This window comes from Nansenia antarctica (genome assembly GCF_963989245.1).
Source record: "Nansenia antarctica genome assembly, chromosome: 18".
In the NCBI taxonomy this organism is placed as follows: Eukaryota; Metazoa; Chordata; class Actinopteri; order Argentiniformes; family Microstomatidae; genus Nansenia; species Nansenia antarctica.
The window spans coordinates 4,261,384-4,383,883 of record NC_137691.1 but is presented as its reverse complement, the minus strand read 5'-3'; the positions used below and the strand labels follow the sequence as shown (position 1 = coordinate 4,383,883).

General features: G+C 44.4%; 13 protein-coding genes across 14 annotated transcripts in view; 6 read left to right on the top strand and 7 right to left on the bottom strand.

The window, feature by feature from the left end:
* Positions 1-6,417: 6,417 nt before the first annotated feature.
* LOC308173490 (LETM1 domain-containing protein 1-like) lies at positions 6,418-12,330 on the top strand (the record flags this gene model as incomplete). The annotated part of the gene is made up of 9 exons (XM_080548521.1): positions 6,418-6,500; positions 6,697-6,830; positions 7,276-7,391; positions 7,808-7,890; positions 8,129-8,315; positions 8,561-8,662; positions 10,151-10,303; positions 10,915-11,011; positions 12,266-12,330. The coding sequence occupies 9 exons, from the start codon at positions 6,418-6,420 to the stop codon at positions 12,328-12,330; spliced, it is 1,020 nt and encodes a 339-aa protein (XP_080404647.1).
* Positions 12,331-13,741: 1,411 nt separating this feature from the next.
* On the top strand, positions 13,742-18,643 carry LOC308173237 (uncharacterized protein). Its single transcript, XM_080548234.1, has 4 exons — positions 13,742-13,751; positions 15,083-15,211; positions 15,649-16,094; positions 18,153-18,643. The coding sequence occupies exons 2-4, from the start codon at positions 15,100-15,102 to the stop codon at positions 18,327-18,329; spliced, it is 735 nt and encodes a 244-aa protein (XP_080404360.1). The 5' UTR covers positions 13,742-13,751; positions 15,083-15,099; the 3' UTR covers positions 18,330-18,643.
* A 3,801-nt stretch (positions 18,644-22,444) lies between these two features.
* nab2 (NGFI-A binding protein 2 (EGR1 binding protein 2)) lies at positions 22,445-27,843 on the bottom strand (the record flags this gene model as incomplete). Its single annotated transcript, XM_080548200.1, has 6 exons — positions 22,445-22,542; positions 24,228-24,416; positions 24,687-24,801; positions 25,058-25,109; positions 25,762-25,895; positions 26,911-27,843. The coding sequence occupies 6 exons, from the start codon at positions 27,841-27,843 to the stop codon at positions 22,445-22,447; spliced, it is 1,521 nt and encodes a 506-aa protein (XP_080404326.1).
* A 6,955-nt stretch (positions 27,844-34,798) lies between these two features.
* On the top strand, positions 34,799-41,802 carry dnajc14 (DnaJ (Hsp40) homolog, subfamily C, member 14). Its single transcript, XM_080548393.1, has 6 exons — positions 34,799-36,396; positions 37,274-37,380; positions 38,816-38,935; positions 39,281-39,441; positions 40,774-40,879; positions 41,222-41,802. Exons 1-6 carry the CDS (start codon positions 34,963-34,965, stop codon positions 41,562-41,564), a joined length of 2,271 nt encoding a protein of 756 aa, XP_080404519.1. The 5' UTR covers positions 34,799-34,962; the 3' UTR covers positions 41,565-41,802.
* A 4,538-nt stretch (positions 41,803-46,340) lies between these two features.
* On the bottom strand, positions 46,341-50,603 carry inpp1 (inositol polyphosphate-1-phosphatase; the record flags this gene model as incomplete). Its single annotated transcript, XM_080548188.1, has 6 exons — positions 50,533-50,603; positions 48,905-49,110; positions 48,413-48,473; positions 47,907-48,110; positions 47,563-47,737; positions 46,341-46,893 (listed from the first exon to the last, which is right to left on the bottom strand). Exons 2-6 carry the CDS (start codon positions 49,106-49,108, stop codon positions 46,341-46,343), a joined length of 1,197 nt encoding a protein of 398 aa, XP_080404314.1. The 5' UTR covers positions 49,109-49,110; positions 50,533-50,603.
* Positions 50,604-52,957: 2,354 nt separating this feature from the next.
* Positions 52,958-54,125, top strand: LOC308173489 (protein S100-B-like; the record flags this gene model as incomplete). The annotated part of the gene is made up of 3 exons (XM_080548520.1): positions 52,958-53,010; positions 53,541-53,681; positions 53,979-54,125. Exons 1-3 carry the CDS (start codon positions 53,005-53,007, stop codon positions 54,123-54,125), a joined length of 294 nt encoding a protein of 97 aa, XP_080404646.1. The 5' UTR covers positions 52,958-53,004.
* A 1,091-nt stretch (positions 54,126-55,216) lies between these two features.
* LOC308173487 (peroxisomal succinyl-coenzyme A thioesterase-like) lies at positions 55,217-59,988 on the bottom strand (the record flags this gene model as incomplete). The annotated part of the gene is made up of 9 exons (XM_080548517.1): positions 55,217-55,317; positions 55,695-55,827; positions 56,156-56,236; positions 57,368-57,484; positions 58,134-58,309; positions 58,477-58,688; positions 58,837-58,936; positions 59,423-59,632; positions 59,952-59,988. 9 exons carry the CDS (start codon positions 59,986-59,988, stop codon positions 55,217-55,219), a joined length of 1,167 nt encoding a protein of 388 aa, XP_080404643.1.
* Positions 59,989-61,003: 1,015 nt separating this feature from the next.
* Positions 61,004-67,026, bottom strand: LOC308173693 (bile acid-CoA:amino acid N-acyltransferase-like). The gene is made up of 11 exons (XM_080548737.1): positions 66,797-67,026; positions 66,290-66,499; positions 66,088-66,187; positions 64,895-65,106; positions 64,182-64,357; positions 63,470-63,586; positions 63,098-63,180; positions 62,746-62,839; positions 62,492-62,572; positions 62,209-62,344; positions 61,004-61,802 (listed from the first exon to the last, which is right to left on the bottom strand). The coding sequence occupies exons 1-11, from the start codon at positions 66,882-66,884 to the stop codon at positions 61,702-61,704; spliced, it is 1,398 nt and encodes a 465-aa protein (XP_080404863.1). The 5' UTR covers positions 66,885-67,026; the 3' UTR covers positions 61,004-61,701.
* A 513-nt stretch (positions 67,027-67,539) lies between these two features.
* sys1 (SYS1 golgi trafficking protein) lies at positions 67,540-73,310 on the top strand. Of its 2 annotated transcripts, none has more exons than XM_080548288.1 (4): positions 67,540-67,673; positions 68,629-68,932; positions 69,498-69,565; positions 71,630-73,310. In XM_080548288.1, exons 2-4 carry the CDS (start codon positions 68,771-68,773, stop codon positions 71,868-71,870), a joined length of 471 nt encoding a protein of 156 aa, XP_080404414.1. In that variant the 5' UTR covers positions 67,540-67,673; positions 68,629-68,770; the 3' UTR covers positions 71,871-73,310. The 2 variants fall into 2 exon arrangements, with proteins under 2 accessions (XP_080404414.1, XP_080404415.1); XM_080548289.1 differs by having other exon boundaries at positions 67,555-67,667.
* Positions 73,311-77,922: 4,612 nt separating this feature from the next.
* LOC308173486 (neuritin-like) lies at positions 77,923-79,929 on the bottom strand (the record flags this gene model as incomplete). Its single annotated transcript, XM_080548516.1, has 3 exons — positions 77,923-78,163; positions 79,076-79,229; positions 79,902-79,929. The coding sequence occupies 3 exons, from the start codon at positions 79,927-79,929 to the stop codon at positions 77,923-77,925; spliced, it is 423 nt and encodes a 140-aa protein (XP_080404642.1).
* Positions 79,930-82,117: 2,188 nt separating this feature from the next.
* LOC308173141 (translocon-associated protein subunit alpha-like) lies at positions 82,118-87,134 on the bottom strand. Its single transcript, XM_080548115.1, has 9 exons — positions 87,025-87,134; positions 85,990-86,114; positions 85,777-85,870; positions 85,456-85,583; positions 84,825-84,959; positions 84,272-84,348; positions 83,816-83,894; positions 83,428-83,521; positions 82,118-83,018 (listed from the first exon to the last, which is right to left on the bottom strand). The coding sequence occupies exons 1-9, from the start codon at positions 87,092-87,094 to the stop codon at positions 82,951-82,953; spliced, it is 870 nt and encodes a 289-aa protein (XP_080404241.1). The 5' UTR covers positions 87,095-87,134; the 3' UTR covers positions 82,118-82,950.
* A 13,701-nt stretch (positions 87,135-100,835) lies between these two features.
* LOC308173485 (ammonium transporter Rh type B-like) lies at positions 100,836-102,269 on the bottom strand (the record flags this gene model as incomplete). The annotated part of the gene is made up of 1 exon (XM_080548515.1): positions 100,836-102,269. One exon carries the CDS (start codon positions 102,267-102,269, stop codon positions 100,836-100,838), a length of 1,434 nt encoding a protein of 477 aa, XP_080404641.1.
* Positions 102,270-110,117: 7,848 nt separating this feature from the next.
* arfgap1 (ADP-ribosylation factor GTPase activating protein 1) overlaps positions 110,118-122,500 on the top strand; it is a 12,426-nt gene continuing 43 nt past the window's right edge. Inside the window, exons 1-13 of the mRNA XM_080548244.1 lie at positions 110,118-110,225; positions 110,968-111,038; positions 111,155-111,264; positions 112,617-112,788; positions 113,232-113,332; positions 113,445-113,531; positions 114,891-115,002; positions 115,113-115,169; positions 115,423-115,455; positions 116,767-116,823; positions 117,295-117,354; positions 117,839-117,894; positions 118,941-122,500. The exon at positions 118,941-122,500 is cut by the window's right edge and continues 43 nt beyond it. Coding sequence (XP_080404370.1) covers positions 110,979-111,038; positions 111,155-111,264; positions 112,617-112,788; positions 113,232-113,332; positions 113,445-113,531; positions 114,891-115,002; positions 115,113-115,169; positions 115,423-115,455; positions 116,767-116,823; positions 117,295-117,354; positions 117,839-117,894; positions 118,941-119,466 — 1,431 coding nt within the window. The 5' untranslated portion in view covers positions 110,118-110,225; positions 110,968-110,978 and the 3' untranslated portion in view covers positions 119,467-122,500. The remainder of the gene's footprint in view (positions 110,226-110,967; positions 111,039-111,154; positions 111,265-112,616; positions 112,789-113,231; positions 113,333-113,444; positions 113,532-114,890; positions 115,003-115,112; positions 115,170-115,422; positions 115,456-116,766; positions 116,824-117,294; positions 117,355-117,838; positions 117,895-118,940) is intronic.

Below are 122,500 nucleotides of genomic sequence, written 5' to 3'. Positions count from 1 at the left end.
TATGTCTATATCCAGCCCAATCAGTGAGGTATGATTTAATGTTACGATCACGTAACAGGTGCTTGCTGGCCCCAATGAGTTATGTGTGGGGGGGGGGGAACAGGCCCCATGGAAATGCACCATGAGTAGGCTAATACATGGTATATTGATACTGTAGTAGTGGTATTGTCTGTTCCAGTCCCTGGCGGTATGTGAATCTCTCTTCCTATCATTGTTCTATCAAAAGCAGAGAACGTGACGGTAAGTGTAGCATGATCACAAACCTAGTGTGTGTGTGTGTGTGTGTGTGTGTGTGTGTGTGTGTGTGTATGTGTGTGTGTGTGTGTGTGTATGTGGGTGTGTGTGTGTGTGTGTGTGTGTGTGTCTGTGTGTGTGTGTGTGTGTGTGTGTGTGTGTGTGTGTGTGTATGTGGGTGTGTGTGTGTGTGTGTGTGTTCTGTGTGTGTGTGTGTGTGTGTGTGTGTGTGTGTGTGCTGTGTGGTGTGTGTGTGTGTGTGTGTGTGTGTGTGTGTGTGTGTGTGTGTGTGTGTGTGTGTGTGTGTGTGTGTGTCTGTGTGTGTGTGTGTGTGTGTGTGTGTGTGTGTGTGTGTGTGTGTGTGTGTGTGTAGGTGGGTGCTGGCTTGTTGATGGGTTCATCATGGATGTTTCAGGTTTCAAGTTTCAAGTGTTATTGTTACGTCACATAACACAAGTGTAAGAGAGTAAAATATTCACAGGCTTCGGTTCCTTGAACATTGCAAGCACAAAGACCAATAAGGCAATAAGGCAAGATAAGTCAAGAAAGTGACAATAGTTCCAAGACATACAGTGAGACAATTGGACAAGTGACAAGTTGTGGGAGACATAATAGACAGATAAGACAGGACACAATTTAGCATGACAAATAGTTAACAAAATATAATGTACAGCCTGCAGAGAAGCCCTTGGCATGAATCCTCCTTCTTCATAACAACGCCGAGCCCTGTTCACAATCCAACCCCTGACTAAAGAATCCTATTTTCCCTTTCCTTTTTTTGTCACTTTTTTTGTTCATCATACCCTCCCCTCTCTGTAATGGAGACATTTTTTAATGTGTGGGCTTGGGAAATCCTGAATCACACATTAAAAGCGATTTCATCTCCACTGAATGGACGCGTTTGACTCTTTTTTGTGGGAACCGGCCGTTTCCCACTGAGCAAAGGGAGAACAAGGGCCGTTGTTCGACAGAAAAAAAAAACATCGCTGTGGATGACGGTTGTGGAGGAAACACATGAATAAAATGATTTAAAGGGGTCGCTCCCATTCACTTTTGTCTTCTGACTCTCTCTGACTCCCACTCAGTGTTTTGGGACATGTTTCAATAATTACCTCAGCACTCAGAGTTCACCCGGGGGCCTGGCTTTTGTGAAAGAGAAAAGCAAGAGAAGACCCACGCAAAAGAAAAAGGATGAAACCTGCATTGTGAGAGAAAAGGACAGCGCTTAGTTTGTTGACAGCACATAAACACTTATTTTTTTGTCTTCTGCTCGTTTTGAAAAGATGGCCTGTTGTTCCTAAAAGATATGGCTGCTATGCATGCATTAGACCCTTGGATTTTCATCATAAAAATCACAGCCATTCGTGCCTGTTAGCACTCACTTACTATTACTGTACTATTAATGTTCAGGGCTTTAAACCTGTATTGACACGTGGAATTGTGAGCGAGGAACTTGTACAGTCTGTGTGTCAGCACCACCACACACTCTCTGAACAAGAAACACACAAACGTATGATGTATCTGCGATACATTACATTCATTAGATGCACAGACAGTATATCAAATAAGCACTTCATGCAAGCCCAGCGAAATACATACTTCAGTGTAGTACACACTACATGACCGTAAATCACATGGATAAAAATACACGTCGGACTCCAGGACTGAAAATGGAGTACCATGATCAATCATGTCATATGTTTTTTAGTTTTTTAGTTTTTTTTTAAACAACTACATTTGAGTTTTACAACTTGTGTTTGCTACCAGCTCAGTGGCCTTGCGGTTAGAGTGTCTGTCCGCCCTGAGGTTGTGAGTTCGATCCCCGGCCGAGTCGTAGTACCAAAGATGATAAAAATGATACCTGATGCCTCCCTGCTTGGCACTCAGCATTAAGGGTTGGATTGGGGGGTAAGACCTTGCAACATACCAGCATCATGCCCAGGGGGGGTACTTGTACATCACGCTACGGAAACAGGAGATAGGCTCCTGCCCTATGGGCCATTAGGCTCGAGAACCATCGGTTCTCAAGGCTACTTACTTACTTTTTACTTTACAGCTTTTACAGTATAGGCCTATGCATGTTTTCACTGAGAGGATAAGAGGATAATTATCCCAGAGCTACTGGAATAGTCTAGCACAGGGTTTATAACTTTCTCTCCATTGTCAGATCTGCAAACACCTCACTAACCCTAACCCTCCCTAAAGACACTAAAGTTACTCCTCTTACTGATTCGACCAGGGAATGTATACAATGAGGAAATATAACAAGTTACTGTGTTCAAATATTGTTATATTATAACAGTTACTTTTTCAATGCCTCAGTTACTTTCAGAATCATATCTCTATCGGACTGTTATAATAATATATAATAATAATGATAATTATTATTATTATTCTTTCCTTATCCTGCTATTGTTATAGCATTGTTTCCTGCTAATGGGATTAATGCTGTAACTTCTTTCCTGTTGTCTTAAAGCCAAAATCAAAGAAAGATTGCAGCTGTGTTTTAATAATACATTCAAATAAAAGGCATAACATCAAAGGGATTACTTATCATTAAGGACAAATGTAAGTCAAACAAACTTGATCAAACAACGGTGAAATGTACAGGATAGTACTAGAACAACATCTACACCGTTGCACATTTGGTACAGGTACAGTAGGTAGGCCTTTAGTGGAGCGCCGTGCTGAATGGACAGGGTAAAAAAAGACTACTAACATGAAATAGATTACTTTTCAAGTAGAAAATCCCAACACTATTGGTCATGGATCATTCCAGCAACTTGCACAGATTTATTACACATAATCAATCATGTATGATTCATTGCAAAGCATCAAGTTATATCTAAAGCCAAAAATGTAACGTGCCAAACTAGCCTAACATCAGATATACAGTTGTATAAAGCAGCAGGTGGCACTGCGACTGGGGAAACCAGTTGAAGAACATGACACTGTGGTTTTTTAATAAGGCCGATTACCATGAGTCACATGCTAACTGTAGATAAGGCATTACAGTAAAACCGTTTATACGAGTCGAGTATACACTGGCAAGAGAGAGAGCACGAACAGTGGAAAGAGCAACAGAACCCCCCCTCCACCCCACCCCACCCCCACCCCCACCACCACCCCCGCATTCTAACCTCTTAAACCCCCTCACTGCTGCGTGACCGTGGAGCCCAAAACGCGGACAACCTGTTCCTCAAGGGGCTCACATTTTATCTCTGCAGATATCGGGGAGGAGGAGGAGTGGTAAGGGGGTACGGGGTGGCATCATGAGAATGTTTTCCAATATTAGCCAGACTTTAAAAATAGAGCCCCATCACATGAAATCAATAATGGTACTTAGATGTGACAGAGTGTGTGTTGGCAGGGTCTAGCCTCTGTGGCTTAGCACAGCTCTGGGCTCGGTACCGTTATCCCTGCTACCCCACTACTGCCGCAGGCCTAGGGCCTGTCATAAAGTCATGATAAAATCACAATAAAAGGGTTGCGGCTCTTTCTTTAGATTAGATTAGATTAGATTCACTTTATTGTCATTAAGTAATGATAAATCACAATAAAAGGGTTGCGGCTCTTTCTTTAGATTAGATTAGATTAGATTAGATTCACTTTATTGTCATTACAAGACAATGCAACGACATTATTGTGCGTCTAACCAGAAGTGCAACAAATATATTTGGCACTTATTTAGCACTTTAGCACTGAAACCAAGATGGTCCCTTTCTCTATATGAAATGTCGAAAAAATATATAATTCATGGAATCAAGCGTTGTTGAGAGGATAGAGTATTTATCTGTTGAACCTTTCAAACTGAATTTTCACACTAAATGAGAATTGAACTGAACACCATCGATGACAGTTAAAAAAAACTGTGATGAGGGTGATGGTAAGATGTTATATATGTTGGGCAGGGGGGGGGGGGTTGCAAGTATAATACACATTGGTTTTATCCCCATGATACTATGAAAGGACAGCAGATGGATGTTGCGGAGAGAGCTTGGTGTGTAGAGCTACTCCTCCAACCACAACATGAGACACAACTACCTCGACTTTCTCGGAACAGCCACTACAAATCTTCCCCTGCCATGCCTACACAGAGGCCCGATATAGATCCAAGGGAGAGAGCTTAATATGTAGGATATCACATGGCCCGGTACACCGATAAACAGGACCTCCCTGTCCCCTGGTTGAACTGTGGCTCAATCAAGCGATTCTCTCTCTCTCTCTCTCTGAATGAGTGTTCACTGCCAGGGACTAGTTTAGACACAACAGCAACCTAAACCAGAATTGTATGGTGACACGAACACTGAAGTGTCTTTTTTCAAAACAGTGTTGTTCCACCCACAACTTGTATGTGTCAGTGCTACTGCCAGTAGGCCGTGAATCTCCTGTTCACTCCCTTGTGTAGCCTATTATTTGAAAAAATGCTCTAAACCAATGCTGTAACTGCTGATCAAAACAAACCATATAACAGCAATGCCTAACTCTATAAATGTATAAATGACAGTCCATCAAAATCACTCAGAGGTTTACTTTGATTCACTTTGCAGTGTTCATCAGGAGACCCTGACTTAACCTACAGCAGCTATGTGCAGCGCAAGTGTCGAAGGAAGGTACAAGAGTGCCACCTGCTGGTTGTTCAGTGGTACTGGCAGGTGAGCACTGGGCCTGGTTGTAATCCAGTTATATTGGTTGACGTTTTTAAATGTACACTCTAATAAAAGCTATTTGTCATTTGAATATGACTATACGTTTTTAATGTTATGTTTACAACGCGTTTTGATCCTAGAAAATGTTTTGTAAAAAACATTGTGTGTGAATCTATTCACGCACTTAAGGGCTCTGCACACAGCGTGCGATTCTGTTGCGCGTCAACATTCCATTTTGAAGTTTGAATGGAAGTCTATGAGAAAATCATAAAACATCGCATCCCAATGCACACAGCGTGCGATGCGATTTCTGTTGTATGTTCTCATAGACTTCCATTCAAACTTCAAAATGGAATGTTGACGCGCAACAGAATCGCACGCTGTGTGCAGAGCCCTTTACTCTAAACATTACGGTAATCCCTCGGACCAATGGCGTTTGCTGTTTGACGCACTGCCTGCCTGGGGCGTCCTGCACAGGGTTGCCAGGTGGGGCGGGTTACCGTCGAATGGGCTACTTTTAATCACACTAGGCCGGAAAAAAGCATTTTTTTTGGGTGGTTGGGCTGGATAAATAGCATTTAGGCAGTATCAAAATGTCAGTGCCTGAAAGTTACAAAATGCGTGAAGTTAAAACACACACCCTAGTAGCTACATACAATGTGCAGGTTTTCTTTATTTCACAAACATCATTGGCAACAGACATACAGTTTAGGGGCAGGAGATGGGCACCTGTCCAATTAGTACTTAGCGGTTTTCTGACAATCTAGGTTTGGGGCTGGCTTTTGGTGGATTTAATAATAATAATAATAATAATAATAATAATAATAACTTTATTTATATAGCACTTTACGTCAGAGTGCTTTACAAGTACAATAGGTAAAAAAAAAAAAAACATTTTAAACAATATAAAAACAGCTATTTCAATTTTTTTAAAAACACACAATTTCGCACCACAAATGTAATAGGTAAAACATTTTTTTTAAACACATTTAAAAACAACTATTTCAATTTAAAAACACACATAAATTACAACAGCACAAAAAAAAACAGCCTATGACATGTAGACAACGCAAAACAGGTGCCTTTTTATAACCGATTGAGCGCTTATAGACTGTGGTTAGGCTGGAAATTGTCAATCCCATCTGGCAACCCTGGGTCCTGCCACACCAGTGTACCCTAACCATGGCGCTGGGCAGGGCAGGGCTGCGATGCTGCACAACTATCACACGATGCACTTACCTGGTTCAAAGCTTCTCAGCCGTGCCGACATGTACCCCAACGTTAACCTATTCAAGACTAAGGTACTGGGTAACTCTAACACTATCTGTGTATTGTTCAAACGTAAAGAAACGAGTAGAAATGCTATCCGGCCGGTCGCTCATCATGTTGCAAGCAAGCACATGAGTTAAACATTCCAATAATATAGGCTATTTTGGTTTGGTCGCTATGTTGGTTTCCAGTGCTGTACTGAGTGACAGATATATGTACTAGATATGGTCTCCGATTGCTGTATAGATCTAGATACAACGGTATCATGTCCCCCCCGGCTGGACACGTGAGGGCGGGGGTCCACATAAAGCATGTCAGCATGCATCGCATCATGTTTCATAACACCATGTGAAAGCACAGTGGGCTTGCCCTTTCTGAAAATAGATTATTGTCATAAAACATGAGAAAAAAAAGAATGCTGTTGCTATTCCACGGTGCCCTCTTTTTGTGAGATATGATGATATTCATACACTGAGAATTGCATTATTCCACAATCGAAATTGGTTGATTATTGCATTCTGTACATTTTGTACTCTCCCTACAGTGTGTTGTCCTGCAGGCACTACTCGCCATCCCAGGCCAGATTAGGGATCATTCAGAGAGCCAATGAGAGGTACGAGCGCTTCCTCCAGCACAGACTCCCCCGCCTCTACGTCCTGTATCAGACTTTTGTAAAAGGTAAGACCATCACAAGCGCAACCTCTGTGCCTGACTGACAACATCTCACAAACCACTCTACAGTTGTCATGTTTTATTTGTTGTTGTTGTTGGTATAGGATTATATATAATATTCTCACACTGTAATGACTGACTGTGTTTTTCAGTGCAGCACTGGAAAAAAATGAATTCTCTCTATGTTGAATCTTCCAAAAGGACCATAGCATTTAGCGGACGCCTTTGTCCAAAGTGACTTACGTTGTTTGGTACCTGTACTATGGCAATGACAATAAAGACCATTCATTCATTCATTCAAAATAAAATAGTACTGATAACAAGTGTATTATAAACTGACAGGAGGACGGGGAAGCTGTGGGAGGGACAGCATAATTATCTTGTTTGTCATATGTAACAATTTATTTTTAAAAAGAATCTTGCTCTCCGTTGAAATGCTTTTGTGCTGTAGGATGTCGACTCATTCTTCAAGATGTGAAGGACACGAGGAGGATAAGGATGAAGATGCTCACCAAAGATATTCCTCTCAAACATCTGCCTTATCGTGAGATGGAGACCCTCGTCATGGTCAGTCAGTGTGTTACTCCTCATCCCTGCCAGTCATTTCTTACAGCTTTCACATGACTGCAAGGCAAGGCAAACTTATTTCTATAGCACATATTCCTACAACTTAATGTATAGTGATTTACATGAAACAAGAGATAAGATCACAATTTAAGTGAAAAAAAAGCTGAACACAACAAAAAAGTCTTATTTCTCTGAATTGATACACATGGGGCTGACTTAAATGTCCAGTATTTTACTGCATAGTGAGCGAATGCTGCCTCACCACTTTTGGTGCTCACTTTAGGAACTGTAGCCTCCGTAGCTTGTGGGTGAGTGTCTTATGGCATTCCCATGCAAATACTTCAGAAGAGGAACCAATCAAATATGCTAACTTTTCTTTCTCTCTTTCCATCGCTTTTTCTCTTGTGTTTTCTCAGTTTCGCAAAGACATGCTCAAAGCTGTTCCCCTGTTGCTGATATCTCTGCCACCCTTTGCCGTCTTCTACGTCTTTCCCCTCATGTAAGTTGAACTGAATCAACAATTGCCAACATAATTATTAGAGGGACGACTTATCCAAACCAAACCGAAATGTTTGTGTATCGTTACACCCCTACTAAGTAAGTGAGTCATCTATCCACCCGTCATAGCAGAAAAAAGTAATCTATGCTCAGGCCTGAGGCCATTGGCAGTCGTTGTGCTAGAAGGAGGAATTTATTTTATTTGTTTTATTATGTCCCCAATCCCTCTCCTTTCGCAGGTACCTCTTTCCTCGTCAACTCCTGATTCGTCACCTGTGGACTCCTCAGCAGCAGACAGACTACCAGACGCTGTACCATAACCAGCGGTGTCAACACCGCGAGGAGATCCTGAAAGGCATCGCCTGGACGATACCCCACGTCAAAGAGTGGATCCTCCGCAGCCACCTCCTCAACCTCTGCAGCAAGGTCTCTCACTTAAACCTCCTCAACAACATCCGTTATCTTAGATCTCCACGGCGGTTGTGGCTGAGGAGGTAGAGTCGTCGTCTAATGATCGCAAGGTTGGCAGATCGGCGCCTTGCATGGTAGCTTGCCGCCATTGGTGTGTGAATGTGTGTGTGAATGGGTGAATGAGAGGCCATTGTAAAGCGCTTTGGAATAAGGCGCTGTATAAGTGCAGTCCATTTACCATTTGACTGTGTGTTTCCCAGGTCCAGAACGGGGCTCATCCTAGCGTGAATGACATCAGCGCAGTGCACGGCGTGTTCTCTGGACATCCGTTGGGGATATCAGCTATGGACTCAGGTCACATGGTGAGAGACAACCCATTTGTTTCTCTTTTTATTATTTTTTATTATCTTTTTCTTACTTTTGTGTATTGCATTTATACACAAAATGACAAGTGTTAAAGTTGTATTGTATGCTGCTGTTGTTGAGAAACATAGCAACTACAAGACAAACACAAACACTCGTGAGATTTATCAGAATAAGCCTGGATTTTCCTTTAGCGTCATTGATGGAATACCCCCCCAGGTCAGAATAAATGGATAAAAGGAAGTAAACAAGATCAAAACAAAATGGAGTCTTATTCTGGGAAGTTGTTTTGTTTTCTCTGTGTAAAATAAACACAACAAACTAACAAACTACTTCTCCACATCTACCTCTCCTCTCCTCTGGTTCCCTCTCCACATCTACCTCTCCTCTCCTCCTCTGCTTCCCTCTCCACATCTCCCTCTCCTCTCCTCCTCTGGTTCCCTCTCCACATCTACCTCTCCTCTCCTCCTCTGGTTCCCTCTCCACATCTACCTCTCCTCTCCTCCTCTGCTTCCCTCTCCACATCTACATCTCCTCTCCTCCTCTGGTCCCCTCTCTACATCTACCTCTCCTCTCCGCCTCTGGTCCCCTCTCCACATCTACCTCTCCTCTCCTCTGGTCCCCTCTCCACATCTACCTCTCCTCTCCTCCCCTCTCCACATCTACCTCTCCTCCTCTCCTCTCCTCCCCTCTCCACATCTACCTCTCCTCTCCTCTGGTCCCCTCTCTACATCTACCTCTCCTCTCCTCCTCTGGTTCCCTCTCCACATCTACCTCTCCTCCTCTGGTCCCCTCTCCACATCTACCTCTCCTCTCCTCCTCTGCTCCCCTCTCCACATCTACCTCTCCTCTCCTCCTCTGGTTCCCTCTCCACATCTACCTCTCCTCTCCTCTCCTCTCCTCCCCTCTCCACATCTACCTCTCCTCTCCTCCTCTGCTCCCCTCTCCACATCTACCTCTCCTCTCCTCCTCTGGTCCCCTCTCTACATCTACCTCTCCTCTCCTCTGCTTCCCTCTCTACATCTACCTCTCCTCTCCTCCTCTGGTTCCCTCTCCACATCTACCTCTCCTCTCCTCCTCTGGTCCCCTCTCCACATCTACCTCTCCTCCCCTCCTCTGGTCCCCTCTCCACATCTACCTCTCCTCTCCACCCCTGCTTCCGTCTCTACATCTACCTCTCCTCTCCTCCTCTGCTTCCCCTCTCCACATCTATCTCTCCTCTCCTCCTCTGGTTCCCTCTCCACATCTACCTCTCCTCTCCACATCTACCTCTCCTCTCCGCCCCTGGTCCCCTCTCCACATCTACCTCTCCTCTCCTTCTCTGGTCCCCTCTCCACATCTACCTCTCCTCTCCTCCTCTGGTTCCCTCTCCACATCTACCTCTCCTCTGGTCCTCTGGTCCCCTCTCCACATCTACCTCTCCTCTCCTCCTCTGGTTCCCTCTCCACATCTACCTCCTCCTCTCCTCTCCTCCCCTCCTCACCCAGAGGCAGCTGTGCTCCCATCTCCTCCTGACCCCCTGGCTCCCTGGGTTCCTGATCCGGCGCCGTCTGAGGTCCAAAGCCCTGGAGCTGTTCTACCTGGACCGGGCCCTGGACACCCTGGGTCAGGGCCAACTCACTGACGCAGAGATGAGACAGGTCAGTGACCCGGCGTTCACCTCAGCTTCATTTGATTTTTAATGCCATTACAAACCCTTCTCACGACTGGTACTCAAAACTTTCGGTTTGTTTAGTTTAGTTTAGTTTCGACTCGTTTTTAAAATGTTTGATTGTTCAGAGTCAGACTTGTAGAATTATGAAGTGCACTCCATGCATTTCTGAATATTCAGTGGTTCCTTGAGTTAGTTCCACAAGCTTGGAGGAGTATCTAGGTTACAATTGCTATGGTGATGTTTCAGAACATGAAAGTTTAGCTTCCAACTTCAAATTGCGTTATTCGTAAACAAAGCTCGTCAATGTTCAGACTAAACGAACCGTGCTGGAATACAGTAGCAATAACACACTCCCATTCTTTCTATCCATCCTTCCTTCCTTCCATCCATCCATCCTTCCTTCTTTCCTTCCATCCTTCCTTCTTTCCTTCCATCCTTCCTTCCTTCCATCCATCCATCCATCCATCCATCCTTCCTTCCTTCCTTCCTCCCTTCCATCCATCCTTCCTTCCTTCCTTCCTTCCATCCTTCCATCCTTCCATCCTTCCTCTCTTCTTTCCTTCCATCCTTCCTTTCTTCCTTCCTTCCCTTCTGCAGGCTTGTTACCTGCGCGGCCTCAATCCCAGCAGCCTCAGCTCTAGCCACTGTCAAGAGTGGCTCCAGCAGTGGCTCCAGCTGTCCGCACAACTTAAAGGTCAGTCACAATGTATATCTCCTTGGATTTCTGCCATGTTGAAAGCTTGGTTCACAGTGACAGTTGCCTCTCTCTCTACACTCTATTTTGATCATACAACGTCTTGGCTTTCACAATGCACCTGTTAGGTCAGTTACCATTATGTTATTTACCCTGTATTTAGATTAGATTTAGATTAGATTCAAGTGTATTGTCATTGCAGAGTACAAGTACCAGACAAAGAAATGCAGTTTAGCATCTAACCAGAGGTGCAAATAGTGATATAAACACATGATATAAGAAAACATGATATAAAAACATATAAAAAGACTGATAGTGATAGGTACAGTATGGCATGTACGGTAGTTGAGAGGTATATACAGTTATGAGCTATGTACAGTACAGTATCTACAGATGTATAAAAGAGGCTATATCAAAGAGGTATGTGCAGGTATTTGCTTAGGGACTACGGTAATAACCATTACACAGCACCTTCCTTCTGTAGAGTATAGGACTATTTGTGTGTAATGAAAACATAAATAACTCAGTGGCGACATATACTCTATATGTGTGAGACCTCAAAGGGACTCATCACTAGGCCTATATGTAAACTCAGTCCCCAAAGAGACTGAATGTCTCTCTACACTCTATTTTGATCATATGACTTCCTGGCTTTCACAGCTTATGCACCTGTGAGGTTAGTTACCATTATGTTATTTACCTCGTATCTGATTAGGGCAGAAGGAAGTGATAAGAAAAAAGGGAAGTGAAAGCCTGTTGAAGGGAGAGACCCTGTCAAACAATACATGTGTATTGTGTCTCTCCACGTCAAAAGGATGAATGTAGACTGACATCTGTGAACACATTGGGGGGGACACTATATACAACTACACATTAACATGACATTTTTATTTAATATATATATATGTTACGGTACATGTGGGAATACGGTACATGTGGGAAAACTAGGGTTAGGGTTAGACATGCCAGCATGTACCAAGTCGACGTAGCACCTAACCCTAACCCCCATATTCCCACATGTACCGTAACATATATATATTATACATCATTTTGTGTCATAATGCACAACAGAACCACTTGGACCTTAGACACTGTAGATTAAAAAAAGCACAACAAAATTATTATCTCATGCGGCAGAAAAATAATTCTACTCTTGTGTACTTGTGTAGATTGGGATGTAATAAAAAGCAATTCTGATTCTGAGATACTGTCTTTGTCTTAACGCTGTGCTTCTTCCATTTCTATGCTTTGCAGAATCAGAGGCGTCTCTACTGCTGCACAACATGATCCTGTTCTCAGTGAACTACCCCAAGCCCTGACCCTGATGGAGAAAGCACCAGGCAGCCAGTTAATTTATTCTATTTATTCAGATGTGCTGAGGTTACCCAGTACAGCGGATTAGAACTTATCGGAACTGAGAGTGAAGTCTTTTTTTTTTTTTTTACTATCTGAAACCGGTAAATTGTTGAATCGGAATGTTGAATCAGAATTCTGAATCAGAATGTTGAATCAGAATTGTTAACACTGACAATGATTTGGTGCATGGATCACTTTAGACTGTTACTGTGCTGTGTGTCTTCATCCATTCCATTTACCATATAAGTCCATGGACTACACTCACATGCACGTACATATGCACACATGCATGCACGCACACACACACACACACACACACACACACACACACACACACACACACACACACACACAAAAACTATTAATGTCTGTAGTATCATTGGAGGGTTGAAAAGGGGCATGCTTGCACATTTAAAAGGAGTCCCTTGCCAATTTGTTTGAGTTTATACCTTGATTCAAAAGCTGACACTCCCACTCACTGCCTTCTTGCCAAGGTTTCTCATTTGTGATTTAAAACTGTTGTGTTCCCCAAACGTTTTTCGTAGCATAGCGGTGGGTTCTCAAAATTATGCCAATGTAGCATAGCTGTACCTCACTCTTCCAAAATGCCAGGGTTTGTCCTGTAGTGATGACGAATTATATAAAGAAATGGTATTGGATATTGTGTGTAGTGTTAAGTGTAACTGTTTGAGTTTTTACCTCACTTGGTCAACATGGTGCATTGTAAAGAGGGGCACATCTCACTGTGGTCTGTGAGGTGACGTCATTCAATCAGGTTATTTTGTGTCAGAATACAATTTGAAGTTTACCTTCTTTTTTTTTTTGGGGGGGGGGGGGGGGTGGTGGTACTAAAAGGTGAATTTATTTGTTTCTATTTATTTTATTTATCTGTGTTGTTAGTTTGTAATCAGGAAACCATTGCAACCAAAAGGCACATGTTCATTTGTAGTTTTACCCAGTGGGGGAAAATCTAATCCCCAATCAAAGTCAAGGGAAATGTAATCATGGACCACCTGAACGAGAATAAATCATGTACATATCTGTCTGTACAATCAAGTACTGTTCGCCAGAGATCAATTCTTGGGCTATACTAGTGGAGATTTGTCATTGAGGGAGAAAATAATGTGAATTGACCCTTTACTTGACTTCCAGTGGATCTGCTCCAATATACCATTGACGTACAGCGTCTGTCTGCACCAATGCGTCTCATGAAACAACTCAATGTCCCTGTTGTACTCATACGTGACCCGGTTATAATGGGATTCGCTTGAAGTTCCTGTTTCAGTGAGGAACTGAAGGCTGAACAATGCAAACAGCTGTGCGTCGGTGTAAAGCGCTTATTGTCTTCGCGTCGCGTCCAACAGGAAAGACTGATCACATGGTCGTAAGTCATCATTCTCATTCTCCACCTTTCTTGTCAGGATAATAAACATAATTGTGTCCACGTATTTGACACAAGTGCTCCGAACAGAATAAACTAAGTCAACTTTAATTCGTGTGGGTTCATGTGGACAGACTTGGAGTAGATCCAACCGGCGAAATTGTGGTCTCTGGATTATATTCAAAAAATAAATTGCAGATTGTTCACACAGCCTAATATGCATTGACAGAAGACATATCGCGACGTTAGCATTATAAGGTTCTATCTCCATTTTTGTCAAAATGGAGTTTTTTTTACATAATTCCATTAGGTGTTTATTAATGCCTGTGTGGTGTTATTTTTAAAAATGTTGACATTTTTGAGTTAGTAATTCATAAAATACAAAGGTTCCATCTCACAAAACATAATGGAATGTAACAACTTTGACGCTCAATATCTCTGAACAGCCCTAAACGGAGATAGAACCTTATCATTCTAAGATCACAATATATGTTTATCGTACAATGACAAACATTCAGAGTTTTTACAGCTTCAAGGTATTCATATCAAACATGCAATAGTCTAAACAACTAATTAACAAACTGCCTCTAATTGACACACGCACCAGCAGTCCTGATGACACTGTCACGCCATGTTAATTAATCTGTTATCAGTGCTTCATTAAGTGTCTATTAAGGAAATTAAGCCGAATTCTATTTTGTTGTGCATTATCGCACACGATTATGTATAATATAAGCGTCTTTATTCAGTACAACTGTCATGTTAGTGTGGAGTTATTATAATCATAATATGTCTATAGTGTCAAAAGCGCTCACAGAGGTCAGTCTATATTCAACCCTTGGACGTGGAGAGACACACGTATTGTGTGATGGGATCTCTCTCCAAGCGGCTTTCGATTCCCTTTTCACTCACCACTTCCTTCTGTGGACTTGACAGTTGATATTATGCATACGTGTAAAGTATAGGACTTTTTTGTGTGTTACGAAAACGTAAATAACTCAGTGGCAACAATTGATACTCTGTGTCAGGGCTCAATGGGGCCCATTACTAGGCCCTATATGTAAGCGCAGTCCCCAAAGAGACCAAAGTCATATTACACCCAACCACGTCAGGCTGAATGTGATCCATCCACAACCACATTGAATGTCACTCACTCTGACTCACAAAGAGCAGATGTCCTAGGACCTAGCCCTTCCATAGATTGCCTTTCCCTCTTGTATTGTTTGGACTTTGGTCCACTTCCTCCATGTCGATTTTTACAGATGTCTTGGCTTTAGCCCACACTACTCGATGTTTACAACCTTCTCACAAGCTGTTTCTCCTGTCCTGTGAAGATCCCGGTGTGTGTGAGATGGAGGAGGCGTTCACAGAGCTGTACCGGGAGTTCCTGAGCCTGCGGTCGCTGTGTCTGAAGCAGGCTGCCCTGCTGCAGCAGCTCACAGAGGCTCTGAGGAGACAGCAAGGTTGCTTATCACTCTATAATATATGACATATCGTTAGCATAATTAATAGCATACTTGTCTAAGTCATGCTTCACTTGTGGTCAGCTGAGCCATCTTTGTATGTGTCAAAAATGCCCTATGTCAAAGAGATGACTTGGGCAGATAGTGATTTTGGAATGTAACAAGCATTCTGATAGGCAATAATGCACAGTGAATCAGCAGTGTTAGGAGAGTAGAGTTAGATATATATATATAGTGAGACATATAGTGACATATCTATACATATAGATATGATCAGAATGGGCCCCTGCTATCCTCTAGTACATCAGTCAATATCCAATGCATACATACATACTAGATCAGTCATACCCGCACATGTAACTAGCACAGGGTAAGTAGCCATGATATTAGGCTATTGTTGTCACACACTTATATAAGGTTGCTCTCCCCTTCATCAGGGACCACTGTTCCAGATGGAGGACTCGGAGGGGACATGTTGTCAATCACGGTCCAGTGTTCCCAGCTAGGCCCAAGGCTTCTCCTCCCTGCAGGGCCTGAACTCCAAACGGCAGTAGCGCAGAACGCTGCCGCCACACACCAACAAGGGAGGCCCGTGGTGGGAGGCCCCTCTGGGAACGCGGGCGTATTGACCTCTGACCTCCTAGCAGCCGGGGATATGGGCAGGTTACGGCTGGATCACCCAGCGACCCATCTCCTCGGCGTGGAAAGAAAAGAGGTCCTAAAAGAAAATGGGTTCTCCCAGGATCCTTTAGGAGGGTGGAACCGCACGGTGGCTCTCTCCCAGGATCCTTTAGGAGGGTGGAACAGCACGGTGGCTCTCTCTGGTGTCCCGGGGCAACCAGACGGACTGTTGAGTGATGATGCGAGGCCACACATGTTTAGGGTATGTTTCCATTTGACATTTTTACCATAATAATAATAATAATTCATTATATTTATAAAGCACTTTTCAGTGACTGACTCAAAGACGCTGACAACATGGGTACACAGAAACACGGAAATATCAAGATAACAGATAATGTGGGCACATAGAACACAGTATAGACGAACAGGCACAGGAAACAATTAACAGAGCAATGTCCAGGGGAGGGAGCGGGGTGGCAGGGTTAGGGGAGATGGTTAAGAGTAGGGAAGGTATGCGTGGGAGAAACATGTAGGTTTTGAGTTGGGATTTAAAAGAAAGTGGAGAGTGAGGGTGAGTCTCTGAGTGGCTGGGGCGGGGGAGAGAATCCCAGAGCCGGGGTGCAGCTCGTGAAAAGGCACGGTCTCCGAATCCTTTGAGTTTTCGAGGGTGGGACGGTGAGGTGAACAGTGGATGAGGATGCGATACCATACGTTTTTATCCAAAGCGACTTACAATTAGAGATTACAGGGTTAACAGTCTCCCTGGAGGAACTTAGGGCTAAGTGCCTTTACTCAAGGGCTAGGCACACTAGTGGTGGTGTTCCCAGGTGGGTGGTGATCAGCAGTCCAACTCACTACCCACTAGTCCACCAGTAATGGAGGTGAAATACAATGAGTCAGTTAAGACAGCTGGGACTTGAGTTGAGTCATCATGAGTTGAATGCAGCCAGTCATCCAATATGCTGTAATTGAAATAAGGCCATACTCATGAAAGAAATAATTGTCCTGGCACATTTTTTTGGGCCGCTACCCACACGTTGAGCTGTGTAACTCATTCCACGAATGCATGATCCTTACAGGTTGTACCTCGTTGTAAAGGTGACTAATCAGGCTTTCCAACGATATAAAATACAATACCAATTGGTATTAGTAAAGGGGAGGAAGAATCGACTGAAATAACGTTTCCAAAGTTTTTTTGAGGGGTTTATGTTGTACATAATATACACCGCTGCCTAGAATAAGCCACAGAGACAAAGCGATAGGAGAGGGTGGTCTTTGGGACAGGACGCCTTTCCACCTGTCTTCTTTTAACCTTCGCCTTCCACTAGCCACCCTCTTCCTCCCCACTACCCCCTCTCATCTCCATCTACCCCCTCTCTCATCTCCATCTACCCCCTCCCATCTCCATCTACCCCCCTCTCATCTCCATCTACCCCCTCTCATCTACATCTACCCCCTCTCTCATCTCCATCTACCCCCTCTCATCTACATCTACCCCCTCTCATCTACATCTACCCCCTCTCATCTCCATCTACCCCCCTCTCATCTCCATCTACCCCCCTCTCATCCCCATCTACCCCCCTCTCATCTACATCTACCCCCCTCTCATCTACATCTACCCCCCTCTCATCTACATCTACCCCCCTCTCATCTCCATCTACCCCCCTCTCATCTCCGTCTACCCCCCTCTCATCTACATCTACCCCCCTCTCATCTACATCTACCCCCCTCTCATCTCCATCTACCCCCCTCTCATCTCCGTCTACCCCCCTCTCATCTCCATCTCACCCCCTCTCATCTACATCTACCCCCTCTCATCTCCATCTACCCCCTCTCATCTACATCTACCCCCTCTCATCTACATCCCCACCACCTCCTTACTCCCCCCTCCTCCCCTCTCTCACCCCCTTTCTCCTCAGATAGCACTTTGAGACTTGAGTAAATGTAAAGTGCATTACATATAAAATGTATTATTATTATTATTATGCCTGGGGAGTGTAGCTTCCTCCCCACCACCTCCCTCCTCCCCCCTCCTCCCCCTCTGACCCTCTCTCATCACCACCTCCCTCCTCCCCCCTCCTCCCCCTCTGACCCTCTCTCACCCACCTTCCTCCTCAGTTGGAGTGTAGCTTCCTCCCCACCACCTCCCTCCTCCCCCTCTGACCCTCTCTCCCCCCCTTCCTCCTCAGTTGGAGTGTAGCTTCCTCCCCTCCTCCCCCCTCCTCCCCCTCTGACCCTCTCTCACCCCCTTCCTCCCCCTCTGACCCTCCTCCCCCCTCCTCCCCCTCTGACCCTCTCTCACCCTCTTCCTCCTCAGTTGCCGGCGGGGTGTGGCTCCTTCCTCGACACGGCGTTCCTGAGCCAGATGGGGGGGATGCTGATGTCAGACCTGGCGCTGCAGTCTCAGGTGTGTGAGTTCTGCCACGCAGTGTTCCCCGGCCACACCACCACCAGAGGGGAGTTCCTACGTCACCTCCACACACACGTGAATTAGGTTATTTTTTGTGTGTCTTCTGTTAGGTTAGTACAGACTATTTTCATTTGTTTGGTTTTGGTGTGTTACAGTTTGTTCTCGACTGCTTGCTTATAACATTGGTATGAAACTGAAGTTCCCATGGCCACAGCGATAACGTACATAAGCACAACAGTGACGTTTTCAGGAAAAACCAGTACAACAATATCTCATTGCGTTCACACCAAATGCAAATGTTAAGCACCTTTTTGCAAAACAGTTAACATAACTGATATAAAGTGTTTTTTTCATTGGTCAAAGTAAAAAAAGTGACCAAAACAGTTTCTTAGTCAGCATACTTCCCAAAATACACCTCTCCTGGCGAGTGACCAGGTAATTATAGCTTCTGGGTAATATGGATACATACTGTAGGTCATAGCGGTCAGTTAAGGAGGGCCCTTTAGGAGACACCTAATGATTGGCCCAGACTTGACCTATAGACTCGTGGAGCCGTTGTCATGAGTGTCATGAGTGTTTACGACCTACAGGTGTCATCCTATTTTCTCTCTGTGTACCACTATAAAGAGGAGAACGTTCTCTCAGTAATTCGCTCATTTTGTTTAGAACATTGCCTGCATGCAAGCTATTCGGTTGTTAAGTCTGACGTCAAACGTGACGTTTAGCAATTTCCGGGTCCAAACCAGAAATTCCCTGCACCAGAGTACCAGTGTACTACTAAAGCTGTAGAATGACAGTTCAATCGTTTTTTAGACTGGGATCTATTCATACAACAAGGGACACAGCACTTTCCTGTTTTTCCCATATTTGTCAGTGTCTTTGAGCCCCTCGGAAAAGCGCTATATAAATATAAGGAATTATTATTATTACTGAGGCATTTCGAAGACAGCGCCTCAGCCAACTTTGGACCCGGAAACACGTCACGACTTAACAACCGAATTGAGCCCAGATCTGCCAATTAAATCTCTCTTCAGTTTCCCATCGAGCTCAGCCCTTAATCGACGTCATTTCATCAATATCAGAAAACCAAAATCTTATCAATAACTCTACATAAGACACACCGATCAATGAGTAAGTGTTGACAGTTACTCTCATTCTAGTGTGTAGTCATCTCTACTCCATACCTTGTAACTCTCATTGCTCAACAATTCAGTTAACAATCAGCCTGTAATCAAAGAAATAACATGTGGCCTCGCAGACTGGAGACAACAGATTACTGTAAATGTTTATGTTGGCACGTTTTGTGTTCTCCAGTAATGACGTTTCTGTTACCCGCTTGATTGAATATTTTAGAGATAAATATTGATGGTTATTAGTTACTGTGTGTCATGATCAAATTAATGACGGATTTAACTTTTTCATTAGATGACAAAGGATACTGTTTTGATGTACAGCTTCTTTTGTGACACTTAAGAGTGATTTTGCAAGGGGAATGTGGTGTTTTGGCAAACGTGTTAACTGTATAGGGGAACATGTTAACTGTTTTAAAAATGTTAGAAAATCAAACTATTTCAAGACTATTTCAATGTGCTCAAGCAATCGAGAAAAACTGTAACATATACTTTCTTGGCGTTGTCATCATGCTTATTGACCTTTGAACTAATTAGCTTCTAAAAATGACAATTCTTCTTCTTCTTCTTCTTTTTCTTTCTTTTCTTTCTTTTCTTTCTTTCTTTCTTTCTTTCTTTCTTTCTTTCTTTCTATCCAAATACATCTTTTTGGAGTTGAGTATGAAAAACACGTGTGGAGCAAAACAACACCTATATATAGCACTAGAGGGCAGTAGAAGCATGTGACAGGTAACAGGATCTGTCCCATAGTCCTCCTGTTGTCATAAACAGCATATGACTTCTAGTCAGTGATAAAGAAGGAATGTTGAACATGATATTGACATTCGTACAGTAAAATGCTAATAGGCACGATTCTCTCTCTGTTGAATTTAGACATGATACATTAATCTATTCATATGTTATTTGGCTAAATAATGTTAATTTCTTTCAGCTTCATTCATCATGTCTTTTATGGTTGTCATATTTATCATTCTGATCGTTTTTGGTATCTTTTTTTACGATCTGAGCAGTAATGCAAATGCGAGCACAACTCCTCAACCAGGCAGAGAGTGTGGATATCTTTAAAAGAAAGCTTTAAAACACTTCAAAACCTTTTTAGCCTGGCTTTTAATCTAGTGTTTATCTCAACTTGCACGTTTACTCCTCCTGTTTCCTATCTCCTATTTCTTTGTTTGTATTCCTGTTTTTATTGTGTTGTATATTATCTATTTCTTATCTCCTATTTCTTTATTGTTTTATTGGGTTGTATTTTATTTACTATTGTTTTTATGTTCAGCACTTGGGAGTTGCATTCAATGTATGACTCTGGCGCTAAATAAATAAAGTTTGATTGATTCAACGTTGCTCCACAGTTGGCAGCGTCAGCTATGTTTAGTCTGCGCTGTATGGTGCTGGGGTGAGGGAGGGAGGGAGGGAGGGAGGGAGGGAGGGAGGGAGGGAAGGAGGGAGGGAGGGGAGGGGGGGGGGGGCGTTGCAGATTCACAGGGAGTGGAGTGGGTGACATCACAACTCCAGGTGAGTCATGCAAGCATAGTGTATATGGGATTAACACTCTACGGAGAGCTGAAAGGAACAAACTCTACAGAGCGGGGGTTGTGTTGATGGTGGTGGTGGTGGTGATGGTGATGACAGTGGGGGGAGAGTGGGATGTGACTGTCCAGACATGGGTGTTTTTCTGTTAGTTCTTGGAGCGGTGTTGGCAACATTTGAATGACGCAGAACCTTTCACTGTTATTATTATATATACACTCTTTTCCCCTAATTTGTCCTCCCTGCTGACAAACAGCTTTCTCAAACGGCAGGGAGAGACAAGTGCAGCGACGACAAGGGTTTTTAAACAATAAAATAACATTTATTGAGATTTAACAAAATAAATAATCTGTTGTTCAACATAACAAACTGAGGAGGTTCTCTAATGCTTGAGAGGCAAGAGGTAACACGTGAGGTACCGATTACAATGTGACGTCGTCCTGGCTATTCCCTGATTTCATTTTGGTCCAAACGTATTTTTCTATCAAACATTCAAAACCGTTAACATATGCTTCTTTGTATTACGCATTGTTCAGATATTTGAATTAATATTAATATATTTCTGCATGATGAAAATACAAGTTAATATACTCCTTATCTTTGCACTCAAGAATGTAGTGATATCACACACGCAGTATCAAAAATAAAACATTAGAAGATCATTATTCTCATTGTTACCTAGTTGCCTCAAGTAAGAGTTATGTTAATAATTGATGCTTTAAAATGATGAATTTTGGTTGTTGAAACCTTATAAAGTTAAATGAAGAAAGTTGAGTTCACCAACACATCTAATCTAGGCGTAATAGTATTAACACAGGCATATTAACATCCAAACCCACCCCCTCAAAATATAGATTGTTTAAACTGGGTGTCAGTGGGTGACTGAGCTGGACAAACGCCCTCTGAATGCTCGCCATCAAACGATAGACGCTCCAAAGAGCTGAACTATTAATCCAAGTCCTGTATCAACGGGAACGAAAACAGCACCAAAAGAGTCATGATGTCAATATTTTGCATCCATTTTTTCGGAGGCTGGGAGGATGGGAAAAGGGGATTATGTTGCTTACATCTAAAAGGAAAATGGCGAGACATGGCGTCTCTAATCAGTGTCTGACACGCCTCCCACGGGTTTCTGAGTGTTAGTGGTCCTGTGGAGGCAGGAAATCTTCTACCACAGGGTCGGGGCGGAGTTTGGATATGTACAGAGGTAAAGTTGTAGAGCCGTTGTATGTAGAAGACCTGTCTGTCACTCAACTCCAGCAGTTGCTGGAGGATACCACAGTGTTTGCAGGTTTATGATGTTTAAGTCTTAAGTCCCTCCTGAACCACACAGATTCAGATTATAACGATCATGACGACAACCCCCCCCCCCCCTTCCAACCCCCACTGCAGCCCGCCTGTCCGCCCCAAGTGTCAATGACGTAAGTACAGAAGGAAGCCTGCTCAGTTTGAGGCCCCCCCCCCCCCCCGGGGATCCGAGTTGCAGAGCTGAGAGGCAGGGTTGTAGGTGGGCTCTCACAGTCAGGATGATGAGTGGGCTCACTTCCCCCCCTGGTCCGAGTCGTCTTTGGTGCTGCCGGGGCTGCTACTCCTGCACGCTGCTACTAAGCCTTTCCTCTCTGTCTTTCCCTCAAAGTCTGAGGAGAAAGATAAAGGTCGATCACCAACCGACACTTAGACAAACACAACACATCACCTCCCCTGAACCTGAGTCAGTGCTAGGGCCAACTGTACGATGACTAAAGCATACAGGATTGGTTTTATATATATATAGAGAGAGAATACATTTTTAAATACATTTTCGATGTACATCACAGATAGTGGAAATCACCAAAATTACTTTATAAGGGCCCTCACCCAATTACCACAATACAAACATACTGGTGAATGATGTTATCGTCTCTAAGTAGCGTCCGCTACACTTTAGCATTTATATCTCTACGTTGGATTGAAATGTCAAGATCCTACAGTCTCTAGTGATAGAATCAGAGACCACTTAAGAGCTGTGATTATATACCATATAATAGAGGGAGGACGTATAAGGCAAGACAAGTCATGTTGCACTGAGTGAGAGACACAGAAAAGGAGACACAGGAAACCAGGGGTGAGTGAGAAGAACGGATGAAAAAAAAGCGATAAGCGAGGGAGACCGACGTCATAGAGAAGATGAAACACATGTAATTTTTGTTGGGTTGTTTTCCCCCCCTCCTCCTCCTCCTCTTAAGGAAAGGGAGAAAGAGAGAGAGAAGGTATAAAAAAGCCTGTGCCATTTGGCTGCCCACGGGTTTTTATTTTTGTACTCTGTCGCTTGGTGAGTCAGTGCAACGCCCCTCCAATTACATCCCACTCCTTCGCCCCCTCTCCCCATCCATCCCGCCCTCCTGCCCACACGCCTAACACACTCTGACGTAAGCTGCTGCTGGCGGGGGAGGGAGGGAGGGGGGTTTCCGACTCGGCCGCCCACACAGCACTTCCTCTGACGCCCCTTCTCGCTCTCTCTCTCTCTCCCTCCCTCTCTCTCTCTCCCTCTCTCTCTTTCTCTCTCTCTCTCTCTCTCTCTCCCTCTCTCTCTCTCCCTCTCTCTCTCTTTCTCTCTCTCTCTCTCTCTCTCTCTCAACAGTAGTTTTCAGGATCACTATGAAAATTAAAAAGGTCTTATTGAACTGCTCCACCTTTACACATCTTCCAATATAATGATAGTGATTTTCCAATGTGATAAGTGTTACCTTAACCGATTAACAGCGCAGTGCAGTGCTCAACCACACAGCAATTTAATACACTGACATTTCTCTACAGTACAGTTTTCCCCATCAAAAATTTTTAACTGAGAGCTCCCTCTTCTCCTCTTCTTCCACTTTTCCCTAAGCCTCCCTCCCTCGCAGTATCATTCTCACTCTCCCCCTCTCTCTCTCTCTCTCTCTCTCTCTCTCCTTCTTTCTAGTCTGCTCGCCCCAGTCACTGAAATTCAGCTGTCGAAGGTGGGAGGCGTTGCCGCGCAGAGCTTGTGACTCACAGGGGTTCACACTGTGAAGATCCTCTGAGCAGTTTACTAAGAGAGGGCAGCAGAACTCTGTTATCTGACTTATCAACCCGTCCCTACCTCAGTTTCCACTTATTATCTTTCCTGGGGGGGGGGGGGGGGTTAGTCGACAAAGACGATATCTTGCGAGTGTTTCGGCTACGCTCTCACTTTGGACAGGTCTCCCTTATTAAAAGAGATGTTTTAACTCTCAATTGGGATCCCCTTGTATTGTAATAGGTCAAAAAATTAAAAATAAAAATACATATGATTGTATCTGTAAGCCATTATTCAAAAAGTCACCTGTGGAATGTTTCCCCTCTGACCCTAGGCTGCTGACTTTGCCAGCGCGGTCATGTGACACCATCCTAGCCAATCGCAGCCCTTCATCCATAAGCGTTTGTTGCATGAGATGGCGACTCCAGTTGGCAGGGATGGAGGTGTCGGTGGGGGGGCGGGGGGAAGGAGATTGGTTGCACTGTGAGCCTACGTCTACAGACAGACAGGATTAGGTGTAAATGCCATTTAAGACTGACAATACAGAGATCACACCAACCTTCTCAATTACTGAATAAATGGTGTTTACATTCAGTGGGGGGAGGGGGGGGGCCCTGTGACATTTACAGAAACACATATAGAATGTCTGGGAATGAAATATGATTTAAGTGACACGGGATCAGGGACTAAATGCTTGTGTGTGTGTGTCACCAAAACAAAAATCGTTATTTTTCTTTCCATGAAAGATCTGGAGAACCGTTTTACCTTGTGTTAAACTGTCCAGGCTCTCTCCTGATAGGCTGTCGTCGTCAGCCCTCGGGTTCCCGCCCTCTGACACCTCCACCCCGTGAAGAGAAGACACACACTCTGACACAATCACCTGGGGGCACACACACAACACGTAGTCACGCATTGTGTACACATGATTGTACACACACTGCAAAATGTGACACTGACAGAAATCGATTTGCATAAGCAGTTGCAAATTCGGCTTTAGTTCCAGTACAGAAGACGTCTAGCATGTCTCCCTTTGTTTGGCTAGCGCAGCGATACATGAAAAGGACAAAATGAACATTTTCCGACTATTAATTTTTCTTTGGCATCTAGTTGGTCTCGGCAGACTTTAATCTACGCACCTCGTGTTTCACTCTCTTCTGGGATGGTAAGCTGCAGTCATCAGCGGTCGTTCTGCAGAGAGAAAAGAAAAAAGATAGAGATGTTAGAGCATTTTCCAAGCTTCCTCAGTAAACCCCTCTAGAATGCAGTTGGCCCTGTTGTTTGCTCGTTAGCGAGCGCCTGAATGTACCGTCACTGCGAGCCGATGTCGGCTAGCCAAGCCTTGAGGATAGGTGACTAACAGTCAACACATACATTATTCATTGTGTATTCAGCAGCACATGATGAGTTTGCTTTGACATGCACTTTTATTTTGTTTGGTTACGCTGGATGACTGTTTTGGTGCGGATACACTGCTGACTAGTGCTGTGATGACCTTGGGCAGGTTATGCATGCTGCATGCTGTGGGAGTTGTCAGCTTTGTTTAACGCGCCTCTGCGGCAACCGTGTATTTGGCGGAGAAAAGCAAACATGTTAGGATTTCCTCTGGTATGTTTTTGCTCTTTTGTTCCAGCCCAATACTAACACACACACACACCTGATTCAATCAAGTGCTTATTAGATTATTAGTGCAGAACACTGCTCTGGAGGTACCTAAGGTTCTTAGATTGTGAATTTGCTTCCTGCTACTCATTGCGATGTAAGTCGCTTTGGATAAAGGCGTCAGCTAAATGGCATTATGGTGGGGAGGAAATTGCTAAACGGTGGAAGTCGGTGCCCTCACCTGGCATGCTTGAGTGTGGAGGTGTAGGCGCATTCTCTCGCCACCTGCCTGGCCAATGAGAAGAGCTCCACCCTCCGCAGCAAAAGGGCATTGTCACGGATACAGAACTGGGCGGCGGCTTCGTTGATAATCAGCTGAAAGAAAAGCGATAAAATATCAGTATGATATGAACACACCCATGGCCATCATGAAAATGCCTTGACATCTGTAAGAGTTAAGATATCCTTCCCAGCTAGTGAGCTACATTTGTGACGGCAGCTGGTGAAAGGGGGAACAAGTCGGCAACCGACCAAATGTTCAGACTTTTATTCGGAACATTTTAAATAAACGTCAACGTTGTTGAAAATCAATGACACACTCGCTAGTTAAGCCAAAATATTTGTTACTAGGTAGCAGTGGAGATTACACACCGAATCCACCGCATTGCAACATTTTGGCTTGACTAGCATTGATTTTCAACAACTTTGAAATGTATTTACATCTTTCAGAATAAACGTCTGAACATTTGGATTTGGTTGCCGACTTTCGCCAGCTGCTGTCACAAATAATTTTGCCATTTAGCAGACGCTTTTATCCAAAGCGACTTACAATTACTAATTACAGGGACATTCCCCCTGGAGTAACTGAGGGCTAAGTGCCTTACCCAAGGGCACACAAGTAGTGGTGTGGCTTCAGGCGGGATTTGAACTCACAACCTTCCGATCCCAAGTCCAACTCACTACCACTAGACCACCACTACCCCACAAATGCCTTTACCTCTGTGAGTAAAGTTATCCTTCTCCAGTTAGCTTACTCATTGCATACAGGAGCTACAATTGCACTCAACACAACATTCCTCCAGTGGAGCTCATCCTCCATGAGAGAAACACAGAGCTCTTGCGCGTGGTGCGCTGATAATAATAATAATAATAATACATTTTATTTGTATGGCGCCTTTCAAAACACCCAAGGACACCTCACAGGGCAATACGCAGTAAAATACGGTCAGGTAAAAAACAGTGGAGGTGACAAGGTGTCAAACACAGTTAAAACTAAACAGAAAGAACAATAAACAGCAGAAAACAAAACAAAAGAACAACAGGAGGTGAGGTACAAGGACACAGGATACAGATATAAGTGAGTATGCCAGTGGATGGATGCCCTCCTCACCTCGTGGTGCGTGAGCTGCTTGCCCTCCCGCCTCTTGGAGTCGAAGCGGCCGTAGATGAGGCTGTACTTGCGGATCTCCTCCTCCTTGGCCGCGTCCTGGGGCGCCATCTTGAAGATGTGGCCGACCGTCTTGGCCATCTTCTTGTTCATCCTCAGCAGCGTCTTCATCTCCCCGGGGTCCGACCTGGGCAAGGTCCTCAGCAGCCTGTCCACGCTCTCCCCCACCGCCCGCGCCGTCTCCCCGTCCAGCTGGCCGCCCGGCCAGGCCGAGAGCAGGCCCGCGGGGGAGAGGGAGGAGGACGAGGCGGGGGGCGTGGACGGACCCGGGGGGCGGGAGGGAGGGAGCAGGGGCGGGCTGGGCTGCTCTTCCTCCACCCCCGACGCCGAGGCCGAGGCGCTGTTCCCGTCCGGCTCCGGGCTGAGCCAGTGGGGGTCCATGGGCGACAGTTTGTCCCGGTAGTGGGGGTCCGGGGGCTGCGGGGAGGCCTGGGAGCAGGGGCTTCTGGGACTCCCGCTGTGCAGAGGCGTGAGGCAGGCCCTGCTGTCCTCCCTCTCGCACGGGGACCCCGGCTGGCCGTTGCTCAGGGACCTCCGGGGTCCTCCCGCGGCCGTCCCGTCCCTCGAGCCCGTCCCGTCGACTTTAAACAACGGGATGCCCCCCCCGGGATGCACGTTGGCCAGCGGCTGGTTGAAGAGGGCGGGGTTGGCCGCCCAGTCGCGGAGGGCCTTCTGGAGCCGGCGCACGTGCAGCGGCTTGGTGGCCATGCCGACCAACGCCATGATCTCCAGGAATTCGTCCTCCGCGGCCTCGCAGAGCTGCTGGACGTCGTCGCCGCCCTGCTGGATGAAGGTGTCGTAGTAGGCCAGCAGGTTGGCCCTCTGCAGCACCCGGTACAGCTGCAACTCCCCTAGCGTGCGTGGCAGAGACGACATGGCACAGGGCTGGAGGGGAGAAGGAGAGAGAGAGAGAGAGAGAGAGAGAGAGAGAGAGAGAGAGAGAGAGAGAGAGAGAGAGAGAGAGAGAGAGAGAGAGAGAGAGAGAGAGAGAGAGAGAGAGAGAGAGAGAGAGAGAGAGAGAGAGAGAGAGAGAGAGAGAGAGAGAGAGAGAGAGAGAGAGAGAGAGAGAGAGAGAGAGAGAGAGAGAGAGAGAGAGAGAGAGAGAGAGAGAGAGAGAGAGAGAGAGAGAGAGAGAGGAAATTTAATCCAGGTGCATATTAACAATTTGCCGGGGACTCCATCTGGAAATTTGCTGTGTAGGCTAAAGCTGCTCTATTTACTGCTTTACTGCTGTTAATTAATGGGGACTGTCCACAAAAAATCTAAACTAATGAAGTAAACTAAACTAATGTGTAGCAGAAACCAGAATCTTTATGCAGGGTTATTAAAAAAAATATATATATATATATATTGGAAGGAATATATTATATTATGAGGAATACTAGATGAAAGCCTATACATATATATGAAATATGAAATACTGTATATATTTATATATATTTATTTATTTAAATATATAGCTGAGTGAAAATAGATATACAGTTGCCTAATCGTGATGTGTTCTATGGTAAATCGATTCTGCTGATGCACGTTGTGTTATGTCAATATTATGTCAATCTGAGAAAAGCCAAAAGAACAAAGCTCCATATCCTTTTGTTCCAAGTGACTAATTATACCGATATGTTCCGTCTACTTCTGTTTGCCTATTTGTAACCAGTTTAGTTTATTTGTAAATAATGAATCCAACATTGTGTCTAACGTCTTAACGGAAAGAAGAGGGGGGTCCGTTATCACTTCCCACGGGGGTTCGAACAGGCAGCAGGCTACACATCAGAATGACTTCTCCCGTTACATTACGCACGACATTGTTTAGTAGATCTGTAGGTGAAATGTACTTTTTCTCAGTCAAGCTCTATGCATATGATTTTCAAGTGAAAACAATCTATCTCTTCAAACCCGTGCCGAAACAAAGGTTAATAAAATAATAAAAAATAAAAAAACATGGCACCGGCGCAAACAAGCTCCAGTGTTGACAGTTGATCTAGCTAGAATTAAAAAACGCTCAATAAACGTACATTTTGAGATGTAAAAAAATATATTTAAAAAATTATAATTTCTTGTGATGCACTTTAACGCGTTTCTCACCTCTCGTCCAAGTTGGAAGGTGGGGTTGGCAGAGGGACACCCGCGCGCGCTGACGGACCAAGTTCGGGTCTCCGCAACCGAATCCAGTTTTCGTGCAACCTGCGTCTTTTAGTCTTTAGTCTAGATAACGAACAAATCAATAAGCTAAACACTTATTATCTATTATCTGCCTTCACACGTTTGGCTTCCCGCGTATAGGTACACCTCGACGATTTCGCCTTCTCGAGTTTCAATGGTGTAGCCCTAATTGCGATTCGAAGTCCCATCCGGTCCCGTTAAGTTCTGAAATGAACTGAGAAGAAGTGAGAAAAAAAGCCACCGACAAATAATCTAATATGCGATCAGTAGAATCAATAGACGACATATTCTTAATTCAGGCCCCATATGCAATCGATTTTACATGTAGCCTTTACTATCTATCGGGTGGTTCTTGAATCTTTTCCACTTTGGAGTGGATGGTGTTGGCATCAGAATCTGAATCCCTGTGCGTATTGTAAGTCGTCTGTGTTCCGTTGGCAGAAGTCCTCCCCCGGTGCACCGGGTTGGTTGCTGGCTGTGTGGGCGCGAGAAAGCCGGGGGCGGTCTGCAGCACGCCATCTGACCGAACAAGAGCTTTCCTCTGCCGGTAGGAGAGAGAGGCGGCTTTACAATTGGAGGTTGTGGGCGGAGGGGGGCTTGAAAGACTGAGGTTTGCTTATTAACCCTTTAATTCTCTCCGATTTAGTTTGCCCACCCGCGCATGCATAACATGCACCTGTCCAAAGAATTGTCAAGTAAAAGACCCAAATAAACCACTAAAAACTGTAGGCTACAGGGCACTAAAAAGTAGTGGTATAGGCGAGATGTGAGATGTGCAGCAAAAAAAGCTGCTAGGCCAGCCATCGATGTAGGCTTTTATTGCATAGTGTCATTGTCCATAGCATGGACAGGCTGTATGGAAACTGTTCTGGACTGAACAACCTCGTTCGTTTAAACATGGACAGCATAACGGTACGGCACGGATGGATCAGCCAGTGGGTGGCAGGCAGGGGAACTGTCTGTCTCCAACCGGCTGGGTAGAGATCCTCTAACGTGACGCAGATACAAGCAAGGGGATTCCCCGATGATGCAGCAACAGGCATCACTGTAGAAACATCACGGCCTACAGGCGAAAAAAATCCATTAAAATAACATAGGGGACAACCAACCCCACAATGGGGATGGTTGTCACAAGTGCACAACACGTATTTGACGGTCCACATCTTCTGAACAGAATAATCTTAAGGAGAGTAAGGGCACTCCATTACTACCTGACACTTCAGACTTCCTTTACACGGGAAATGGAATCTATAAAGGATACAGTTTGTGAGGGATTCAAATAACAGTAAAAAGTGTGACGACCAACCCCGTCCTCCCCTATATAGGCTAATGTAAATCAGCCCAGGCTGTTAACACACTGCAATTTATCTACCAAAAACAACTAATAGCATAGTAGCATTACATAACATGACTGATCGATTGTGTTTGATGCAAGATTAGATCAGATTAGAATTAGATTAATTCCAATTACATGATGAAATTCGGACTGAGAATGATTCTTTTAGGCTATGGTTCATGTACCCTAGTCTATAGGTTGAGGTTCACCACAACAGTGTGATTTCATTAGCGTATACTAGTCTCGATAAATCAGACTCATTCTGGGTTCAGAGATTATGATTTTTTACACAAAGTTCCATTGTTCCCCTCCATCCATCACCGCGCTGGTGGGGTCAGCGGTGGGCGGGCAAGCATGCTGGAGCTGTGGCCCTCTGAACCAGAAAGGCTAGACTTTTCGGGAAAAGCTTGTGTGTGTGTGCGTGTGAAATACTAGTCTATATTTAGTTTACAATAAACTGGGATTAGGCGATCAGCCAACTATATAGCCTAGCCGGCGGTCTTGTCTTTGTCTTATTTAACACTTCCAAAAAACTCGAATTAAATGATTAGGGCCTTGGCTATAAACGGGAATCTCAACTAAGAGGGGATACCGAGATGAGATCTATTCCCAGGCTAAAATGTCAGTCCAACCATCCTTGGATGTTCTGTGGTAGTAAGACCTGTCTTTCTACTGCTTGTAATTCTCCCTGTCACTGATTGACGCAAGTCCCCAAGCGTATTGACAGACTGTCTCCGTCGCCTCCACCGCCCCCTCAGCCGCCCCCGCCTCGCCCCCTCGCCCCCCCCCCCCCCCCGGCCCCCCCCCGTTCCCCTCCTCCAGCGCACAGAAGCGCCCCAGTAAATATCGCAGCTTCCCACGCACTTGCACACACTCCTTGAGGAGCACATTTGAGCGCAGCAGCATCCGGGATGGGCAGAAATAGAGAATGCACATCCGGGGAGTAGGCTGTGTGGGTGGGTGGGTGGTGGAGAATGCAGACATGAGAGAGTTGGATGCTCACAGCCAGGCTGGCTTACAATCATTGCTTTCATTTCATTGCATATGTTTCCTATCTTTTCAGAGAACTAGTTTTTTTTTTTTTTACAAAGTAGGCTATATTAAGTGACACTGACGCAAACAACAAATAAATGTGTGATTTCATAACTTTTTGAATGACATTGAAGTCCTATCCTTCTTGCAGATGCAAATACACTTAAACTGTGTCCCTCATGCGATTAGAGAGCCAATTTAAACCAAAGGTTTAGACTAATGGTCATTATGCATGGTACAGATAGGGGTTAATCCAGCGGAAACAAGGTTGTGGTTGAGGAAGGGCTTTGGGGAAGGTGTCTGTCTGTCTCTGCTGCTGTCTGTCTGTCTGTCTGTCTCTGCTGCTGTCTGTCTGCCTGCCTGCCTGCCTGTCTGTCTGCCTGTCTGTCTGCCTGCCTGTCTGTCTGCCTGTCTGTCTGTCTGCTGCTGCCCTCGGAAGGTGTCTGTCTGTCTGCCTGCCTGCCTGCCTGTCTGTCTGCCTGTCTGTCTGTCTGCCTGCCTGCCTGCCTGTCTGTCTGTCTGCCTGTCTGTCTGTCTGCTGCTGCCCTCGGAAGGTGTCTGTCTGCTGCTGTCTGTCTGCCTGTCTGTCTGTCTGCCTGCCTGTCTGTCTGTCTGTCTGTCTGACTGACTGCTGCCCCCAGAAGGTGTCTGTCTGTCTGCTCTCAGAAGGTGTCTGTCTGCTCTGCTGCCCTCGGAAGGTGTCTGTCTGTCTGCTCTCAGAAGGTGTCTGTCTGCTCTCAGAAGGTGTCTGTCTGTCTGTCTGCTCTCAGAAGGTGTCTGTCTGCTCTCAGAAGGTGTCTGTCTGTCTGTCTGCTCTCAGAAGGTTTCTGTCTGTCTGTCTGCTCTCAGAAGGTGTCTGTCTGTCTGTCTGCTCTCAGAAGGTGTCTGTCTGTCTGTCTGCTCTCAGAAGGTGTCTGTCTGTCTGTCTGCTCTCAGAAGGTGTCTGTCTGTCTGTCTGCTCTCAGAAGGTGTCTGTCTGTCTGTCTGCTCTCAGAAGGTGTCTGTCTGTCTGTCTGCTCTCAGAAGGTTTCTGTCTGCTCTGCTGCTCTCGAAAGGTGTCTGTCTGTCTGTCTGCTCTCAGAAGGTGTCTGTCTGTCTGCTCTCAGAAGGTGTCTGTCTGTCTGCTCTCAGAAGGTGTCTGTCTGCTCTGCTGTTCTCGGAAGGTGTCTGTCTGTCTGTCTGCTCTCAGAAGGTGTCTGTCTGTCTGACTGCTCTCAGAAGGTGTCTGTCTGTCTGTCTGCTCTCAGAAGGTGCCTGTCTGTCTGCTCTCAGAAGGTGTCTGTCTGCTCTCAGAAGGTGTCTGTCTGTCTGACTGCTCTCAGAAGGTGTCTGTCTGTCTGCTCTCAGAAGGTGTCTGTCTGTCTGTCTGTCTGTCTGTCTGTCTGTCTGTCTGTCTGCTCTCAGAAGGTGTCTGTCTGCTCTCAGAAGGTGTCTGTCTGTCTGACTGCTCTCAGAAGGTGTCTGTCTGTCTGTCTGCTCTCAGAAGGTGTCTGTCTGTCTGTCTGCTCTCAGAAGGTGTCTGTCTGCTCTCAGAAGGTGTCTGTCTGTCTGACTGCTGCCCTCAGAAGGTGTCTGTCTGTCTGTCTGCCCTCAGAAGGTCTCTGTCTGCTCTCAGAAGGTGTCTGTCTGCTCTGCTGCCCTCGGAAGGTGTCTGTCTGTCTGCTCTCAGAAGGTGTCTGTCTGCTCTCAGAAGGTGTCTGTCTGTCTGCTCTCAGAAGGTGTCTGTCTGCTCTCAGAAGGTGTCTGTCTGTCTGCTCTCAGAAGGTGTCTGTCTGTCTGCTCTCAGAAGGTGTCTGTCTGTCTGTCTGTCTGCTCTCAGGAGGTGTCTGTCTGTCTGTCTGCTCTCAGAAGGTGTCTGTCTGTCTGCTCTCAGAAGGTGTCTGTCTGTCTGCCCTCGGAAGTGAAACCAATCCTGGGTTGTGAGAAGAAGCCAAACCAGAAGGACAGGCTTAAGCACAAGAATGAAATCAGCAGGAAGAGAAAAACACCCAAAAACAAAATCACTTAGCCTGAGAGAACCCACAACAATAAGCGTCATTCTCACACAGAAGACAACAGTTACTTAGTAGAGGAGTTTTACACACAGTTATAAGGATAACGCTGTTTGGTTTGTTTATCATTCAGCTTAGCTTAGCTTTCTAATCGGGAGAGCAACACTGTCTGTGGCTCTGTGGACAGACAGGCTAGGAGGCTAACCTATGCTAAGCTAAGCTGCTGCCAGCCTGAGAGGGAAGTGGCTCGCCTGCCTGGCTCTCCCCGGACACAAGAGTAAGTTGTTGATAATAATATGATTATAATAATATAATATGATTACCTGCACTTATAAGCTACCAGTCTAAACAACCGTGGTCAACCTTTTACAGGTTGTAACACATGTACGCCAACTCTGGACGTTTGTATTGTAAACCTTAGCTAGCTTAACATGTCAGGCTATGATATGTGTCTTATCCTGCTAACAGCTAACAGCGAGCTAGCCTGTAACATCTCTCGTTCTCTCGGTTCATTTCTGCTTTTAACAAACAAACTAGCTGGCTAGCTATAGCCATTTATATGCTATTTATATGTCTAAGATATCGAAGGAGAGATGTGTGGTGTGGCCAGGGGGATGGTGTTGGTCACTGGGGGGATATCTGGGCGTTGGGAGTCTGGAGAGATCAGAGATCACAACATAAAGCTTGGTTGTCATTTAGGATTCCCACCCCAAAGGCAATGTTATGCGTTTGAAAGCGTTGGATTATTGCAAGCAAAGGCTTAGATAGATGTCTCTATGTTGCAAGTAAAGGCTAGATAGATGCTCTCTATATTGCATGATTCACCATTCCGTGGCTTTGATCTGTCCAAGGTGCAGACACTTTGGGAGAAGGTGAGAGAATGGGAATCACTAGCCATAGCTAGATGGCTAAGTCAGATCAGACCCCCTTTGAACGCTGTGATGCTGAGATCAGACACACACAGACATTCCCACCAGGGCCCCTTAGGCTTATTACAATGAATTGGTTTGCTGCTGGTATCCAAATATGCCTAGTATGTCAGTGCCAAGCCCTAGCAACAGATAATCGTCCTATTTGACTTCCGTATGAGTAAATAGTGTATAATGATGTTGTTGTGAGGACAAAGTGAGTAAACATGTGCCATCTAACCTGTTCGTACTACCTGTGTCTCCCCCCCAGGCAAGACTTGGCTGCAAAAATGATGTCATCGGGAACCAAAGATTGCAACGATTACGATTGATCCTTTGAGCGATGTCTGTGCAACTGCAAAGTGTCTGGATAGGATAAGTAGTATTGAGGGACAATGGCGTCTGCTGCTGCTGTTCACACATTCAGCCCTCCTTGTCTGACTCTCCTGCCCTTCTAAGGGAAGTGTCGGGGAAGGTATGGTCATAGGGAATGGACCAAGGCCATCACCTTCCATGAGCTTAGAGACATTGCTAGCGTTTAAATCAAGATCCTGGGAGGAGGAGGATGATGGAAAACAAGGTGGCTGAGAGGGAGATGGAGAGAGTGGCTGAGGGGTCACCTGAAGAGGGCCCTGAAGACACCCTCCACTCGGCTGTTCCCGGCTTGTTATCCACTTCTTCTTCTTCTCCCAATCAGAGGGAAGAGAGAGAGGAGGAGGGGAAGGAGGAGGAGGAGGAGGAGGCGGACTCGCAACAATTACTTCTGGAGGAGGGAATAGCATGTGTTGTCAAACCTGCCCCTCCAGCCCCAGTCCAACCCCAAGACGATGCAGGAGAAGACATCGAAGGGGAGGACTGTGGGATTACATACACCAAAGAGGAGGATGATGATGAGGAGGAGGAAGAGTTCCCTCTGAGACAGGAGGGGACTGAGCAGGAAATGGGAGATGGAGAAGGAGGAGGAGGAGGAGGAGTAGCTGAGGAGACGGAGGACAGAGACGAAGAGGAAGGTGGTAAGGACACCCTGCGTGCGAACTGGGAGTCCGGATGGAGAGCCGGGAGGAGGGGAAGGTCCCGCAACAGTGGCGGAGGCGGGGGGGCGGCGTCAACCTCTGAGCAGCAGCAGAGCAGCCAGACTCCCTCCTCCTACCCCCCCTCCTCCTCCACCTCCTCCTCCTCCTTCCCTAAAAGCTCCCTGTCTTCTGGTGGCGGAGGAGGAGGAGGAAGGCACAAGCAGGCCCGGAGGCGCAACAACAACAACAACAACAACCACCACCACCACCAGGGCCGCGGCCGCCGGCAGACGGGCGCCCAGCTCGCCCTGGCCTTCCGGGAGCTGCTGTCGGAGTCCCTCAGCCCCTGGTGCATCTCCTGCATCCACATGGTGGTGGAGCTCATCGTCACGGTGACGCACCGCTGCGGCGTCGCCGTGGAGACCGGCGGGGTGGCGCTCTACGACCTGGGCTCCCGGTTCCTGGCCAAGGTGACGGACGTCCCCGGGATGAGGGCGGACGCCCAGCGCCTGCTGGGGAGGGCCCGGGGCGCCGGGGCGGGCCTGGCGGACAAGGGCGCGAGGTCGGTGCGGTGGGCCGGGCAGACGTCCGCGTGCTGCTTCCAGCTGCTCTGCGCCGTGGCGTTCCTGGGGTCCCAGTGGGCCCGGGGGGCGCTGGGCCGGCTCGGCGGGGAGCGGGGCCGGCGGTGGTGGGCCGCCGCGCAGGACTCCCGGGTCTGGGCGAGGGTGGCCTCGTTGACGGAGAGGGTCGCCGGGTGGATCAGGAGGAGATGGCGGCGCACCCAGATGGCGGCGGCGGCACCCCCACCTTACGGCTCCGAGCCGCCTGGCTGGGCGGGGAGGACGGAGCCCGGGCAGGAACTAGAGAGACTGCTGGCGTTGGCTCAGGTACCGGAGGACGAGCTGGACCCTTTCACCGTGCTGGGGGTGGAGGCCCACGCCACGGAGGCGGAGCTGAAGAGGGCCTACCGACAGCTGGCTGTCCAGGTGAGTTGACACACGGGGGAATAAGAAGGTTTTCCCACCCTCCCCTCCCCCGGTCAATCCTTGCGCCAAACAAAGTATACTTATGTTATTAGTTTTTTTAAAACCAGTTTTTTTAACACCAGTTTTTTTAACACCGGTATTTACACACATACTTCGTCAACAAAATGTATTTGTCAACTGTATATATATACACGTCACTTTTACATACCATTTCCTTTCAACAAAAAACATCAACGAAACACATAAATCATGCTGTTCCTATGAAGAGTGAAGAGTTTTGGCCTTGGTTAGGGGGTTGGGGTGGGGTCTGGTGTTGGGCCTGGGGACGTGGGGCGGGGGTTGATTACAGACAGCACGGCTGTCCAGATGAGTTAACAGGAGGGAATAAGAAATGGGCATCACACACTTAGAAGTACAGTGACTGCTGCTGAAAAGACGAGTGCAATAACGAGGGCTGTGACGGTAATTGAATAACCGTGTAATTGACGGTTATGGGTCTTGAGTCTTGACCATGAAAAAAAAACTAAACAACAACCATTTAAATAAACACATACATTTATTTTTCAAGTAGGCGCACTACGTCTACTAGGGTTAGGACTATTGACTATCTGACTATTCCATCATCGCCTCAGGACGGGCAGGAACAAAAGAAACGGGTGTGCCGCTGACAGGAAAGTGGTCTTAGCTGGGCCGGTGAGGACCTGAGCCAGAGTCGTTTTTTTTTTACTTGGCCGATCATGCGTCGCTGTTGACTCAGTGCCAAATGGCCAACAGACATCACTAAAATATAGCCTTGGTGCCAACATTTTAAGTACCTCCCTCGGGCCCTCTTTCCCCCCCTCCATTCTCTCACTGTCTCTTGTAAATTCTCTCTCAGGTCCATCCAGACAAGAACAAGCACCCGCGTGCCGGGGAGGCCTTCAAGGTCCTGCGTGCTGCCTGGGACATCGTCAGCAACCCAGAGACACGGAGGGAGTACGAGCTGTGAGTACGCACCGACCGACGGCACAGCACATACAACATGAACCATCACGTTAGACTGACTAGCACAGCACGTACAACATGAACCATCACGCGAGACTGACAGCACAGCACATACAACATGAACCATCACGCTAGACTGGCAGCACAGCACATACAACATGAACCATCACGCTAGACTGACAGCACAGCACAGCACACATAACATGAACCATCACGTTAGGCTGTATTCAGTTGATACTGTGAGGATGGAGCGGAGAAGGGGGGATGACTTTGACCACAGTCTTACAATCAGGGGTGCAAACTTGTCACCTTTCGGCGAAAGTCACAGTTTTTTAGATTAGCTAAAACATGATATAACAGCATGACGGTGATAGTGATAGGTAGGGCCTACAGTAATGCAAGTACGGTAGTTAGAGGGAATATACAGTTATGAGCTATGTACAGTTAAGATAATAATAATAATAACTTTTTATTTGTATAGCACTTTTCCTGCGAACGTTGCAGCTCAAACTGCTCCAATCATTATATAATAATAATTTAATAATTTAGTTATTAAAAGGCAATATTAAAAAGATGGGTTTTTAGTCTTGACTTGAACATATTTGCTGAGGTTGCATCTTTAATGTAAACTGGCAGTGCATTCCACAATTTGGGTGCATAAAATGAGAATGCAGCCTCACCAAATCTCTTCTTTTGTATATTTTTATTTTGTAGAGAAAACCGGCGTCAGAAGACCTGAGAGCTCTATTGGGCTGATATACTAGCAAAGGGTCTTTCAGATATTCTGGTGCTGTGCCAGTGAGAGCTTTATAAACAAGCAGAAGGATCTTGAAATCTATTCTGAACATAACAGGAAGCCAGTGTAGAGTCTCTAAAATAGGAGTTATATGAGCTCGTCTGCTTGTTTTGGTTAAAACCCTCGCTGCTGCATTTTGGACTATGTACAGTTAAGGTAGCGATGTACAGTCTGGTATGTACAGAAGTATAAATAGAGGTTATATCAAAGGAGGTATGTGCAATGTGCAAAAATATGGTATGTGCAATGGTAGTATTTACCGGGGTAAAGTAGTAAAAGGGGTAGTGGTGGTCTAGTGGATAGTGTGTTGGACTTCCGATCGGAAGGTTGTGAGTTCAAATCCCGCCTGAAGCCACACCACTACTAGTGTGCCCTTGAGTAAGGCACTTAGCCCTCAGTTACTCCAGGGGGAATGTCCCTGTAATTCGTAATTGTAAGTCGCTTTGGATAAAAGCGTCTGCTAAATGGCAAAATTAGTATTTGTAAACAGTGAAGTGAAGTGAAACTTTATTTATATAGCGCCTTTCGTACATGAATGCAATTCAAAGCGCAAACAGTGACATGTAAGACATCACTAACATGTCTGCACCTCACACAGGAAGCACATGTCTGCATTAACATGTCTGCTTCCTCACACAGGAAGCGCATGGCAGCGACGGAGCTGTCGAAGTCAATGAACGAGTTCCTCACCAAGCTGCAGGACGACCTGAAGGAGGCCATGAACACCATGATGTGCACCAAGTGCGAGGGCAAGCACAAGTACGTCGCTCACACTGAACAGCCATGACGTCGGTTTCATATGATATTATTCACAAAGAGCATCCCCTTCTGTCGATTAGATTCAACCTTTCTGTCATTGCACAACGAAATCAGTACAACGAAATTAATTTTTTGCTCTAGGCACAGAGTCAGCCATAGTCAGCGCCCCTGGAGCAATTAGGGGTTAAAGTGCCTTGCTCAAGGGCACAACGGTAGTGGTAGGCATCTTATATATGATGCCAGCCACCCTCCAGTCACCAGCTCACATGCAGCTCCCTGCTGCCCCGTTCTGTATGTGTCTTGGTGATGTTTGTGTTAACGTTGAGGACCTTCTCTTGTGTGCAGGAGGTTCGAGATGGAACGTGAGCCGGTGGAGGCGCGGTTCTGTGCGGAGTGCAACCGTCGTCATGGCGCCGAGGAGGGAGACCTGTGGGCGGAGTCTAGCATGCTGGGCTTACGCATCACATACTTCGCCTGTATGGACAACAAGGTTTATGACATCACAGGTACTGTCTGTTTAAAACAAAAAAAAGTGTTGGGGTAGTAAACCCGAAGTAAACCCTAAACCGTAAAAAAAAGTAGTAAAATGTAAACAACAGGGGCTTGTTTACATTTTACTACTTTTTTTTACGGTTTAGGGTTGAACCTAGTGTGTATATACAGATGGTCACAAGGTCTCTAAGGGAGTCCCCCAAGGCTCAATTCTAGGCCCTGTCTTGTTTACTATTGTCATAAATAACACTGGGAAGGACATGCTTGCAGCTAGAAGTGCATCTTTATGCAGACGACACCCTAGCTAGTTTACTCAGTTGCCTCTTCCCTGAGGCAGGTTGTTGATGAGCTCCAGACTGCCTTTAAACAGTTGCAGGTCTCATCATACGGTCTAAAGTTGATTCTCAGTGCTAAGAAAATCACATTTATGATCTTTTCCAGAGCTCGCTCCCAGATCTTAGATAATGTTAACAGGACTCAATTGAAAGAGTGTCATCCGATAAGTACTTTTGCATATTATGAACCTCGTAAAGAAACTGAAGGTTAGGCTGGGTTTTTATTATCGAAATAAAGCCTGACTCAATTTAGCAGCTAGGTAAAACACTTGTTCAGGCTACGTTCTAAGTGTTCTCGACTATGGGGACATTATATACATGAATGCTGCTTCCTCTACAACTTGCTGCCTAGGCTCTGTCTGTATCATAGTTCTCTACGTTTCATATCCAACTCATTATCTCGTACACATCCCTGTGTACGTTATGATCTGGTTTCCTGGCCTTCATTAAGCCTAAGGAGACACCATCACTGGTACATCTTTATTTACAAAGCCATACTGGGCAAACTCCCTTCATATCTATGTCATCTCATGTCACTCACCAGCAGCTGTTGGATTTTCGCTCCACGAGATGGTTGTTGCTCTACCGGGTACCCAGGATGCACTGGGAACTTGGCAGAGCAGCTCTCTCTTATTTTGAGCCCTGGTCGTGGAATAACCTCCGGAACACACTACAGTTTAATAATCTCCTCTCCCTGGGAGAGGTCAACGCTCTGATTAAGAAATGTGTAACAGAAGGGTGCAATTGCTACTCCTAAAATGGATTTTATAATATTGATCTGTTATCCCTTGTCTTGTTATTTATTATTTTTTATTCTCCAGTTGTGTAAACTTGTACCTGTACTGGTGTGCTTTCTTGGCCCGGTCCTCCTGGATAAATAAAGGTTAAATAATACAAATATAATTAAAAAATGTATAGAGTCAAGAGCACTTGAACTGAATTCAATGCTAAGCAAAGATTGTCTCACCTGACCTCTATCACCTGTCTCACCTGACCTCCCCCACCTTCCAGAGTGGGCAGGCTGCCAGCGGATCGGCATCTCCCCTGACACGCACCGCGTGCCCTACCACATCTCCTTCGGCTCCAAGAACAACGCCGCCAGCTCCACACGCCACCGGTGAGTCCCCGGAGCAGAAGGCTGTTATGATGTGACCGCTCAAAACGGGCACATATGCCTGAATTAGATTGATCCCTCAATGCTGGGTGCTCGGTGCTCGGCACAGGTGCACACAGGAATAGATTACATAATAACAAGTGACTAATTAGCCACATTTTAGGGATAGCCGAGCTCAGAACTAGATTTAGAGCCTCTTTGGTGCCTGTGGATTCTGTCTCTTGGCCAGGGCTTTGTTGCACAAGCTGCTTACCGTCTCAATGGAACTCCACGGGTTTATATAGAGGATCAGTTAAAACAGAATGAATGTTTTTAACTCGACTCTTTATTTCCGATGATTTCCAGGCCTCCCCCGGAGCAACCCCCGGGGCCGAGCAACCCCGCAGACTTGCAGGACTTTTTTAACCGCATCTTCCAGGGGGGACCTCCCAGCGACATGACCGCTAACGGGGGGTTCTTCTCCCCCCCGGGACCCCCCCCACACCACCCCTCTGGTGGTTCTGGAACCGGACCCGGAGCTGGAGCTGGACCTAGTGGACCTTTCTCCCCGCCCCCGCCTCAGACAGGCTTCTTCGTGCCTGGGGGGGGGCAGCAGAGGCCGGAGACCAGCGGCGCCGGCGAGACCTGGGCAGAGAGCGGCAAACCTCCTCGCAGGAGGAAGAAAGTCCGCAAGCCCTTCCAGAGGTGAGAGAGAGAGAGAGAGAGAGAGAGACTGCCGGGCCATTTTGAATGTGTCGCCACGGCGACGCAGGACACACTCAACGGACACAACATGGCAGCCATGTTTGTCTCTCTTGCTTATGTGTTCGCGTGAGCTCGGACCTGCCCTAAGTAACTACTATGAGTCGAACTCAGGAAGATTCACACGGTCAGGGGCTGCCACACTTTATCAAAGACCGGCTGAAAACCGCGGCGTGAGCCAAAGGAGAGGGACTTCTTTTAACCATGAAGCAGAAGGAAACACCTCAGTTGAAGTATATTTGTGGTTACGTGGGGTTATATGCCTCTCGCCCTCAGTTAACGTTTTTTTTTTTTTTTGGTGGGGGGGAGGGCGGGGGGGTATTTTTGTGAAAACCGCTGTAGCCATGCCACTGAGATCAAAAGCCTATCGCTGTAACGCAGACACATTTCCCGGTACCCTAGGTCTTACTTTCCTGCCGAATCCTGCATTTGCATGATCGCTTCATTACATTGTCATTTGGCTCTTGAGTTCCGTCACTGCTTCTTTGTTTTTGGACGAAGGTTATTTCGCTTCACGGCTCAGTTTTGTTCAGACTGTGTGTGGTGGGGGAATTGTGTGTTTAACATCAGAGGAGAAAGAGGCTGATTGATGGTGGCCAACTTGCTGGATGAACCCGTTTTAAATCCTGGAAGATGATATCTCTAAAAGGGGGGGGCTGCCCGGCCCCGTTATTGCTTTTACTCGCACCCCCTTTCCGTCATTTGAGCAACTGCTTATCTGCCATTATATCGCTTTGAATGAAGTTAGAGCGAAACATTTTCATAGTTTGAAACATTTGTAATTTATATTTGAAAGTTAAGTTTGTGAGGAGGAGTTGCTTTTTTTTCGACCTGCATCTCTGCCAAACTTGGATATCAATTATGTATAGCTCCAGTGAATACTGTATGCTTGATATATCTCTCAACACATCCGACCCTATAAAGATGCACTTTGTAAAGGCGTCACGGTTAAGCATTCAGGAAGGAGAGTCGACCTTTTTGCTGCTTTCAATCCCTTAGCCTTTGGTGTTATTGTCCGGAAGATAGATTAACATTCTCAAATTCTCAAACTATGTATGCATCCATTGAACTTTGATGTTTACTTACGTGATACCTGTTTGACGATTAACCCTGGTGTAGAGCACAATGGCTATAGGAGAGTAATAGAGAGAGGAGATTCTTCAACAGACACAGAACATAACAGCAGTTTGAAGGTTATCAAACACAGGAGCAACATGTTAAGACTGTAACAGGTCTACCCCCCATTTTATTTAAAGGTCCCATATTATGAGGAAAAAAAACGATCACCTTTCAGTGCTTGTGGACATACATTTGGGCCTCTGATGGGCCTGCTGACACATAAACTGTGAAATAAAAGAACACAGTCAGTTTTCTGTGGTCTGCCTATTTCAAAAAACATGCGATTCAACCAACAAGCCGTTCAGATTTGCCGCTCCGTCCTACAAGTGGAGTCTCATTAGAATTATACCTCTCCCCCCGTCTGAGTGTCTCCGCCCACGGCTTCAGAACTCAGTCACCTTTGAGAAGGTGTGCCGTTTCTTTAGCCGTATGTCATCACGCGGCGCGGGGAGCAGCAGCTCATTTGCATTTAAAGCTACAGACACAGAAACAGCGTCTGTTGAGAACAGGGGGGGTATTCCATCAACGTCGCTGAAGGAAAATCCAGGCTTATGATTTTTGATAACTCTCGCGAGACTTATCAGAATAAGGCTGGATTTTCCTTTAGTGACGTTGATGGAATACCCTACCCCGGGACTGAAAGAGAGCAGTATAGAGGCGTGCTAGAATGCCCTTAGATTAGAATCTGAGTGGTATTTCAGCAAAGAAACATCAATGACATGGTTTTGGAGACCCCAGAGACCTATTAGACCTATTAACGTGTTGAACAGGGGATAATATGGGACCTTTAAAGACAAGCTACCACTGCCTTCTCTTTTCTCCTCACTCCACGGTTAATAACAGTGTTTAGAGTAAACAATTAACAACAGTCAGACCTCTAACAGTGTATTTTACTCATCACAGCTAATACATGTGTGAGTAGCTGTTGTTTTCCTGTGGGATTACCGTATCGGAAGCAAATTCGTGGTGAAAGTTAATCAATCTAATTTCTCTTGAAAGCCAGAGAGGGCTAGGTTACAGGAAAGGATACAAAAACTGAGTCAATTTAAACGGTTGGATCACGGTTACGCTTCCCTGGTTGTACCTTTCTGTTATTCTGTGGATGGATTTGTTGTGTAGCCTTGATGAAGTGGGACGTACCTCCCTTGTTGCACATGTTTATTTGCTCTCCTTGAAGTGATATAACGTTTGCAATGCAATTGTCCATTTGATTTTTTTAATGGAGCTTTAATGTAGAGGTTTAATTTAATACCAGTTTACGCTGCAATGGCATTGCTATTACATTTAGATCCCCAAGTTGACTTGAGAATGTATGGCTTAAGTAGCAATCTAAAGCGGCAAGTCAACAACGGGTTCCACCAATGGATGAAGAGCCAACATCCCAGAGAGAGGTTTTTCTTTTGATATTTTTCAAACAGAATATGCAAAAAAAAATCAGACAATCATTGGGGTTTAATGTATGGGACACTTACATTTTCCAGGTTGTTGTTTTTTTTTTAGGCGGGAGCTGTGAGGAGTTGGCCTACAAGAGTTTAATACTACGATAAATCATCACTGTCCAGTTGATTTTATTTTATTTTTTTCTCTGGTTTTCATAATAAAGTTTATTTCCTACAGATGAACAAATGTTTTGTTTTGTGATTTTGTGTGGACTGTTTCTTTATTAATGTGTCACTCGTTCACACAGCTGAAAGTCTAGAGAGTTCTGATGGAGTAGAAAACAGGAAGTCCACTGACAATGCAGTTATGAATTTTGCTGTGAACGAAAGTTCATACTGCTTTACTATTACTACTATTTAGGGCCTACTCTTTCGTTGAAGTATCTACTACATAATAACCATACTACATACTATTTGGGGCCTACTGTGAAGTAAAATGTATGTAGTAAGTTATGTATGTTGGAAACATACTACACCTCATTCATACTAAGAAACTGTAGCTCAGTCATGACGTTCAAGTTGGTTCAGTTTCACTACCGTCCGCATCCCTACCTGCCCCATTGAATTGTGGGACTAAAATCTGAAAGTACTCCCTTTATAGTGTACAGTGAATTCATACTACATGGAAAGGTGAATTTTTTGAGTATACTAAACCTTCGTACATCTCACATCTAAAGCTCTACCGTCTTTGCTTTTTCAAATGGACCAATGTATAACAATGTTTTGTAATGACAACCTACACAACTGGGACTGCTTCTCACCAGATTAGTTAATAAGCATCAATATTTATTTCCTTATCACAGCAGTACTAACTAGGAGACGCATGAATTCCATCCAGACCAGATACTGTCAGATACTCTAAATCATTTTCTTAAAAACGTCTTCAAATTGGTCTAATCTTCCATCTAGTGTAAACTAACAGAGGCTCTTATCCGTTACTTTGCCTCAAATGTTTAGTTTCTTTTCCCCCCATTCTCTGACCTGACTACTCCACTATGGAAACAGCATAGCGCCTGTGTCCTTACGCACCAGACCTCTCTTCCATAAAAGGCTCTTTTCTGGACCGCTGCAGATTCCCAGAGCCGGGAAGGCTGCTCCTGTCTCACACACCATTAGTGTTTCTGTCACAAGGAGACGCTTGTGATATTTACCAAACGTCTAGCTGCTGTGCTCGGCACTACTGCTGTGCTCACCACTACGTCTCCTAAAGACACCCGCTTTCCCCCCTACTGTGTCCCTAAGAACTTCTATTGCCCCCCTTGTACTGTTTCTCTGTTTCTCCAGTGTAAAAAAAACAACAACAACTAGGTTTTAGAAGAAGGTGATAGGAGAAGGTTTTACCTTCTATCAGTGGCCCCGGGCCTGAGCTGGATTACTCTTCCTGCTACGACTGGTGGATTGATGATTCACTTGCTTAGTATTCAAATGTATTGATTGTAAGTCGCTTTGGAATAAGACGTCTGCTAAATGCCAAAAATGTAAATGTGATGCCACTTTAATTCAAACTGGGTCATTTTAAATAGCCATTACGGTAGGCTGAGCCCAGAGACCAATAACCCACCGGTACCCAAAGCAGGTTTTTACTGCTGAGTGCCATATAAAGGATCCTCTCCTCTCCCCACTAAACTACTGACCCACTTCTGAAGACCTTGCTCTGGATTACACTGTGTACGACCCCGTGCCTGGTGAGTGAGTTCTACTTGGGAGCATGTTCAGTTTGGGGTCAGGTGACTGGAGTTCAGGGGGGGGGCTCAGACTTATTGCAATGGGCTTGTGAACTTCAGACGCCTCACTTATGTTTGTCATCACTGATGATGTCATACTAGGTTACCACTGACCCATGATGCACCCTGCCAATCAGAAATCACACCGCTGTAAGGAGACTCTTATTCCTACGGAATATTTTTACCAGCACTGTATACATACATACAAAGTACTGTAGGTATAGTTTAATAAATGTTTGTTTACATTTCGTCATAATATTTACATTTGCATATACAGCTAGCTATTAAAAATACTGTGGACAGCATTGTTGATAAAAAACAAACACAGCCCCCACCCCCCACCCCCCCACCCCATACTAAGCATCACTCTACCAGCGACAATACCTCTGCTTGTGCCCTTTAACCGCCCTTTAACCACCCTTCCCCCCCCTCCCCCTTCCATTAAAACTTGTCTTTAAGCGCCTCGATGACTCTGTGGAGCATTTTACAGTCTAGGTACGCCACCAGCCCCCCGTGGTTGGCCCAGCGGTCCGCCCCCTGGCTCTGAGCGTGGGGTTGGTGGTAGGTCAGCTCCTGGGGGTGCCCCCCGCCCTCGCAGGGGCCGGAGGAGGAGGAGGAGGAACGGAGGGACTCTGCCAGGTCTACCATGCCGCCCCCCAGGGCCCGGAGCAGGGCGTGGGGGGCGCAGGAGTCCCACTTGAAGGTGCTGCCCTCGGAGAGGACGTAGACGTCGGCCAGGCCCTGGATCACACACAGGATCTTGTAGCCGGCCCCCGAGGCGTACATCAGCCTGTCTGGGTGGCCGCACAGCGGGGCCAGGGCCTCCTTCACCACCTGCTTCTCGCTGGAGCTCAGGACCACAGAAAGACCCTTCTTCCCTCCTCCTCCTCCTCCTCCTCCGCCCGTCCCCTCTGGGTGTCTGTCTTTAGGTCGGCTCAGCGAACAGACGTTGACGCTCCCGCATGACACGCCCCAGAAATGCTGCCCTTTCCACCTGCAACGAGCACATCACATCACATAGATCTCATTATATACTGTTATACATCTGTATGTACATACCATACTGTACATACAAGCTACCTTAACTGTACATAGCTACCTTAACTGTACGTAGATACTTTAACTGTACATAGCTACCGTAACTGTACATAGTTACCTTAACTGTACATAAGCTACCTTAACTGTCCATAGCTACCTTAACTGTACGTAGATACTTTAACTGTAGCTACCGTAACTGTACATAAGCTACCTTAACTGTACATAGCTCAACTGTATATACCTCTAAACTTGCCATACTGTACCTATCACTATCATTGTCATGTTTTTATATTCATGTGTTTATATAACTATTTGCACTTCTGGTTAGATGCTGAACTGCATTTTCGTTCGTCTGGTACTTGTCCTCTGCAATGACAATAAAGTTGAATCTAATCTAATCTACTCTATTAGCAGTAGCAAATGCAGAGGAGGCTTTTTGAAGAGAACTCAAATGAACACTTATTTCTGTGTATCAGAGTGGTGGCTGATTTGGTTCCGTTAGCAGTGGACATCAACCCTGGGAAATGTGCAGACCTTTGTTCAAATTGCTAATGGCCAGTAAATTAGTTCAATCGGATGTTCCATCATGGTGTGGTGGGGGGGCGGGGACCACTTCTACTCTCACCCCTTGCCCGCTGCGTCTTTGTGGTTGAAGGGCTGGTTGATAACGCCCATTACGGGGACCCCCGTGGCCCGGACGTAGACCCCGATCAGCACCAGGGCGCACTGCAGACCCGACGGACACAGGCGGCCCTCCTCCACCACCTCCTCGCGACCCTCAATGTACTGGCTGGTGGCGTCTTCAGACAGGAAAATAATCAGGTTGAAATTATAACAACAAAGAGAGTTAAATTAACCAGAATATAATATTCCATGTGTGGAACTTCCATGTGTGAAACTCTAGTTCTAGAATTCTACCCGGAGGTAAACAGAGTGAACTCTGAGGCAACTGAGGGTAGTCATGGTTACCGATGGGGTCTATCCAGATGCCCAGGTCGGCGGGGCTGAGAGGCACGCTGAGGCTCTCCGTGCCCGGAGCGGTGAACTCCGGGGGGTTCTGGTGGATGGCCCGGGCCAGGAGAGAGGCCGCCGTGCGGTCGCCGTCCAGAACCGTGGCCAGGAGGTCCGCCGTCTCCTCCTCGGTCCCACACACTGTGACCGTCACACTCTCACCTGGGTGGGGGCACACATACACACACACACACACAGACACACGCACACACACACACACACAGACACAGACACATGCACGCACACACAGACACACACACACAGACACACACACACACAGAGACACGCATGCACACAGCACGCACAGACATACACACACACACGCACAGACACACGCACAGACACAGACATGCACGCAGCACGCATACACACATACACACTCAGTCGGTAAGTCAATGTGTCTAGTTTAGTGGGGGAATGGAATTATGCACACTGTTATTATGCTGTTATGTACTTATACTAACCAAGTCCATTTTCAAACTTGTTGGACTCCTCTCCGTGTATGCTGTCAATCATCTCGGGAAACTGAACAAAACAAGCAGGGTGGGGAAAATACTTGACTGTTGTTGCCAAATAATCATTTGAAACATACTACAGAAGGCATACTACGAAGCCAAAGGCTAACAACACTACTGCATACTGCAAATACCAACCGACAAACACCCCATCACTGTCATTCCTCGTTCCTCTTTTTCAATGCAAAGCTGCTATTTACACACGACGACCACTAGTTGGCCGCTTGTAAATTACCCTGCTTCCTACACAGAAAAACCGCGAAATAGCTTTATACTAGCTTATCCTGATGTGATTTTGAAAATGTAAGGATACTGGGTGGTAGAACGGCACATATCTAGGAAAAGTCATGAAAGGAGGGTCCTGAAATGTGATCGAGTGCGAAGATATAAACATTTGTTTTACTCAAAAGGCTTCAAATGACCCCCTCACGGCTAAATTACCTCAACTCCAACGTCGTGGCGGATCATCTCCTGGATCACCACGTCGGCCAGCGTCTTGAAGTCCTGGACGAACTTCTTGTTCTTGTCCTTGCCGGTCTTCTCCTGGACCAGCAGCTGGAACAGCGGGGCCTCCTGCCTGCACACCCGCGCCACGCTGGCCGCCTTCTCCGACAGGCGCAGCAGCAGCCTCAGCAGATCAGCCATACCTGGGGGGGGGGGCATAGATATGTCAGATCAGCCATACCTGACACCTGGGAGGGGGGGGCGGGCATAGATATGTGAGGGGGGGGGGCTGTAATACAGTAGAGAGGGGGGGGGGGACCCATAGATATGTGAGGTAGGCCCCCCCCCCCACAAAGACACACATGCACAACTGACAGTGTCATTTATATTAGTTTTACATTTATTCTAATTTACAGCCTACATAATTATTGTTCTATTGCTCTTTTTGCCATTGTCTTTTAAATGATGTTTGCTTATATATTTTAAAAATAAAAAAAATGTCCTATGCACCAACGTCACCAAGTCAATTTCCTGTATGTGCAAATATACTTGGCAATAAAAATGTAAAAATAAAACAATGCGTGGCCACAGCTGTCATGTGAGCCGCGGCCGAGACCAGGTCACCTAGCAGGAACAGAGGGCCCATAGGAAACACTGCTGCAGGGGACGGGCTGGACAATCACAAGAGAGGTGGAATAAGGTGGAAACATGAGGCACCCTTCAAACCCTTGTCTAGATGTCTAGATGACTTTAGTCTGAGGGGAAGCAAGGCCTCACAGTGGTGATGTGGTGGCCCCTATTAGGCGGGAAAGAAATTCTGTGGGGTTATATAACAGCAATTTCAGAGACTTAACTAAATTATCCTGGGGGGGCCTGGAGATAATCGTAGTTAATGTGTGTGTGTGTGTGTGTGTGTGTGTGTGTGTGTGTGTGTGTGTGTGTGTGTGTGTGTGTGTGTGTGTGTGTGTGTGAGAGAGAGAGAGAGAGAGAGAGCGAGAGATTTGCCTCTGTGATAATTATAGCCTATAAATGAAACCAGGACATCTCAGAAGAAAAAAAAAGACCTCAATGTTTAACCTATGACCAATTGAGACTATTATTATCAAATATAAGCCACAGGTATTTACAGCGCACAGCAGCCTACAGGGAAAACAACCTGGCTGTATGTCCCACACATTTCAAAAATTCAAATATTGCGGCTAGTCAAATCATATATTTGAATTGTTGCTCAGTTTCTAATGTAGGCTGTATGTGCGTGCGCATATTCTCACGCACCTGTAGTTCATTAGTGAAGAAAAACACTTATCAACATATAACCCCCCAGGCAGTCTGGTATGGAAGCATATAGTGCACATCGGGTACATGAAAATGCAAATGCAAATCATTAGAATTGCATTTGAATTTGAATATTGTCTGAAAGAATGCATGCAAAAGTGGAACATGCAATTGCAATCTCATATTGCATTGGCATTTGAATTATGACAGCTATACTTCCATAGTCTGGCAGGCTACCTGACCCTAGATCAGATCGAGATCCGCCAAACTTTTTTTTTTTACCCAAACACACAAACACCCGACTGTACCTCTAGTACCCTACCGAACATAAGACGCACAGATGTTCTTACCGGAAAAGTCCCAAGCTGATTCTGTTCCGTGTTTTTCTCCGTCTATTATTGCCCTTGGAAGCTATAGCCTTCTTTCGCAATCCGATCAGAAAATGCTTTAGTCCTGGTGGTGGGGAGGGTTCTCTCAATGGGCGTGACGCAGGGGCAGTCAACGGTACCGCTACAATAAAAACACAGGCGACACTTTTTAAAAAGAGGAATACAAATTACGCTACTTCAAAGACGGGAGACTGAAGTCGCCTGTTCTGGTTTGCTGACGTCAGTGCAGATGTTTGCTGACGTCAGTGCATATGACGTCAGTGCAGATGTTGCGTGTTGAAGGAAGGGCGGAAGGGAGGTGATTTTCCACTGAGCGCAAAGGCGTTCTCTGCGCGGCTGCGTTCGTAAATTCGCTCCGAGAGCGCCCGAGCGCACACTGGGTTCAACGTCATAAAGGGACCAAGTCATTTGATTGGACAAGAGGCGTTCCATGAGTGCTGATCAAGACTTCCAGAGCGTGTTTACGAACGCACCCTTCTCCTTGCGTCGTAGATGTGGGCGGAGTTTATAATGTAGTGCCATGCAACGGTAGCAGGCTGCAGGGTGAATCTAACGTACCGCTAGGGGACTACAAGTCCTAGGCCAACAATGAATGATTATGTATTATGCAGTTAAACATGACATTTAGAATTGCAACAATGTCACGTCGACATTTAGGCCTTGAATAGACGTGTTCTCTACAGCGCTATCAAATTATTTCTCCCAAAATATAATAATAAAATAATATCCAACATTTGTATCCACATTTTTGGCATTTAGCATACATTTAAGCAGACGCCTTATTCCAAAGCGACTTACAATCATCAATACATTTGACTAGGTCAGTGACTACAATCATCTATCCACCAGTCATAGCAAGAAAAAGTCATCTATGTTCAGGCCTGGGGCCCATTGGCAGTCATGCTAGAAGAAGGACGATTTTTTTGGACACAGGAGAAACAGCACGGGGGGGGGGGGTAGTAGATGTCTCAGGAGGGACAGTACAGGGGGGTAGTAGATGTCCCAAGAGGGACAGTACAGGGGGTAGTAGATGTCTCAGGAGGGACAGTACAGGGGGGGTAGTAGATGTCTCAGGAGGGACAGTACAGGGGGGTAGTAGATGTCTCAGGAGAAACAGTACAGGGGGTAGTAGATGTCTCAGGAGAAACAGTACAGGGGGGTAGTAGATGTCTCAGTAGAAACAGTACAGGGGGGCAGTAAATGTCTCAGGAGGGACAGTACAGGGGGGTAGTAGATGTCTCAGGAGGGACAGTACAGGGGGGGGGTAGTAGATGTCTCAGGAGGGACAGTACAGTCGGTAGTAGATGTCTCAGGAGGGACAGTACAGGGGGGGTAGTAGATGTCTCAGGAGGGACAGTACAGGGGGGTAGTAGATGTCTCAGGAGAAACAGTACAGGGGGGTAGTAGATGTCTCAGGAGAAACAGTACAGGGGGGTAGTAGATGTCTCAGGAGAAACAGTACAGGGGGGTAGTAGATGTCTCAGGAGGGACAGTACAGGGGGGTAGTATATGTCTCAGGAGAAACAGTACAGGGGGGTAGTAGATGTCCCAGGAGAAACAGTACAGGGGGGTAGTAGATGTCTCAGGAGAAACAGTACAGGGGGGTAGTAGATGTCTCAGGAGAAACAGTACAGGGGGGTAGTAGATGTCTCAGGAGGGACAGTACAGGGGGGGTAGTAGATGTCTCAGGAGAAACAGTACAGGGGGGTAGTAGATGTCTCAGGAGAAACAGTACAGGGGGGGTAGTAGATGTCTCAGGAGAAACAGTACAGGGGGGTAGTAGATGTCTCAGGAGGGACAGTACAGGGGGGTAGTAGATGTCTCAGGAGAAACAGTACAGGGGGGTAGTAGATGTCTCAGGAGAAACAGTACAGGGGGGTAGTAGATGTCTCAGGAGAAACAGTACAGGAGGGTAGTAGATGTCTCAGGAGGGACAGTACAGGGGGGTAGTAGATGTCTCAGGAGGGACAGTACAGGGGGATAGTAGATGTCTCAGGAGAAACAGTACAGGGGGGTAGTAGATGTCTTATGAGGGACAGTTAAGATGTAGCCTGAAGACATGGGTCTTCTGTGACCCTTAAATACTCTTATCGTAGCAACATAAGCACTTCTAGATTTGTCTGGTATGACAACAAAGGCAGTAACATGAACCCATTACAGTGACTGACAAACTAAGGAGTGTAATGGTTTCAGTCAAGCCTAAATGTCCTTTCAGTTCCCATTACCGGTATCCATTAAGCAGCATTACGTATTACTGTGTATGTGAAGACTGTAAGGAAGGAGCTTTCATGTGGTTGGCCAATACAGTTCTACTGTCCTCTGCACTGAGGCGAGGCCGCTTACATAAACAAGCACTGGACGAGGAGTGTCTCACCCGTGGCTTCAGTCTGTACCAAGCTTCATACATCACCAAGCAAAGAAGAATCTCTACAAATGCAGGTAAAACTTGAATACTAACAATATAGTGTTCATGATGCAGATGCATTTGTATGAAATTGGTAGTTTTTGCAAAAAGAGAAATGCATTTTTTTGTTATCATGTCTTACCAATTTCTTTGCTGTGGTTGTGTTTGTCATTGTGTCACAAGACCATGGTAAGACCATACATGTAAGCACAATGTAGAGTTGTTTATAGAGGAGAACATGATAAAGATATATGCTCTTTACAGATAATTACAATTGTCTATACAACCGACCCTACTTTAGAGTTACCAATGTTATTAGAGGTTTTAAAATGTAAAAAATGTACCGGTAATGTAAAAAAAAAGAAGAAAAAAAAGACTTTTTTTCAAGATACTCTATTAAATTATATAAATAACAACATTAGTACTCTAAAGAGTGAAGTAGATGCTATAGAGAATAGAGAATTGGTAAAATAATTATATACCAAAAAGTTTTAACATGAAGTATGTAACAACTAATTATTACACAATTGATGTAAATGGTAATGTAGTGCTATGTTCCTGACAGGGGTCTCAGCAGAGGTCAGACCTAGAACAGTCAATGATCACCATCATCAATGTATTTCACAAATACTCTGGTCACAAGCGCGAGCTGAAGAAAGCCGAGCTCAAAGATCTTATCAATAATGAGATGAGCCAATTCATCACTGTGAGTCTCCTTCTCTCTCCGAATGTATTAAAAGGGGAAATGATTATTTGACAACGGGTTATACTCTAGTAGTGAAATATATCTTAACGGTGTTGTGGTCATTCACTTGTCGGATTACGCAAAAGAGAATTATTTTAATCTTAACTAACTAACTAAACATTAACTATACTAACTATATAAACATTGAGTGCAGCAGTATTAAGTACGCTTATTATTTTATTATTATTCCATTATTATCTGATGGAATTAATGCATTTGAACTGTACCTGTCTTTCACCCTAACTTTCCTCCGTAAAGAAAATCCAAGAGAACGACACTCTGGATGAGCTCTTCGCAGACCTCGACCAGAACGGAGACCTGAAGATCGACTTCCAAGAGTTCATTGCCCTCATCGCCATGGTTACATCATCATGCCATGACCTCTTCGTCACTGCTCATCAATAGTGGCATCATGTAAATGTCTTGCCTGTCGCCTTATTGTCTCGGGCTGCAATGTCAGGAACCGAAGCCTAATGAATGTTACTCTCTCTTACACTTGTGTAATGCGACGTAACAATAAAACTTGAAACTTGAAGCTGAACATTAAATGTGATGAGGAAGACTTGAGAATGTACGTGTCAGTCAGTTTTTCCAATGAGACAAATGACAACATGTCCAATACCAAATTGAGCCAGAGCCGCTACCCACTATCTATCGGGGCAGTGGTAGTCTAGAGGTCAGAGAGCCCGGCTAGCAATCGGAAGGTCGCTGGTTCGTTCCTCGCCTCAGGAAGGAGCTGCATGTGCCCTTGAGCTAGGCACTTAACCCCACAATTGACTGACAAGTTGATTTCATGGCAATAAATAATAATAATAATAATTATTAATATAATTATTATGATCAGATGTCACGGTGGACCTGTAGGTACTGTATATTACTGCCCAAAGGTCAGGGTCAGGTCAGGGTCAGGGTTTGATGTAGATTGAATAATTATAAGGTACACCTAATGCTGTGTATAGATTTTTATTATCGCATAACATTTTGTGTGCATTCAATCTCTAGAACATTAGGCATTATGAAACATTGAAATTACATTCTGGATCAAACTGTGCGAGTGTGAGTTAGAAGCTGCATCTGAGCCTCATATACAGTCTGTTTTGGAGTGTCTTTAGAGGGTCTTGCAATGCGGAGTGACGCATGTGAGGTTGACCGTACTGTCCAAAAGTATTCATAAGGCCTCTCCACTACACACACCCTACCCCTCTCCCTCTCCCTCTCCCTCTCCCTCTCCCTCTCCCTCTCCCTCTCCCTCTCCCTCTCCCTCTCCCTCTCCCTCACCCTCTCCCTCTCCCTCTACCTCACCCTCCCCCTCTACCTCACCCTCTCCCTCTCCCTCCCCCTCTCCCTCACCCTCACCCTCACCCTCTACCTCTCCCTCACCCTCTCCCTCTCCCTCCCCCTCCCCCTCTCCCTCTTCCTCACCCTCTCCCTCTTCCTCACCCTCTCTCTCTTTCTCACCCTCTCCCTCTCCCTCTCCCTCTTCCTCTCCCTCTCCCTCACCCTCTTAGATTACAATCCATAAATTCCAGCGTTCTCCTCCAGGCGTCTTCCTGGGCTGCGGCGTGGGGCGCCAGGTGCCCCCCCCAGGACGTGATCACTACGGCAACAACATCAGGACAACATGGGAAATAACCAGGAAATACACTCAAACACTCACTGTACACTGTTTCACCAACATATAGATTCTCTATTACAAACCATTGTAATAATATGTTTCCTTTAAACTGAGTGTAGAATTAATGAATAAATATATATTTTTAAGAAATATATAATAAACTATAAAAATATATATAATAATAATAAATATACATACATTATAATTGTATATATATATATGATAGAATATTATATAAAATAGACATAATTATATTCATATATATATGAGATATACATAATTATAAATAATATATCATAATATGCAAAAACAAACTAATGGAATAGGTGATGTCGTGCATGAGAGAGGAGGGTTCGTACGTTTTGGTTTAATGGACCACAGCGAGCTTCGTGCGTAAGGTGCATAAGGCGGCTCTATCAGATGACCTGCACCCGGATACGACACACGGCTGTACAGGTGAGATTTACCTGCAGCCTTCAGGATCTCCTCTATCTGAAAGCCAACAAGATTTTGGTTTAGCTTGTGTCATGCAAAAGTATAGCTACATTAGGAGTATGTACATAAAGTTTCATCTGGATCAGAATGATCATGATTCTTTTTTGCCATCCAGGATCAGATCTAACTGTCTGATTTCGAGTCGTATAGTGGAAATCGATCTGATCCTGGATCAGAGAAAAGAATCAGGATCATTCTGATCCAGATTAAACGTTTTGAACAACTGGGCCCTGGTGTTACAAGAACCTCAAGGCACATGTCCTGCTGTGTGCCACGTTGAGGGTTTGTAACGGTAAGGAAGGGTGCAGAAAAACGTCTCTATTACCTCATTCGCATTCTCAGTCGCTGCACAGCACTGGTCGTCTTCACCCACAATGTACAGCAGGGGGCAGCGCAGGTTCTCAACCTGCACACACAGAACCATTGTCCTCAACAAGTGGTTGCTCTAATCTTGCAATCTTGATATCAATTAGTAGAGAGGTATGGTTAACACCAGCTCAGTGGCCTTGCGGTTAGAGTGTCCGCCCCCTGAGATTGGGAGGTCGTGAGTTTGATCCCCGGCAGAGTCATACCAAAGACTATAAAAATGGTACCCGATGCCTCCCTGCTTGACACTCAGCATTAAGGGTTAGATTGGGGGTAAGACCCTCCGACATACCAGCGTCATGTCCAGGGGGGTGTACTTGTACATCAAGCCGCCTCACGCTACGTGAACAGGAGATAGGCTCCTGCCCTAAGGGCCAGGCTACTTACTCCCTTATGGTTAATACATACAGATGTCTTTAAAGGGGTTCTCAACCATATCAGTGTGTTTGACAGTTATTTGACTTTGAGTTATTCAACCCACCTTTGCTTTGCTCTCCGTTGTAAAGTTTTCAGGCAAGGTAATTCCTCTGAAAGAGATATGACCCTGCTCATCATAGCTCCAGTACGACGGGGTACTACACCACAATGAGTGAGACAAGAGAAGAAAAAAAAGAAATAAACTTTCAGCGATAACATACTTAGTATTACATTTTGAAATCCTTCTTTGAGGCATATTCTCATTCTTGTGTCAGGATTTGATATTGCTTCTATAAACCAAAGCATACACTATATACACACTTTGACATAATAAGATAGAGACTTTGCTGTTGGTAATGAATAATTCAGAATTATAATATTGTTATGTCTTTTTCGAAACTACTAACCAGTGAATGGTTTCAATCTTGCCGTCACTCTGGATATGGCTGTAACGTCCCATTGCACCATTGACAGTGATCACACACTTGGGCTGATAGACAGACAATAAGTGAACAGAAATCTAAGAAACCTTATGCACTTCTTACAACAATAACAATAATCTTCCTTAGATAAACCCTGCATAAATGCATAGACAATTTTCTGTTTTACATCAATGCTGGTCATTCCAACTTACACATAACCGTCACCTTCTGATCACAACAAAAGAGGTACTTAAGTTATCAGATTATTTAAGGCATAATAGACAATGAGTATAGGCCCAGATGACCACTCAGAGGGTCACGGACAGACTTACATCGACGCCTATCTGAGTGGCGATTATCAGACACAGGTAGACCCCGAAGGAGATGCCCATGAGCCCAATTCTGTCCTCACACACCTGGGGGTGGTCCTGAAGGATCTGGTACGCTGCCTGCGGACAATCATTGAGGAAATTCACGAAAATAACCCAGGAGAATTGGCCAAGATGCCAGTTTGTGACATACAGGGGTGAAAAGCATTCACCCAGCAGAAAACTAATAGAAACTCACTGCAAAAAGAACAAGTAAAATATATCTTAAAACTAGTGCAGTCAGACTAAAAACAAGCATATTGCCTCGATTTAAGATATTTCATCTTACTTAGATTTACTTTTTGCAGTGCAAGATACAAACTAACCCACTTACCCTATAGTAGTCATCCCCTACGCTGAGACTTACCCTATAGTAGTCATCCCCTACGTTGTGACTTACCCTATAGTAGTCATCCCCTACGTTGAGACTTACCCTATAGTAGTCATCCCCTACGTTGAGACTTACCCTATAGTAGTCATCCCCTACGTTGAGACTTACCGTATAGTAGTAATCCCCTACGTTGAGACTTACCCTATAGTAGTAATCCCCTACGCTGAGACTTACCGTATAGTAGTAATCCCCTACGCTGAGACTTACCCTATAGTAGTCATCCCCTACGTTGTGACTTACCCTATAGTAGTCATCCCCTACGCTGAGACTTACCCTATAGTAGTCATCCCCTACGCTGAGACTTACCCTATAGTAGTCATCCCCTACGTTGAGACTTACCCTATAGTAGTCATCCCCTACGTTGTAATAATCTGGTGGACCAGGAATGTCCTTGTGCCCGTGGTAGGCCAAGGCAAGACTGGCAAAGCCTCTGGACGCAAACAGGGAAGAACGGTACTCATTCAGTCCCCCGCCCATACCCCAAAGGTCCAATATAGCTGGAAATGGGCCTGGGCCTGTGGGGACCAAACATACCAGCACCCCGTCACTCAGGAGTACAGGACTAACACTGTGGTGATAGTTCCTTGTGTTTAGGCGCTGCATAATCATCCATCATCTAGGATTTAAGCTCTTCACCCACACATTTAATTGCTCAAGTGACAGTAGTATCAGTAGTCCTCACCTGGGGGTAAGAATAAGGTCCCCACGACTCCATTCTGCCGTATCTCTATTCTCCTAACGCCTGGTGCCATGTACCAGCGCTGAACGGTCACAGCAGCCAACTCCTGGTCTCCTCTCTGCCTCCGCTCCGTGGCGCTCTCACTGGGTGAAACGTGGCCCTCCAGTAAGGACAACTGAACAGAGTATGGAGTCTCAACGTCTTTCTTCCTCAGCCTGTGGAAAGGACATAAAAAAAAAAAGCTGGAACTGTCACCATCATTAGGAGCAAACTTTAGAAGGGTATTCTCTGAGGACCACCAGTGCTTTACCGGTTGAAATCAATTGAATCTTTTTTTGGTTCTGTTTACTCTCTGATTCCCACCTCAGACCCTCTCTTCCCCCAATCGCAGGCTGCTGGCCCCAGAACAGTCCCATCGGCTCACAGCCCACATAAGAACCCCCTACGGACTGGTCCCTGGTTACTGTGAGGAGGCAAGGCAAGGCAAGGAAAGTTTATTTGTATAGCACATTTCGTACAGCAAGGGGCAATTCAAAGTGCTTTACATAAAGCATAAGAAAATACAGCAAGAGGAGGATAGTAATGAACGAAAATAACAAGAGTAGGTATATATAGAAAATAAATAGATAAACATTTAACAAGATAATAGACAATGAATAAAAAGATATAGATAGAAGTGTTAGATCATAACCGTTGTAGAATATGACGTTTTTTTAGCTTAGTTTTTAAAAAATGCAGGGTTTGGGCCTGTTTGATTTCTTCGGGGAGCTTGTTCCAAGAGCACGCGACAGAGTGACTGAAAGCTGCTTCACCGTGTTTTGTTTTCACTCTTGGAACGATTAACTGATTAGAAGGGGGTTATAGATTAGGCGGGGGAGTGGGAGAGGAGTGAACAATGATAGGTCATCCAGAAATCACAGCACCTGTATAAATCAGTAATGCGACTCACAGTTGATGACGCCCTTGTTGTCTGTGTTGTAGTGGGAGAGCGCCTCCCACAGATCCCCATCCTCATTGTGCAGGTGTGCACACACTGTGACAGGGGAGTGGGGTGGCAGGTAACGGCCCTCCAGAGTGATCTGCTCGTCCATGAGGGCTCGGGTTGGTGTAGCTGTCAGACAAGGAGCTGGTCGACAGTTGCTCCTCCATCTCACTGTCCCTGAGATGAAGAAGACAGCAATAATAAGGATCAAACAGGATTTAATTCCCACTAGTTGCAATGCAGTGGTGTTGTAACAGGATAGGCCTAAGTTATATGGAGGGGTGTGGCAGCTCCAGTTAATGGAAAGTGTTGAAAATGAAATATAAAGTGTAAATGAAGTGGTTAGGATGTTAGTCACATAGAACAGATAATCTAGTCTGACAAACACAACACATGGAATATAATCTGTCTGATAAACACAACAGAAAAATAAAAAATAATGAATGTGCTCAATGTATAACGGTTCTCAGAGTAATTAAATCCTTAGCCACGTTACCTCCACGACACAGTTTCCATAGCCCTGCTCTCAGCATGGTCAGTCAGTCAGGCTAACGCTAACCTGTACGCAAATGTAATGCACAGTTCAAAAACAAAAGTGAGTATTATATTTATATTTAACAATATCAACTATTGTTAAATGTATTCAGTCTTGCTCCACTGAAGGAAATGTGTAGTACTGGACCAAAGTGTACGTTTAGTCTAACGTAATTAGATAATAACGTAATTAACGGAATTTCAAAAGGTGTGTATGTTTTCAAATCCAACGGAATTCGATGAGACGGAACGTGAGCTGCCATGCCCATATATGGTTCGCATCGTCTTAGAACAGACCGCGCGCAGTACACGGCGCTGAAAGGATAGCAGATAACTGAATTAAGATACTCTATTAAATGATATAAATAACAACATTTCTACTCTAAAGAAGAGTGAAATAGATGTTATAGAGAATAGAGAATTGGTAGAATAATTATATACCAAAAGGTTTAAACATGAAGTACACAATTGATGTAAATGGTAATGTAGTGCTATGTTCCTGACAGGGGTCTCAGCAGAGGTCAGACCTAGAACAATCAATGATCACCATCATCGTGGCTTGGGGTGGTCCAGTGGTCTAGACTCAGTGCACATTATATGCCCATGTCGGCATGGGTTCGAATCCGGCCCATGCCCTGCTTTCCTGTCTGTCTTCACTATATCTGTCCAATGAAATGGAAAATATGAGTGGGATTGCCCCACTCAGAAAAAATAACTTAAATAATGTATTATTTCAAATAAAAATCATTATTTCTGTCAATGTCTTGACTATATTTTCTATTCATTTTGCAACTCATTTGATAAATAAAAGTGTGAGTTTTCATGGAAAACATGAAATTGTCTGGGTGACCCCAAACTTTTGAATGGTAGTGTAGATACAATAAGTATAAAGTCACCTAATGCAGTGTATATATTTTATTATAGCATAACATTTTGTGTGCATTCAATGTAAGAAATCAATTACTAATCTCTAGAACATTATGCATTATGAAACAGTGAAATTACATTCTGGATCAAACTGAGTGTGAGTGTGAGTTAGAGGCTGCATCTGAGCCTCATATACAGTCTGTTTTGGAGTGTCTTTAGAGGGTCTTGCACTGCGGAGTGATGCATGTGAGATCGACCGTACTGTCCAAAAATATTCATAAGGCCACTCCAAGGCAAGGCAAGGCAAGGCGAGTATATGTATATTATGTATACACATGTATATGTATGTAAATGTATGTATATGTAAAGGTATCGCACATTCCATATAAGAGGGGCAATTCAAAGTGCTTCACAAAAATACATCAATAGGAGAATAGTAGTTTAGTAGTTTGTTCAATGCAATTACAGAGATTGTCGATTGTTCGGTGAGAGGACTATGTAGATTAGAGTGTCATCCGCATAGTTGTGGTAGGCAATGTTGTTCTTTTTTATGATGTGTCCCAGAGGAAGCATGTAGAAATTGAATAGGAGAGGGCCAAGGATTGATCCTTGGGGAACCCTATACATGTCATTTTAATTTGGGCGGACACAAAGTTGCCAATGGAGACATAGTAGCTTCTGTTCTGTAGGTAGGATCTAAACCAGTTTAGGGCAGTGTCCGAAAGTCCTACCCAGGTTTTCAGTCTATCTATTAGAATGTCGTGGTCTACAGTGTCAAAGGCAGCGCTAAGGTCTAATAGTACCAAAACTGAGACCTTTCCCGGTCACTCCACATGCCCTCTCCCTCACCCTCTTAGATTACAATCCATAAATTCCAGCGTTCTCCTCCAGGCGTCTTCCTGGGCTGCGGCGTGGGGCGCCAGGTGCCCCCCCCAGACCGTGATCACTACGGCAACAACATCAGGACAACATGGGAAATAACCAGGAAAAACACTCAAACACTCACTGGACACTCTGTTTCACCAACATATAGATTCTCTATTACAAACCATTTAAATGCATATTTTCCTGCTTTACAGTATGACTACATATATAAAGGGAACAAGATACATTGATTATGTGTGTCATAGAATTAATGAATATTTAGACAAATAAATTATATATAATAAATTCTAAGATATATATTATAATAATAAATATACATACATTATAATGATATATACACATATAATAGAATAATTATATTAATAAATATACATATACATATATATATAATTATACATTATATCATAATATGCAAAAACAAACTAATGGAATAGGCGATGTCGTGCATGAGAGAGGAGGGTTCGTACATTTATTTGGTTTAATGGACCACAGCGAGGTTCGTGCGTTAGGTGCATAAGGCGGCTCTATCAGATGACCTGCACCCGGATACGACAGACGGCTGTACAGGTGAGATTTACCTGCAGCCTTCAGGATCTCCTCTATCTGAAAGCCAAGATTTTGGTTTAGCCTATGTCATGCAAAAGAATAGCTGCATCAGATATTACAAGAACATCAAGGCACATGCCCTGCTGTGTGCCATGTTGAGAGTTTGTAACTGTAAGGAAGGGTGCAGAAAAACGTCTCTATTACCACATTTGCATTCTCAGTCGCTGCACAGCTCTGGTCGTCTTCACCCACAATGTACAGCAGGGGGCAGCGCAGGTTCTCAACCTGCACACACAGAACTATTGTCCTCAACAACTGGTTGCTCTAAGCTTGCAATCTTGATATCAATTAGTAGAGAGGTATGGTTAGTAGTACTTAGTACATACAAATGTCTTTATAGGGGTTCTCAACCATATCAGTGTGTTGACAGTTATTTGATTTTGAGTTATTCAGCCCACCTTTGCTTTGCTCTCCGGTGGAAAGTTGTCAGGCGAGGAAATTGCTTTGAAAGTGACATGACCCTGCTCATTATAGCTCCAGTGCGTCTGGTTACTACACCACAATGGTTGAGACAAGAGAAAAAAACAACAACCTTTCAGCAATAATTATTAGTATTAGTATTATTATCTTGAAATCCTCATCAAGTTCTTTGAGGCATATTATCATTTAAACAGGTCTTGTGTCAGGATTTTGATATTGCTTCTATAAAACAAAGCATATACAATGTACACTTTACTTTGACATAATAAGATAAGGTAATTAATAATTCAGAACTATAATATTGTTATGTTTCAGTCGAAAACTACTAACCTTTCAAAGCTTTCAATCTTGCCGTCACTGCGGACATGGTTGTAACTTCCGACTGGACCATTGACACAGATCACACACTTGGGCTGATGGACAGAAACTAGGTGAACAGAAATCTAAGGTATTTCACACCTGACACAGACCTATGACAGACACAAAACCTTATGCACTTCAACAATAATCTTCCTTACATAAACCCTGCATAAATGCATAAACTATTTTCTAGTTTTACATCCTTGCTGGTAATTCCAACTTACACATAAGTGTCACCTTCTGATCACAACAAAAGAGGTACGAAAGTTATCTGATTATAAGATATGATAGACAATGAGTATAGGCCCAGATGACCACTCAGAGGTTCACGGACAGACTTACATCGACACCTAATTGAGTGGCGATTCGCAGAGACAGGTAAACCCCGAAGGAGAGGCCCATGAGCCCAATTCTGTCCCCACACACCTGAGGGTGGTCCTGAAGCATCTGGTATGCTGCCTGTGAACAATCATTGAGAAAATTGAAGAAAATAAGACAAGATTAGATTAGACTAAACTTTATTCATTGTCATTGCAGAGTACAAGTACCAGACAACGAAATGCAGTTCAGCATCTAACCAGTGCAAATAGTCATAAAGTCTCAGTTTTGGTACTATAAGACCTTAGTGCTGCCTTTAACACTGTAAACCACGACATTCTAATAGATTGACTAAAAACCTGGGTAGGACTTTCAGGCACTGCCCTAAACTGGTTTAGATCCTACCTACAGGACAGAAGCTACTATGTCTCCATTGGCAACTTTGTGTCCGACAAAAATTAAAATTACGTGGGGTTCCCCAAGGATCAATCCTTGGCCCCCTTCTATTCAATCTCTACATGCTTCCATTGGGACACATCATAAAAAAGAGCAACATTTCCTACCACAACTATGCGGACGACACTGAAATCTACATAGCCCTCTCACCGAACGACTATAGTCCCATCGATAATCTCTGTAATTGCATTGAACAAATAAATGCCTGGATGACAAAAAACTTTGTCCAGCTAAACAAGAACAAAACGGAGATAATTGTATTCGGTGCACCAAGACTTACCCTATAGTAGTCATCCCCTACGTTGATACAATCGAGTGGACCAGGAATTTCCTTGTGTCCAAAGTAGGCCAAAGCAAGACTGGCAAAGCCTCTGGACGCAAACAGGGCAGAACGGTACTCATTCAGTCCCCCGCCCATACCCCAAAGGTCCACCATGGCTGGAAATGGGCCTGGGCCTGTTAGATTAGATACGATTTTTGGATTAGATTCAACTTTATTGTCATTGCTGAGTACAAGGAACAACAAAATGCAGTTCAGCATCTAACCAGAAGTGTAAATAGTGATATAAACCATGATAGTGATAGTGATAGGTACTGTATGGCAAGTGCAGTAGTTCCAGGTATATACTGTTATATGAGCTATGTACAGTTAAGGTAGCTATGTACAGTATGGTATGATAATTCCTTGTGTTTAGGCGCGACTTAAGCTCTTTACCCACACATTTAATTGCTCACGTGACAGTAGTATCAGTAGTTCTTCAGTAGTTGGGGGGTAGTGGTGGTCTAGTGGATAGTGTGTTGGACTTCCGATCGGAAGGTTGTGAGTTCAAATCCCGCCTGAAGCCACACCACTACTAGTGTGCCCTTGAGTAAGGTACTTAGCCCTCAGTTACTCCAGGGGGAATGTCCCTGTAATTCGTAATTGTAAGTCGCTTTGGATAAAAGCGTCTGCTAAATGGCAAAATTAAAATTAAAATTAAAATTAGTTCTCACCTGGGGGTAAGAATAAGGTCCCCACGAGTCCATTCTGCCGTATCTCTATTCTCCTGACGCCCGGTGCCATGTACCAGCGCTGAACGGTCACAGCAGCCAACTCCTGGTCTCCTCTCTGCCTCCGCTCCGTGGAGCTCTCACTGGGGGAAACGTGGCCCTCCAGTAAGGACAACTGAACAGAGTATGGAGTCTCAACGTCTCTCTTCCTCAACCTGTGGGAAGAATACATAGAACTGGTGGGATTGTCGCCATCATCTCCATCAACAGCTATTTCCCTCAAGCAATCAGGATCCTGGGGAAATGCACTGGAGGAAAACAAAAGACTGTCTCACTCAAACCATCCTCTACTACAAACATAACCTATATTATATGACTTCCTGCACACTACCTGATTACTTGATCACTACCTGACTACCTGTACTGTATCATATCTGTATTATATTGCATATTGCGTGATAGTGATTTTTCACTACAGTTTCTACTGCAGTACGACTGGTCCCGCTGTAGTTCGACTATCATCACTTCATCACTTTATTACCTTATACTACTTTTATTATTACTTACTTTACTTATTTACTTTATTCTATTATGTTGTATCTTGCTGCAATGTCATTGTTGAAGAACCAAAGCCTAAGAATTGTACTCTTGTGTACCTGTACATTGGATGTAATAAAAGTAATTCTGATTCGGAACAAACTTTAGAAGGGTATTCCCTGGGGACCAGGGGGGTATTCCATCAACATCGCTAAAAGAAAATCCAGGTTTAGTCTGACAGTCTCGCGAGAGTTCCTAAAGATATACAGGCATATTCCGATAAGTCTCGCGAGAGTTATCAAAAATAAGCCAGGATTTTCCTTTAGCGACGTTGATGGAATACCCCCCAGTGCTTTGTGCTATGTCCTGTACTATTGACACTTTTTTAAATCTTGAATTATGCCTTTTGCCTTATTGTGCTGCAATGTCAGGAACCGAAGCCTAAGAATTATACTCTCTTACACGTATAATGTGTACAATAAACTTTAAACTTTAAACTTTACTGGTGGAAATCATTTGAATTGTTTTTTTTCTTTGCTTTGGTGTCCTTTTAAACTTTGTTGATCAATAACATTGTTTGCCTCAAAATAATGGTCCAGTGTCATTGACAGTTAGTAGTAACTGATCTGTCTTTGTTCTGTTTCCTCTCTGATTCCCACCTCAGACCCTCTCTTCCCCCAATCGCAGGCTGCAGACCCCAGAACAGTCCCATCGGCTCACAGCCCACATAAGAGCCCCCTACGGACTGATCCCTGGTTACTGTGAGGAGAAGGGGGGTTAGGCGGGGGAGTGGGAGAGGAGTGAACAATGATAGGTCATCCAGAAATCACAGCACCTGTATAAATCAGTAATGCGACTCACAGTTGATGACGCCCTTGTTGTCTGTGTTGTAGTGGGAGAGCGCCTCCCACAGATCCCCATCCTCATTGTGCAGGTGTGCACACACTGTGACAGGGGAGTGGGGTGGCAGGTAACGGCCCTCCAGAGTGATCTGCTCGTCTATGAGGGCTCGGGTGGGTGTAGCTGTCAGACAAGGAGCTGGTCTACAGTTGCTCCTCCATCTCTCTGTCCCTGAGATGAAGAAGACAGCAATAATAAGGATCAAACAGGATTTAATTCCCACTAGTTGCAACGCAGTGGTGTTGTAACAGGATAGGCCTAAATTATATGGAGGTGTTGTAAATGAAATATAAAGAAAATACATTTGAAAATGAAGTTGTTAGGATGTTAGTCACATAGAACAGATAATCTGTCTGACAAACACAACAGAAAAACATATAATATTAATTAATGTGCTCAATCTAATGGTCCTCCATTAATTAATAATTAATATAATAATTCAATAATAATTCATAATTCAATCCTTACCCACAGGACGGTGCATAAATGCCTTCTTCCTCTGGACGTTACCTCCACGACAACGCACACACAGTCTCCATAGCCCTGCTCTCAGCATGCTGGTCAGTCAGGCTAACTAACCTGTACGCAAATGTAATAATGCAATGTTCAAAAACAAAACTGAGAATATAAACTATTGTTAAATGTATTCAGTCTGTCTTGCTCCACTGAAGGGAATTGGTAACACTGGACCAACGTGTACTTTTAATCTATTCTCCAGTCCAGGACATTTAACGATCAACCATAGTCTTGCGTAAGTTAAAGTTAAAGGTTAACAGTAAATTCGGATATATACAGTATATACCTCGTAAGAGTCCTTTGAAACTTACTTTCAAAATGCAATTTTTTTATTTACTTCCGCTGGGGAATTTTATTATGAAAATAATTTCAGAAGAATTAATAACTTATATATAAGTTATATATATATATATATATATACCTCGTAAGAGTCCTAACTTACTTTCATTCAAAATGTTTTTTTTTAATTTTATTTCCGCTGGGGACTTTTATTATGAAAATAATCTCAGAAGAATTAATAACTTATATATAAGTTATATATATATATATATATATACCTCGTAAGAGTCCTAACTTACTTTAAAAATGCAGTGTTTTTTTTACAATTTCCGCTAGGGGACTTTTATTATGAAAATAATTCCAGAAGAAGAATCACTTCCGGGTTATCTAGACAGAGTTGTTTGTTTTCTGCTCATATTTCACTCAGACGTCATCAGATCCACGGTGTCCAATTCTTTTAACCGGAGTTTCGTTTATTTATCTACATATCGCAGACTAAACGTGCTATAGTTTACTCTCGATCTTTCCTGTGTTCCCAGTAGAAGTAACGGTATGTGTGTCTGTCCTTCCCCTGGTTAACTAGTGCTAGCTTAGCCTGGCTACATCAGCCAGACCAGACGTAACTAGCTTGGCCCACACAGTTGCCAGCTAATCCAGTTAGCTAGCTTTCAAAGGTAGTATTCATTTAAACATTTACTTTAAGAGAGCTAGCTAAGTCATATTGTTGGATGTGTGTTTAGTGAAAGAAGCGTTGCCATGTTGATCATGTAGCTGTGGGCCCTGTCAGAAGCAGAGCTGAGAGAGACACAAATGTCTATCTATCTGTCTGTCTGTCTGTCTATCTATCTATCTATCTGTCTATCTATCTGTCTATCTGTCTGTCTGTCTGTCTGTCTATCTATCTACCTGTCTGTCTATCTATCTACATGTCTGTCTGTCTGTCTATCTATCTATCTGTCTATCTATCTATCTATCTATCTACCCATCTGTCTGTCTGTCTATCTATCTACCTGTCTGTCTATCTATCTACATGTCTGTCTGTCTGTCTATCTATCTATCTATCTATCTATCTATCTATATATCTATATATCTATCTATCTATCTATCTACCCATCTGTCTGTCTGTCTATCTATCTATCTATCTATCTATCTATCTATCTATCTATCTATCTATCTATCTACCCATCTGTCTATGTCTGTCTGTCTATCTATCTATCTATCTATCTATCTATCTATCTATCTATCTATCTATCTACCCATCTGTCTATGTCTGTCAATCTATCTATCTATCTATCTATCTATCTATCTATCTATCTATCTGTCATCTGATACACAAAAGCCTGTAGCCGTCGACTTGGGCTAAGCAGACTTCCCATCAGGGCCGGTGTATCTATGCCCCATGAATATATCAGTCAACAACGTGTAAAAGCAGGTTTGCTAAGTTGGCAGTGGGATACAACGCTACGTGTTCATGAAAATGTCTGTCCTTCTTCTTGTCGTTTCAGATAATGAGTTATTGACAGCAGATAGCAGAGAGGGCTTGGTCCTGTCCTTGCTCCTGTCAGCTGTTTGGGGGGATCTCTGTGTCCCTCTGCCCAAGGCTGCTGGGGGGATCCCTGTGTCCCTTCCCAAGGCGGAGGAGGAGGGATGGCCAGTCATTTCCGCAGCTACATCTGGGACCCGGTCCTGATCGTGTCCCAGATCGTGCTGATGCAGTGCATCTACTACAGCTTCCTGGGTCTCTGGTTGGCTGGGGTTGACAGTCTCGTACATACCCACCAGTCACTCGATCAGATCTTCAGCTATGAAGTGAGTCCTAGATATGTGTCTATAAGTCCTAGATATGTGCACTTTTCTATTGTAAAGCGCTTTGAGTTGCATTTCATGTACGAAAGGCGCTATATAAATAAATCTTTACTTACTTACTTACTATAAGTTTACCCAATGTTCATGTGTTGGTGTACTCACTCACAATAGTGTTATAAGTAGTGTAATGAATAGTGTATATTTATTACACTACTTATTACACACATTTTCTATGGAAAAAAAACACACTTTCAAAACACCGTCTCTTACTAGCAAGCTACTCTGCTACTAGCATAGAAATGCTAGTTTGTGTGAGCACAATCCCTAATCGTTACTAGCTACCTTGCCAGCTAAAACATTTGAATTTAAATTTAAATTGCAACTGCCAATGGCCCCTAGCCTAGTGATAGCATGGATTACTCTTTCTTACAATGACTAATGGATAGATGATTCACTTACTTAGACAAATGTATTTGTTGTGTTGTGTTCGTTGTGTTGCTTTGGATTGCTAAATGCCAAAAATATAAATGTAAATAAAATGACTCACGTCATCTCTTTATACTTACAGTTGCTTGGATTTGCAACAATACAGGGCAGACTCTCTATGATGGCCTTCATCTTGAACTCGCTAACTTGGTAAGTTAATGGTTTTTACTCTGAGTGATTCTTTCTTGACCACTCAACACTTTCTATGGCCAGGGAGGGATATGGAAAAAGTCATGTCTTCTTCTACCATAGTTTTACTACTCGCTTTACATTAGTTAAATCGTCATAATGCATCATTATACTTAATATAAGACAACTGTAACGATTTGATGAACTTAACTCCTCATCATCATTGTCTTTACAGTTACACATGCGACTGTACATATAGTATTGATATCCATTGCCCTTGTTCTGTACATATCATACTGCACATATCTTAATTGTACAAATGTCGCCCTTGTCTGTACATATCACACTGTACATATATATATATATATATGTCCATACTTTTATGGCTTTTGAACTATGCACTATTGCTATGGTATCTGGTTAGATGCCGAACTGCGTTTCGTTGTCTTTTTACTTACACTGGAACAGACAGAGACACAGGAGCAGACAGAGTCAGAGTCAGAGACACAGGAGCAGACAGAGACAGAGACACAGGAGCAGACAGAGACAGAGACACAGGAGCAGACAGAGTCAGAGACAGAGACACAGGAGCAGACAGAGTCAGAGACACAGGAGCAGACAGAGACAGAGACACAGGAGCAGACAGAGACAGAGACACAGGAGCAGACAGAGACAGAGACACAGGAGCAGACAGAGACACAGGAGCAGACAGAGACACAGGAGCAGACAGAGACAGAGACACAGGAGCAGACAGAGACACAGGAGCAGACAGAGACAGAGACAGAGACACAGGAGCAGACAGAGACAGAGACAGAGACACAGGAGCAGACAGAGACAGAGACAGAGACACAGGAGCAGACAGAGACAGAGACACAGGAGCAGACAGAGACAGAGACACAGGAGCAGACAGAGACACAGGAGCAGACAGAGACACAGGAGCAGACAGAGACAGAGACACAGGAGCAGACAGAGACAGAGACACAGGAGCAGACAGAGACAGAGACACAGGAGCAGACAGAGACACAGGAGCAGACAGAGACAGAGACACAGGAGCAGACAGAGACACAGGAGCAGACAGAGACAGAGACAGAGACACAGGAGCAGACAGAGACAGAGACACAGGAGCAGACAGAGACAGAGACACAGGAGCAGACAGAGACACAGGAGCAGACAGAGACACAGGAGCAGACAGAGACAGAGACACAGGAGCAGACAGAGTCAGAGACACAGGAGCAGACAGAGACACAGGAGCAGACAGAGACACAGGAGCAGACAGAGACAGAGACACAGGAGCAGACAGAGACAGAGACACAGGAGCAGACAGAGACAGAGACAGAGACACAGGAGCAGACAGAGACAGAGACACAGGAGCAGACAGAGACACAGGAGCAGACAGAGACAGAGACACAGGAGCAGACAGAGACAGAGACACAGGAGCAGACAGAGACAGAGACACAGGAGCAGACAGAGACACAGGAGCAGACAGAGACACAGGAGCAGACAGAGACAGAGACACAGGAGCAGACAGAGACACAGGAGCAGACAGAGACAGAGACACAGGAGCAGACAGAGACAGAGACACAGGAGCAGACAGAGACAGAGACACAGGAGCAGACAGAGACAGAGACACAGGAGCAGACAGAGACAGAGACAGAGACACAGGAGCAGACAGAGACAGAGACAGAGACACAGGAGCAGACAGAGACAGAGACACAGGAGCAGACAGAGTCAGAGACACAGGAGCAGACAGAGACACAGGAGCAGACAGAGACACAGGAGCAGACAGAGTCAGAGACACAGGAGCTGACACGAGCCCAGGCACAGGCTTAGGTCTGATGGGCCAACTTTATTAACCCAGATTATGATCGGAGGACAGAAGACATATTACTGGTTGTTTCCGATCAGGTCAGATTCAATTGAAATTGTCATTGACAAATTTAATCTGATCTGAAACAACCAGTTGTGTGTATGTGTAACGTTTGGACGTGTCCTCTCTGTCTAGTCAGTGCCCCTCGGTGTGTGTGTGTGTGTGTGTGTGTGTGTGTGTGTGTGAGATGTTAAGACGTGTCCTCTCTGTTTCCTCAGTGCCCTCGGCCTGTGGTTCTTCATCCGTCGGGGGAAGCAGTGTCTGGACTTCACCGTCACCGTGCACTTCTTCCACATGATTGGCTGCTGGATCTACAACACCCGCCTCCCGGCGGCCCTGTCCTGGTGGTTGGTCAACGTGGCCTGCATGGCCCTGATGGCCGTGATCGGGGAGTACCTGTGCATGCGGACAGAGCTCAGGGCCATCCCGGTGAACAGTGGACCCAAGTCTAACCTTTGACCCCCCGTCTGTGAAACGCAACACCCACTCTGTGAAAAAACTGGGGGAAACTGGTTGGAACTGTTAAATCAGGAATGTGGACCAGAAGAAAGTGGCATTTTTGTGCCCAAAAAAGAGGTGGTCAGAACTGGGAGCTGCAAGGAATCCTGTGGTTGAATTATTTCGAGACAGAGATGCTCTGAGTTGAAAGAATGCACACACACCTCTCAACGGATTCAACGACTTTATGATGAACTGCTTAATGGTATTGGTTGGTTTGCTGTATTTATTCTTTTTAAAATATGTACTACCCATCTAATAGTGTTCATTTACATCCTCTGCCCACTAAGATACCCCATGTCTGAACATAGGAAAGTGAGCCTCTGCAGTGTTCTAGGGACCCTGGGTCGTGTTCTGTGGACCTCGTGACTATGGTTTTACTGACAGCTTCATATATAAGGAAAGCAACAGTAGCAGCTAGGTCTCTGTTGATAATGTTCTAAGTATTTATCCCTAAATCACAGCCCTCTAGAGAGGAATGTTGTATCAGAGCCATTTGTCCTAAATATAGAAACAAATCATCATGTTTGTTGTCATATACATATGTTCATTTAACAACTTCTTTCCTGTCGATTTCGGTGGAGCCATTTCACTGTTAACTTTGTGTTAAAAATATACACCGGTCGAGCGCTAGTTTGCTATCCAATGTTAAATCTGAGATTTAAGTCCTCCCTCTCTCTCTCAAACGTATGGCTTTATTTCATGCATTAGCACCAACGAAAGCTTCCCTGTACTGTAAAGGTTAAGGTGTGAACATGACAAGCAAGCACATAGGATGCATCCTGCATTTCCATATAGTGTATTTACACATACTGCTCACATACCATGCTGTGTGAGCAGCAGTGTGTATCTCGTAAGCATTTAAACGCAGCACCACCGTATTGGTTGTAAGTGTTCTCTATGCTATGCTGACCAGATGGCCACTCTAGGGAAGAGCTGTCATCCACCACCTGGGCTCTGACAGGATGCTGTCACTGTGCCTGTGTGCTCTATGGTGAAATGACAGCCAAACCTACTACATCCACATTGTTTTTGCGTTCACATTTTTTTTCTTCGTTTGTGGTTTTCAAAGTTATTTCCAAATAATGGGTCTGCCAAACAAACATCTGTCTGCCTGGACTTTTCCACATTCTGGCTTTCATCTTTACTCTGAAGTTTGTGTGAGACGACCAGAAGTTTTAGTTCTTGCTTTGAAAATCTACACTAATCAAGTGTCCTGTTTTCTAAACCTTTTGCTCTATCAGTGGGTGGGCAGTGCTGTAATGCATCGGATGGTTTTATCTACAGTAAATCACTAGCTGAGGGTTGATTATTTCTCTCTCTGGAACTCTGCTTTTAAACCATAAGGCTTAACTTTTCAGGTAATGTTTTAGTTTTTTTTGTAATAAAGCAAGTGATATAAAATCACACGCGCCTGCGTTTATTGGGTCTAAAGTGAGGTCTACACTTCAGATCTGTGCTTTACATGAGACAATGGAATGACCTCTACAATGACCCCCCACACCTCTCACCAGTAGATAGACCATCAAGTGTGGACATTTAAAAACATGACACAACACAAGCCCTGTGGTGAAGCATGATCAGATGTCTTGAAAATATTTGATATCTATAGAAATCCATTCTACTGGACCATAAGCCCTAAGAAAGTCCTAGTTAAGCTACCTTTTGTGGTTCTGGATCCATCATCTTGGTGGTGTTTAGAGCAGTGATGTACTTTCCACCTCTTGCATCACTGTGGCTGGAGCCAGATGAATATTACAATGCTGTCGGATCGGTCTACATACGAAGTCATTACTTTTACTCAGCTGATTTAAATAGGCTACACAAGCACATTATTTTTAGAATGCAGCTTGCTTGCTTGCAGTTACTGCAAGGTGATATAGGCTAGACTTTTCTTAAACAATGGAGTACAATACAGTAGCCTAAATCAAGTGCTACCCAAATAAACTTGGACATGACCCCAAAAAACAAAAAAGAAAGTGATTAATTTCAATGTAAGCCATTGTGTGGGGTGAAGAGACGGATTTCAGAAATGTCAACGAGGAGATGACATGAGGAGAGGCTTACCTACTCTGTCACATGCGTCAGATGTGCCGTGACACCCTAGATGGCACGCAGGGCCTTGTGACGTCCGTAGGCCCTCCGTCAGCACCCTGACTGATTACAAACGGGGAGAGAGAGAGACCTGTTTTTCCACCTCGAAAACCTTCGCGGGGCGCCACGGGCAATTAGGATGCATTGTTACACCACGCTTGGATGTTTGGCTCCCTTGGGGGTGCCGTGGACCCTGATCCCGCTCTGCATCTCCCTCTCTCTGGTCCGCGGCCAGGTGGGGGAGAGCAGATGGGAGCTCACTAACGAGGGCCCGATTGGCTGCCGGGCTGTAACATGCTGTATGCAGTCGTCGTTATTAACACCTTGCCTCAGGGAAGACTAAAAAAAGAAACCTGGGTGTTATTGAGTGGTGAAGCCGGGGAGTGACAGGTTATCTCTGAAAGACTCTCCCCAGACTCTCTATCTAGCTCATCTATCTATCTGTCTATCTATCTATCTATCTCTCTATCTACCCATCTGTCTATCTATCTATGTATCTATCTATCTATCTGTCTGTCTGTCTGTCTATCTATCTATCTATCTATCTATCTATCTATCTATCTATCTATCTATCTATCTATCTATCTATCTATCTATCTACCCATCTGTCTATCTATCTATCTATCTGTCTGTCTGTCTATCTATCTGTCTGTCTGTCTATCTATCTATCTATATATCTACCCATCAATCTATCTATCTATCTATATATCTATCTATCTATCTACCCATCTGTCTATCTATCTATCTATCTATCTATCTGTCTGTCTGTCTATCTATCTGTCTGTCTGTCTATCTATCTATCTATATATCTACCCATCAATCTATCTATCTATCTATCTATCTATCTATCTATCTATCTATATATATAGATAGATAGATATATCTACTAGTCTGTCTATCTATCTATCTGTCTATCTGTCTATCTATCTATCTATCTATCTATCTATCTGTCTATATATCTATCTACCTACCTATCTATCTATCTATCTATCTACCCATCTGTCTGTCTGTCTATCTATCTATCTATCTATCTATCTATCTATCTATCTATCTATCTATCTATCTATCTATCTATCTATCTATCTATCTATCTTTCTGTCTATTTGTCTATCTATCTGTCTGTCTGTGTCTGTCTATCCATCCATCCATCTGTCTGTCTATCTTTCTGTCTCTCTATCCATCCATCTGTCTGTCTGTCTGTCTGTCTGTCTGTCTATACCAATCTGGTAATCTGGTAAATGTATTTATCGATCTTGACATTTGGCATGCATAGGAACTGAAACTATAGTGTAATGCATAAGAACAACTCATATCTTAAACTTCATACTTTATTATGTCAAACACATTACTTTGCAATACAATACTCAATACAGGCTTTTGGAAATAATTGACTTTGTCGTTGGCTGAGAGACCACATACATATTTAATATTGTACATTCAGTAGTGTTTCCTGATTGTATTTTCTCTACAGTATTTATTTTTAATGATCCACCAACCAAACATGGCTTATTAATATAATCGGTGGTTTATGATATCTCCTTTAAATAATGTGGTCATTTTCATGCTTTCTTTAGCTGCCGAAAATCACAGAAAACTAAATGAGTCACTCTCTCAGTGTTACCCATACATATTGCTCATGCTTGCTTTGAGGACAGCACAACTCACAACTCAGTCTATTGTTCTTGGACACTTGCCACCAGACCAGACACACAGATTGGGTGACAGAATGCTGAAACCACATTCAGAAGCACAGAATAGATGGTGGATGACCGGTACAACCATGCTTGACGGACAGGAGGATGTCTCTGGATACTAATGGACACTATACTGACGATCTTGTCAATTCTCTAGACACAACCATGCAGAGATCCGTACTAGTACTGCTGTAAAGGTACGAAATAAAATCAAAATAAGAATGTCCTCTACTGTGGGCTGAATCAAAGCCTCTTTTTTGAATAATATAAATAATTTCTGGCTGAATTACAGTGGGGGGGGGGGGGGGGGGAGACTATAGGGAGGCACACATCCTAATTTGAGATATGCAAGTGTAAAACTAACCTGAACATTGGTGTTTACTGTTTAATCATGCAATGATGGTAATAGGAGATTTCCCCATAGGTTCAAGACCATAGTCAGGATTTAGTCCTCAAAGCCTAATTAATGACAACAACAACAAACATTGTATTATATTGAGATGATGAGCTCACAAATGCAGGGGACGTTGCCTATGAAAAGCTATCTATCTAGCCATCGAGTCCTAACTCCTAACTCTGATATGAAGTCTAAACATTTGAAGGTATAGTTATGGCATGATGAAGTCTGCAACTATCTCTGTTCTGCTATGTTATTATAAAGTTAAATGTGCTTTGAAGTGAGTAGTGTTTGTATGTTGTTAGTATGTTGTTATGGTGTCAATGTGAGCAATTGAACGTCCATACAGGTCAAAGATTCGTAAAACAACACTAAACATTCTCACATAGTCAGCAACTATTTTCAGCTCCAATAACCAGTCAATAACTAGTCAATAACAGGGACACTTAAGTGACACGGTCTGGTGAAAGGGGCCGCATGTCGGCAATTCGGAAGTAAAGCAAAATAGCAAAAAAAAATGTTTGAAGAGCCCACTCGATATGATAAACAACAGTCCCCCAATAACTTATAATTTGTGAATTGGATTCACTGTCTCATCTGCCATAGGCTACTGAGTAAGTGATACATGCATGGTTTGTAAACAAACGCACGTTTTAGGACGTGTTCAAAAGCAAAGACTGTGTGATCATCTAATTATGAGTAGTTATGTGTTTTTAGCATGTTGATGTTCTATCAGCATGTTGTTGTGATGTGCTAAACATGCTGTTAGATGTTCGTAGCTATGCTCCTTCTTAGCGCTAGCTATTAGCAGTTGTTTTGCCAGTGTTTTGATTCAGAGCGCGTTTCTCCGGTATTTGATTTGAGGTGTACCAACATTCAAATATTGAAGCATATCCTCTTCAACTATTTTCAGATTTCAATGTATGACGCATCGTTTGAAAGCTTACAATGTGCATTTTCATAATCTGGAGAAAGAATATGACTACTTGAGGACTTTTTCACCAGACCCTGTCACAAAATGATCCATCCACAATGACGAACGGTAAATTAGGCATTTTACCGTCAGTCAGTGCATAACCAAAGCAGGTAGAGAGAACATCAGTTGAGAGCATTACCTGACACTTAAAGCACCTACTAAAAGGATGATCGAAGAAATGGTTAAACAAACAAAAATATTGTATGTTTAATGCCTTTTTGGTGTCTTCATAGCAGCCATGCAACTTCAGCCTAAAGTGGCCGGTGTGTCGAAAAACAGAGGGTAAAGGTTTACATCATTTTGGCTTGATTGTCACTTCAAAGAAATCAACATATTTACCCATTGTTTTAAAATTGCTTTTTTCATATGCAAATTATTTATTATTATTATTATTATTTAATTTTTTTGCAATTGCTTAGGTGTTTAATCAGACAGATAGATACTGATAACATTAACATCTATGGCTTATCTGTGCTAATGTAACCGTGTAATTAACTAACGCCATACACACAGTACAGCCCGCTATCTTGATGGTAACCCAGAGTTATTGATATCTACAGTATCGCTCTATAAACATGGCTTTGTGCTAACATAACCTTCTGATTGCTCAGGGGCTCTTAGACAGTATATACTGCATAGAATCTCTTTACCGACATCTATGGCTCTGTGTTAACAAAACAAAAAATCTAATCTTTAACCCCTCCTCCTCACTCTGCCCGCTTATCACCCCTCTCTCCAATCCTTGGCTTAAAGTTTCAGCTGTGCACAGGAGGACACCCACCCCAGGGAATGTGAGAGTGTGCCGGGGTGGGAGAGGAGGGAGAGGAGGGAGAGGAGGGAGGCCTCCCCCACCTATGTGGAGGAGCAGATGGAGCCAGTCAGGAGCAGCATGCCCAGCAGCAGCATCAGGGGTAGGGGGGCCAGAGGTGAGCGCAGGCCTGGGGGGGCGGAGCTGGGGCTGCAGAGGTCGAACAGACTCCCCTGGAAGCGGATCTTCCTGGAGTCTTCCCTCAGGGTCTCCCAGATAGAGCCCACCTCCTCCTGGCACTCGGACAGCGCCGTGAGGGCACATGTGTGGAACGCCTCCCAGTGGCTACGGCAACAACAAGAGACCAAAAAGATCAAGAGTGTTCTTCTAAAACAAAATCTTAAGAAGACTCTTTGAGAGATGCACAAGAAGATCCATATTTTCCATGAAAAAAACGGAATCATTTGGCACAGTTTACTGTATCAAATGTTCTTTGATGGTTTGCATGCCTTGTTGCATGCCAAGCCTTCATGCTCTTAGATGTATAGATTAATGGCGAGTGAATGGTGAATCCGTTATTTTGTTTTTATTAACTGTTATTTTCGTATTCAATTAATTTGCAAAGACCAAACTGATTTTAACGTAGCTATAGAAATTCGATTTCAGAAATGACCTTGATGCTGCAAGATACCACCTGGGAATGGCCGGTCTGTGTACGCTTTTAGCCAATAATATACTGTACTATGCAACTGGAATGCGCTCACTAACAATGATACCAAAAAAAAAACAAGATGGCCTCTGAATTTCATTACTGCTGTAGCAAAGTCATACATTATTCAGTACAGTAGCTCAGTGTTTCAGCATCATCATTTATTTCTGCTATATCCCTCAGAGATAACAGCATCTCTTTCCTCTCCGCTGTTCCTCCGTGAGAACACACCTCACTGGATTTCAATAAAGAGATCTTACATACACACATCCTGGCCTACACATGACATTACGTATGCCCCTACAGTCATAGGAGCACTCAAAGTCTCACGAGCCACCGTGCACTATAAACACAGATGTACAGTACGCCCAGATACTGTAGATGATGCACACCGTTTACTCACACACACATACACACCCACCCACACACGCACGTGCGCGCACGCACACACACACACACACATGCATGTGCGCACAAACGCGTGTGTGCGTACACACACACACGCACACCCACCCACACACATACACCCACACACGCTCCCCTCTCACCTGCACACAGCCTCCACTCCCCTCTCGCTGGTCACGTTCTCCTGATAGTTGTCCATGCTCTCCCCGAGCTCCAGCACACAGTTGGAGAAGTCCCTGTAAATATTCTCACACTTCACATCGTCGGCCACCCCTGCCACAGCCAGGGACAGGGCCACTGCAACACACAGACAGACAGAGAGGTTCAAAGGTGTTAAGATTTAGATCAGATTCAACCTTTTTGTCATTGCACAATGACAGTACAGTGAAAGGCACAGGGTCAGCCAGAGTCAGCGCCCCTGGAGCAATTAGGGGGGTGCTCCGATTGCTAGCCGGCCTCTCTAACCTCTAGGCTACCTGCCCCACCTACAAACATAAGCACATTATTGTCGTCATAATGAAAGAACTACACATCCCGTATAAATCTACTATGTAGTACAGATATATTCTGTACTATACGGTGTACTGTATGTAAAAACAATGCAATTACGGAGGCTAATATACTTGGTTATGTTACGATAACAAAAGGCTCTTTTCTAAGACCTTTATCTCGATACCATCATCTTTGAAGCAACGACACAAACCGTATCAGTGTTTTCTCAAACAACAACAAAACATTTAATGGGAGGATGCCAAAAGTAGGTCATCCTCGTTCTTTGTTGTTCTCGCTGTTAAAATGGAGGAAACAGGCATGTCAGCCCTTAGCAACACTTCAAGGACTTCATGAGTATTTTTGGCAGTTAAATGTTTTCTCCACCACCACCCCCGCCCCCTCCGCCCTTCCCTCCATCCTCCATTCATCCAATGGCCTCTCATCATTGTATGAGACGCATCAGACACATCAGAGTACCTTTGTGAAGAGATTGCATGAGGGACATTGGGGCTAAGGTTAGTCTGATTTGGATGTTTCAAAGGGTCTGTGATAGAATCAGAAAATATGCATCAGTTGTCTACTGACGTAACCAGCATACCAGTGAGTGAGATGAATTTCACTATTCCTCTTTTCTACCACCCACACAATGTATTGTTCGGGTCAGGGATAAGGCCATGACAGTGGTATCAGTTCTAAGAGCTAATTCCCAAGCATACAAAACACTGAATATAAGTGTATAGGCAGGGGTAATACAGTATAAGTCTTAGGATTTTGAAGATAGAATTGGTTGCGTTTCTGAGATTATTTTCAAGATTTAATATTAAATTCCCACTGCAGATGTAGAAATATGCTCTCTATCCGTTGCCTCCTCCCTACATTTAAACCATTGGTTATATATAGTGTTTTATTACTCATTTATTAATCAACACGATTCAATTTGCATACATTCATATGTATAATCAGAATCACTTTAGGATTATGTTTTTTTTACTGGTGTCCTTATGGAAAATACAAACATTACAAGAGGTAAGACTAACTAACATTATATTCCCAGTTGATTCATGGAATGATTTTAATCTAATGACAAATACATTCTTCAAAAGTGTCCTTCAATAAGTGTTCTCCATTTTAATATTGTACAACATTGTTCCATAGGTCCTGACCCCTCATCATGGGAAGGAGCTTGTTCAAGCACTCCAAACAAGTATGTACCACACACCCGGGGGACTATGAGTTATTGATAAGTGAGCTCTTCATATCAGAAAGAGCTCTCACACCCTCATGCAGCTATAATCTCACCACTCCTGCACCCACCCCTGCTGAAGTGCTAAATGTAGCTGTATCATGAATAAAATATCATACTATGTTTTCCCTGGATATTTGGACCAGTCAAGAAGCTATCCGGACCATGCAGTCAAGCCTATGGCTGTGCATGGCAGTGTCTCCAAACTAGACATGCAACCTAGTGTTGAGAAACAAAGCAACAAAAGAAAATCCTTATTTTTACCAACAGATAAGGCGTAGATATATATAACAATGGAAGTCATCTTACCTAATGCAATAAATGCACAACACCTTGTTGGAACCTTCGCCGACGTCAATCCCATCTCCCATCAAGCCCAGCGGAGGGTGCCTCTGCCTCGCGCCATCTGTGGGATCCAACAAAGTCGTTCATAAAATTGATATAAAAAAATAAAAAATAAATCAAAGCGATTTTTTAAAAAGATGAATCGATCAAGATAAACGCCTTCTATAACGGCACAATCTGCGAGAAGTGGAGATTGACGTTTTCGCGAATAAGTGTCAGTTTATCCTCGATCATCCAGCCCATTGATAACAGCGTTGGTACCTGGCTGTGTGGAGGAGAGTTGCTGCTCCTCTGAGCGTCTCTGTTCTTCTCTGAGCGTCTCTCTCTCACCTCAGCAACGCCCCGCATAGCTGATACGCTTCCGCCATCCCGCACGGCCAAATAGCTCTCGGTAGAAATGGACATTAACGTACAGTACAGGCCAAAAGTTTGGACACACCTTCTCATTCAATGTGTTTCCTTTATTTTCATGACTATTTGGTACATTGTAGATTCTCACTGAAGGCATCAAAACTATGAATGAACACATAGGAATTATGTATTTAACAATAAAGTGTGAAATAACTCTAAATATGTCTTATATTTTAGATTCCTCAAAGAAGCCAACCTTTGCTTTTTTGTTGTTAATAAAATAAATGTTTTTTGTTGTTAATAAAATATATAATAATAATATGATATATATATATATATATATATAATAACATATTATTATATATTTTATTAACAACAAAAAAGCAAAGGGTGGCTACTTTGAGGAATCTAAAATATAAGACATATTTAGAGTTATTTCACACTTTATTGTTAAATACATAATTCCTATGTGTTCATTCATAGTTTTGATGCCATCAGTGAGAATCTACAATGTACCAAATAGTCATGAAAATAAAGGAAACGCATTGAATGAGAAGGTGTGTCCAAACTTTTGGCCTGTACTGTATCTTGATGCCTTGATGTTTAATTGGTATCACTCACTAATATATTCAATAATTCCATTCAAATAGAATAGTCTAGCCTAGGCTATTGTGTTGTGTAAATCACTCAAACTTTTAACAAACAAAACATTTGATGTGCACAGAAACAGAAAACTTGTCCCTCCTCAGATTTTCACCTTTTATTTTTGTTGAAAAAATGACAATATTTCCTCAGTATGTTGATGTAACCAGCAAGTCATGTTGCACCTTTGACATACTGTATTTTGTATACATAATGTATTTTAATACTTATTGGAAATCCTCTCCAATGAGCCCTCCATTGCATTTTATGTTTAAAGTATGACACTGAAGTCCTTGTATACAGTAGGAAACGGCATTTAATACCCTGGTCCGCTTGTAACAGGAAACCATCCCTGAAGAGGAGCTTATCAACAGTTTTGAACCTTTTGGTCGGTATGTCGGATCCCAGTCCCGACAAACTCTGATTTTGAGTCAGAGTCAGTCAAGAAGGAGCCAAATGGAAGACACTGAAACTAAACCCCTAATACCTTCCATAGTTTGGGAATTAAAATATTTCGATTTAATAAAACAAAAAGAACAAAAAGAAAGAAAATACATCGATTGAATGACCTCAGCTGGGCATTGTAGCTTTCTTTGGAGGGTCTAAAACTCCCCAAGTCTTCCCCGTGTCGTGTACAGAGTTGAAATGGGGATTTTTATTGAAACAGTCTCAAGTCTCTTATCATTCTTGTAGTGTTCCCTTAAACATTTGCTCAATTCTCCAGCAGGAGTGATGTCTAGATTGTCACATTTGCAACGCCAGTGTCCTCTGTCCCAAAAAAAACGTCAACATTGAGACATTTGGTTCATCAGGGGGCATAACGCAAAAGCTCTAAGGAAACAGGATCCTCCATGGAGCAGACTGAGGGTGATGGCTGTTGGAGCTGAAGAGGACATGGATCTTGAACAAGCCTGATGGATATCGATATGAAAATGGCAGAGTGGTTTATTGATCTGTTCCAGCGGCTCTCTTGGTGCGTTTCCTCGGAGAGGCTCTAGGGGACGCCTTGTTGTCTGTAAGGAAGGGAGACAGAGGGTCAGTCATCTGGGTGGTGTTTGGCATAATTCACCTACAAAAGGTAAGTATGATGAACACAAGTTACTGAAAATCTGTGAAAATCTAATCAGAGGACGTATATAATTTACGGATGTATTTATATTTTAAGAAATGGCTAAAAACAAACCATATATATATATATATATATATATATATATATATATATACTGTAACCATAACCACCCATAACTCTCTCTGGGCATCCCCTTGTTGCTCTACAGACTGTCCAGATATGTGCACTGTCCTGACTAAATAAAGATCTATCTATCTATCTATCTATCTATCTATCTATCTATCTATCTATCTATCTATCTATCTATCTATCTATCTATCTATATGCACATAAAAGGAAAATGCTTGACTTACTCATGACATTGAGGGTCTCCTGGGGAATCCAGCTGATGTCCACGTCGTTCATACCCCCGGTGCCAGTCTCCACCTTCACTGCCATTCTCTTCCTCTGCACAGGTCAAAGGTCAAAGGTCACCAACATAGCACATCACATCCTGTGACCCTCATCACTGTTGCTCTCATTGCAGTAGGATCATGTTGCCCCCTAGACACCAAGGATCTTCTTAAACTATTTTCAGATTTCTATGTATGACACATCGCTTGAAAGCTTACAATCTGCACTTTCATAATCTAGAAAAAAATTAAAAATGACATTGCCCTACTTGAGGACATTTTTTCTACCAGACCCTGCGACACAATTCTGATGTACTGTACTGTAGGTGGATCGGTTAAATACACATACCGTCCTGGTCTCCATCATCTGGTACAAGCCGAAGGCCACCAAGGCAACCAACCCAGCCATGAAGATGTACAGGAACATACTGCAAGAGAAACAATCATATACATTTAAAAAGTCATACATGTGTTTTAATATAGATGTCCAATAAAGTGCATATACCTGTACAGAACCTGTGAAAATAAACACACTCTAAACAAACTCTTTATTGCATGTCGTTAGCCTCATAGCATAATTGCCTAAGTCATATTTTGGCCAAGTTGAGATATCTGCCTAACTCTACTCTCCTAACACTGCTGATTCACTGCATTACTAGGCGTTTTTGACACTACATACAAAGATGGCTCGGCTGACCACAAGTGAAGCATGACTTAGGCAAGTATGCTATGAGGCTAACGATGTGTAACGCATATAAAGACAATGTAAACATAGACACGTCATGTGTGTCAGTGAAACCCTTACGTTTCTCCATCCAGTCCCTCCTCCAGCTCAGTGATGGTGACGGTCTGGTTGTAAATGGCGGTCTGGAAGGCGTTGCCCTGCAGAACAGAGAAAACAGAGAAAAGATCAGCACCTGGAGCCACACATTCCAAAGCATTCCTGAAACTGCCCAGGGGGGTACTCCATCAATGTCGCTAAAGGAAAATCCAGACTTATTTGTACTCGCGAGATTTATGGAGAAATCCAAGCTTATTTCGATAAGTCTCCCAAGATTTATTGAAAAATCCAAGTCTCGTGAGATTTATGCAAAATAAGCCTGGATTTTCCTTTAGCGACGTTGATGGAATACCCTCCAGGCCACGGAGACAAACACGCATGGTCTGTGCTTAGGGACGCAAAAATTATCGTAAGTTTCGTGAAACTTTCAGATCATTTCCAAAGTTGCCATATGGGGAACCCATCGGAAAAAAAAACTAGCGGAAAGTTTCCCAAACTTGTGGGAATTCCGCAACCCTATCTGTGCACAAACATTCCGACCTTGCACAGCGCTGTAGTAGCTAACACCTGGTCTCACCTCGCTGTCCTGGTAGTTGAGGAGGATGACGAGGCCGAAGGGACGTCCGGCCATGGGCTGGGCAGGGATGAAGGAGTACTCGAAGGAGGCCTGTTTCTGGGGCGGCACCACGGTGCTGAGGGGCAGGGCGGTGAACTAGACAGAACCAGAACCAGAACCAGAATCAGAATAGTTCACAAGAACTTAAGTATCTTTAATCTTAAGTAAAGTAAATAAGTAAAATAAATAATCTTACAGTAATACAGTAATAACTAGACAACAGAACAGCTCATTTCAAACGGATCTACCTTTTCTGACCAACAACAATGAATGAATGAATGAATGAATGAATGGTCTTTATTATCCACCATCCCTATGCACATTATGCACTAGGAGTATTCTATTCGATGTCTATTTTGTTAACAAACCACATTGTTCTTGTCCGTACTTGCCATACTGTACCTATCACTATCATTGTCATGTTTCATATCATTATGTAGATGCTAAACTTCTGGTTAGATGCTAAACTGCATTTCGTTGCTTGTACTCTGCAATGACAATAAAGTTGAATCTAATCTAATCTAATTGATCCAATCAAGAGGACTACATTTCCTCAGTTGAAGCATGCAGGCATCATGTCTTCTAGTCTTACATTCTGGATGTAGAACTGGAAGTCCTGAGGATAACGGAAAGACGCCTCCAGCGATTGGACGGTGAAATCCTGACTTCCTTTGTTGGTGAAACCCACCAGGAACTTCACAATCTCATTGGCTGGGAACTCTGGATAGAGGGTGAGAAACAACGTTATACAAATCAAACAAACGGTCAGCTGGATTGATACATACTGGAAAGGGTCACTAGATATCTAGCTAGTACACAGTACCCCCCCCCCCTGCTTTAAATGATGGAAGGTGAGTGTAAACATGGATGTAAACACCCATGATGAGGGCTTATGAGGGGACGGAGGACCAACCTTCGCCAGTCACAAAGAGGATGGTGGTGTCAGCGTCGGCGTGGTAGGTTACGTCAGCTACGGCAGAATCCTCGTCTAACTCATCTTCTGTTTCCTGTGATTATGACGTTTATGAATGGAAATTAACGATTAATAACACAACAATACATGTAATTACAAATGTGACAGGGCAAGGCAGCGCGTTTTTCCACAGTTCAACCACATGTCACATACCGAGCCTGGGACCTGATCTTCCTCAACGAGCACCTCATCCTCCTCCTCCTCCTCTTCCTCCTCCTCGTCAATGGCGGCATCTGGGGCTACATCCTCCGCAGACTCCTGGTCTGCAGATACCTGGCCTGTGTCACAGAGAGAGAGACCAAGAAGCAATTAGGAGTGTATCAATCAAATCAATACCCTGGGGGGTATTCCATCAACTTCGCTAAAGGAAAACGCAGTCTTATTTTTGTTAAGTCTCACAAGACAAATCAAAAATAAACCTTTAGCAACATTGATGGAATTCCCCCCAGGTTGCTACTTTATCAAACAAAAAAAGTAAAACATGCTTTGACAGACACATATGTCATATAGTATATGTCTATAATGTGTAAAGGTTAGGTGCACATAGTACATTGGTACAAATGTATCTAATGAACAGAGCAGAACCTTTAGTCAATTTATGATTTGGGAGCAGGGTTCGTAAACTGGATTTAAAGGCTCCAATGCTCTCAATTGTATTTGCAGAGGCCTCGGCTCGCGCGTTACAATGTTACTACAATAACTGTTATCAACAGGCGAGGAGCGGAACGGCCTGGCTGGGACACGTCACCATAGGAGGAAAACCCACAGTAAAGCACAACCAGCCGGAATGCACAGAAAGAAACTTTTACCTATTTCCCAAATCTGCATTAAAATGTTTAGTTTATCCTTGAAACTTAAGAATGGGAATTTGCCCTACGATCATCAACACAATAGATCGAGGTACACTTACTTCAGGCTACGCTTTACTTACGTTCCTATGTTTTGATGTCTAGGAAATGCAATAATGCATGGATTATACTTGGATTATAACTATACTGTCATTCAATCGATGCATACAATGGAAAGTGTCCGGTCATCACGGGAAACATTGTAACATTGTAACTCCCAATAGAAAGAAAGAAAGTGAAGATGTAAGCCTATCTATGCCACGTCAATGTTAACTCTGGTAGGCACTATTGGACAACTTAGTGAAGTGCGACAAATTAATTCTAAACAAAATGTACTTACCGATGCATATCAAGCCACACGGAAAAGCCAGGAGGAAAAGCAGCACTAATTTTGACCCGATATTAAACATTTTGCTACCGTTTAAGATTGCAGTTTGCTACACATCAAACAGTCAGGAAAAAAGGGAGAAAAGTTGAGTTAAGGGGTGGGATAATAAGACCTGTAAGACACGCCCACAGGCTCGGTATGGCTACGTCGCTCAGGCAAGCCAAGGAACTGGCTACGTTCGTAAATCTGCTCTGAAAGTCTGCTTAGAACTTTTGGAATGCCTGTTGTCCAATCAAATTATTTGGTCTCTTTATGACGTTGAACGCAGTGCGCGCTCCGGCGCTCTCAGAGCGGATTGACGAACGCAGCCACTGTTCACTGTTCACCGTTCACGGGATTAAAAAAAAAACAAAACAATAAACGAATGGAAAACCAATTACAATTTCGTGAGTTTAGAATTATAAGGTTCTATCTCCGTTTAGAATGATGAGGTTCTATCTCCGTTTAGAATGATACGGTTCTATCTCCGTTTAGAATAAGGTTCTATCTCCGTTTAGAATGATAAGGTTCTATCTCCGTTTAGAATGAGAAGGTTCTATCTCCGTTTAGAATGATAAGGTTCTATCTCCGTTTAGAATGAGAGGTTCTATCCCCGTTTAGGGCAGTTCAGAGATATTGAGCGTCAAACTTTTTACATTCCATTATGTTTTGTGAGATGGAACCGTTGTATTTTATGAATTACTAACTCAAAAATGTCAACATTTAAAAAAATAACACCACACAGGCATTAATAAACACCTAATGGATCAGATTATGTAAAAAAACTCAATTTTGACAAAAATGGAGATAGAACCTTATAATTCTAACGTCACGAACTTCTGAAACAGAGGCTCAGTCAGTCATCCGTTATTGTTATCAAAGGCCCAGTAGGCCACAACGTCTGGCCTGTAACCATCGCAGATTAGCTGTATTGAGTATCACGTTATGTACTTAAGTCTTGCATAGATGTTTTACTTGTAATGTTGAGATGTTATTAGATGCCTGTATCAGTCAATATCTGCCAACCAAGCACATTCTTTGTCTTGTTTTGCTGTACATTCATGTGGAACCAGTTTATGTCAGGTTTCCAGCAGTTTTTAGAGGGTTATTTCCACTTTCTAGCTACTACATTAATCCTACAATCTATATTTCATATTTTCACTGTGTTGTCTAAACAGTAGTGTGGGGCTGCATCTCATAACAACCTCCTAGTCAAATGGAACGGAAACAACCACAGAAAAAAAAAAACATCCCAACAACAAACAACTTTAATGTGGCAATTAGCAGACTTCCCAAGACCTGGGGACCTCCAACACCCATTTGTCTGAATCATTCTTTTTGATATAAATAGTTGATTATATTTTAAAAGTGAGAGAGTGTTCTCAATAATCCTGGTTAAATAAAGGTTATAAGCCCTGGCATTTTGGTCTTGATACAAGACTTGATACAAGACTCACTGTGTGTGTGTGTGTGTGTGTGTGTGTGTGTGTGTGTGTGTGTGTGTGTGTGTGTGTGTGTGCGTGCGTGCGTGTGTGTGTGTGTGTGTGTGTTTACCCTCTTTCACCTATCTGCTGGTGTTTTCATAGGAAGAGAGCTGTGGTTTTCTGCAGCTTGTCTTGCTGATGCTGATGCAGTGATGAACATCCTGCATCAAACTCTCCCATGAAAGAACCCTACGTGAACCCTATACTGTACGTGTACAGTGAAGGAACCTTCCTCATTCTTACACAATAGAATAGATTTGCTAGACGTTCAATAGTTTTCAAACAAATTAAATACATTCACTTTCAATCTCATTATATTTTGGATCAATATTTTGAAGAGTTAAAGGGTGAGTGGGTCGATATCTTTGAAGGCCTTGCAAACTCGGAAACATGACGGCCAGTTGTAACAACACAGAAACAGCAGGTAAGTCATCATTCGTCATACTGTATACACAGCATTCCTGTCTATTTTTTAGGTTAAAAACAGCTATTTGTGTCAGTTGAGGACAGAAAATGGCAACAGAAAAAACAAATATATATATTTGTAATTCCACCAAATTTCTCAAAACACAGTCTATAATCTGACAAGCCAAAACATTATACCTAACCTGTTCTCTTTGCTCACTTTCCTGTAGTTTTTGGTGTTTTCTGGGGGTCTTATGCTCTGTGGATACTCCTGACAGCTGTCAGTGCAATGTTGGTACTATCAGTCTGCTGTAATGTTCTTTTCTGTATCGCTAAACTTTGCTCAGGTAAGAGTGAACTCTGTCGTTCAATCGTTCCATAATATACACTACATTCTGATTCTAATATACACTACATTCTGATTCTAATATACACTACATTCTGATTCTAATATACACTACATTCTGATTCTAATATACACTACATTCTGATTCTAATATACACTACATTCTGATTCTAATATACACTACATTCTGATTCTAATATACACTACATTCTGTCATTCTGAATACAACTTTGTTGTTCCAGATAAAGGGAAGACGTTTCTGCCACGCTTCAGAAGGAGGTGTGTATGTGGTTTTTGCTTGATTGATTGTTTGAACGATGGGACAACACTGAAATGATTGATTCGTTATCATTAGAATGAATTGATCTGATTGTGAATTCAGACTTTCATAATTGCCTCACACTGCTTCCTTTTTATTTATCTATGTAAACCATCAAGTCTGAGTCTGAGAGTGAAGGACATGGAAGACAACCCTATCTACGGAAATATCAGCTACACTCAAACTAGTGAGTGTGTGTGTGTGTGTGTGTGTGTGTGTGTGTGTGTGTGCGTGTGTTTGTGTGTGTTTTTTAAAATGTTATTTAACCTTTATTTAACCAGGCGGTCCCTTGAGATTAAAAACTAATTTTTGAGGGAGACCTGGCCAAGATAGCACACCATAAAAACAAACAAGGGACAACAGATAAATATTATTACAAAATCCATTTTAGGAGTAGCAATTGCACCCTTCTGTTACACATTTCTTAATCAGAGCTTCGAACTCTCCCAGGGAGATGAGATTATTAAACTGTAGTGTGTTCTGGAGGTTATTCCACGACCAGAAAGCTGCTCTGCCAAGTTCCCAGTGAATCCTGGGTACCCGGTAGAGCAACAACCACCTAGTGGAGCGAAAATCTAACAGCTGCTGGTGAGTGATATGAGATTACATAGATATGAAGGGAGTTTGCCAAGTATGGCTTTGTAAATAAAGATGTACCAGTGATGCTGTCTCCTTAGGCACAATGAAGGCCAGGACACCAGATCATAAAGTACACAGTGATGTTGAGTAAGCTGTTGTGTCGTCTGCATAAAGATGCACTTCTAGCTGTAAACATGTCCTTCCCAATGTTATTAATAAAAAATAGTAAACAAGACAGGGCCTAGAATTGAGCCTTGGGGGACTCCCTTAGAGACCATGTGACCATCTGTATGTACACACTGGGTTGTCTCTGCAAGGCAGTTCCTGAACCACTCTATAGCCATGTCACCCATGTGAACACCACTGAGTCTGCCCAGCAGCAGCAGCTTAGGGTGGACAGAATCAAATGCCTTGGACTGATCAACCACCAGTGCAGCAGCAGAGTGCTGCTTTTGGTCCAAGGCATTAATAATATTGTTTGTTATGACCTGGTCTAAAGCCAGACTGATTTTCATTTGAGAATTTACTTTTGAGATTCTAAGATCTTGGCAAGGGTAGGGAGTGTGTGTGTGTGTGTGTGTGTGTGTGTGTGTGTGTGTGTGTGTGTGTGTGTGTGTGTGCGCGTGTGTGTGTGTGTGTGTGTGTGTGTGTGTGTGTGTGCGTGCGAGCATGTGTGTGTGTGTGTGTGTGTGTGTACGTGTGCACATGCATTAATTTCCCTTGTGGTGTGTGTGAATTAATTAATTTCATGAATATTTCAGGTTGAAATACATATTTGGTCACATTTTCCAGAATTAAAATGGTGTTGAGATGTCCTGGAACAAAATGCCTTGTTTTTCTTTATTCTGTGTGCACAAATATTATCAGTATTATTTTAATAATAATAATATTAGAAAACTGATATGCAGTTAATCTCGCCAGTTATTTTGGGAACAAGAATGTTCCCACAGATTACTGTATGGTATCAGCAGTTTTTCTTCTGTGTCAAAACACAGAGAAAATAAAAGATCAATTTAACAATATAATAACATAGTATGACCCTTTCTTATGACTGTTTCCTCTTTGTTTACAGGAGTTGACCTCCCACTCGGTTCCTCGTCCATTAGAAACAGTCAGGTGGTCAAAAATGGTTCTCAGGTACTTCATCTACACTTTACATCAATATCTGTAATACTGTCCAATACACATGCAAACCTTTGAGGTTTGATGCTTTAAAAAAAACAAAAACAAAAACATCATATTTCTTAAATGCTTAAAATGACAAATCGGCAAACTTGTGACATTCATAATTATTCCTGATACCAACCAAGATGTGTAACATACAGTAGTGTTATGTGTAAGGCCAAACTAACCACATAATTTTTTAAATTGTATGTCAGACGCCCTCTAGAGGCCAAGACTGTTATGCCAACCTGACCCTGAAAGCTCCCAAGGCAATGTCCGGCCGCAGCTCCCCGAAGATCGAATACTCTGACGTGGTGACGTTGTCTGTCCAGGAGGTGGAGAAGGCAACGGTGGCTGACACAGACGCAATCTTGGTGCTCTCTGACCTGTACGCCTCTGTGCAAACTGATCGCACCAAAAACCTGGACACAGTGGACAGCAACAATGACTATGCCAATCACGTCTAAGTGCCAGTCATGTCCTTTTTTCCCTATTTTTGTAATCCTCATTTCATTTTAATTGAGAGCAATTAGATGATGGTGTTGATCATCTTGCTGCAGTTTGACTTGTGACCACAGGGTGTCACTGTTATTCAGCTTTTGAAAAATGCCTCCCCCTTGTGTACAAATCGGCAAAGTAGTGATATTTACACGTCTTGGACTCTTGGTCCATTCACTGTATGAAACGTCCCTGATACAGTTATGCTAGTTTAAGAGGTTTTAACTTCATTATATGCAGTGTATCTTAACAACAATCTTTGTGGCCACAAAAGTGGCCATACTTATTTAATTATTTTTGTATCATATATCTTTTCATTCGAATAAGGGGGCAAGGGGAGGCAATTAAGTGAGGCTACAGTATATACTGTAACTTCAGAGATAGAGATAATGTTAGTGATAGTGTCTTACGAGCCAGGTAACATGTCTTATTTGTAATTCTATGACCTCCAGAGCTTGCCTAACAGTAAGGTTGAACGTGCAATGTATGAAAATAAAATTATTAAGAGCATGTTTCGGTGACATCATTGTTTTTTTTACATTGTAAGTTTGGGTTATTGATTGTTTCTTGTTCTATTGACCTACTGCATCCGCCTAAACATATAGTATGAACTTTGTCTTATGTGCTAATAATTTCCTGTTAATCGTATTTGAATGCACATAATTCACCACCTCAGGACAGGGGTGCTATCATACAGAGCGCTAAACATTTTTCTCTACCTGCAACAGTTTACCTTTTATTTTATTTCAACAAATCTCTCATATATGGAAGGAAATTGGGGGATGGTCACTATTATTTACCGAGTCACTGCTGGTATCTCTCTTATTTGAAAACAGACAATGAAAACTTTGGAATTTGATCATTGCAGATAGCTGCTCCTCTGCACTGTACGGTGTGTGTCCCAGATGGAGGTCATTAACATTGTACTTAGAAAATCCTGGCAGTGCACGTTCTCCATGACCTCTAGACTAGTGTTTTATACCAGCACAGAGCAGGACACACACCACACGACTCCAGCGTTCATTCTTTTGAGAACCAGCTATGTGTATTGGTATTCTAGTGGAATATACCTATTCTATTTCACAAAGGTTCAAAACTATTTTTTTGTTTACTATTATTTTCCGTCATTGGCAAGGACAACAAAGAAAACATGAACGGTTATGCCAACCACATGTGACCACCGTGTACTGTACACCCAAGACAATGCTCAGAACAGGTTGCGTTTACCCACAAGCGATTCCGTACTGTGCATTATTAATGTAGGTAATCCCTCATTAATATAGAGGCTTACGTACTGCACGTACTGTACTTTCTATTGTTCAGCGACTTATCTCAATAGGGACAAAATAGGAACAAAAGCAGAAGATAAAGATAAGCACTAATTATTGATGTGATAACAATGCCTGTGCAGACAGACTGTTCAAAGCTTTGAAGTGGTGCCCCGCTCTATTTCTTTCTTCTTTTTTTTATTTTATGTATTATTTCTATATTGAGCAGAAGAATGCACAAAACAGACACAGCACAATACAATACAATACATTGCCTTACAATACAATCCCCCCCCCCCCCGCCCCACCGCACCCCACCGCACCCCCTCCACGGTCACTCTCTCTCTAATGAATAGCATGTCATTGCAAAACCTTAGGAAAACCAGTTATGTGGATATAATACAATACAATGGTCACAGTGAGCCTCTGTGGCTTTCAGCCCAGAGTTGCCCTGTGTGCATGGATCATGGATCATGGGGGTGGGGGGGGGGTGCATTATATTTTCTAACAATTAATGACTATGGACTTTAGTTTTCAAAAAAAGCTTTCATCAGCAGATCACTGCAATGATGAGACACTGACCACTAGTTGGGTTGTAAAAACCCAATCAGTTCAGTATCAATGTTATTACCTGAAGGTGTATCAGAGTAAACATCCCTTGATCCTTCACCCTTGCTATTCTTGCGTCATTATATTAGCTGCTGACTTAGGTCAGATCATAAACTACACACACGTATGATAGATATTACTGTTGGACCAACACTTGTTGGTAGATAAACGAGCTGTAAAGATAAAGGAGCTGTGAGTGACAGCAAACAATTGGTTCGATGCGGGCGTAGATGAGGCGCTCGAGGATCTTGAAGGGAATGCATAACAGAGAGATGGGACGGTAACTCTTAGGGTAACTCTTAGGGTCCCCTTAGGGTCCCCTTCAGGTAAACCAACAACGCAACGTTGATCCAGTAGCTCATCTTAACATCAACGTCAACAGTTTTATCTTTTCACCTAATTTCAAATTTTAACACATAATAACACATAATTAGATGATCACACAGTCCTTGCTTTTGAACACGTCCTAAAACGTAAGTTTGTTTACAAGCCATGTATCACTCACCCAGTAGCCTACGACAGACGAGACAGTGAATCCAATTCACAAATTATTTTAAATATTTAGTGATCCTAAACCTGTTGTTTGTTATTTCGAGTGGTACTCTTCAACACCTCAACTTTCGTGATATGCAAAAAAACGGAAAACACATATAAAAAAAGAAGAAGCTTTTTGGTCGTTGCGGGACTTGAGAATCGCTGACATGCGGCCCTTTTCACCAGACCGTGTCACAAAGAACTTCCACCAGTTCTATGGGGTCCTATGCTAAGATATTGTTAATCATTCTCACTATTCTGGCTCTTTGCCTATAGTTCTCTTAAGGTAGCAGTCATTAAACACCATTGACAGCTGTCTCCCAGGATTCTGTTCGGTCTCTATCGCTGCACCGTCGAGAGCACTCTGATTAACTGCATAACAGTGTGGCGTGGCAGCTGCTCTGCCTCTGACCAGAAGGCCCTGCAAGCAACGGGTGGTGAAAACCGCCCAGTACATCACCGGTGCCCAACTACCTGCCATTGAGGGCCTCCAGGAGAGGCGGTGTCTGTGGAGGGCGCGAGGCATCGTTGAAGACACCTCCCACCCCAGTCACAGACTGTATGCCTTCCTCCCACACAGGAGGCTGTAGAGGAGTCTAGGCTCCCGCACCAGCAGGCTCACGAACAGCTTCTTTTCTGCAGCTGTCAAGCTGCTGAATTCAACCTTGCCCTTGCGGTAGCCTTGCCCCCTAGCCCCCCCCCCTCCCCATACCACTACCCCCCCACCCAGCCCCCCTCCACCCCCCAACAGGAGGAATATTGTACATTGAACATTGCACACTCAGGTGTTTTTAGCTTTTGCACTACAGCTGTTTCCCACATACCTATATATTATACCGCACCTCTAAAACCTACTGTCCTTGCTCTGTACATATCACACTGTATTATATACCTTTACTGTACATATCACACTGTATTATATACCTTTACTGTACATATCACACTATATGATATACCTTTACTGTACATATCACACTGTATTATATATCTTTACTGTACATATCACACTGTATTATATACCTTTACTGTACTATCATATTGATATTCATGCACATGTATTGACTATTTTTATATTCATATTCATTGCACGTACAGTACACTGTATACTGTGTGTAAGCCCAGGTCTGAATAAATTGTCTTACTCCAACTTTCCTTGGAGCATTCATTTTATTAGTGGTGTCCTAGTGGAAAGTGGATAGTGAGTTGGACGATCGTTGGTGATCAGAAGGTCATGAGTTCAAATCCCACCTGGGAACACCACCGCTAGTGTGCCCTTGAGTAAGGGACATAGCCCTAAATTGTAATCTAATCATAATCTAATTATGTGTAATTATGTGTAGTGATGTATTCTAATGGAACAGAATAATAATAATAATAATTTATTACATTTATATAGCGCTTTTCCAAGGCTCAAAGACGCTGACAATATAAGATACACATGGGGAAACACAAAAACAACAAGTAACAACAACAAGTAACATGGAACACAGAGTCAGCGAACGGGGAGGGGGGGGGGGGGTGGTGTAGAGTCCGGTGTTGATGTTGCTGGGAGCCTCGATGGATGTGGCGGCGGCCGCGGAGAATGCCTGCCTTGGTGGCAGCAGCAGCAGTGAGGCGATGGTTGTGGTTCAGTGAGTGTAGGTGAGACGAGAGAAGGGCAGGGGGAAAACCTCAGCTTCCTCTCATGTCCAGTAAAACGAGAAATAGGAGATAAGAAATTGTAAAAGTAAGTAAAAGTGCAAGTTGAGATAAACACTAGATAAAAGCCAGGCTAAAAAGGTGTGTTTTAAGATTTATTTTAAAGATATCCACACTCTCTGCCACCCTCAAGTCCTCCGGCAAGCCTGGGGCCATAGTGGCTAAAAGCCGCCTCGCCGTGGGTCTTTGACTGGACCCCTGGAACAGAGGACCTGATCTAGTGAGTACATAGTATCTTACAACCATGTCAGACATGTAGTTGGGAGCGAGGCCATTCAGATTAGATTTATTGTCCCCAGGGGAAAATTCTTTTTCACACCACTGTACAGTATACATATAGACATACAACACCGTATAACACAGACAACAACAGACAGTACTACACATGACAGATACATAAGTACACACACTCAGCGCGGTCTATTATTTAAGGCAACAATGGCGGCGGGGATCAGGCTTTTGCCAAAGCGAGCCCTTTTGCACCTTAGTGTTCTGTACCTACGCCTGGATGGCAATGGGGTGAGGTACAGATTGAGTGGGTGGGTGGGCGATGTCCTGTTCTATTGTGGTTGCGATGCATGAGATGGCCCTGTTGTTTAGTGCTGTGAGGAGTCCAATTATCCTGGTAGCAGTGTTGGTGATGCGGGTGAGTTTGGCCCAGTTGATGACTGTGAGCATGTTGAAGAGGCAGGAGGAACAGTATATGAGGATGGGCTGGATGATGCTCTGGTACAGTAGTAGGTAGCCAGTGCAGTGATTTTAAAACAGGTATAATGTTTCTCCTTCTGGTCCTGGTTAACACAGGAGCAGCTAAAGTTTGTAGAAGCTGAAGTTGATCTATGGCTTTTTTTGGTAGACCACAAAGGAGAGCGTTACAATTCGGTTGTTAAGTCGTTATTTTGCAGACCTCCTTCTGCCGTCCAGGATAACACCAATCCACCTGCTGTTCTGTTGCTTCTCTCCTATTATTTCATGTATACCAAAGCCTCTGATCTTGTGTTGTGCTCTGCTTATCTGCTTCTCAAAACTAGATTACAGTTCCTGGAATATTGCAGGCTGAGTCTACTCTGGTTCCTCTCAAGGTTTCTTCCTCTCATGGGAGTTTTCCTTCCCTTTGTGCCCTATGTTTTTCCTCATCTCTGGGGAGTTTTTCCTTGGCTTGCTTTTTTATAGTTTGGTGTTAGTTAATATAGTTTGTATTGTGTTTATTGTTTATATTGTTGTATTGTTGTTGTTGTTGTTGTTGTTGTTGTTGTTGTTGTTGATGTAAAGCACTTTGAGACAATTGTCTTTGTAAAAAATGTCATGCCAATAAACGTGATTGATTGACCCACCAGCTGTTTTGGGAGCTGAGGAATGGGGCTGAAAATATTGAATCACTCTCAAATTCATTCGAGGGACCTAGCGGCAAGGACTGAGGATGATTTGGAGAGATACGGTGTTTATAAACAATCAAGTAAAACAAGCTTATATTTTGGGCTTTGATGGGTTAAGACATTTGAACTGAGCACATGAGGTGAGCTATATTCTTCAAAAAATCAATGGCTCTCATTCATGACCACAATCACGTCTGCGGGAGTGTGAGTTCCTTGATCCTCAAACCAGCGCCGCTATTCTTGCGCCATTATATTAGCTGCTGATACAGTAGAGTGTCATTAACGACCTGTAGTTAAGATCATAAACTGAATGTAGATAAAAGATAGTAGTGGTCTTGGTAGATAACATGCACAGCATTTGGCTCCCTAGATACAAAATTATCTGCAAGCAAGAAAAAGCTGAAAGTGAGTGAGGACAATAACCCAGGCAAAGGCCTCTCTCTGTCTATGCAAGACAGTTCTGATCTCATCTGTTCTTACCTGATGAAGAAATTCACCGTACACATTCGGAAAACACCCGAAACTAAATTTAAAATAGATTTTACCCTATTTGGGGGAAGAAAAGCACTCACAATGCAGAACCAACAACCAGAATTTGTTCCTACTGTACCGTATCTCATCTTACCACCGTCACAATCAACTGTGTTCGTCTTTTCAACTAATTGCTAATTGTTTGTATTGCCTTTCTTCTCTTTTTTTCCTGCCATGTTTTACACTTTAACCATTTTAGCAGACGCTTTTATCCAAAGGGACTACAATTAAAGTAAAGTAGGGCCTTGCTACAAGGGACAGACTCCCTGGGCTCAGCTATTCATGTTTATCAAGGAGTTTTGATATGGTTATGCTTGTGCAGATTATGGTTATGCATATGGACTCTTTCTGACGGGTGGACCCCAGGTGGTGAAGGTAGGCAGCATCATCTCAACCACTCTGACCCTCAACACAGGGGCCCCCCAGGGCTGTGTGCTCAGCCCCCTATTGTCCTCCTTGTTCACCCACCCGCTCGGTGGCCACACACAAGCTCCAACTCCATCATAAAGTTTGCTGATGACACCGTTGTGTTTGGCAGGATCACTAAAAACCACAAGTCTGCCTACAGGGATGAGTCAACCTACAGGGATGAGTCAACCTACAGGGATGAGTCAACCTACAGGGATGAGTCAACCTACAGGGATGAGGTTAGAGTCCTGGAAGTCCGGTGCTAGGACAACAACCTCTCTCTGAACATCAGTAAAACCAAGGAGCTGATCGTGGACTTCCGGAGGACGTGGGGGGGGGGGAGTCAGTTGTTTCCAGTTCCTCTGTGAGAGAGAAAACAGAAGGGAACACAACAAGGACAACACATGTGGACGTAACAGTCCACATGACCCAGGTCTTAACATGTTCACACCACTCCCACTCTGTGATCGAGACGGCGCGAGCAGACGCCTTGTTTTCCCTCTGGAGGCTGAGGACGTGGACCCCTAGATCACCCCTGTATCACCCCTGTATCACCCCTGTATCACCCCTGTATCACCCCTGTATCACCCCTGTATCACCGCCGGGCGTGGCAGCTGCACTGTCCTCGACTGGAAGCACAACAAGGGCCGCCGCAAGCTACCAGGCAAACAGGACCTCTGGCTGAGAAGATCATCAGGGACCCCCCAGCCACCACCACCACGCCCCGTACTCTCTGTCACCTTCTGGCCAAAGGTACTGGAGCATCAAGACCCGGGTCCAACAGGATGTTTTACGGTGACAGTTTGGGCATTCAGCAGACGCCTTTACCCAAAGCGACTTACAACAAATACATTTATCTAAGTAAGTGAATCATCTATCTATCAGGGATTGTGTAAGAAAAAGTAATCTATGCTATGAGGGGGGCCATGCTAGAAGAAGGCTCCAGAGCAGTTACTACTCACAGGCCATAAGACTGCTCAACTTATTGCACACCTGATATTATTGCACATTATTGCATTACTTCTATTGCCATTATTTGTATTACTATATTATATTGTATTGTTGACTTGTTGATTGTTGCTGACTGTTGTTGATACAGTATCAGCATTTCACTATGTCAATTACAGCTGTATGCGACGTACGTGACAAATAACGTTTAATTTGATTTGATTTCAAGGGGCTTGTCAGATAAAGTCAACTGTGGTATGATGGGCATGGACGTACAGTGCTACCTCGTCTTACCGTATGACTGATAATGGATTATTCTTTTTCCATTGTGAAAGGTTATCTAGACCCATTTATATACAATGCAGACTGAATATATACAGTCATATCTTCTTCTTTGATATCTATTTTTCTCACAATCAAAATACCTTCAATATGTACTGTTTTCTGGTGTTAAATACTCCTCTCGGTACCTACTATACTGATGTTTACTATAATGTAAACACATTTCATACTGAGGCGTTTGTGTCTCTTGCAATGTATGTCTTTGCGACAAGCTGACATGATAGTTCACTCCAAAATCAAGTTTATTGAGCACAATGATAAAAAATACACAAAATATTTGGTTAAACACAACAGAGAAGCACTCACTATATGCTTCCAATTAATAGACACTGGAGAGACAGTACAGGGGGGGCACTGGCTCTCCAGTGTCTATCACGACGACTGCCAATGGCCCCTGGCCTGAGCTAGAACACTCTTCCTACGAGAACTGGTGAATTGATGATTCACTTGCTTAGTCAAATGTATCGATTGTAAGTCACTTTGGGAATAAGACGTCTGCTAAATGCCCAAAATGTAAATGTATAATGTGAAATGCTGCTGCTAAATAACTTCCATAATGACTTGGTGTAGTGTATTGGTGTATTAACTGGAGTGAAGTGAATGTGGTTGATCACAGAAATTAGATTTTAGCATAACAACAAGGATACCAAACATGCAAACTCGCAATAGTTCATTATGTTTTATTTTCGACAGGAAAATCCATCAAAAGACAAAGTTTTTTGAAAACATGTCACACCCAACATAAGAGAAATATATTTAACAATAAATATTCTCCCAAATCAATCCCCCATAATGAATACATCCAACGTCTCAATTACAGTATGTATGTTGCTAAATACAGTAGTTTGTTTGTCCCTTACAGTTAAAGGACTGTCAAGTATAAAACATTTAACATACAGTATCTTTGAGGGTACCATTACTTACCCTGAAAAAAGAACACTCAGTCTCAACATGTCATGTATTTTACAAAACATAAATAATTTTACAACAATTATAATTAATAATAATAAATATGTACAACTATTCTAAACACAATTAAGTTAATTCATCCCAATGACACTAACGACATTCATGCAATCATGATTTACACTGGTTTCTTATCTATGACATATATAGACAATCATTCTAACATTCTCAGTACAGTACATTCACTCCTCTCTCTCGTGCCGTTTAGGAGAGGCTTCCATCAACACCATCATTCTGTCATACATGAACTCTCCTCGAGTAATGCTAACTGTCACTGTGCACTACACAGAGTTAAAGTGTGGGAGTGCGTCAGACCTTGGTCGTCTCGTCAGGGTGGGCAGGGGCGGCCTTAAGCATCCCCCCGTTGTCAAAGTCAGAGGGCACGTCGAAGAACGTCTCGTCGTCGAAGCAGAACTCGTCGTTCGGCGACGCCAGCGACGGCAGCTTCAGCACGAAGCCCGTCACCACCCCGCCGACACCGGCTGCCGCGATGGTGGAGAAGATGGCCGCCACCTGGAAGAGGGCCTGCTCTTGGGCGCTGCGTCCCAGCCCCGCCTTCAGCCCCGGGATCAGCGCCCGGAGCTCCAGGAGCTTGGGGTCTCCTTCCACGGGGGCGCGGTGGGTGAAGATCTGGTACATGCTGGGGCCGTAGGTGTCTTCGCTCGCCAGGAGGATGGCGCAGATGCCCGCCGTGCAGGAGATGAGGCCTGTGAGGCCGTGGAGGTTGTGGATGCCGCACTGGTCCTGGATCCGGAGGTGGCGCGCCATGAAGGGAGTGAGGTAGCGGTATCCGAAGAAGCAGGCCGTGCAGCCCATGATCCCCAGGGCGTAGGCGGCAGCGGGCGAGATCATCATGTCCACGGAGGCCCCCACGGTCACGCCCCCCGCCAGGGTCACGTTCTGGATGTCGGCCATGGTGAGCTTGCCCCTCTTGTTGAACACGGCCGAGAGGGCGAAGGCGGTCATCGTCGACGAGCTGAGGCCTATGAAGGTGTGGAGCACCGCCCTGTGCTGGTCGTCGCCTTTGAGGGTCAGGGCAGAGTTGAAGGAGGGCCAGAACACCCAGAGGAACAGGGTGCCCAGCACGGACAGGATGTCCGACTGATAGCTAGTGACCTCCTTGGGGTGCCCGTCGTTCAGGCTTGGGCGGTAGAGGACGAACGTGACGCCCAGGCCGAAGTAGCAGGCGAACAGGTGGATGAGGATGGAGCCGCCTGCGTCGTTGATCCTGATGTACTTCAGCACAGCCCACTCTACCACAGCGAAGATGGGGACCTCCAGCAGGGCCATGACCAGGAGCTGCACCGGACTGGTCTTCCCCAGTACGGCCCCGAACGAGATGAGCACCACGGCGCAGGCGAACTCGGCGTTGAGCAGGTTGACGACTCCTATGTGGATCTTGCCGTCGGTCTCGTTGTAGAACTGGAAGTAGCCCTGCGCCAGGATGGCCCATTGGGTGGCGAAGGTGGCCGTCAGGAAATTGAAGACCATCCCGCTGAAGCCGTACAGCCGGAGGAAGGCGAGCAGGCAGCCGAACCCGACGAAGATCATCACCTGCACGTCGGCAAAGTAGGGATAGTCTCGGTACATGGAGTTGTCCATGGGGTTGGTCGTATTGGTTTGGAATTTGGCGTTCGCATTGTCGTCGTAAGTGACAAAGAAAGCGAAGAGAGTTAGTATAACGACCTCCAGCACCAGCACCAGCACCGGCAGGCGCACCCTCAGGCTAGTGGACTTACTCATGGTGATGTACAACTGACAGCGGACAAAGGCCGGTTAATTCAACAAGCAGCCCTCGTTCCTCCCTTTATACCGGCCACACTCTGTCAGATAAGAGCAGCTACCGGCATTGGGTGGAGATCACATCACATACACATCATGCCGCACAATAACATAGGACTCCACAACCACTCTTGCTGAGGACATGGGTTGTACTTTGGCCCCAATGATTACCTGTTGTAGATGATAAAGGCTGAATTGGTGTGAGAGTAGTGAGGGGTCTGTTTTGAGCAAACGGGTCAGTCGTTTTGAAACATCTGAGTCATTTGTCAAAAAGAACTGACATTGTTTGTTACTGTAAACCTCAACCTCATAGAGTCTCTATGGTGAGATGGATAATACCCTCACAATGTGAAAGGCATGGAGCTAACTCCTAAAAATGATTATGGCACTGAACATTTTAACTAAATGAAACAAAATAAGACCAAACAATGAGTCCTATACATTCACAAAACAGATACCATTAGTAATTCAATTTTTTACTTCAATCGAAGACAATATACTTGTTTTCCCATTTCAAGATGTGAAAAAGTGCTCATATTCTTCAAGAAAGAAAAAAATACTTTGAATTAAAAAAATAACTTTACTCAAGCTCCCATCAGAGAAAGGGGTTTAGAAACTAATCCGTAGGAGAGAGTAAGTTTGAGTGAGTTGCGCATATTGCCATCTTTTGGCCAAACACAAGCATTACATACACGAGCTGACTTAAATCAATGAGGCAAGAATCTATTCTATAAATCTATTTAAAACCACCTCAATTCAGTGATTCATCAAACTCCCTTCAGCTTTGTTTGACTAAAAGGTGACACACTGTGGATATCCAGGCATCTATATCCCTGAATGAATGAGTACATTTATTGATCATATGTTTATTGTTATAAATAAATGTTTAAAAATCTCTATTAACTCAGCCATATTGGAATGTATGTTATGTTCTATGTTCTAAGTTCTATGAGGTGATCTCGAGATAAAAGAAGGCCACGAGACACCCAGTTTATACATATTACATATACATACCCATTTATTATTCTCATGTAGCCTACCGGTAAATCTCTCTAGAGCAGTAGACACTATTGTCTGTCAATTCTTGGTCTTAAACCACTTCCTTTCTGCCACACTTAAGTTGAGGATTCTTAACAAAATGACATTGCTCTTCTTTTTACATTTGGCAGGAAAATAATGCATAATAATTAATACGGCAGGAATCTGCTCTAATAAAATAAACCGTTATTAATACACAATAAGCTCACCAGGTGCCGTGCGCCATTCTCCCTTATTGCATCCCACAGTGCTACAGCTATCACATCCTTCTCTGGAAGCTATACTCAAAGTTATGTATTTAAAAGGCATTATTGAAACTATCCTGTGTTTAATATGACTCGATAGACCGCTAGGCTGAATGGGAGTGCTATAATAGCTCTATGTAGGTGGATGTAGACTACAGTCAGCAAGTCATTGGGACACTGTGTTACCCAAGTGTGAATTGATGTGACCCGCAGTTCAGCGACGCTCGATGAATAGAATAGTCCATTCTCCACGGAGCAGGGGAGGAAGGCAGGGAATATAATCGCAATGATTGAATGAGAGAGAGCCTATCTAGTGTCAGTTTTTATTGTCCGTTTCTAAAGCTCACTTGCAGATTGAAGCAAGCTCAAACTCGAACAAAATTGTTCTTTTAAATGATAAATCCGACCAGGTGGGAAATACAAATAGTGGCGACCCCCCTCTGTTGTTCTGATAGTCTGACCCACCCAAAAGAGGACGCGCAAACGTTATCCGTCTAAAGTGATGGCGATCAATTTGTGTTTGATGGATGAGATAATATGATTTTTGTCAAGAATGTACTGTATCTTAATTCTCGATTAATAGGCTACCGTGGATGAATAAGTGGATTTGGAGAATGATTTGCTCCACAAGACGACTTAAAAAAAACTACCTAAAATCTCCACCAGTAGGTTAATTTGTGTCATGGTGATGGGTCATTCAGAAACGGATTTAATGAACACAATAATATTATTTTAAAATATTTATTTCATACAATATTTTAGATATTCAGTATCCCTACTCCCACCACTTTGGTGCTATAAACCAGGATGGTGATATAAAGTTATATATATGACATTTAATAACAGTTCATATGAATGTCATATCAAATTATAGAGCATTATAACATACAACAAACACTACTAATATGATTAATTTACACATTACATAACTTCAATGTGGTGACGTCAGATTTTCCCACCAGAGCACTGTGGTCCCAAGCATCCCACTCAGCATCCCATTTGCAGCTGTAGGAAGCTCGTAGATGGGAGTTGTAGTTCACTATAACCTTTCACCTTCTCATCAGCTGATTTTAGACAGTGGATGACGATGACACATGTCAACAGTAGTAATTTTTCGGTATAATTTCCCCATAATGAATGGTTAGCAAACACACATATGTTATAGTGTATGTTTCATAGTTTGTAAACGTCCATTATGGATTGCAGACGTAATGTCTTTGGTTGTAGAGTTGTCCCGACTTCAGATGCACTCAAATGCATTGATGTCGTCCTCATGTCATGACTAATAATTATACATACAATACATATTGTTACCATAGGCTACCATGGATGAATACGTGGATTTTGAGAATTATTTGCTCCACAAGACGACTTTAAAAAAACGACCTAAAATCTCCACCAGTAGGTTAATTTGTGTCATGGTGATGGGTCATTCAGAAACGGAATCTGAATTTGAGCTGCACCATCGGCTTTGATATGGAGGACCAAGTCTGTCAAAATTAACAGTAAATAAATAAATATAGAAATGTATTTCGTTATACTGTGTGTATTCATTCATTTATTTGTTCATACTGTAGTGACTACATTATGGGTTCATGTTCTCCTCTTACTGTTGGTTGTGTAGTGGGAGGGAACCAGTTCTGGCACTAGGGGCAGAGGGGAGGATTATTAACGTTGCACCTTCCTGTTTAGATACACGAGTTTTGGTAACCATTTTCTGGTCCTGTACTGAGAGTACAAGTTGTTGTTTTGATTAAACAGTTATCATTACGTTGCCTACGTCTTTCCTTTTTCCTCCGGCACTACACTGGTGACCCGACGTGGATTTTTGTTAACGTAATTGTGTACGAAAACCAGCGACGAACATTACAATCCTGCAAAATGTCCGGGCGAGGAAGACGTTCAAACCAGCGGCAGCCATCACCATCCCCTGTCAGGGTAACGCGTGGTGCGCACACTCCCACTCTCAAGCTACCAGAATTCTGGGACTCAACGCCTGCTGCATGGTTTGCTATTGTAGAGGCACATTTCAATAAAAGTGACATCGATGACGACGACGACCGGTACAACCATGCTGTGGCAATGTTGGGCAGCTCCACCGCGGCTCGAGTGGTAGGTTTTTTGTCTGCTCCCCCGACGACGAACAAATATGAGCGCCTCAAGGCCCTGCTTCTAGAGACATTTGAACTGTCCACTGCGGAGAGGGTGCGTCGCCTATTTGCCATGTCGGACTTGGGTGACGAGAGGCCTTCTGCGAGCATGGAGAGGATGCTAAACCTGCTCGGTACAGAAGACCCCATGATCCTCTTCACAGAGCTGTTCATGCGCACATTGCCAGCTCAAGTTAGGATGGCGCTGGCCAACACCGCCATCATGGAGCCCCGCGCCCTGGCCAGGGAGGCGGACCGGTTCGTCTTGGCCATGCCTCAACGGTCCCCCGACCTGCTCGCTCCCGCGGCCGCCCCGCCACCCGACCGTCGCAGGAGAGCGAAGGATGACGCCAGACCTTCTGGCCAGCAGGGTAACGCTGCGGGCCATTGTTTCTACCACGCCACTTTTGGCGCCAAGGCCAAACGGTGCCGCTCACCCTGCACCTTCGGACCGACGGGAAACGGCGGGGCCGGCGCTCAGTAGTGGCCCTGAGCGCTGGCGTCACCAACAGGCTGCTCTTCATACAAGACACCGCCTCTGGTCGCAGTTTCCTTTGTGACACAGGTGCCCAGTGGAGCATCATTCCGGCAGAGAGATCGGATATGGCGAAGGAGGAGCGTGGTCCGCAGTTGGCAGGCGCGGACGGCACACCTATCTGCTCTTACGGCACTAGGGCGGTGGACGTGTGCTTCGGAGGGCAATGTTTTTCGTGGGATTTTGTCATAGCGGCTGTCACATTTCCCCTCCTTGGTGCGGATTTTCTGTGCGCCCACAACCTGTTGGTGGACGTGGGGAACAGGCGCCTGGTCAACTCACAGACTTTCGCTTCATTCGCCTGTACGCAGGGGGAGGCGGTCTACAGCGGGTGGTCCAATACGCTCGCCGAAAGTGACCAGTACCTTCGGCTGCTCGCCGAATTCCCCGACCTTACCAAGCCCACCTTCTCCGCGCCCACGGTGAAACACGGAGTGGAGCACCACATCGAGACCGAGGGGCCTCCCCTCCACGCCAGGGCCAGGCGCCTCAACCCGGAGAAGCTGGCCATCGCCAGGGCGGAGTTTGCGCATATGGAGCAGGTGGGCATCGTTCGGCGCTCGAGCAGCCCCTGGGCGTCTCCCCTGCACATCGTCCCTAAGTCAGACGGCGGGTGGCGCCCATGTGGGGACTACCGCCGCCTCAACGACGCGTCCAAGCCTGACCGCTACCCGGTCCCACATGTCCAGGACTTTTCAGCGAACCTGGCAGGCAAACGCTTCTTCTCCAAAGTGGACCTGGTACGGGGGTACCATCAGGTGCCGGTGCACCCCGAGGACGTCCCTAAGACGGCCGTAATCACGCCATTTGGGCTCTTCGAGTTTCTGCGGATGCCGTTCGGCCTGAAGAACGCGGCGCAGACCTTCCAACGCCTCATGCACTCGGTGCTCCGGGACCTACCATTCCTCTTCGTCTACTTGGATGACATCCTCGTCGCAAGCACCACGGAGGAGGAGCACCTGTCCCACCTCCGGGCCCTTTTCACACGGCTCAGCCAACATGGGCTGATTGTCAATCCGGCGAAGTGTGAGTTCGGACGGAACGCCATCGACTTTCTCGGGCACCGGGTCTCCGCAGAGGGGGTGACCCCCCTCCCCTCGAAGGTAGAAGCTGTCGCTGCTTTCCCGCGCCCCAGCACAATCAGCGAGCTCAAGGGGTTCATCGGGATGGTAACCTTCTACTATCGCTTCCTCCACCACATCGCTCACATCCTGCGGCCTCTGTACGATGCCCAGAAGGGCAAGACTCTGAAGCAGCCGGTGGACTGGACGGCGGAGCGTGTCAAAGCCTTTCAGGACACCAAGGCGGCCCTGGCCCGCGCTGCCATGTTGGCCCACCCCTCGCCCTCGGCACCCACTGCTCTCACCACGGACGCCTCTGACTTTGCTGTGGGAGCGGTGTACGAACAGTGGGTTGGGGACGCCTGGCAGCCTCTTGCATTCTTCAGCCGCCAGCTGTCTCCCAGAGAGCAAAGGTACAGCACATTCGACAGGGAGCTCCTCGGGCTGTGGCTTGCTGTCAGACACTTCCGTTTTTTACTGGAGGGCCGCGAGTTTACGGCCTACGTGGACCACAAGCCACTCACGCACGCCATGTCCAAGGTGGCGGAGCCGTGGTCCGACCGCCAACAGCGCCAGCTCGCCTACATATCCGAGTTCACCACAGACATCCAGCACGTTGCTGGGAAGTCCAACCAGGTCGCGGATTGTCTCTCCAGGGCGGTGGTTGGTGCGGTCCAACTGGGTTTGGACTACGCGCGCATGGCTGCAGACCAGGCCGCCGACCCCGCCGTCCAGGCTCTCAAGTTGTCGGACACAGGACTGCGCCTAGAAGAGGTGGTTTTCGGTGACGCAGGGGCCACGCTCCTGTGCGACGTCTCCATGGGTCAGCCACGACCGGTGGTCCCCGCCAACTGGAGGCGCCCCGCCTTCGAGGCGATACACGGCTTGTCTCACCCTGGTAGGAAACCGTCCTCACGGCTGGTGTCAGAGAAATTCGTCTGGCATGGGCTCAAGAGGGATGTGAGGGCCTGGGTTGACACGTGCATCGCCTGCCAGCGCGCCAAGGTGCATCGACACGTCAAGGCCCCCCTGGAGCAGTTCTCTGTGCCTGAGCGGAGGTTCGATCATGTAAACGTGGACCTGGTAGGGCCGCTGCCCCCCTCGCACGGATACACCTATCTCTTTACCATGGTGGACAGGACGACTCGCTGGCCGGAGGCAGTTCCGCTCTCCTCAACGACAGCCCCCGACCTGGCCCGGGCGTTCATCGCGGTGTGGGTCTCCCGCTACGGCACCCCTGCTGAGCTCTCCTCTGACCGTGGCTCACAGTTTACTTCAGAGCTGTGGGCAGCGGTGGCGGAGAATCTGGGGGTCAAGCTCCACCGCACAACCGCCTATCACCCGCAGGCGAACGGGCTCTGTGAGCGTTTCCATCGATCCATGAAGGCCGCCCTTCGAGCCAGCCTCACGGACAGCGACTGGCTTGACAAGCTGCCGTGGGTCATGCTGGGGCTCAGGACAGCGCCTAAGGAGGACCTCCAGTCGTCGTCCGCTGAGCTGGTGTTTGGACAGCCGCTGCGGGTCCCCGGTGACTTCATTCCCAAGTCAACGGAGCCCTGGTCCGCCGCCGCTCAGCGCGCCTCCCTGCTGGACAGCGCCAGGACCTTCGTCCCGGTCCCGACTACGCAGCATGGTGTCCCTACTTCGAGGGTGCCCCCGGAGCTGCACTCAGCGAGGTTCGTTTTCATTCGTCATGATGGCCACAGGACTCCACTACGTCCTCCTTATGACGGGCCTTTCCGTGTCATCGAGGCCGGAGCCAAGAACTTCATGGTTGACATGGGGGGTAGGCCTGAGTGTGTGTCCGTTGATCGCCTCAAACCGGCCCACTTGGACCTTGAACTGCCCCTGGACTTGGCCCTGCCACCGCGCAGAGGCCGGCCTCCAGTCCTACCTCCCCTGCCGCGCCCTGGCCATTCCCCCCTCCGACCCCGACAACCCCCCGCAGCTCGCGAGCCCCCGGTCGTCGCTGCCCCCCGTCCTTCCCTGCAGGAGGACGTGATGGGCGATGTCACACCTCCTCCCGCACCTCCTGACTTTACCTACGATCGTAGGGGCCGGGCCATACGCCCTCCTCGCCGTGAGGATTTCCAATATTGAGGTGAACACTGGGGGGGCTGGTGTAGTGACTACATTATGGGTTCATGTTCTCCTCTTACTGTTGGTTGTGTAGTGGGAGGGAACCAGTTCTGGCACTAGGGGCAGAGGGGAGGATTATTAACGTTGCACCTTCCTGTTTAGATACACGAGTTTTGGTAACCATTTTCTGGTCCTGTACTGAGAGTACAAGTTGTTGTTTTGATTAAACAGTTATCATTACGTTGCCTACGTCTTTCCTTTTTCCTCCGGCACTACAATACATTCATTTATGTGTCTATATATTTATTGTTAATTTTGACAGACTTGGTCCTCCATAAAAACCAACAACCTGTTGCGCCGGTGGGTAGATCCACATACGACGGCACAACGAACGCCACAAAACGAATGTCACTAATATCTGACACCGCTTCTCCCGAAATGCACTGCAGCAATGCCAACGTAGCAATGCAAACAGCGGGGGTGCGTTCGTAAACTTACCCTAAGAGCCCTGGAGCGCACACTGGCTTCGACGTCATCAAGCGACCGAGTCGTTTGATTGGACGAGAGGCATTCCACGAGTGCCGATCGGATTTCCAGAGAGGTATTTACGAACGCATCCAGCGGTTTGCCGAGTAGTCAAACATGGCCGCCGGCGTTCTGACATCAAGCTAGCTGACTTCATCTCCTTTTCGATGGTTTGAGACATTTGAGCGGACACGGAATATTGTTCCAATATATTGTATTATATAAAATACCACCAACCCAACTCAAGCAAGTCAGTTTCTTTGAGTGTCTTTGTCAATAAGCAGGTAAGACTACAAGCTAGCTGGATGTGGATGCTAGCAGGCTAGCCCTCATCACTGATCACGACTGATGTCCGTCAGTAATGCCAGAGACATCTCTGATGTTAGAATTATAAGGTTCTATCTCCATTTTTGGTCAAAATTTAGTTTTTTAAAAACATAATCTGATCCATTCGGTGTTTATTAATGCCTGTGTGGTGTTATTTTAAAAATGTTGACATTTTTGAGTTAGTAATTAATAAAATACAAAGGTTTCATCTCACAAAACATAATCATATAATGGAATGTAAAAACATTGACGCTCAATATCTCTGAACTGCCCTAAACGGAGATAGAACCTTCTCATTCTAAACGGAGATAGAACCGTCTCATTCTAAACGGAGATAGAACCTTATCATTCTAAACGGAGATAGAACCTGATCATTCTAAACGGAGATAGAACCTTATCATTCTAACCGGAGATAGAACCTTCTCATTCTAAACGGAGATAGAACCTTATCATTCTAAAAATACAGCTATTGTAGACAGACAGTAGCTAATTCTTTGTGGCTTCATGAATGGAAGCTCTCATTATTAATATGATGAATTGATCATTAGTCATTACAATGTCAATGTCACACCGATATGAATGCAGTCCATTACATTCTGACTGAATCCTATAATAACTTGGTACATTTATCCAGCTACCCTACAAAGAACGTCTGTGAGGTAAGATGATCGCTCTGATGGTGTTTGCTTTTGTCTTCAGTGTGAGTCGACATGGCCAGCCCCAGGTCCAGACGGGTTCTGAAGGAAGTCCGAACCGCAGACGAAAACAATGTGAGTTTAAGCAGTAGTTACATATGTATGAATATTGAACTTGACAATTCGACACAGCATTGAAGACTGGGGGTGATTGTAACCTGTGTGTGTGTGTGTGTCTGTGTGTGTTACAGCTTTGTTTTGAGTGTGGGGCGTTCAACCCTCAGTGGGTGAGTGTGACCTATGGCATTTGGATTTGTCTGGAGTGTTCTGGCAAACACAGAGGCTTGGGAGTCCATCTTAGGTGAGTAAAGATGTCGTCATAAGACCAGAGTAGTACACTGTAGGGGGGCAAATTCCCTGAAGTCAAGTTTCCCCCGGAGGGGCAATGTCTTGAGGTGTCAAATCTGTGATGTCATGTCACCAAGATGAATGGTGATTGGTTGGAGTTAGTTCTTTTGTCCAGGCGTTCTGTGAGTAACATGATCTGGTAAGCGTTGATGCATACAGTATGGCTTTCGCACATGGACGACTAAATATTGGCTGTTTACCCCTTGATAATTTTATATAATAATTTTGCCATTTAGCAGACGCTTTTATCCAAAGCGACTTACAATTACGAATTACAGGGACATTCCCCCTGGAGTAACTGAGGGCTAAGTGCCTTACCCAAGGGCACACTAGTAGTGGTATGGTTTCAGGCGGGTTTTGAACTCACAACCTTCCGATCACAAGTCCAACTCACTATCCACTAGACCACCACTACCCTTGACAAAAGAACTAGGCCTAACTCCAGCAATTCTCTCACCTCCACCTTTATACCATCCTGAATACCACAGGCTACATCTTAACTGTCCCAAAGAAATAAAACAAAAAGAAAGAAGAGACAAAGAAGGGCAAGGAATGGGTTAGAAAGTGCAAGAAAGGGGCGCTTAGGTGGCGTAGTGGATTAAGCGCTGACCATGTACCGCAGGGTTCCCGGTTCGATTCCAGCCGCGGACATATCCTGCATGTCATCCCTTCTCTCTCTCTCTCACCCATCCTTCCTGTCATAATCTCAACTATATCTGTCATTAAAAAGAAAAAATATGAGTGGGACTGCCCCACTCAGAAAAAAAGAAAGAAAGAGAGAGACACAAGAGGGACTGACAGAGAAGTAGGGGACCTGGATGAATACCACATCATTTCTAACCAGGACAGGAGCCATTGATAAGGGCCATTCAATCACCATTCATCTTATTGATCTGAACTCATGACATCACAGATGACACCTCAAGACATTCCCCTCCGGGGGGGGGGTGGTAAATTTGACTTCAGGGAATTTGCCCTCCCCTCAACACCATAGGTGACTAATTCCTAATTCCTGACATGAAACCCTTCTTGTTTACCCTGTCAGGGATGCATGTTGTCAGGAGTTTCTTTGTTTTGCTTAAATGTCCAACTGTACTAATTGAATTTCTCGCTCTGAATAAATCAATACTCGAGCCTTTAGCCATGCTCATCTCAGATAATTACTCTCCTTTTTCTTCAGTGATCCACTGTACCAGCCATCCACATTTCAGTTGTTTCAGTTGCTAAGGGCAACCATTAGTCTGGTTGGAAGTATTGATTTTATTTAAATTCCCCCCCCCAACAAAAACCCTGTGTTGTGTGCAGCTTTGTGCGCTCTGTCACCATGGACAAATGGAAGGACTTGGAGCTGGAGAAGATGAAGGCGGGAGGGAACGGAAAGTTCCGTCTGTTCTTGGAGCTCCAAGACGACTACGACGCCACCTGGACCATGCAGGAGAAATACAACAGCAAACCTGCTGCACTTTTCAGGGACCAGGTGAGGAGATGCTCTTGTTTGAAGACCTCCATCTCTCCAGGCTGCATCTTAACTGTCTTTAACTGTCCCTCCTGAAACCTCTCCGTCCCCTCTACTCCCCTGTAGAGTTTCACTACTGTAAATAATAATAATAATAATAATAATTAGAAAAAGGAAACGAAATTCTTCCTTCTTCTAGCATTTTTTGTCTGCCTATGGCCTCAGGCCCGAGCATAGATTACTTTTTCTTGTGATGACTGATGGATAGATGATCCACTTGTGAATGTATTTGTTGTAAGTCGCTTTGGATATATTTAAATGTATTGTAAATGTGTGTGATGTTTACATGGTTATACACACCACAGTTCTCACGCTCATCGACCACAGAGCGTTCTATTTCTGGGGCCGAATCACCTCCAGTGCTGAAATCCCTTTGAATTCCACGTGTCTATTGCCTGTGACAGGTTGCAACTCTAGCCGAGGGTAAGGAGTGGTCCATCGAGACGTCCTCTGCCAAGGAGTGGACGCCACCTCAGCCCAAAACAGGACTGTCATCATCTCATCGGTAAGGGTGAAAATAGTTTTTTTTTTTTTTTTACCTGACGAAGTATACCACTACTTGAACATTTCCAAGGGACTCATTTCCAAAATCTGCTATTCTGTGTTGTTCAATGTAGATCAGGGGGACCAGGGCAGAACTCGTCCCACCCTTCAGACAAGGCGTTTGAGGACTGGCTGAGTGATGACGTGAACTCCTACCAAAGGTGACGGTTCTTATTAGATGCACAGAGTACGAACGAATTTTTTTTTTTTTTTTTGCTTGAGACACAGGGTCAGCCATAGTCCGCGCTCCTGGAGCAATTAGGGGGTTAAGTGCCTTGCTCAAGGGCACCATCGCAGTGGTAGGCACCTTAGATATGATGCCAGTCCCCCTCCGGCTCACACGCAGCTCACCTCCTGAGGCGGGGATCGAACCAGAAACCTTCCGATGCTAGCCCGGCCTCTCTGACCTCCAGGCTACCCGATGGCCTACCGATGTGTTTGTTTTGTGTTCTGTTTTTGCCAGTGACCACACCCTGTTTATCGAACATAATAATACTCAGGACTTTACCTGAAAATATCGTCACCCAGAATATGAGTGCAGAGGTTCAGTATAAGTAGATGATCAGATGTGGGACCCCGGGGAATAAGTCCTAAACCCATACTGCTGTTGTTTCTATTCCCCCATAAGAGATGAAGTAATTTATGCGCTAATAGCAATCCAATTTAGACTTTGCACTACTGCTGGTTTGCATACACCCCTGGTCAATGTGAACACTCGTTTACCCTTTGCACTACTGCTGTTTACAAATACTGTTTGATATAGCCTCTATTTATTATACATCTGTACACACCATACTGTACATAGCTACCTTAACTGTACATAGGTCATAACTGTCTATCTACCTTAACTGTCCATAGCTACCTTAACTGTACATAGGTCATAACTGTCCATATCTACCTTAACTGTACATAGCTACCTTAACTGTACATAGCTCATAACTGTCCATATCTACCGTAACTGTCCATATCTACCGCAACTGTACATATCTACCTTAACTGTACATATCTACCTTAACTGTACATAGCTACCTTAACTGTACATATCTACCTTAACTGTACATATCTACCTTAACTGTACATAGCTCATAACTGTACATATCTACCTTAACTGTACTGTACATAGCTACCTTAACTGTACATAGGTCATAACTGTACATATCTACCATAACTGTATATCTACCGTAACTGTACATAGCTACCGTAACTGTACATAGCTACCTTAACTGTACATAGTTCATAACTGTATCTACCTCTAACTACCATACTTGCCATACTGTACTATCATTGTCATGTTTTAAGTCATGTTTTATATCACTATTTGCACTTCTGGTTAGATGCTGAACTGCATTTCGTGGACATGTCCTGCTTGTCATCCCTTCTCTCTCTCCCATCCTTCCTGTCATAATCTATACTGTCTCTATCAATAAAAAGAAAAATATGAGTGGGACTGTCCCACTCGGAAAAAAAAAGAACTGAAAAAACCCCCCAGAAAGTGTAATGTTATCTGATGTTATCTGCAGTGGCGGGGGCTACAGTGGCAACCAGGAGAACCGTTACGTGGGCTTTGGGAACACGGTGACGCCCCAGAAGGAGGACGACTTCCTGAACAACGCCATGACCTCCATCTACTCGGTACGTGAGAAGAAGAACTTCCACTGCCATGAAATTGTGAAGTAATACTTTGATGCTTTCTTTCAGGTATATGTTATGATGACTAACGTGTGACGTGTTTTGTTCTGTAGGGCTGGAGTAACTTTGCAGTTGGAGCTAGCAAATTTGCGACAGTTGCCAAAGACAATGTAAGTACCTTCATGGACACTAGTTAACATAACAGGCACTGTGTTGGACGGCTTCATGGTGTAGTTGGTCCTCGTACAACATTCATTTAGGTATTTTGTGTTGATGCAGAGCAAGTGATGTTCAGTTGATTTTGCTCAGTAATGACGTGACTGATTTCAGTCTTTATTAAGCCCAACAGTCTCTGATTGGCAGATTAATTCATTTAGCAAATTGCTAAAAACTTTTCCCCCAACCTTTTTCCCCGTGAAACAGACAGCAAAACTGGCAAACCAAGCAACTTTAAAGGTATGACCCCCCCCTCTTTTATTTACACATTTACTGGTACCTGTCTGTTTACAAATGTTGTTGGTTAAACTTAGATTGATATGATTTATATCTCTTGTTTAATGCAGCTGAAATATTTCATTAAGAATTACAGTTGTAGTCTTTTTGTACTAGCATCACAGTCGTGTTCCGGTCTGTCTTTAGATGACGGAACGTTATACAAATGTAAACAGAAACTATTTCACCTAACCAATGTATATTTGTATAATGCAAGTGACCAGAATGTATTGTCGTTGAGTAAGTAATAACACACGGTACTCCACTGAATTAAAATAATTCTTGACTCTCTCTCTCAGGACATATGAAGCTAATTAATTTGTTTCAGGGATATGAGATCATTATCATTATTATTATTATTAATTTATCAAAATTCAACCCTAGCGAGTGGTGTCAACCTCCCGACTGCACGTTGTGACGCCCCTCAGCCTCAACGCTAGCACTGTGAACTCTTGCTACAACAAAGCTTTCTCTAGACTTTCCTTGTTTATCTGTTTTTAATAGATTAAATTACTAACTTCCTCCTGTGAATATTTACTGTAGTTTTAAGTTTGTCCATCACGTCTTTTAACTTTCTCTCGCCTCCTCTGGATGTAGTTGAGGGGCTATAAACCTCCCCCAGAGCCGGTAAAGCGAACAACAAAGTGCATGGCTCTTTTTAAGTATTATATCTGCATTTTTAGTTCTATTTTTTATGTTTTTTAAAGGAATGAGCTTGTTGGCTGGCCATTGATGTTATGGCTGTAATGTTGTTTAGACTTATTCATGCTAAACGGTGGATGTCCGCCTGATCAGCTTTTGCTCGTCTCTTGCTCGGCCCACAACATGTCTCTCCTGTCCTGTTTAATTTCGTCCCGAGATGGTGGATAATCCTAATGTCGAGGGGAGATGGTGTTCATATCATATTTACCGTTATGAATGTCTTGTCACTTTCATTGGGATCAATTCGATCATTTGTGGCAGAATGGTTGAAAACCTCTGGGGTGTGAACCTTCATGTCATTTTTAAAGAAAACAAATCTTTTCTTTTGTGTTCACCGAACACTAGGGTTATCCATCCATCCGTCCGTCCGTCCATCCGTCCATCCATCCAAGCATGACAGTCCTGTTGTACAGTTCTCATGAGGATCAGCCATCTATGCTTGCTTACTGTGCTTTTCTTTTTATGTCAAAGTGAATGGAACAACAGCTCACCCCTGTTGCGTTCTCCTTAGTTGAGAAACTAAGTGTTTTGCACCATCATCGTGAATTCACACATCTTCTCCCTTCCACCTAGGCCACAGAGTTAGGACAGACATTAAATGAGAATGTTATCAAACCCACTCAAGAAAAGGTAACATTGATGTTTGGAGTGTGCTCGCTCGCTTGGTGGTGGGTCACGCAATAGATAACGCTTCTTAGAAACGCCTTCGGATGTGAATGTGCACTTTTGACTGTCGCTTTTTTGGGAATGTCTGTCTGCTGTGTTGATTTGATAGTGCTCATGTGTGATAGCTTTTGCTTGATAAAGTAAGATTCCCTCTAGATCCTAGCGTTTCCATTCAGATCTGTGCCGTGCATGGGACTAATTCACCTGCTCTCTCTGTGTGATTGATCACCTCAATATTATAATATACTCTTCAGAAATCCAATCACTTTCGCTCACAATAAAATGTGCAAGTAGATCACAATCAGAGATACTCCCAGAGCTTGGTGGCGATGTGCTTTGATTTCGCAAAGCCACCTTTTGATTCTCCATGTTTTTAAAGCACTGGTTATAGTGCTATCTCCTATTCCCACATTAACCCATATTTGGCTTGTCCAGGTAAAGGATGGAAAGTTGCTAGATGAAATGGCGGTCGGCATCACTGGGCTGGCGAGTAAGGTAGGAGTAGGCAGATCTCTGCCGCTTTGCACACCCACAACCAGTCTCCTGAGTAAGGGACGGAGGGTGGGGGGGGTTAGCTAAACTGCATTAGCAATTAGCCCCAGGTGTAGTACGTCTATGCAGGTGCTGCTCTTCTCCCCTTTTGTACCCTCTGAAAAAGGAGACTGGTTTGGGTATGTTGACGTACATTTGACACAAGATATTAATGCAATTTTCATCTCCCAATTTCCTTTCGCTGCCATTGTTATTCTGGTGGTGAGTATTATGCAGATTTTCCCCCTGTACTTCAGTTTGATGTGTTTATGTAATTTACTGAAGGAAAACTGCTACCTATAAAAAGGTCAGTTAAGTTAGATGAATCGGCCATATCTGGACCTGGGATTGGATGAAGTGACGTTTATGAGATATCTTTTACCGTTTGGCCCTGTGGTGTAATAAGGTTTGGCTGGATGTCGTTTTGAGCTCTGTACTCTCTTCTCAGGTTCAGGGGGCCGGCGCTAAACTGACCAGCTTCTTCAGTGGAAAGCCAGAGGACGGGTAATTTTTTTGTTGACATTTTCTTTTTATTCAACAATAAGAACAATAATACAACAATTCAACATCAACCAAAAGAAAAACATTAAAAGGAAAAGAAAAGGCTACTGCTGTCATGTCTCAAGTCTGTGTCAATTGCCATAGAGTCCACTTCATCCATTTAGAGGACGGGTAATTTAACACATTAAACACATTTAACACATTAAATCCAGTAGTAAATCCAATAGTAACATACAGGAGGTAGCCTAGTGGTTAGAGAGGCTGGCTAGCAATCGGAAGGTTCACTGGTTCGATTCCCCGCCTCAGGAGGGAGCCAGATGTGAGCTGGTGACTGCAGGGGTTGCTGACATCATATCTAAGGTGCCTACCACTGCCGTTGTGCCTTTGAGCAAGGTACTTAACCGGTACTTGCTCCAGGGACACTGACTATGGCTGACCCTGTGCCTAGACAACAACAAATACATTTACAAATACATTACGGTTAAATCTAATCTAATAGAGCTTCAACACTCCTCATCCTTCCGCACACCCTGACCAACCCTGACCCACCCTGACCAACCCATACCCCACCCTGACCCACCCCTGACCAACCCATACCCACCCCTGACCAACCCATACCCCACCCTGACCCACCCCTGACCAACCCATACCCCACCCTGACCCACCCCTGACCAACCCATACCCACCCCTGACCAACCCATACTCACCCCTGACCCACCCCTGACCAACCCATACCCACCCCTGACCAACCCATACCCACCCCTGACCAATCCATACCAACCCATACCAACCCCTGACCCCCCCCCTGACCAACCCATAGGCAGGCTGTTAGTCAGCTATAGCCGTCTTATGTTCCTGTTTATGTTCTGTTTATGTTATGTTCTGTTTATGTCTCTTTTGACGATGTTTGATTGCGCCTTTCTTTTGACCCATTTTATCCCTTAATTTTTTATGTAAAGCACCGTGTGCATCCGTGCTGAGAAGGGCGCTATAGAAATAAAGTTTCACTTACTTACTTACTTACTTACCCTGACGTGTCACCACACCAGGTCGGAGGGCGAGAGCTACCAGAACATGGACGCCACCGAGGGCTACCAGGGCAGCAGCTCCGGCCCGGACCCCCCCGCCTCCCAGCCCCCCGCCGGGGACTTCTGGGAGACGTTCGGCAGCTCGGCCAGCATCTCCAACGCCAACAAGCCGCCCCCCAAGAAGTCCCCCAGCAGCGACAACAGTTGGACCATCCCCGACAACTCGGCCTCGGCGGGGGAGAAGAAGAGCTCCGACAGCTGGGACGTCTGGGGGTCCTCGGACGCGGCGCCCGTGTCCAACAACAAGCCGGGTGGCGGAGGCGGCGGGGGCGGAGGAGGCGCGGGCACGGGGGACAGCTGGGGCTCCTCGGAGGCGGCGGCCTCCAACAACAAACACAGCACGGGCGACAGCTGGGAGGCCTGGGACAACAACTGGGACAACGCCGCTGAGGCCAAGGCCAAGAAGAGCCCCACCGCCACCTCCACCACCGCCACCTCCTCCACCACCAAGCCTGCAGCGGAGAGCTGGGACAATGCTGACTGGTAGAGGGCGCTCTCCTCACTCCACTGTCTTCTGTTGTCTGTCTGGCTCCATCTGTGTCTCCCCCTCGACCCCTCTCTCGATCTCTGTCTCTCTCTCTCTATATATATATATCTCTATCTATCTCTCTATCTATCTCTCTCTCTCTCCCCTCCCCCCCAATATTTTCCCTCCTTCCATCTCGCAAGCACTTTTACAGTCGCACGCCTCTGTCTCTGAAACCAGAAATCAACAACAACATCAGGCTCCATGCCGGTTCTGTGTATTTATTTGTAATTAATTGAAGGGGAATTTAAGCTCAGTGCAAATGAGTATACATGAAGACTTTCAGAAACATTTAAATGAGGGGTGCAGTCGACCAGTTTTTTTGTGTTCTTTTTTTTTTCTTTTTCCGCTGGGTGTAAATAAAGATGTTTTCTTTTATTGGCTACAGAAATTCTGAATCCAAAGTCGATGTTGGGGGGGTTGTCATAATAATACCCATCAATGTATTAGACTGGGCATCATATCACGACCTGTACATCATCTTACACTAAAGATGGCAGGCAGCAGGTGCCGTCTTTTTAACAAGGAAATGAACCAGGATGCCAGTCCAGTACTGCACATTTCTATGGTGGGGAAAATAGAACATTATGCATATGAAGTTGTCTAGGAACAGTTTAATGTGATATTATATTGTGTAAGCCAGTCTAAACATTCTGTTAACTTCAGACTTTAACGTTTTTTATTTTATTTTATTATTATAATTTTTTGGACTGCACCTTACCTCTGTATGGTGATGTGTAACATTGTGGAATGGCACTATGTCTAAATGTGGTGCAGGTATTTGAACAATAGTACTGGATGTCATCCATTCTCAACCCCTAACCTCATGGAAAAAAGCTCTTATGAGCTGTGGAGAGACTTGGATGTTTTTGGTGAGGATCAGGTGACCAGTTGAACGTTTTAGTCTTATCCAATCACCTGGTCTGAAACAGGTTGATGAATCAGTCAGTCAGTTAACTCGACCCCCACCACCGTGCAGTGGTTGTGAATCTCATCGGCTAACTGTATCTGAATGATCATCTGTTTATTTAATGTGACAGTACCTACTAAGTGTTTATCTGTAAAAAAAAGAAAAGATAACTGTGTTTTAAGAACTGGACACAATGGTTTTTTTGAAAGCATTGGAGTAGACTAATTAATTAAAGCCTAGGGTTCAATGCATGTGTGTTGTACTGCCAAAACATGGGACCACCACAGTAACCTATTTTGACCTCAGTGAAACATCTGTCGATCTTCAGTGGGATCTAGTCGAGTTGTGTCTCGTCATCGAACACAAGAACACTTTCGAGAGAGAGAGAGAGAGAAAGAAACAGCAGATTTTTCGATTTGAAGGCTATTCAGTGATTTTTTTAATAGGCATGTCTCTTGAAAGGGGGTAGCGGTAGCGGTGGCCCTGTGGATAGTGTAGTAGTGAGTGCATACTGACTGGTGATCAGACGGTCATGAGTCGTCCAAATCCCTATCTGGGAAACACCACCACTAGTGTGCCCTTGAGTAAGGCACTTTTAGCCCTGAGTTACTCCAAGGGAGACTGTCCTTGCAATCTATTTCTAATTGTAAGTCGCTTTGGATAAAAGCGCCTGCTAAAATGGTAAAAAAGTGTGAAAAGGCTGTGGTCCCAGAGTCAGAGCAGTGCATGCTGGGTGTTTGTAAGTTAGGGTAATGGTCGAACTCTCCAAAATGTGTTTTTCCACTGTTTGTTTTAAAATTCCCTCTGAATGTACATGGGCTCCTAACCTAGGGCGGTGGGACTGCGTTTCCTCCGATTCCACCCCTGTTCATGTGTGAGAGTGAGTGTGATGCTGTGTGTGCAAATCATGTTTCCACTCCCCCAAGAAAGAGCGGGGGCAAGGCTACTATCATAGTTGCCCCCCACCCACCATGTTTGCATTTTCACCCTTTTGGCTTTGCACAGTGAACACTGAAATGGCGTGGCATGTAATGTCTTTCGGTGTGAAAGAAAAGTGCTTCTGATAAAAAAAGAGCAACAAAGAACGGACCATGAGTTGCATGTTTTCTACACACACACACAAAAAAAGATTTGACCTGGGGACGTCAGCCAGGGTAACTGTGATGAGTGTGCAACGCTTGTTTAGTGCATCCTATGCGGTTGTGTGCTCTCTCTCTCTTTTTTGATGTTGTGTTTTTACAAGCCTTAAAGAGCTCTGTGTGTCTATTGATGAAACGTTGTCAGTTTGGTTTTAAGAGTGTGTGTGCGCGCGTGGGCGGCCTTGTGGTAGGCCTTGTACATGGGTGTATGCCTTATATGTTCTTCTCCTTTATACAGCATGTATGATCAAATAAGGTGCTGTTCTTTACATTTTCCCCTCATTCGTGATGCTTTATAATGACTTCTTGTACTGTGTTATTCGAATTTTTTTGAATGACTTAACATTTTAAGTTAAGACATAATACAGATTATTATCGTCCCCAAATGTTTATTTTTGATAAATGGATGAATTCCATTGCTGTTAAATTGTACTGTAGAGATCTAACAGTATAACACATGTCATGAAACACTAAAAACATCTAAATAGATTTAGTTCCTCATTTTCTATTTTGTTTTGTTTCTAACTGTTGATGGCCATTAACAAGTTTTCCAGTTTCAGTGTTGTGAAAATACTGTATGTTTAAATTGACCAGGAAAAGTCAACCGTTCTTGTCTTTGATGAACTTTAATTCATTGGAAAATGTAGTTTGTGATCTTTGTAGATATCACTGTCCAGTCAATAAATACTATTTTTCGATATTGTACATGAAGCAGTAACTTATGGTTGAGAAGTCATTCCGTTTTTTCTTTTTTTCTTCTTTTCTTTTTAAATATCATGTGTTTCTAAGTGCAAAGTGGGCTTTCATGGAATGTGTTACTACCCTGGAGACCCTCTGACATGTTGACCCCCTCTGACATGTAGACCATTCATTCCATAAGATGATTGAAACTTCAAATGTTTATCTTAACATGACAGCAGGCCCGACGCACTGTACACTCCTGACG

Excerpts from the sequence above, each read along its gene's own strand:
- LOC308173237 (XM_080548234.1), top strand. The coding sequence starts at position 15,100 with ATGGAGGAGGCGTTCACAGAGCTGTACCGGGAGTTCCTGAGCCTGCGG. Across the intron at positions 15,212-15,648 it reads GGCTCTGAGGAGACAGCAAG|GGACCACTGTTCCAGATGGA; the intron begins GTTGCTTATCAC and ends CCCCTTCATCAG. Across the intron at positions 16,095-18,152 it reads CGAGGCCACACATGTTTAGG|TTGCCGGCGGGGTGTGGCTC; the intron begins GTATGTTTCCAT and ends CTTCCTCCTCAG.
- dnajc14 (XM_080548393.1), top strand. The coding sequence starts at position 34,963 with ATGATGGAAAACAAGGTGGCTGAGAGGGAGATGGAGAGAGTGGCTGAG. Across the intron at positions 38,936-39,280 it reads AAGTGCGAGGGCAAGCACAA|GAGGTTCGAGATGGAACGTG; the intron begins GTACGTCGCTCA and ends TCTTGTGTGCAG. Across the intron at positions 40,880-41,221 it reads GCCAGCTCCACACGCCACCG|GCCTCCCCCGGAGCAACCCC; the intron begins GTGAGTCCCCGG and ends GATGATTTCCAG.
- LOC308173693 (XM_080548737.1), bottom strand. The coding sequence starts at position 66,884 with ATGCTGAGAGCAGGGCTATGGAGACTGTGTGTGCGTTGTCGTGGAGGT. Across the intron at positions 66,188-66,289 it reads CAACAAGGGCGTCATCAACT|TAACCAGGGATCAGTCCGTA; the intron begins GTGAGTCGCATT and ends TTCTCCTCACAG. Across the intron at positions 62,573-62,745 it reads CACCGGAGAGCAAAGCAAAG|GTTGAGAACCTGCGCTGCCC; the intron begins GTGGGCTGAATA and ends CTGTGTGTGCAG.
- sys1 (XM_080548288.1), top strand. The coding sequence starts at position 68,771 with ATGGCCAGTCATTTCCGCAGCTACATCTGGGACCCGGTCCTGATCGTG. Across the intron at positions 68,933-69,497 it reads ATCAGATCTTCAGCTATGAA|TTGCTTGGATTTGCAACAAT; the intron begins GTGAGTCCTAGA and ends TTATACTTACAG. Across the intron at positions 69,566-71,629 it reads ATCTTGAACTCGCTAACTTG|TGCCCTCGGCCTGTGGTTCT; the intron begins GTAAGTTAATGG and ends CTGTTTCCTCAG.
- LOC308173141 (XM_080548115.1), bottom strand. The coding sequence starts at position 87,094 with ATGTTTAATATCGGGTCAAAATTAGTGCTGCTTTTCCTCCTGGCTTTT. Across the intron at positions 86,115-87,024 it reads GTGTGGCTTGATATGCATCG|GCCAGGTATCTGCAGACCAG; the intron begins GTAAGTACATTT and ends TCTGTGACACAG. Across the intron at positions 83,019-83,427 it reads GGAGACCCTCAATGTCATGA|ACAACAAGGCGTCCCCTAGA; the intron begins GTAAGTCAAGCA and ends CCTTCCTTACAG.